The sequence below is a fragment of the Scyliorhinus torazame genome, chromosome 5 (assembly GCF_047496885.1).
Source record: "Scyliorhinus torazame isolate Kashiwa2021f chromosome 5, sScyTor2.1, whole genome shotgun sequence".
Lineage (NCBI taxonomy): Eukaryota > Metazoa > Chordata > Chondrichthyes > Carcharhiniformes > Scyliorhinidae > Scyliorhinus > Scyliorhinus torazame.
In genome coordinates, this window is record NC_092711.1 from 224,698,635 (window position 1) to 224,810,074 (window position 111,440).

Genomic DNA, 111,440 nt, shown 5'->3' on the forward strand with positions numbered 1-111,440 from the left:
GGGTGTGGATGAGAGCGAGTGCTGAAACTACACATAGCCTGATCTTCAAGAGAACAATGATTCGGGAACACAGACCCTATCTGAAGGCAGTGCATGAGTTAAGTGACTGTATTTGGTGTGTTAGCTCAGAACGTTGAAGTTAAAATTATCAGTGATGTGGGGGGGGGGGGGGGTTTACCGCTCTGGGGGGGGGTTTACCATTCTGGGGGGGGTGTTTACCGCTCTGGGGGGGGTGTTTACCGCTCTGGGGGGGGGTTACCGCTCTTGGGGGGGGGGGGGGGAGTTTACCGCTCTGGGGGGGGCGGGAGTTTACCGCTCTGGGGGGGGGTGGTTTACTGCTCTGGCGGGGGGGGTTTACCGCTCTGGGGGGGGGGGGGGGGTTACCGCTCTGGGGAGGGGGGGTTTACAAAAAAAAAAAAAAAAAAATTATCAGTGATGTGTTGGGTACTCTGGATCTGTGGAGACTGTGTTTACCTGAGCAGCAACATAGACAGGCTACCAACACTTGTAATAGTACAACTCTATTTTATTTAACTAAGAGCAAACATGCTTGCACTGTGGGTCGACACTATGTTAGATTGACTGAAGACCTATGCCTAACCTAACCTATACTGCTAGCACATGGTGGATATTTGTGCTACTGACTGCGGGCTCTGTCTGTCTCAGAGGCTGCATCCCGAATGAGCGGGAAAACTAGTGCCCTCTGTCTTTATAGTGACCGTGCCCTAACTGGTGATTGGCTGCTGTGTTGTGTGTGTTGATTGGTCTTGCAGTGTGTCAGTCAGTGTGTGTCTCTGCACCATCATATACTGATGTGTATATTATGACATCCCCCCTTTTCTAAAAAAATGTGTGTTTGTGGCAATAAATAATGTAGTATGCGAATGTTCCTAACTATGTGTGGCACATGCGAGCATATTTACAGGACTATGTACAAAAACTCTAAGATATTTACATTGGAAGGTGTCTAGTGCAGATGGACAGTATGTAACACAAAATATAACTAGAACAACAGTATGTACAAACCAGTGAGTTAATCAAACAGGGTAACCAAACAAACAGTTCATGAGTTCAAAAATTCCATGAATTCAGGCAGTTCATAAATTCAGTCTCTGAGGCGGGCGTCAAATTCTGGTTGACCGCCTCAAGGATGGGTCGGGGCCGCTTGTTCTGGAATGGGCGGGACTGTGTCAGAATCAGAGGGTGGCAGAGCGAAAGGGAGATCTGCAAAGTCCATGACGGGTTCGTCGTGATGGCAAGGCAGGACATGATGATCTGGTGGTGAGCGAGGAAGGAGTCGTAGTGCCCGCCTATTTCAGCGAAGAGAACCATCTTGTAGACGAACCAAAAATGACCTGGGGGCCACTTGTCTGAGCACCACAGCGGTGGCGGACCAACCACCATCGGGAAGTTGGACACGGACCTCGTCATCAGGAGCCAGAGCAGGGAGATCCGTGGCGCGGGCGTCATACGCCGATTTGTGTTGGGCCCGAGACAACTGCATTCGACGAAGGACGGGAATGTTGTCCAAGTCCGGGACATGAATGGCCAGCACCAGTGTGCGATTCATCAACAACTGAGCCGGTGACAGGCTGGTGGACAATGGAGCTGATCTGTAAGCAAGCAGGGTGAGGTAAAAATCGGATCCTGCATCGGCCGCCTTGCACAGAAGTCGTTTGACAATGTGCACCACCTTTTCAGCTTTGCCATTGGATTGGGGGTAATGGGGACTGGATGTGACATGTGTGAAGTTGTATCGTTTGGCAAAATTGGACCACTCCTGACTGGCAAAACACGGGCCATTGTTGGACATGACCGGGAGCGGGATGCCATGGTGAGTGAAGGTTTCCTTGCACGCACGGATGACCACAGTTGAGGTGAGGTCGTGTAGCCTAACTACTTCCGGGTAGTTTGAGAAATAGTCCACTATGAGGACGTAGTCCCGGCCAAGTGCATGGAACAGGTCGATGCCCACTTTGGTCCAGGGGGACGTGACCAACTTGTGGGGTTGCAAGGTCCCCCTTGGCTAAGCAGGCTGGAAACGCTGGCATGTTGGGCAGTTAAGAACGGCGTTGGCAATGTCCTCATTGATTCCAGGCCAGTACACTGCCTTACGGGCCCGTCGGCGAGATTTCTCCACTCCCAGGTGGCCCTCATGGAGATGCTCAAGGACGAGGTTCCGCATGCTGTGCAGAATGACGATCCTGTCCAGCTTCAGTAGTATTCCATCTACCACCGCCAGGTCATCTTTAATGTTATAGAATTGAGAGCATTGGCCCTTGAGCCACCCGTCTGTCAGGTGGCGCATGACACGTTGGAGCAGGGGATCGTTGGCCGTCTCACGATGAATCTGGATGAGTCGTTCGTCCGTGGCGGGCATATTGGATGCGGCGAATGCCACCTGAGCATCAATTTGGCACACAAAGCCTGCTGGGTCGCAGGGTGTGGTGACAGATCGGGAGAGTGCATCTGCGATGATGAGCACCTTACCCGGGCCGTAGACGAGTTTGAAGTCGTACCACCTGAGTTTAAGGAGAATGCGCTGCAGGCGCGGCGTCATGTCGTTAAGGTCTTTTTGAATGACATAGACCACAGGCCACTGGTCAGTCTCGACTGTGAACTTTGGGAGACCATAGACATAGTCATGGAATTTGACGACTCCAGTAAGAAGGCCCAGGCACTCTTTTTCAATTTGCGCATACCGCTGTTGGGTGGGCGTCACTGCACGTGATTCGTATGCGACAGGAGCCCATGAGGAGGCATTGTCACGTTGAAGGAGCACTGCTCCAATGCGGGACTGACTGGCATCCGTGGAGATCTTTGTTTCTTTGGCCGGATCGAAAAAGGCCAACTCCGGGGCCTTGGTCAACTTCGCCCTAAGTTCCCGCCATTCTTGTTCGTGGGCGGGGAGTCATTGGAACTCGGTCGTCTTCTTAATCAGGTTCCTGAGAGCCGTGGTGTGGGAGGCGAGGTTAGGGACGAATTTCCCCAGGATATTGACCATGCCCAGGAAGCGGAGGACCGCCTTCTTGTCCTCCGGTGTCTTCATGGCCTTAATGGCAGATACCTTGTCAGCATCCGGCTGCACGCCAAACTGTGAAATGTGGTCTCCGAGGAATTTAATTTCTGTTTGACCAAAGGAGCATTTAGCCCTGTTGAGGAGGAGGCCATGCTCATGGATTCGTCGGAAGACGCGTTGGAGGCGATCAGTGTGCTCCTGCGGGGTGGTAGACCAGACGATGATGTCGTCCACATATACGCGAACCCCTTTGATACCTTCCATCATCTGCTCCATTATTCTGTGGAACACTTCCGATGCAGAGATGATGCCAAACGGCATCCGGTTGTAGCAAAACCGGCCAAATGGGGTGTTAAAGGTGCAAAGCTTCCGACTGGATGGGTCGAGTTGGATCTGCCAGAACCCCTTGGATACGTCTAGCTTGGTGAAAAATTTGGTGCGAGCCATCTCGCAGGTTTGCGCTTTGGAATGGGATAGTGTTCTCTCATAATATTGCGGTTGAGGTCCTTGGGATCAATACATATGCGTAATTCGCCCGATGGTTTTCTCACGCACACCATAGAGCTGACCCAGTCAGTCAGTTCTGTAACTTTCAAAAGTACGCCCGAGTCCTGGAGGTCCTGCAGCTGCTGCTTGAGGCGGTCCTTGAGGGATGCTGGTATCCTGCGAGGTGCGTGCACCACAGGTGTGGCATTTGGTTTTAACAAGATTTCATAAGTGTATGGGAGTGTGCCTATGCCCTCGAATACACCGTGGTATCGGGTGATGATGGCGTTCAGCTGTGTCCGAAAGTCAGCGTCCTGAGATGCGGAAGCGTCAGCGGGAGCCCGTGAAAAGCACGCAAAATGGCCGCCCTCATCCAGGCTTAGGCCCTGGAGTTGTTTAATGGCTTGCACCCTCTCTGCCTCGTGGGGATCTTGCCGTGCCGTTTCAGCCGCTTGAATGTGCAAGTATCGGTTAGTGGCGTGTTCATGCAGAACGCAGGTCTCGATGGTTAACGCAAGGGTGAGCTGTTTAACCTTGAGGAGCTGCTGGCGTAGGGGGTCCGATTGCACACCGAAAACGATCTGGTCACGGATCATCGAGTCGGAGGTGGAGCCGTAATTGCAGGACTGCGTGAGGATGCGAAGGTGGGTGAGGAAAGATTGGAAAGGTTCATCCTTACCCTGCAGATGCCGTTGAAAGGCACAGTGCTCAAAACTTTCATTTACCTCGATGTCACAGTGACTGTCGAATTTGAGCAGGACTGTCTTGAACTTGGGCTTGTCTTCACCTTCAGCGAAAGTGAGAGAGTTGAAGGTATGGATGGCGTGGTCCCCGGCCGTGGAGAGGAAGAGAGCAATCTTCCTGGCGTCTGAAGCAGCTTCCAGGTCTGTAGCTTCGAGGTATAGCTGGAATCGTTGTTTAAAGCTTTTCCAGTTCGCACCGAGGTTGCCGCTGATGCGGAGCAGCGGGGGAGGGCGGACGCTGTCCATACTACTGGATGGCTGATTGCTGGTCGAAGGCTGATCACTTGAAGGGAGGTCTATTAAACTCTAACATCACATACTGGTACCATGATGGGTTGGGTACTCTGGGTCTGTGGAGACTGCGCTTACCTTAGCAGTAACATAGACAGGCTACCAACACTTGTAATAGTACAACTCTATTTTATTTAACTAAGAGCTGTTAAACATACTTGCACTGTGGGTCGACACTATGTTAGATTGACTGAAGACCTATGCCTAACCTGACCAGCCTATACTGCTAGCACATGGTGGATGTTTGTGCTACTGACTGCGGGCTCTGTCTGTCTCAGAGGCTGCATCCCGAATGAGCGGGAAAACTAGTGCCCTCTGTCTTTATAGTGACCGTGCCCTAACTGGTGATTGGCTACTGTGTTGTGTGTGTTGATTGGTCTTGCAGTGTGTCAGTCAGTGTGTGTCTCTGCACCATCATATACTGATGTGTATATTATGACAAATAGTTGTGCTTTCCTTCTTATGACAGATGGCATTTGCAATGAAGAAGGAGAAACTGGGAGAATGGAATAAGATCCTGACAGGAATCGGGGTGGGGGGGAATCATAAACAAGGTATCTGTGGGAGTTGATGAGCTGATGGGCATATGACAGATATTGGTTGACTGAAATGGAAATAGAGGAGTCAAGGAATGGAAGAATCAGAGCTAGATCATGAGAAGGCGGTATCGTGAAAATGAATCCTACGTTGATGAGATTTTCCAGTTGAGAGTGAAAGGTGGAAACAGTATTGTTACAGTCTGAATCAGAAAAGATGAGTGTGGCGACCCGAGTGGAACAAAGGGTATTCCATATTTCCCATAAAAAGGCAGGCAGAAGGTCTTCACCAAATTGGATGGACATAGATCCTCAGGGAGAGGAGCAGAAATAGAGGAACAGTTCCCTCAAATAATGGAAGAGAGGCTGCAACTTCTCATTCTATAGAAGCATGAAACATTGGCTTATCCAATCAGCCTAGTATCCATTAATTGACATTAAAAACATTTTAGTCAGAACTCCTCTGTGTATCAGATCCCCAGTAGCAATGTTTCATTCTGTGTTTGTGTTCTGGAATAGACTCTGTATCATGTTGGCTGTTATTTGATCAGTAAAGTCACATGATTAGTACAGACCAATAAGGAGGCAGTGCGGAATGCTGCACTGAACATAGGAAACAACAAACAGTCATTTATTTTCAGCCTATAACATAGTAAAACATCGCAAAGCGATGGACCAGGCCCACCTCGACTAGGCTTCTATCTAGGCTGCGGTTATGCCACTAATCGGGAAGTTAGAGGCGTTCCACAATGGGACTGGACCCAATAAACCGAGCGAATGGGCTACTTTTTTTGGCTCAACAACATCGTCGGTGACAAAAGACAAACAGTGACCCTCCTTGCGGTCTGTGGGGCAGACACCTACAGCATTATCAAGAGTTTAACTTTCCCGGATTCACCTGACACCCGCCGGTTTGCGGAATGAGTTGCCTTAGTAAGCAACCATTTTGATCCAAACTGCCACTGACTGTCTGCCATTTTTGTTTTCACATGGTTGCCCAAACCCAGGGAGAGTCTGCGAACGTATTCCTGGCCCATTTACGGAAACTCGCCGAGTTCTGCGAGTTCAGACTGACATTATCCAAGGCGCCCAGAGACCTGTTGGTCTGTGGCAACCCAAGAACGCTTCCTGGGTGAAACACATCTCATTCTGAAGAAAGCCACCAAAATGGCCTAGTCCCAGGAGGGCACAGAGCACAGAGACCAGAAGCTCCGAGTAATGGCCGTCCTCAACCTAGGGTGCACAGCCAGACACAGAGCACCCTCTTCCCATGCTGTAGTTCAGGACTCCTTCATTTGGGGGTGCACCCCTCGAGACCAGAACCGGCATCAGCATTTTCCTGGCAAGAGACCATGGATTCCCCCACACCAGAGGCGCCCGACTTGCGGGATGGACGCACCGGTACATGGAGAGACCGGCATAATGGGCACCAGCAGGGAAGCCTGTTCACCCATCGCTACACCCCCGATGGCTGTGCCAGGGAATGGACCTATTTCGTGGAAGACCAGGCGGATGGGACCCACCATCTTTACAGTATCTCGGCACCATGGGTGGTGCCCATCCTGGTGATGGTCTGGATCTATGGTTTCCCTGTCCAAATGGAACTCGATACAGGGGCCGTGGTCTCATTGATCAGCCGCCGCAATTATGACCAAATTCTCTCGGGCATCTGCGGTTTAGCATTGCGGGACATCGATGCACGACTGGCAACATTTACGGGGGGGGGAGCCTTTGGAGATTGCGGGCACCTCGGACGTCCCCGTGGAATTCAGGGCACAATCAGAAAACCTACCATTGGTGGTAGTGAACGGTTCAGGCCCCAGTTTGCTGGGACGGGATTGGCTAAAGTGTCTCTGGCTGGACTGGCCGCATGTACACCAATGGGCCGGACGCATATTGACACATTTTACGGTCGATTTTCAAGACAGACAAGGTACCATCCGAGGAACCTCTGCCAAGATTTCAGTGGACCCAGCCATGGTACTTTTGGGGCAGTCCTGTCCCCTACCCACTGAAGCCCGAGGTAGATGTAGAATTGGACTACCTGGCGTAGTTAGGGATCATCTGGTGCAGTTCAGATTGCACCTGTTGTGCAAGTGATGATGCCGGATGGTTCCTTCTGTCTCTGCAGGGATTATAAGGTGACAATCAATCAGGTGTCCCGTTTGGACCGTTACCCGGTGCCCAGGATTAAAGACCTGGCTCAGCGGAGGGTGTACCTTCATCAAGCTCAACATGAGCCACGCTGATCTACAATTAGATTTAGAGCCAGCTTCACAGAAATACATGACCATAAACACACACACCTGTTTGTACAAGTAGCAGGTTGCCTTTTGGTGTATACTCCACATGTGCCATTTTTCAGCGAGATGGAGAATATTCTCCGAGGATTGCCACAGGTAGCAGTTTACCTGGACAGCGTATTGATCACTGATTAGTCCAACCGGGAACACATGAAGAATCTAGAGGAACAACATCATTTTGAGTCAGTTGACGTCCGCCTACGGCGTGAAAAGTGTGTATTTCACGCGAAAGAAGTAGTCTACTAAGGTTACATGATGAACAGGAATGGCTTGGACCCGGTAGACGACAAGGTACGAGCAATCCAGCAGACCCCCGTGCCAAAGGAAACTACAGAACTCCGGTCTTTCTTGGGCCTCAAACTGTTATGGTAAGTTCATTCCGAATGCATCCCCGCTGCATCTGTTGCAAAAGAAGGGCCAATGATGGTTTTGGTTACCCTCCGCAACTGATGGCTTTCGACAAAGTGAAATAGTGGCTATCAATGTCGCATCTGCTGACTCATTTTGACCCGTCCAAGCTCTTGTTGTTAACCTCCAATGCCTCACCTCATGACATCGGGCTGTTCTGTTGCACTAAATGGATGACGGAACAGAACATCTAATGTGCTAAGTGTAATTTTAAATTTAAACTTTTTTTAACAGAACGACCCCTTCCATTTGCCTCACGCAACCTGATGGCGGCAGAGCGGAACTACGCACAAATCGAAAAGGAAGGTTTTGGGGTGAAGCCATTCTCCCAGTATCTACTGACATACATTCATGCCATTTACTGACCACAAGCCCTTATTTGGGTTGTTCAAGGAAGATTCTCCCCCTCCTCTTGTGGTATCCAGCCGCATTCAACACTGGGCTCTGCTTATGGCGGCATATGAATACATGTTGGAACATCATCTGGGAACAAAGATTTTGACCGCAGATGCCCTCAGCCGGCTCTCGTTGCCCACCAGCACGGCGATGCCTACTGCGTCACATGAGGTAATTGCAGCCTTACATTTTAGAGACTCCTTGCGAGTTATGGCGGCCCAGGTAAAGGCATGGATGCAAAGAGACCGATTAGCCAAGGTCCGCCACACAGTGCTCTATGGGGCCCAGCATCATGCTCTGCCAGAGCATCTGCATGCTTTCACCACAAAGGTGGCCAAACTCAATGTGGTGGATGGCATCCTGCTGTGGAGGCCCCGGGTGGTCATCCCTGAGCGTGGCCAGGGAGCAATCCTGCAAGACCTCCACTGTGGACTCCCGGGAGTCTCCAAAATGAAGATGTTAGCCAGGAGCTATTGCTATTTGTGGTGACTCAGATATCGAGACTTTAGCAAAACAATGTACATAGTGCAATGAACACCAGAAGCTACCCCTTGCAGCTCCACTTTACCCATGGGAGTGGCTGGACCGATCATGACCCCGCCTCCATGTAGATTTTGTGGGACCCTTTCAAGGAGCAATGTATCTAACTGTCGTGGGCGTACATTCAAAATGCATGGACATCCACCGCATGACCAAGGCAACATTGCGACCCACCACTGAGCAGCTCTGACAAAAAGTTAGTGTTCACGTACTTTCCGAGCTGTTAGTATCGGACAACGGCACCGCTTTTACGAGTACGGAATTAACCGACTTTCAAGAGCAAAATGGGGTCAATCTTGTATTGACTAAAGACGTTTAAGCTTGGCATGTGGAATCAGACCTCCAGTTCCCCAGAGACCCGCCACAACCATTTCCCTTTCTACTACTATTTGCCACCACCAGAGTGCATGTGGAACTGTTAATGAATCATCAGCTGCGCACGTGGTTGCGCCTCATCTTGCCAGACATCGTGGAAAAGATCCGCGACCTGCAAGAACATGTTGAGACGCGACAAACCAGACCCATCAGGGAATTTGTAGTGGGCGACGTGTTTACGTCCAAAATTGTGCCGACGGGCGTTGTGGATCCCGGGGACGATAGTGACATAATCAGGGCCAGTCTCATACTCCGTGCAGTACAAGGCAAAGAATCGAACAGGGATATGGACCACCTCCGCAGCCGAGCCTTACAGGTCATCAAGGACAGATCAAAGCCCCCATGACCAGTGGTGCCCCTTCCTCCGGAGAAGCCATTTGTAATACCCAGTGAGGCAGGTGAGCCCCTCAAGGCGGAGATTCGGGAGGTCAACTCATCCGATCAGAGTCTGACATGGGTTTCTTTGCCAAAAGCCGTTCAAACGGGTCCAGCAGCGACCGCCGGGCCGAGCCCAGTAAACCACCCAGGCGTTTGGCCCGCAAAATGCACTCCACATTTTGTTATACCATTCTGGAACCAGAACAGCGGACATTCGTGAGACAGCATCGAGCAAAGCGGACAAAGGATCTTCCTCTTCCTGCCATCGAGAGGGAAGACCTATCAGACTGTGGGGAGGGTGTGGGGGTGAGGTAGTATAACCTTAACCAAGGGATCTGCAACCTCGCGGTCCCAAGTGTGGGCCAGGCGCATGAGACGCTTAGAGGAGTAGGAGGTGTAATAAAATAAGTATAATAAATTGGAATGTTCTTACAGTCATCACTTCTGAGTGGTCACTTGCCTGGGACCTTTCAGTGACCAAACGCTTGGTCAAAGGGTACTTTTTGAACGTGTTTCAAAGGAGATGGAGCAGTTTAAGGAGGGAATTCCTGAGCTTAGGGTCATGGCAGCTGAATGCGCAGCCGCACAAAAGGCCAGAATTGGAGATTGCAGGTGGTTGGCGGATTGAAGCTATTTACATAGGTAAGAGTGAGGCCAAGGTGGGTTTTGAAAGTGAGGAGAGAATTTTAAAATTCAGGCCTTGGCGGACTGAGAGTCAATATAGGACAAGGAGTATAGGGCTGCTGGATGAATAGGACCTGGTGGGGGTCAGGGTAAAGGCAGAGAGTTTTAGATGAATTCAAGTTTATGCGGGGTGCAAGCTGGGAGGCCAGCCAGGAAAGCATAGTCGAGTGTAATGGTAACAAAGACATGGAAATTGTTTCAGCAGCAAATGTGTTAAGCTGGGGCAGAGCTAGGTAATGTTATGGCGGTGGGAATAAACAATTTTGGTGATGGAGAAGATGTGAGATCAGAACCTCAGGGTCATATAGGATGCCATGTTAATGAACAGTTTGTTAAAGCTCAGACAGTGACTAGAGAGAGGGAAAGAGTTGAGGCTAAGGAACAGAGTTTGTGGAAGAGACCAAGGCCACTGTCTTCCCAAACTTTAGTTGGTGGAAATGTGTGTTCATCCAATACTGGATCTCGGACGAGTGTTAGGAATGTGGGAAATTAATTAGGTTAACAGTGAACTTGAGATGAAAACAAAATAACAGGAAAAAGACAAGCAGGCATCTAGAAGAATAATGAGATGCAATTTATCCAGTAACAAGATTAGCAAACATCTAGACATTGAGGTGTGAATGGCCAAATCAGAAACATTGTTCAGTGAGATCACTGGAACCTTGCAAATGATAACTTCTAAAGGCAAATAATTTGAGAGAAGGACCCGGGTTCGATCCTGGCCCCGGGTCACTGTCCATGTGGAGTTTGCACATTCTCCCCGTGTCTGTGTGGGTCTCACCCTCACTACCCAAAAAGATGTGCAGGGTAGGTGAATTGGCCATGCTAAATTCGCCCTTAATTGGGAAAAAAAAGAATTGGGTACTCTAAATCTATTTTTTTTTAAAGAATTTCAAAGATGTAGACAACTGAATCCACAGAGAGGAATATCAAGACTTCCGGGTGCGGCGATGACCAGCTAAGTCGCACGTTTCGGCAGCTCCCGGTGGAACGGACTTTTGGGCTCTTAATAGGAGCCCCAACGGCAATTTAAACGGCCAAAAACACTGTGCGGTAAACCAGAAGGGAATCCCACGGACACGCATGGATAAGGGAGAGGATAGCGGCCGGATTGCGGAGGATCCTCTGGAGCAGCGGCAAGGAAGGCAAGCTCAAAGCAAGATGGCGTCGGAAGATGGCCGTTTGTTATGGGGCCCGGACCAACAAGAGTTCCTGCGGCGCTGTGTGGAAGAGCTGAAAAAGGAGTTGAAGAAGGAGCTGTTGGCCCCGATATTACAGGCGATTGAAGGGCTAAAGGAGGAGCAGAAGACCCAAGAGCAGGAGCTTCTGGTCGTGAAGGCAAAGGCTGCTGAAAATGAAGACGAAATACAGGGCCTGGTGGTGAAGACAGAGACGCACGAGGCACAGCACAAAAGGTGTTTGGAAAGGCTGGAAGTACTGGAGAATAATTCGAGGAGGAAGAATTTAAGGGTTCTGGGTCTTCCCGAAGGCGCAGAAGGGGCGGACGTCGGGACATGTGAGCACGATGCTTCACTCGCTAATGGGATCGGAGGCCCCAACGGGCCCTTTGGAGGTGGAGGGAGCTTATCGAGTTTTGGCGCGAAGACCGAGGGCTGGAGAAATACCTCGAGCTATAGTGGTGAGGTTTCTCCGCTATAATGACAGAGAGACGGTCCTCAGATGGGCGAAGAAAACTCGGAGCTGTAGGTGGGAGAACGCGGTGATCCGCGTATACCAGGATTGGAGTGCGGAGGTGGCGAGAAGGAGGGCAAGTTTTAATCGGGCTAAGGCGGTGCTTCACAAAAAGAAGATCCAGTTTGGAATGTTACAACCGGCGAGATTGTGGGTCACACACCAAGGGAAGCACCACTACTTTGAGACGGCAGAAGAGGCGTGGACATTCATTGTGGGTGAGAAGCTGGAATAGTCTGGCGAGAGAAAGAACTTTTGGGACAAAGTGGTGGGGTGATTATGTGGGGTGAGAAAAAGGGGGGGGGGATGTTTTTGTTTCAATTTGTTAGTTTTGCGATCCTGTAACTTTTCTCTCTTCCCAATGTTGGGGGGGGGTGTAGTATGAGGAACTGTGGGCGCCGGCCATTAGGGGCGGGGCCGAGTGGGAAACGCGGGCTTTATTCCCGCGCTATGGTAATTATGGCGGGAATAGGGACACAGGAAGGAGGGGACCTCGCACAGTGGGGGCCGAGGACAAGGGGGGAAGCCGAGGTCAGCCAGAGTTCGCTGACTTCTGGGAGCAACATGGGGGGTGCAACTACGCTAGAGGGGGATCTAGCGGAGGGGGAGGGGGGGTTAACTGGGTTGCTGCTGCTAAGGAGAAGGGGGAGCTGTTATGGGATGGGGTGGTCGAGGCGGGAGGGCGCCGTCGGGGGGATATACGGGTACGTGGGAACCGGGTGAGGAGCTGGGTTAAAAAAGGGGATGGCTAGTCGACAAGGGGGGGGTTAAAGAGCCCCCCAACCCGGCTGATCACGTGGAACGTGAGAGTGCTGAACGGGCCGATTAAAAGGGCACGGGTACTCGCACACCTAAAGAAATTAAAAGCAGATGTGGTTATGTTGCAGGAGACGCATCTGAAACTGATAGACCAGGTCAGACTACGTAAAGGATGGGTGGGGCAGGTGTTTCATTAGGATTTAGATGCAAAGAACAGGGGGGTGGCTATTTTAGTGGGGAAACGGGTACTGTTTGAGGCAAAGACCATAGTGGCGGATAGTGGGGGTAGATATGTGATGGTGAGTGGCAGATTGCAAGGGGAGGCGGTGGTTCTGGTGAACGTATATGCCCCGAACTGGGATGATGCAAATTTTATGAGGCGTATGTTGGGACGTATCCCGGACCTGGAGGTGGGAAAGTTGGTAATGGGGGGAGACTTCAATACGGCGCTTGATCCAGGGCTGGACCGGTCGAGGTCCAGGACCGGGAGGAGGCCGGCAGCGGCCAGGGTACTCAAGGACTTCATGGAACAGATGGGAGGGGTAGACTCCTGGAGATTTATTAGGCCTTGGAGTAAGGAGTTCTCATTTTTCTCCCATGTTCACAAAGTATACTCACAGATAGACTTTTTTGTCTTGGGAAGGGCACTGATTCCGAAGGTGACAGGGATGGAATATACAGCCATAGCCATTTCGGACCACGCTCCACATTGGGTAGACCTGGAGGTAGGAGAGGAAAAAGAACAGCACCCACTCTGGAGAATGGATATGGGCTTATTGGCGGATGAGGGGGTATGTTTAAGGGTGAGGGGGTGCATCGAAAGGTACTTGGAGCTTAATGACAATGGAGAGGTTCAGGTGGGAGTGGTCTGGGAGGCGTTGAAGGCAGTGGTTAGAGGGGAACTGATAGCCATAAGGGCACATAAAGGGAAGCAAGAGGGTAAAGAAAGGGAGCGATTGCTGAAAGAACTTTTGAGGGTGGACAGGCAATATGCGGAGGCACCGGATTGGGAGGGACTGTACAGGGAAAGACAAAGGCTACATGTGGAATTTGACCTGCTGACCACGGGTAAGGCAGAGGCACAGTGGAGGAGGGCACAGGGTGTACAATATGAGTATGGAGAGAAGGCGAGTCGGCTACTGGCCCACCAATTGAGGAAGAGGGGAGCAGCGAGGGAGATAGGTGGGGTGAGAGATTAGGAGGGAGAGATGGAACGGGGAGCGGAGAGAGTGAACGGGGTGTTCAAGGCATTCTATGAGAGGTCATATAAGGCTCAGCCCCCGGAAGGGAAGGAGGGAATGATGCATTTCCTGGATCAGCTGGAATTCCCTAAGGTGGAGGAGCAGGAGAGGGCGGGACTGGGAGCACAGATTGAGATGGAGGAGGTGGTAAAAGGGATTGGGAGCATGCAGGCGGGGAAGGCCCCGGGACCGGACGGATTCCCGGTGGAATTTTATAGGAAGTATATGGACCTACTGGCCCCGCTTTTGACGAGAACCTTTAATGAGGCCAGGGAAAGGGGGCAGCTGCCCCCGACTATGTCGGAGACAACGATATCGCTCCTTTTGAAGAAGGAAAAAGACCCGCTGCAGTGTGGGTCCTACAGGCCCATTTCCCTTTTAAATGTAGATGCTAAGCTCCTGGCTAAGGTGATGGCGACGAGGATAGAGGACTGTGTCCCGGGGGTGGTCCGCGAGGATCAAACTGGGTTTGTTAAGGGGAGACAGCTGAACACAAACATACGGAGGTTGCTAGGGGTAATGATGATGCCCCCATCAGAGGGGGAGGCGGAGATAGTGGTGGCGATGGATGCCGAGAAAGCATTTGACAGAGTGGAGTGGGATTATCTGTGGGAGGTGCTGAGGAGATTTGGTTTTGGAGAAGGGTATATCGGATGGGTACAGCTGCTGTATAGGGCCCCGGTGGCGAGCGTGGTCACGAACAGACAGAGGTCTGACTACTTCCGTCTTCATAGAGGGACGAGGCAGGGGTGTCCCCTGTCTCCGTTACTGTTTGCATTGGCGATTGAGCCCCTGGCTATAGCACTGAGGGGCTCCAAGAAGTGGAGGGGAGTACTCAGGGGAGGAGAAGAGCACCGGGTATCCTTGTATGCAGATGATTTATTGCTGTCTGTTGCGGACCCAGTGGAGGGGATGCCTGAGATAATGCAGACACTCAGGGAGTTTGGGGAATTTTCAGGGTATAAATTGAATATGGGGAAGAGTGAGTTGTTTGTGGTGCATCCGGGGGAGCAGAGCAGGGGAATAGATGACTTACCGCTGAGGAAGGTAACAAGAGATTTCCGGTACTTAGGGATTCAGATAGCCAGGAGTTGGGGAACCTTACATAGGCTTAATTTAAAAAGATTGGAGGAACAGATGGAGGAGGATTTTCAAGAGATGGGACATGGTGCCCCTGTCACTGGTGGGTAGGGTGCAGGCGGTCAAAATGGTAGTCCTCTCGAGATTCCTTTTTGTGTTTCAGTGTCTTCCGGTGATGGTCACGAAGGCTTTTTTCAAGAGAATTGAGAAAAGTGTCATGAGTTTTGTGTGGGCCGGGAAGACCCCGAGAGTGAGGAGGGGGTTCTTGCAGCGTAGCAGGGATAGGGGGGGCTGGCACTACCGAGCCTAAGTGAATACTACTGGCCGCCAATATCTCAATGGGTGTAATTGGATGGGAGAAGGGGAGTGAACGGCGTGGAAGAGATTGGAGATGGCGTCCTGCAAAGGAACCAGCCTACAAGCAATGGTGATGGCGCGGTTGCCGTTCTCCCCGAAGAAATACACCACAAGTCCAGTGGTGGTGGCAACACTAAACATTTGGGGGCAGTGGAGACGACATAGGGGAAGGACGGGAGCCTCGGTGCGGTCCCCGATAAGAAATAAAAAGGAAAACCTTTGTATTGTTTTGTTTGGCCAAAAAAATTTGAATAAAATATATATTTTTAAAAAGAATGCAGGCACCATGCTGCCTTCTTCAAGGCACTGATGCAACTAAGGAGCAGAAGAAGGATCATCAGCATCAAGTGGAGCAAAGGGAAGAACCTCTGCCAGAGGAACATGGGTCCTCGCCGGGGTGGGGGGACCATGAATACAAAGAAGTGGAGGCAGGAAGAGACCAATTCCATGGATGCATTTGGCGGGACCCAGGGTGTACCAAACACACCTCTCATAGTACAGATGCACATTCTCCCCGTGTCTACGTGTGTCCCCACAAACCAAAGATGTGCAGGGTAGGTGGATTGGCCATGCTAAAATTACCCCTTAATTGGAAAAAATAATAATTGGGTACTCTAAATTTACATTAAAAGAAGTTTAGAATGAAGAAGTACTGGAGCGAAAGCTTGAACTTCTGAAAGACTTGAAGTGGAAACCATCCTAGTGCATCGGAGATCCTTTATCCCTTTAACTTAATTGTCATTTTACTTCCACCACCCTTTCACTCTATGGTGCCTCTGTGTGTGTAGACTGGGGCAAGTTAAAATGCGGGGGTTGGGTGGGGAAGGGATGGGAAAGATGCATCAGGTACTCATGATACATTTTTGTCAGTTTAATTTACTATTAAATAATAAAAGGTTATTTGTGTTCAACTTACAAGAAGCTCTGGTATACTAAAATAACATCTAATTCCACTTGTGATGTGACTTTGGGTCAAGTGGGGCTGGAATTGACCGCACACTAGCTCAGGGGGTCATGGCATATTGGAGAGGAGAAGCCAGAGATTATATTTGCATTCTAGGATGATCCTGGAATACTGAGCTATTTTGACAGAGGAGCAGGATCTAATCGTGTGTATTATGGTCCAGTCAGATGACTAAATAAGTTATCTCACATAAACCTTCCTACCCGTGTCTTTGAGACTTAAGGGAGTGGTGTTGAGACCCACACCAGAATGAGAGCGATGTAAGAGAGTATTAGATAAGTGGGAAATAGTTTGTATGAGAAACATACTGGGTGATTTCAAAGCAGTTATTATATTTCAAGGTAGTTGAAAACTGATTTTTATTTATATTTCTGAAATGATTGCTTTATGGTTATTCCCACACATCTATTAGGTTACACAACAAATAAATTTGTCTCGACAAATATCAAATCCAAAGCAAAATACTGCAGATGCTGGAAATCTGATGAAAAAACAGAAAATGCTGGAAAAACACGGCAGGTCTGGTAGCATCTGTGGAGAGAGAAACAGAGTTAAGGTTTCAAGTCTGTGAGACTCTTCTTCAGAACTAACAAGTCTCTCTACTGGCAAAACTCATTAATGTCTTTGTAACTTTGGAACTTGATTTAACTGAAAAAAATCCGTTCTGGGCGGGAATTGAGGAAGGGCCGGGAATGACTCCTCTATCTAACGGCACTATATTTTATTTTCGGAACCCAGTGGGGAACTCCCTGCCGAGGCTGAACTTAGCTGCATATCTTCACTGTGGAGCTCCACTCCTCACAGGAAGAGATCGGGATGCCGTATCTCTCAATCCCTGACGTGACCCCTGAACACCTCCAATGTGCCATCTCACCTGTTGGGGGATCCTCAAGCCCCCCCCCCCCCCCACCACGTACCTGCAGGGCACTGCTGGACCCGATCCCCTGTGGGGGGCAAAATGAATTTTCTGTGCCAGATGCTGTTTGGCAGTAATTACGATTGATTATCCCATTAAAAATTAATTTGCACCGGAATAATAAAGCTCTGACATTTTCTGTCATGTTTAGTTGGGTATCTAATGGGTAATCTAATTGCAACTTTGTGCTCTTCAAATTTAGACTGCGAAATTGTTCCAGTTTAGCGAAGTTTGTAACAAGCACGGTAAAGCAGACAGCAACTTTCTGATTTTTGTGTTAAACTGCCCTTGTTCAGAACAGGGAAGTTGCTATTCAATTTACTCCATAATAATATTGAGTGATGACAGCCTTACCATTATTCTTATACCCAAAATCCAGAATATTTGTGATTAAATATTGGGTAGACTGAAGCTATTGGTTTCAGTCCCCACTCCAAATTCTGTTTCCTAAATCCCGACTGCATCTCATTCCCTGACAAAAGTTTGAAAATAAGCCAGTCTGTTTGCAACCTTGGTGTGTTACATTGAACCTGAGGTGAGTATCCAACCTCTTACTTGCTCTATCTTTAAGACTGCTTATTTTAATATCTGTAGGGTAAGGGGACTAAGACTTTATACTGTATATTTTTAAAAATACACATAGATATCCTCATGGCTTTTCAAAATTTTTAAAAATTAAGCAAAGTCATTTTAATTCAGAGGGCAGCACGGGGCACAATGATTAGCACCGCTGCCTCATGGCGTTGAGGTCCCAGGTTCGATCCCGGCTCTGGGTTACTGCACATTCTCCCCCTGTTTGTGTGGGTTTCACCCCCACAATCCAAGATGTGCAGGTTAGGTGGATTGACTATGTTAAATCGACACTTAAATTGGAAAAAACGAATTGAGAACTTTAAATTAAAAGAAATTACGGAATTCATGTCTGTCTGTGACCTTTGAACAAAAGATGTTACCTGCAAGCATCAGGAAAACCTGAACCTCTTTATCTCTGAAGAGAGACTAAGCACCCCCCCCCCCCTTCCCCGCCCCGCCCCTGTGAGCTGCACAAACCAAATTCAAAGAGAGCTATACAAAGGCCATCTCCATTTCATAATCCAGACTAGCCAAAGAGACTCTACTTGTCCAGGAGGACAAAGGGCCCCCTCAACCTTCCATTCAATTCTTAATGGCTAGGGGGGCAGCATGGTGGCGCAGTGGGTTAGCCCTGTTGCCTCACGGCGCCGAGGTCCCAGGCTCGATCCCGGCTCTGGGTCACTGTCCGTGCGGAGTTTGCACATTCTCCCCGTGTTTGCGTGGGTTTCGCCCCTGCAACCCAAAGATGTGCAGGCTAGGTGGATTGGCCACGCTAAATTGTCCCTTCATTGGAAAAAATGAATTGGGTACTCTAAATTTATATTAAATAAAAATTCTTAATGGCTGGAACATTTAACAACCTCAAGGACCCAGATGAGGGATACATGTCCTTTGTTAATGGTGGTGTGGACAGATGAGAGTTATGTGACATCGACCTCAAGTTTGTGGAACCAGTAATATTGTCTTGCTGTACTGCAAACTCAGCCTACCATTTTACCGTCGAACTGGCAGCATCACAGGAAAGGAGCTCAGCCCAGATTGTAAACCTGGCTCCAACTACACTGTTTCTATTGGAACCTTGGACACTCGCAAATAAGACTAATTCATCTCTGCATGTTCATCTCATTGTGTACGGTCAACCCCATTGGAAAAGAGAATTACACTGTATTAGTTTTCAGTACACCAACCTCAGTGAAGGAATATCGCCTTGGACTTTAATTCTGGAACCCATGTGAAACAATAGCTGGAATTGTCCAATTTTCCCATGGTGGAGATGGTGAGCTATTGGCCATTGGCGGGATCTTCGGGTCCCGCTGAAGTCAATGGCAATTAACATGGTTTGCCGGCCCCGCTGCTGGGGAACCCATCATGAGAAGGGGAGGGGGGATGGAATCCTGCCAGTGGGTAAGGCTGTAAAATTCTAATATTTATTTTCTCAGTGGCCTCCGCACTGTAAATCAAATGCAAAGGAGGCAATGTTGCGATCCTCCTCCCGCATTTTGAGAGTATGCAAATAAACCAACACTTTGTGTTCATCCTATCTTGAGTTTGTTGCGGGGTTATTAATAAAAATTGTATCACACCAAAACTGAGGGATTGGGGTATATGCCACCACATATAAAGGGAAAAGCAAATCAAAAAACACCTTTTTACAGACAGGTGGTGAGTGAAGAAATTAATGCTGTTTAAATTAACTCTCTTCCTGTATGTAACAGGGGTAGCATGGTAGCACATTGGTTAGCACTGTTGCTTCACAGTGTCAGGGACCTGGGTTTGATTCTCAGCTCGAGTCACTGTCTGTGCGGAGTCTACATGTTCTCCCGATGTCTGTGTGGGTTTCCTCGAGGTGCTCAGGTTTCCACCCACAAGTCCCGAAAGATGTGCTTGTCAGGTGAATTGGACATTCTGAATTCTCCCTGGGTGTACCAGAACAGGCGCCGGAGTGTGGCGACTAGGGGATTTTCACAGTAACTTCATTGCAGTGTAAATGTTATCCTACTTGTGACATTAATAAAATTAGCATCACCCAACTTCAGCTCAGCTGCTGAAACCCTCATCCATTCCTTCCTAACCTCTAGATTTGACTAGTCCAACAAACCCCTGTCTGGTCTCCCAGTAAATTTCCTGCTTCCCGTGTCTTAACTCGCAGTAAATTCTATTCACTCATCACCCCTGTGCTTGCTGACCTGTATTGGCTTCTGCTCAAGCAATGTCTTAATCTTAAAATTCTCACCCTTGTTTTCAAATCCCTCCATGGCCTTGCCTCTTCCTATATTCTCTTCCAACCTCTTGTAATTATGACCTCTTGTGCATTCTGAATCATACTTGCTCCACCGCTGCTGTGGTGCCTTCAAGTTGCAATCTTTGGAATGCCTCCCTACACCTCTCCGTCTTTCTACCTTACTTTCCTCCCTATTAAAATGCCCTCTTTGAGCAAGCATTGCTCAGCTGACTTAATATCTCCGTACGTGGTTTGCTATCATGCTTTGTTTGATAGTGTTTCTTGTGAAGCACCTTGGGAGATTTCATGACCATTCAAGTTTGATGTTCTATTTCCATGATAAACTTATTTCCATGATAAACTTCAGTGAATGAAAGTGACATTCAGAATTACTCAATTGTGACTACAATTTAATGACCTTACTCCCAAAGCATATCCATCAGTGGACAAGTTCAAACTTTATTTTGCCTTTACCTCAGGGAGTTCCATTCCTGTGTGTGGCTCACCTGTTGCTTTTTTTGCTCTGCTGCATCTGTCCGTGGGTAGCTTGTTGTGGCGCCCTCTGTCTGCCGCTGCGGGAAGAGCGGAGCGGGCGCGACAACGTGCCTGGCCGGCGCCTGCGCGCAGACGGCGCGGCCGGGGTTGCTGGAGCAGAAGCCGGGGGAAGAGGGGGTGGTGGTGACGGGTGGGGAGGACGGGAGATTGCTGAGCCGCAACCATGTTACAATCCAGGGTGGCGTGGCAGAAACTGGCTCCACTGAGCCGGGCGTCGTCCGTCCTGGTGAGGAGTAGCGCCAAGAGACGAGGTAAAGGATTTGGGGGAGAGCGCCGTTTGGTGGGTGGGGGGGGTTAGGCCGCGGGTTTGCTCCCTCTGGTCAGTGTGGGGCCCTGTCGAGCCAAGGTCGTGGGAACGTCTGAAGGCAAAACTTACATGTGTCGGCACAGTACTTGCCCTGTGCAGCCCCGCACCCGGACATATTCGGCGCACCCGTTTGATTGATTTTGTTGGTGGTTGTTGGTAGGCGACGCTCCAGAAGCAGCGACAGTTGTGACCTGTGCGTGAATAAAGAGGATGTTGATCTATCTGTGCCACATGCACTCTGAGAAATCACTCATACCCAGGAGTTAACACAGTGCGACCTGCACCAGATCCATTCCTGTAACTGCACAGCTGGAGTGCTGTGTGTCTCCATATCTGCATCAATAAAGCACTGAAATAATCCATAGCTGTGTCGAGGATCTGCCAAAACACCTGGCTCTGGGAATAAGTCCCTTTTTTGGTGTGTTTTCATACTTGAACGTTTGTTTTAATATCAGACGTGGACTTATAGACGTGACGGCCAGTTTCACTTGAAAACAATATAAATCGTCCACAGGTTGCATGCAGGTTGTGGCGATTCGCAGCAAGTAAGCACTTTTCATTGGTCCAAGGTCAACGCCACCAAGCACTAAATGAAGGAGGCAATCAGGGGGTAGTACATGCAAACATCTTGATAACCCATTATAAAAGCAAAATACTGTAGAGGCTGGAATTTTAAAATGAAACAAAATGTTGGAAATGCTCAGCATTTTAAGTGAATTACCTTTCATCAAAACTGAGTAATGTTAGAAATATAACAAGTTTTATGCAGTTGGGAGGAGCAAAGTGGAGGGGTAGCACAAGTGGATAGCACTGTGGCTTCACAGCGCCAGGGTCCCAGGTTCGATTCCCCTCTGGGTCACTGTCTGTGCGGAGTCTGTACTTTCTCCCCACGTCTGCGTGGGTTTCCTCCGGTTTCCTCCCACTGTCCAAAGACGTGCAGGTTAGGTGGATTGGCCATGATAAATTGCCCTTAGTGACCAAAATAAAAGTTAAGAGGGGTTATTGGGTTATGGGAATAGGGTGGAAGTGAGGGCTTAAGTGGGTCGGTGCAGACTCGATGGGCCGAATAGCCCCCTTCTGCACTATGTTCTATCTGTGGTCATGTGCAAGGCAGGAGGGATTAAATGACAAAAGGTTAAAGTGAGGCAAGTATAGAAGCAAGCAATGGGTGTACAGGATCTAGAAATAGCAACAATTGAACCATTATGAGCACATGTTGTCTGAATAAATGGTTATGTCCTGAAATTGTCAAGTTCCATTTTGAGGCCAGAAGGTTGTAAGTTCTCTAATCGAAAGATGAGGTGCTCTTTCTTGAGCTTCCTTTGAATGTTGTGGGATCAGTATAGGAGATTGATGGCAGAGCAAACAGAATGGGAGGGGAGAGAATTAAAATGACAAGTGACTGGAAGTTATGCTTGCGGACTAAATGTTTTGCAAAGCAAATATCCAATTTGAGTTTGATCTCCAAAGTTCCAAAGATTCTTGTCTCTGAGAAAAAAAAATCATCTTCATCTTTGTTTTAAATGGGCAATCCCTTATTCCAAATCTATGTACTCTAGTTCTAGATTGCTCCATGAGAGTAAGCATTCTCTCAGTATGTATTGTGTCAAACCTGCTCTCAATCCTGTTTTCGACTGAGTATCTGCCTAACCTATTCCACCTTTCCTTGTATGAAAACGTCTTCATCCCAGGAATCCTCCTGGTGAGCCTTTTTTGAACTGCCTCAAATGCAATTATAGCCCTACTTAAATAAGAAAGCCAAAACAATATGGTGCAGTCCAACCAATGCCCGATACAGTTCTGGTGAGACTTACTGACTTGTACTCCAGCGCCCCAGCATAAAGGTCTTTTTCTGTCCTAGTTATTTGCAGTGCATGCGTACTTTTGTGTTTCATGTATGAGGAGACCCAGATCCTTCAGTACCGCAACATTCTGTGGCCTTTCTCCATACAAATAATACTTTGCTTTTCTATTACATTTGAACAAGCAGCCATTCAGCCCCTGAGCCAGTTCTATGTATTAAGATCATGGTTGATCTGAAAGTAATCCCACCTACCCCAGATAATCTATCATACCCTTGCGAACCAAAAATCTGTCTACCTCTGCCGTAAAAATATTCAAAGACTCTGCTTCCACCACCTTTTCAGGACAAGAGTTTCAAAGTCAGGGCAGCCGAGGTCCCAGGTCCGATCCCGGCTCTGGGTCACTGTCCGTGTGGTGTTTGCGTGGGTTTCGCCCCCACAACCAAAAGATGTGCAAGATTAGGTGGATTGAACACGCTAAATTGCCCCTTAATTGGAAAAAATTAATTGGGTACTTTAAATTTATTTTTAAAAAAGAGTTTCAAAGTCTCACGATCCCCTGAGGGAAGGAATTAATCTTATTTCGGTTTTAAATGGGCGACCTCTTACTTTAAACTGTGACCCCTAGTTCTAGATTCTTCTACATGAAGAAACCTCCTCTTCACTTCGATCCTGTTCAGACCCTGCAGGATCTTTTATGTTTCAATCAAATTGCCCCTTATTCTTTTAAACTCCAGCAGATAGAAGCCTGTCCTCTATGCAATCCAGATATTAGTCTGATAAACTCTGAACTGCATCCAATGCATTTACCCCGTTCCTTAAATAAGGTGACTAATACTGTATGCAGTACTCCATATGTGGTCTCATGAGTGGCCTGCACAACTGAAGCATAGCCACCCTACTTCTACATTAAATTTCCCTCTCAATAAATGATAACATTCTATTACCTTTCCTAATTACTTGCTGTACTTGCATACTAGCCTTTTGTGGTTCATGCACTGGGACATCCTACACCTCAGCTCTTCAAGCCTCATCATTTAGATAATAAGCTTTATTTTTTATTCTTTTTTATTCATTATTTCTCTCATTATACTCCATTTGTATGATCTTTGCCCACTCACTTAACCAATCTATATCTTTTTTGTAGCCTCCTTGTGTCCTGTTCGCAACTTATTATTCTACGTATCATTGCGTGCAAATTTGACAACTATCCCTTCAACCAAGTAATTTATATAACAATGGTAAACAGTTGAGGCCCCAGCACAGATCCCTGTAACACACCACTCATTATATCTTGCCAACCTGAAAAAACCCATTAATGCTGACACTCTGCTTTGTGTTAGCCAGCCAATCTTTTATCAATGCAAATATGTTACCCCCTATAACACAAGCTTTTAATTTCTGCAATAATTTTTAATAATAATCTTTATTATCACAACTGCATTAACATGCTATTACATATCCTCCTACCAAAGTAGACAACCTCAGATTTTCCCATGCCGTACTCCAGCTGCTACATTTTTGCCCAGTCAAGTAACCTATATCCTTTTCAGACTCTTTCTGTCCCTTTCACAACTTGCTTTCCCATTCATCTTTGTCTCATCAGCAAATCTGCCCACAATAGTCAGTCTTTTTATCCAAGTCATTAATATAGATTGTAAATATTATTTGAGGCTCCAATACTGTGGCATCCCATTAGTTAGAGCTTGCCAACCTGGGAATGATCCATTTCTATTGATCTCTGTTTTCTGTTACTCAGCCAATGCACTAGACATGCTAATATATTATCTGAACACCATGAGTTCTTGTCTTATGGCACCTTTTGGAAATTGAAATACTGGTAACCTTTATCTACCCTACTTATTGTACCCTCAAAGAGCTGTAATGGATTTGTCAAGCACAATTTCATGCAATCAAGCAGAATCAACATTATTTTATAGTGTTAGATGAAGGTTGGTCAGCAGCAGCAGTGGGGGGGGGGGGGGGGGGGAGGAGGGGGGGTCTGCTTGGGGGGTATTTGAGCAAGAGAACACATGAAAGATCTGGAAAACTGGCATGGACGGGAGGAATACAGTGTACAAAGCTCTGTAACATATCGTTTTACCATGTTTATATCTTGCTATGTGCGTTTTCTTTCTATTTTGTTACGAGAGGGGTGGGGTTTTTGTTTGTAAGGGTGAAAAATTGTGTTAAAAAACTTCAATAAATATATATTTTTAAAAAAACATTTTATTATAATTTTCTAAATATCCTGCTACTACTTAATAGTAGATTCCGGCCTGTTCATGCTAACATATGTTAGACTCACATGCCTATAGCTTCCTTCTTCCTGTCTCCTTTTTTCCAAACCACTGGGACCTTTTTGGAACCTAGAGACTTTTGGAAGATTTACTACCATCACCATCTCTGCAGCCACCTTTAAGAGCCTTTAGCCCCATATTTTTTGCCAAGTATTTTTTCTCCAGTGATAATCGTTGTTATTGACTATAGGTCCTTGGTTTATCTTTCTCGCCAAATGACAGCCGTCACTAAGTGATGGTGCATGCATCAGAATCAGAAGGTTGGTTCAAGCTCCACTCTCCAGGCTTAAGTATATAATCTAGGTTTGCAATGCTGAGGCCATATGGTATAGGAGCAGAATTAGGCCGTTCGGCCCAAAGAGTCTGTTCCACCATTCAATCATGGCTGATATGATCCTCATCCCCGTTCTCCTGCAATCTCCCCATAACCCTTGATCCCCTTATTAATCAAGAAATCTTATTAATCAAGAACCCCAGATTTGTGTTTGAGGGGCTGTTCCAAAAGGGCTACAGACCAAGAGCTGGAAGGTAGAATTAGACAGATAGTTCTTTCTTAGAACATACGAACGAGCAGGAGAAGGCAACTTAGCCTCTCGAGCCTGCTCCACCGTTCAATATGATCATGGATGATCTCATCATGGCCTCAACTCCACCACCCTGCCCATTCTCCATAACCCTTCAACCTATTACTAATTAAAAATCTGTCTAGCTCCTCCTTAAATTTACTCAATATCCTGGCATCCACCGCACGCTGGGATAGCAAATTCCACAGATTCACAACCCTTTGAGAGAATTTGTTTCTCTTCATCTCTGTTTTAAATTTGCTACCCCAGGGTGCTCCCCACCACTCTTGGGATGTTGTTTTTCTGATAGGTGGTCTCCTCTCTCAGGTGGCATAACAAATTCTGTGGCATTATTTAAGGAACAAAAGGAGATTTTGCTTGGTGTTCTGTCCACTGTTTGTCTCAACCAATATCAAACACCGAAAACCTGATCATTTATTTAATTTCTGTTTGTGCGACCATGCTGTGCACAGTTTGAGTGCTGCATTTTTTTAAAACTCATTGGCAGTGGGTGTCGCTGGCTGGTGCAGCATTTATTGCCCAACCCTTGTACTGAGTGGCTTACCATTCTGAGAGATTTTAAGAATCACATGTAGATCAGACAAGGATGACAAGATTTTTATCCCTCAAGGACATTAGTGAACCAGATGGGTTTTTACAACAACCAAAAGTAATTGATCCCAGATTTTTATTGAATTCAAATTTCAACATCAGCAAGATGTCGAATTCAAACCTGGGCCCCAGAGCATCAGTCTGGATCCCTTGTCCAGTGGCAATACTACTATGCCACCACCTCTCCCATCCTACATTACAACTAGCTATTAGATTTGAAATGAAATGAAAATTGCTTCGTGTCATAAGTAGGCTTCAAATTAAGTGACTGTGAAAAGCCCCTAGTCGCCACATTCCAGCGCCTGTTCGGGTTCTGAAGTATTTAATTGGCTGTAAAGTGCTTTGGGAAGTGTTAAGGTTCGGAAAGGCACTAAAAAGTTGCATTTTGTGAGCTTAACCGAAGTTCAGCTCACAAATTATAGGCCAGGAGCTTAACTTCAGTAGTAGGGAAGATGCTGGAATCTATCATCAAGGAAGAAATAGCGAGGCATCTGGATGGAAATTTCCCATTGGGCAGACGCAGCATGGGTTCATAAAGGGCAGGTCGTGCCTAACTAATTTAGTGGAATTTTTTGAGGACATTACCAGTGCGGTAGATAACCGGGAGCCAATGGATGTGGTATATCTGGATTTCCAGAAAGCCAATGTCAAGGTGCCACACAAAAGGTTGCTGCATAAGATAAAGATGCATGGCATTAAGGGGAAAGTAGTAGCATGGATAGAGGATTGGTTAATTAATAGAAAGCAAAGAGTGGGGATTAATGGGTCTTTCTCTGGTTGGCAATCAGTAGCTAGTGGTGTCCCTCAGGGATCAGTGTTGGGCCCACAATTGTTCACAATTTACATAGATGATTTGGAGTTGGGGACCAAGGGCAATGTGTCCAAGTTTGCAGACGACACTAAGATGAGTGGTAAAGCAAAAAGTGCAGAGGATACTGGAAGTCTGCAGAGGGATTTGGATAGGCTAAGTGAATGGGCTAAGGTCTGGCAGATGGAATACAATGTTGACAAATGTGAGGTTATCCATTTTGGTAGGAATAACAACAAAAGGAATTATTATTTAAATGATAAAATATTAAAACATGCTGCTGAGCAGAGAGACCTAGGTGTGCTAGTGCATGAGTCGCAAAAAGTTGGTTTACAGGTGCAACAGGTGATTAAGAAGGCAAATGAAATTTTGTCCTTCATTGCTAGAGGGATGGAGTTTAAGACTAGGGAGGTTATGCTACAATTGTATAAGGTGTTAGTGAGGCCACACCTGGAGTATGTGTTCAGTTTTGGTCTCCTTACTTGAGAAAGGACGTACTTGCACTGGAGAGTGCAGAGGAGATTCACTAGGTTAATCCCAGAGTTGAAGGGGTTGGATTACGAGGAGAAGTTGAGTAGACTGGGACTGTACTCGTTGGAATGTAGAAGGATGAGGGGGGATCTTATAGAAACATATAAAATTATGAAGGGAATAGATAGGATAGATGCGGGCAGGTTGTTTCCACTGGCGGGTGGAAGCAGAACTAGGGGGCATAGCCTCAAAATGAGGGGAAGTAGATTTAGGACCGAGTTTAGGAGGAACTTCTTCACCCAAAGGGTTGTGAATCGATGGAATTCCTTGCCCAGTGAAGCAGTAGATTCTCCTTCATTAAATGTTTTTAAGATGAAGATAGATAATTTTTTGAAGAATAAAGGGATTAAGGGTTATGGTGTTCGGGCCAGAAAGTGGAGCTGAGTCCACAAAAGATCAGCCATGATCTCATTCATTGGCGGAGCAGGCTCGAGGGGCCAGTGACCTACTCCTGCTCCTAGTTCTTTTGTTCTTATTTCTTTTTCTTGTGCAGCAGTATATTGACTGTACTGTAATCATGTGTCACAATTTATATGTTTACTGATTAAAAATTCTGGCGAGGGCCTTACTATTTCCACTCTGATCCAGCCCAGCATGCAGGGTATCTGAGCTCACTGAGACATTCTTATTCATTTTGCTTTTTTCCCCAAAAACAAATTTATTTTCTACAGCTATCTAACAAATGTTCCGTACACCCAAGTACCTTCTCATTTCCACCATTATTTATGAAAACTTGTGCAAAATATTTGTTCAATATTTCTTTTCCATCCCTTAATCCATCACATTTAGGCTCCCTCCTTTATTTTGGGGTGGTCGTACAGTTAGGCTCTCTAACTGTTCCTTTGCTTCATATATTATAATAACCCTTATTTTTATTCAATGTTATCTGTTAATTTTATATTTCCTCTTTGTCTTTCTATCATCATATTACACGTCTGCATCACTCATGATTATCATATTGTGCACCATACTTCATAAAGTTTTCCTTTTAGCTTCAGTTTAATTTTGATTTATTCATGAAACTATTCTTTGAGGCATGCCCCTTCACTTTAAAAGATTAATCTAACATGGGTATTTTTATATTATTACACCCAACTAATTCTGGTGCTGCACCTAACAAAGTAACCACATTCCAAATAAGGATGAAAATGCTCCCAGAACCTCACTTTGTACTGCAAGGAGCACTAAATTAAAAATTGTTTCTCCGATACAAGTACATACTGTTAATTTTTAGAAAATCAATTGGGCTTCAGCGTGTAAATACTATCAAGGCATGTATTCCCTTGTGGTCAAGTTGGTTTGTTGCAGTATTGGCTACTCTTGCTGAATAGAAATGTCAAAGCAATTGATGTGCAATGGTTAAAGTAAATCTTGTGTTTTATCACCACGTCAGAGGTATTTTACTGTTTCACATACTGTTTCACATATGTTAGTTTACTGGTCAGTGACATGCAGGCTGTTCCATTTGCTGATTGTACAAGGACTAGAGGACTAAGTGACACAGATTTAATATTTTGAGCAAGAGATGACGGGGGACTGTAAATTAGTAAGTCTTGCACTATGAGGGTGGTGGAGGCAGAGATAATCAGTGATTTTGAAAGGAAATTAGATGGGTACTTAAATGGGGTTGACTAAATTGCCTTACAGAGAGCTGGTCTCCAAATAATTGGCTCCTGCAATTACAATTGCCACATCCTTCCAGTTACTAATACTGGGTTTAAAACAATTGAGAATTATTCCACGCACTCAAATGTTATAGTTCAAAATGGTAGGTCTGCCCCAGCACTTTGAATTGCATAACTGCACTGTGGGTTCTGTGAATTAATGGATTGATGCTAATTTGCTTTATTTTCTCTATGTATGTTCTGAGTGTAAAATCTTTGAACTTAAAATGAAACTCTAAGTAATGTATTTAATAATGATTTATACGATGTTCTCAATATCCCATCAGCAATGAATGTATTGAATGGACAAGCAGACTGTACAGGCCATGTGGTCTGCTCCTGTTCTTATTTCTTATGTTCTTTGTGTACTTAACCTAATAATTTTACCTTTGAGATATAAAATTCTGATATGACCCTCGTGTGATAATTCTGTTCTGAGGTTTGATAGCCATTTCAGCATGATTTATCACTGTAATTAGCATTGTTTTCACTTTATTGTGACAGTGGTATGTGTAGTATTGAAGTCATATGGCTATTTAATCTCGAGCTTCACTTTAATATTTGACATCATCCCAAATGCTTGACCAAGTTATAACCTTGTTGCTCTTATCCAGTCTTCCATAATTCTTGAAGTATCCATCATCAAATCCTGACTTTTTTTGCAATAAATTTTACTCTTCAGGCACTTTGTTACAGCGATGGAAGTTTCCCTTAGACCAGCAGATGAACAGGCAAATGGCTAGCGGCGTTGAACCTGGTGGCTCTGGCACTATTTATTTAGTGCTTTTTGGCTTGACAAGTTTAGGAGCTGGTGCATATGTAAGTAGCAGGGCTGTTTAATAAAAGGAATGAGCTTGCCGCTCCTTCTCTCAGTAACTTCCTTTTTGTTCCCCCCAGGATTTCCTAACATCTCTCTTCTTTCAGCTCATCTTCTTTGCTTTCTAGGTACTTCCAGTAACTGGAAACGAAATTATAAAATACCATATGGATTACATAAATCACTTAACTTTCCTGATTGTGTGACCCTTGATTTCATTGGCTCTTTAGATCCACTTTTTGATTATAAATTTGATTGCAATAGCAGTTAGGAACAACACCCGTTCACCATTTGTCATGAGAATCTGTGTTCACATTATAGGAGCAAATTTAGTTTTTTTTTCAGAAAGGTTAAGAGTTGTATTAGAGATGGTGATTCCTATGAATGCAGTACACTCTTTTAACCTAACTTTCATTTTGTAAGGCATGAGGGGCAGTGGCATAATTTACTCCAGTAGTTTACTAAGAAGTATAAGAACTCAGTTGTTGCCAAATGAAATACTTTTCTGTGCTGGCTGTTACTTCAAATGATGTGCAGTTCAACTCAGTCCCTATTTAAAATGAAAACTTTTTTACAAGGAATGTCTGAATGAATTTGATTATAAAAAGGACAATTCGGCAGGAATTAAACCGCTATAACTGAAGTCCGCTGGACTGTGAGCACCATTTTATGTCCATTCTGTGCCTTGATTTAGCCCCATTTGGACTTCCGGTGGCACCCATGAGCTAAGCGTCCGCACAAAAGGGTGCTCCTGTCTGGAAACCTGTTTCTGGACCTTTTCAACCTAATGAATGGGCACCAAAATTGGGAAAAAATCAGACAAACCTGATTCTCGTCAATAACTGTCAGTTGGGAATGTCGGCGGGCGACCAAACTAGATGAGACGCAAAGGGAATACAAATAAACAGAGCAAGACACCCGCATCGGATTCAGTGGACCTGCGTGGCAGGTCAAAGTTGAACATGCTAGATCTTGCAACATCGTCAATGCCATCTCAGTCCTCGACGAAGAGGCTGATGGAGGTCATCGCGGTTAGAACTCCAAAAACACAGAAAAGCAGTGAAGGAGGACCTGTTGTCGGCAATGGAAATGGCATCGAAGCAATAGTGGACCCCTCCGTGGTTCGATGGACAGGGTGAAGTGGCGGCTGGAGTGCAGGGTGCGATGATCCTGGAAATGGACAGGACAATCACGGAGTGGGGCGGACAAATTCTCTCATTAGAGGCTGAAATAATGATGTTGGCAGCGCCCAAAAATCTTGAAGTCCAGAATTGACGACCAAGAGAACCGGCCTCGGTGCCAGAACTCTGGATCGTGGGGCTACCACAGGGCACAGAAGGTAAGAGCTCAACCGAATACATCTTGAAGTTGCTTGGGAAACTTGTTGATGAGGGGGTCCTAAATCACCCAAACTGAACTGTGCCACCAACCGTGATCTGGAAAATCACTGCAGGCTGTTATCGCCAGACTCCATATTCTAGAGCCAGGAACGTATCCTAAGTTGGACGAAGACCACGCAGATCTGCGACTGGAAGGGATACTTCCTTCATCTATACCAGGACATTGGGGCTGACCTGGCTAGGCGGCGAGTGGAATTTAATAAGGCCAAAACAGCATTATTCAAAAGTAAAGTTTGATTTGGCATGTTGTACTCGGTGAAGCTTTGAGTCACTTTCAAAGACTGGGTCCATTTCTTTAACATGCCAGAGGAGGGAAACAACTTTGTGCAGAAGGAAGGACTGGGAAAGAACTGAGCACGGGGGTGCAATGTCGTGGATGTTTATTTGGTAATTTCTACATGTTTGTTTTGTTATTTCTCTTCTAGGTCTTGTTATAGGGCTGAACCCTACAGGTATCAGGGTTAATTCATCTGGAAGAAGGGGAGTTTGGAACTCCTCTTTGGGTTTCTATTTTGTTCGTCTTCCAGCATGGGTGACTTTAAATGGGGAGAGTGGGGGTTCAGGGCGGTGAAGGATCATTCGGGTTGTTGGGCTTTGTTTGGGGGGGGGCACCATGCTAACAGCAGGCATGTTAGTAAACAGGAGTGATGGAGGAGGAAGTGGAAGGCGGGGGGCTGCACCATGTCTCCCGAGAGGGGGGGTTGGTGTCTGGCAGGGCTGGGAGGGTAACCCTATATGCTGGGGCTGGCTGGTTCCTTGGTGTACTGGGGGGGAAGGGTGTGGCTAGCTGTCCAATCAAAGGGGGGATGGGTAGTCTGGGAGGGGGTGGTAGCATGTTGGTCTCATAGGTTTTATGGTTGGATGGTTTGAATGAAGGTGCTGGCAATGGCCATCTTGGACGGACTGAGGAAAAAAAGCAAGCCTGGGCATGTAGTGGCATGTCCACAAAGTGATTATGGCTGACTGTAAAAGGGGAGTGGTGCAGAGACCCCCCTCCCCACCCCACCCCAGGATGATTACCTGAAATGTGAGGGGGCTTAATGGTCCGGTCAAAAGGAAATGAGCCTTCTCCCACTTGAAAAGCCTGAGAGCCAATGTACCTTTTTTTTACAAGAGACACATCTTAGGGCCAAGGATCTGATGCGGGTAAGGAAGAACTGAGTGAAACAAGCGAATCAAATCAAATTTTGATGTGAGGGCGAGAGGGCAATCCTGTATAATAAATACGATAACCAGCACAGTAATACTGATGAATGTGTACGCCCCGAACTGGGATGATGCAGAGTTTTTCAAGAATACATTGGCGGCGATTGCCGACCTCCACTCCCACCAACTGATGATAAGGGGTAACTTTGACTGCGTCCTGGATCCGAGGGGTGGACAGGTCAAGTCTCAGGTCATGTGCAAGGTCGGGAATGGTGAAAGAGCTGACTGTTTTCATGGAACAGATGGGGGAGTATATTAGACCCTTGGAGGTTCAGACATCCGAGGGAGAGGGAGTTCTCCTTCTTGTCACATGTTCAAAGGGTGTACTCCCGAATAGACTTCTTTGTAGTTGGGAAATCAGTCTTTCCAGGGCTGGTGGGGGGCTGAATCGTCAGCAAAAGTTATCTCTGACCACGAACCACATCGTGCAGATGTAAGGTTCGAGGCAGGTCTGACCCAGCACCCCCGCTGGGCCTGGCTCCATAAACTGAACCTGGCTAGTTTGGTGGAAGAGGTGAATGGGTGCCTGCAAAGGTGGGACTCACTCCTTCTCTCCCTGGCGGTGAGAGTGCAGGCGAGGTTTGTGTTCTGGTCGCTCTTGACTTTCTCCCCAAATCATTCTAGAGGGCAGCATGGTAGCACAGTGGTTAGCACAGTTGCTTCACAGCTCCAGGGTCCCAGGTTCGATTCCCAGCTTGAGTCACTGTCTGCGGAGGCTGCACATTCTCCCCGTGTCTGCGTGGGTTTCCTCCACGTGCCCCGGTTTCCTCCCACAGTCCAAAGATGTGCAGGTTAGGTGGATTGGCCATGACAAATTGCCTTTAGTGTCCAAAAAAATGTTGGGTAGTGTTGCTGGGTCACGAGATAGGGTGGAGGCACGGGCTTAAGTAGGGTGCTCTTTCCAAGGGTTGCAGACTCGATGGGCCGAATGGCCTCCTGCACTGTAAATTCTATGAAAGGTGGATAAACTGATCTCAGCCTTCGTGGTCGGGGAAGAATCCCAGTATTTATAGAACCGTCCTGCAGAGGGGATGGTGCTCAGGAGGTCTGGCACTGTCAAACCTTATGTACTACTACTGGTCAGTGAACATGGAAAGGGTGCGGGGTTCCCTTGGAGAGCTGGGGACGGAATCTGTGCAAATGGAGGAAGCATTGTGTGTAGGGGCATCCTTGCAGGTGCTGGTTGCTACCCCTCTCCCGTTCTCCCCAGCCAGGTTCTCAAAGGGCCTGGTGGTGGAAGCATCGTTGAAAGTCTGGAACCAATTCGGGCACTATTGCAGGTTGAAGGGCATGTTCATCTTGGCAACAATTTGTAACAATCATCGATTCATTCCAGCAGGAATGGACGCCACTTACAAAATTTGGAAGAGAGAGGCGGGGGTGGTGAGGTTTAGGGACAAGTATGTGGATGGTAGGTTTGCAGGACTGGAGGAGCTGACCGAGAAGTTTCAACTTCTGAAAGGGAACGAGTTTAGATTTCTCCAGATAAGGGACTTTCTCCGCAAGGAGGCTCCCTCTTTCCTTCAGTTGCGAAAGCACACCTTGCTGGACAGAATGTTATTGCAGGATGAGTTTAGAGAGGGGAAGATCTCAGACATATGCAGGCAGCTGCTAGAGGACGTAAGGGACCTATTGGATGAGACAAGGAGAGGTGGGAGGAGGAATTCACCCTCGAGCTAGAAGGAGGGCTTTGGAGTGAGATCCTAGATAGTGAGTTGTACCTCCTCTTGTGTTAGACTGGACCTGATACAACTGAAGTCAGGTGTGCATAAGGCACACCTGACCATAGCGTGCACAAGTGGGTTTTTTCCTTGGGTGGAGGATCGATGCGAGCGATGCCAGAGGGGGCCAGCGAACCACTCCCACATGTTTTGGTCCTGCACAAAGCTGGTCGAGTTTTGGACCTCGTTCTTTGAGACCATGTCGGGAATCGTGGGGGTCAGGATGGAGCCCTGTCCACTGGTGGCGATCTTCAGCGTGTCGGACTTATTGGAACTGCTTGAGGGGAAGGGAGCTGATGTTTGCGCCTTCTCCTCTCTGGTAGCCTGGTGAGATGTCCTGCTTGGATGGAGATTGGCAGCGCCTTCTAGTCTCAGACTGGCTGGCGGAATTCCTAAGATTTTTTTAATGAATTTTTTTTTAGGTTTTTGAACAAAGTATATTTACAGTTATGTACACAGAATAAAATATATACATATATATGTAGAGGAGAAGAAAACACACAGAAAAAAAACCTGGCATGGTATTATGCACTGGCTCAACAACAGCAACTCTGTACAATTGGCAATATTATTTTTAACACATAAGTAGGCACCAGTTTGTAGGGGGGGGAAACTGGGGAGGTACATATGCATTTGGGTGTCGCACAAACAATTACAGTAGTTATGTCCAATACAGAGAGGGCAATACGTGAATGGATCTGGTGTTGTTACTTGCTCCTCCCGGACGGTGTTCGCTGCCGTTGTCGCCTCGCGTTCACCTCCGCTTTGGCCGTTCGTCCCATCTTTCGCCCGTATTTTCCTTGCTCTCTGTTACTGTATATTCCAAATTTGTTATCGTTTCCCGTGCCCTCCCGGCTATCATTCCCTTGCCTCCCCCCCCCCCCCCCCCCCCCCCCCCCCCCCCCCCCCCCACCACCACACCTCTGGTTCCCCTCTTTTGTTCCCTGTCTCCTCCCTCTTCTCTCTCTCCCCCCCCCCCGCCCCCTTTGTTGCTAACTTTGGTTGGCTCATAATCTGTTGCCCGTTGTGTCTTTACTTAATTTGCTCTGTTTCTATAACCTTTGCTCGCGAGTCGCCAGGTATCTTTATGATACCGCCACGAGGTTCAAGTTCAAGTACTGATCAATAACTCGACACACCAATTAGTAAGATTCAAATCAAAACACATTTATTATACACAGTCAATCACTACTCATGCATAAAACTCTACCTACCAAACTATCTCTAACACTAACAGGCCTATACTTAGCTTTGGGACTGGCCCACAGGAGAACAAATGGCCTTTCGTTCGATTCTGAGTCTGCAGGATTCAAAGCTGGTATGGACCCCGTATCTGGTTCCAAGTGATCGGACTACGTTCCAATCACTTGGATCGATTTCTCCAATACTGGAGCCGTTCCCTGATCGCTGGGCGGTCCCTGAGTGTCCATTGGCCTTCCTTTATCTTGGTTCCTGCTGGCGCCGAGGAGTCTGGCTTGGCCTTTCCCTGCATTCTTTGCGGACCTCCATTTTAAGTCGGGAAGTGGCTACACCTTTCTCTCCCCCCCCCTCTCCTGTGGTTCGCCTTTCTTTTCTCTTAGGTTTAGCTGTGTCCCCCCACCCCCGATCTATCCCTCCGTCTCATGCCTTCGCTACTTTCCCCTGATTGTTGGCTACCTGGCTATTCTTCTGCTTGTTCGTTGGCTATAAACAGGTCCCGCAACAATTGGGTGAATGGCTCCAACGTTCCATGGAAGCCGTCGTCTGACCCTCGGATGGCCAATCTCTCTATTTGGAGAGATTTTGAGAGGTCGGACAGCCAGTCTGCAGCTTTGGGTGTTGCTGCTGATCGCCAGCCGGACAGGATTCTATGGCGGGCGAACAGGGAAGTATAGGCAAAGGCGTCCGTCGTCCTCCCCAGGAATAGATCTGGCTGGTCTGATACCCCAAGACCACCACTTTCGGGCATGGCTCCACCCTCATCGCCACCACTTTGGACATTGCCTTGAAAAAGGTTGTCCAGTACCCCGCAAGTCTGCAGCAAGACCAGAACATGTGGGCGTGGTTAGCCGGGCCTCCTTGGCACCGTTCACATCTATCCTCCACCTCCAGGAAGAACCCACTCGTACGAGCTCTTGTTAAGTGGGCTCTATGTAACACTTTTAGTTACGTCAGGCTGAGCCTTGCGCACGTGGAGGTGGAGTTGACAATATGCAGTGCTTCGCTCCAGAGTCCCCACCCTATTTCAATCCCCAGGTGTTCCTCCCAATTCTTTCTTGTTGTGTCCAGTGCTGTGTCGGCCCTTTCTACCAGTCGGTCATACATGTCGCTACAGTTCCCTTGACCTAGGTTGCTTTCGTTCAGTAACTCTTCCAATAATGTCTGTCGTGGTGGTTGTGGGTACGTCCTTGTCTTCTTTCGGAGGTAGTTTTTGAGTTGCAGATACCTTAGCTCGTTCCCCTGGCTAGCTGGAATTTCTCTGTCAGTTTGTTCAGCGTTGCGATCCTGCCGTCCGTATATTCGCCCCTGACTGTCAGTGTCCCTCCGTCCTGTCCCCACTTTTTAAAGGTGGCGTCAGTCCGCGCTGGTGTGAACCTTTGTCCAACATTTTGGTCAGGCTAAATTACTCCCGTAGTTGCTTCCAGGACTGGAGAATGGCTATCACCACTGGGCTGCTGGAGTGTTTTTTGGGTGGGGATGGGAGTGCCGACGTGGCGAGGGCCCGGAGGAAGGTCCCCTTGCAGGAGGCCTCTTCCGCGCGCACCCACTCGGCTTATGGCTCCTTGAACCATCCCCTTATCCCCCTCCCCCCCCATATAAACACCATGATTAGTTTGTCGAGTGCTTTGAAAAAGGCCTTGGGGATGTAGATCGGGATAGATCTAAATAGGAAGAGGTGCCTGGGCAGTACGTTCATTTTGATCGTCTGGACTCCCCTGTCAGACTGGTGAGGTTCCATTGTGAAATCCTTTCCAGTCATGGGCTATTTGGATCCCCATGTAGCGGAATTTGTGTTGGGCTTGTTTAAATGGCAGACCCATTAGTACTTGTGGGTGTACCGGGAAGATCTCGCTTTTGCTCATGTTGAGTTTGTAGCCTGAGAAGGCGCCAAACTCTTTCAGGAGCGCAATGATTCCGTCCATGCTGCTTTGTGGGTCCGAAATGTAGAGGAGCAGGTCATCTGCATAGAGTGAGACTCTGGCGGAATTCCTAAGATTAGAGAAAATCAAATTTGCTATCAGGGTGGGAGAGGGGGTTCCGCTCCAGATGGAAGTAGTTCATCAGCATCTTTAAAGATCTATCCGTTCTATTGTTGTTTATCTTTGTTTTTTTTTTACTACGTTTGGAATAAAAATATATTTTAAAAAGATTTAGCCCCATTTTTTTGAATTGGACATGTTGTTAAGTTTATTCATGAAGGTCCCGTTTTCTCAACATTGCCCCTTGCCTGAGGTGTGGTGGCCATGGGTAAAATCACCACCAGTCAGCTCTCAAAGGAGAGAGCAGCCTAGGGACTCTGGCGATATTTTAAACCTTATAATTTTCTGTTTTCTGCAGCAGTGTGCATCTAATGCTTACATCAGAATGAAAATAAATGGACTTTAGTGTACACTTCAGATATCTACATATAGAACCAAATATTTTGTAGATAACATGTTTCAGACTTAATGGCCGGGATTCTCCGCGCCGAAATGGTGCTCGATTCAGACCCACGATCGGGTCCGACGCCAGTACGTGATTCTCCGGCGACTGGAGAATCGGTGGCAGTCAAATGCGTACCATTGAAACAGGCCCCCGCGGCGATTCGCCGCCGTAGACCGGCCGAGTTCCCACCGGCGTTGTTCATGTATGGTTACACCCCACGGGAGCTCGGCGTCGCGGCTGCGGTGGCCGTCCTGGTGGGGCTTTTCAGTCTCTGGGGGGTCCTCTACGATGGGCAGGCCCGTGATCGGGTGCCACCGATTGTCGGGTGCGCGTGATCTGGTGGGGGGGGGGGTCTCCCTTCTTCCGAGCTGGCCCGCTGTGTGGCTCCGCCACGTTGGTGGCGCGGAAGCAGCCGTCATGCGGATCCGCAGCAGGCAGTGCAGGGCCGCGTAGGCAACTGGAGCAGTTCGGAGCACTCCAGCGCCGTGCTTGCCCCCTGTGGGCGACAGAATCGCTGGGCCAAGAGGCCGGTTGATGCCAGTGTGAAACATTCCGGTGTTTACGCCGGCGTCAACACTTCGCCTTGCTTTTAGAGAATCCCGGCCAATGTGCCACATTATACATTATTTAAATCTGAAAAATGTCAGCCTTTTCTTAATTGTTCAAATTTGCAGGTCTACATGAAAAAAGCAGGGGAGTGGCACTAGCTATTGCAGAGAGCTGCCACAGACACAATGGGCTGAATGGTCTCCTTCAGTGCTCTAACTATTCTATGATTTGAATCGACTGGTGTTGATTATGAAATATGATCAGAAAATATTCCATGGAAATGGAATTGCTTGAAAGGCTGAAATTTCCAACTAGCAGATCATTAAATTTATTTTTCAAAGTAGTCCCAACCACCATTTTTATTTCTGACCCAGTAGAATATGTAGTTTTTTCTTTTTAAAAAAAATATTTTTATTCTCCTTTTTCACATTTTATCCCGCATTTACACCCATAAACAATAATCAGCAAGATATGTCAATCCACATAATAACAACGATCCCATCCGCCCACCAACCCCCAAACATCAGTCCGCATGTTTACATAAACAAATGACAAAATGGAATCAGGGATTACCCAGAGTCACCCTTAATCTACACCGCCCCCCCCCCCCCAACTAATGTTCGATGTTATCCAGTTCTTGAAAGTGCATAATAAATAGTGCCCATGACTTGTAGAACCCCTCCGAGCTTCTCCTCAGTTCGAACTTAACCTTCTCAAGGGTCAAGTATTCCAACAGGTCCCCCCGCCACGCCAGGGCATTGGGCGGAGAGGCTGCTCTCCATCTCAGCAGGATCCGCCTTCGGGCGATCAACGAGGCGAAGGCTATGATATCTGCCTCCGCTCCCGTTTCCAACCCTGGCTGGTCCGATACCCCGAATATGGCCTCCTGGGGACCCGGGTCCAGTTTCACATGCACCACCTTGGAAATTACCCTAAACACCTCCTTCCAGTACTCCCCTAGCTTTGGACAGGACCAAAACATATGAACGTGATTAGCGGCCCCTCCCCCCCGCAACACTCACACACATCCTCTACTCCTTCAAAATATCGGCTCATCCTCACCCTCGTGAGGTGCGCTCTATATACCACCTTCAGCTGTATCAGCCCCAACGTCGCACATGAGGTGGAGGCATTCACTCGCCGGAGCACCTCACACCATTCCCCTCCTCTATAACCTCTCCCAGCTCTTCCTCCCACTTTGCTTTGATCCCTTTCAGTGGTGCCTTATCCTCTTCTGTGCACAGCTGACGCTGCCCCCTTCTCCAGTCCCCTTGTCGTCAACATCTCCTCCAGCAATTTGGAGGCCGGTTCCTCTGGGAAGCTCTGTATCTCCTTCCTGGCAAAATCCCGAACCTGCATGTGCCGAAAAACTTCTCCCCTTCTCTTCCCATTTCCGAAAACTTCCATCCCACCTCCCTGGCTCAAATCTGTGGTTCCCCTGAATCGGCATTTCCCTTGACCCTAAACCCAACCCGAATGGTTGGCGAAACTGCCTCCAGATTTTCAATGAAGCTATTATTACCGGACTCTCTGAATATTTCCCCGGCGCTATCGGGAGCGGCGCTGTTGCTAGTGCCTTCAGCCCCGACCCCCTGCACAAACTCGCCTCCATTCTGACCCACTGAGAATCAACCGCTCTGACCCAGCTCCGCACCTTCTCCACATTCACCGCCCAGTAGTAGTACAACAGATTCGGGAGACCCAAATCCCCTGCCTGCCTTCCCCTCTGTAGCAGCACCTTTCTCGCTCTGGCCACCTTCCGTCCCCATATGAATGAGGTAATCCTTCCCTCAATCTCCCTGAAAAAAGACTTCGGCAGGAAAATCGGTAGGCATTGAAAAATAAACTGGAATCGCGGCAACACATTCATTTTAACCGCCTGTACCCGACCCGCCAGTGACAGAGGAAGGCCGTCCCACCTTGCCAGATCGTCTTTCACTCTCCCCACCAAACTAGTGATGTTGTACCTGCGAAGCCTCCCCCACCCCCGGGCAACCTGCGCCCCCAGATACCTAAAATGAGTCCCTGCCCTACGAAATGGCAGCCCCCCCCACCCCTGCCCCCACCCCCGGCCGAGACACCACAAAGTCCTCACTCTTGTCTAGGTTCAACTTGTACCCCGAGAAAGTAGCTCCAATATTCCTCCTATCGACGCACTTGGTTCCGACACATACAAGTTGTCGGCATATAAGGACACCCTATGGTCTACCCCCCCCCCCCTGCACTATTCCTTTCCATGCTCCCAAACTTCTCAATGCGATGGCCAACGGCTCAATTGCAAGTGCAAACAGCAGGGGGGACATAGGACATCCCTGTCTCGTCCCACGGTGGAGAGAAAAGTATCTCAAACTGATATTATTTGTGCGGACACTCTCCTTCGGCTCCTTATATAATAGATTTACCCAGTTCACAAATCTTGGTCCAATCCCAAACCGCTCCAGCACTGCCATCAGGTACCCCCATTCTACCCAATCAAACGCCTTCTTGGCGTCCAATGCCACAACTACCTCTGTTTCCTTCCCTTCCGCCGGTGCCATAACAACGTTCAAAACCCTCCTAATGTTCAAAAACAGCTGCCTCCCTTTCACGAACCCCATCTGATCCTCCCCTATCACCTTCGGGAGGCACTCCTCCAGCCTACCCGCCAGTACCTTCGCCAATACTTTTGCGTCCACATTCAGAAGTGATATGGGCCGATACGGCCCACACTCCGTCGGATCCTTATCTCTTTTTAGCAACAGTGAGATCGATGCCTGCCCTAAGGTTTGCGGCAACACCCCCTTCCCTATCGCCTCCTCAAACATCCCCACCATCAGGGGTGCCAACCTATCCTTAAATTTTTTATAATATTCCACCGGAAACCCATCCGGCCCTGCCACCTTAGAATATGTAGTTTTTAAAATAAATTTAGAGTATCCAATTCTTTTTTTCCCCAACTAAGGAGTAATTTAGCGTGGCGAATTCACCTACCTAGCACATCTTTTTGAGTTGTGGGGTGAGACCCCCTCAGACACGGGGAGAATGTGCAAACTACACACAGACAATGTCCCAGTGCCGGGATCAAACCTGGGCCCTCAGTGCCGTGAGGCAGCAATGCTAACCACTGTGCCACCATGTCACCCCTATTTGAATATGTCGTTGTATAAATATTGGAACACACACTGCAAAGGGCTTCCTCTTAAAGTCATTCAACATGCCCACATATTTGGCTCTATGGATTATTTCACTTCAGAGGCCTACATGTGATTTGAAGACTTGGAGCTAATTTTTCTCCTGGTCTACAGTTTAAATTACTCTCACTGGGCTTGTTATCGTCCCTTATTTGCCTTTCGTTGTGCCCAGTCATGTCTGTTCTAGAACCCTGTTCTTACATTTGTCAGTACCTGACCTTTTAAACCTCATTTTTATCAGTCCACTGTTGGTTGCATCTCTTTGAATTATTTAAAAATATATTTATTATATTAACACCATCTTTTAAATTCAGCCTGATCCCTTATACACAGTTGAGCTTACCATTCAACATGTTAATTTTCAGAGAAGTCCACTAAGTTGTTTTCTGAGGGGAGCATTCCATGCTAAAAATAGCTTTTAAATTACTTTTATATCTACAATTGTAACATAATGGGCAGCAATTATACGAACAGAAATATAAAGTGAAAACCACACATGTTTACTCTGATTCTTTAATGTCACAGAACATCAACTAGTTGTTCAGAGGTATTGCATGGAAATAACATGTATGCTTTTCAAGCAAGCATGGCGATCTTGTGTTAAACTTTAAGCACTGAACAATGGAAACGGAATCTGAACAAAAGTGAAACAAAAGGGCTTTGAAATTAAAGGGTTTTCACTACATTTTCCAATTTGGTTTCTTCCTTTACTCTTTCCCTGATTAGTATCTTCTTTACTTTTCTATTCTTCTCTACAGTTTTCAAGCCTTGCAAAATGCCTGCTGTAGGAACCCCCTCAGGGTGCTTGATGTCCACAGGTTTGCCAAGGGACAGCAGCAGCAACAATCTCATGTACTGCTTCATTGTTGGTGGAACATTCATTGGGGGAGTTGCATATGTAAGCCAGCTTTGCCCTTTTGTAGTTATATTTCAAATATTCCTTCCCCTGGATAGGCTGTTGTAACCTATTATATATATTATGAAATTGTAGTCTCCAATTCATGCAATGTCATCACTAAGATATCAATGAAGTGTAACAGTGGGTACGGGAATACTTCATACTATGTCAACTTGAATTAGAGCAAACACCACCTGTCACAGTAATAGATATTGTTTCTTTACAAATTTAGGCTTGAATTTGGAGAGAATATTTTGAATTTTAATACCCCAATTACTGATGGTTACACGTGTAACACAGTGGTGGTACTGGCATAATGATTTGAAGTCATGAATAAATATCATGCACAATATAGTTTATCAAGATCTCAAAACAGCGCAGGGTGCATTGGTTTCAGGATGATACATTGCGCTGCTTTTCCATTCTGGAGACTAAGTGTTCCCGCCGGAGTAGAGCCGCTTCTGGTTTCCGCACGTGCTAGGAGCGGCGCTCAGGAGTGATTCCCTCTCGTTTTCCATGCAAATTTATGAATAGAGGAAAGCTCACAGGATTCTGTCGGAATCCCAGTATCGGGCCACCATTTTGAGCAGGCGGTCCAGCACGGAGGCCCAACAGCTGGCCCCCCCTCCTGCCCCTTCCCTCTGCTGACAAGAAGGCGCATCCTATTCCCCCCATCACCACAGGAATAACAGGTCCCCACCCCTATACAACGCATGCATGAGGGAGACCTGACCCCCCTGCCATCAGACCCCCTCCTCTCTATCAGATCCCTGCAAATTAACCCCCCCCCCCCCAACAGAGACAGTTCCAGCCCCCCCCCCCCCTCCCCCCATGAGACCCATGACCGAGACCTCCATCAGAAACCCCTTCCTGAAAGCTGAAGATCAGTCCAGGCACTGCGTTTTCGCTTACCCTTTCCTAACCTATGATGCCTTGGATGATATTTCCTGGAAAGCCCAGCACACATCAAGCCTTTAAAATGCAAATCTTCGGTTCAATTCCACACAGCAAGACATTGCATTAACCAGTGATTCACAGTATTAATACCCGTAGACAGCTGCTTGGTGGTTTGTTTATTGATCTTTCCCTTCACCCTTGAATGCATTTCCATTACCCTGCTTTGATGCAAACCACAATGTTTATAAACACTCCTGCTTTGATTGACAGTTCCTCACCACATCAAAGACAGCTATGTGCTTCATAGAATTCCTCCAGTGCAGATGGGAGGCCATTCGGCCCATCAGATCTACACTCTACCTAGGCCCACTCCCCCGGCCGATCCCTGTAACCCCATATCCCCACCTAACCTTTGCAAGCTAAGGGACAATTTAGAATGGCCAATCCATCTAACCTACACATATTTGGGCTGTGGCAGGGAATGGGAGCACCCGGAGGAAAGCCACTCAGACACGGGGAGAACGTGCAAACACCACACAGTCACCCAAAGTTGCAATTGAACCCGGTTCCCTGGTGCTGTGAGGCAGCACTGCTAACCACCATCCCGCCTGCTTCCTGCTGTGAAAAAGAGAAAGTCAAAACACTTAGCTGCATTTGGGTGAGGTGGTTGTAGGATTTGTATTGTGGGGGGGTCCTTCCGATGGACTTTTGGGGGCACCTCTATAATGCACTGACTCCCTTGATCCACTGTGGGGTCCACTGCATCAGAGCCACACTTGAATATTCCTGCACCAATTCACGCCCGCATGAATCCTGGCAGAGAGGCCTAGAGCATCAAGAACCTGGATAATCGGATGCAAATGGGTGTATATAACCCAACTCGCGACTGTCAACAGGCAACGCTCCCCATTGGGTGCCAAGTATGCACAAAGAGGAGTGGTGGAAAGATTATAATTGAAGGTGCGGACAACGAGACATTACTTGAGCATTAATGCCTTAATGGGAGGCTGCTGAGGGTGAACTGGTTTCGGCATTTATTGTCAGATCTGGCTCGCATCAATCCCTTGCCTTCCCAAATGCCTCACCAATCTAGGGTCACATGAAAAACAAAGGTAACCTCTGATTTTCCTCCTCAACCACCTCTTTAAATCCCTAACCTCTGCTCCTTACCATTCTGGTTGACAACAGGAAGTGTGGGATACTCATGGATTTCTTAGTCACTAAGGTTGAGACCATGTGTTCAGTTGCCTCATCCCTTCCTTTCCCTACCACATCAAACTTTTCCCAGTGTCCCCCCTACTAGAACCCTGCATGACCATCCGTCGCTAGTTTCCCTACCTATTTCTCCTCATCCCTATCTCAGCTTATTTTATCCATGAGATCTACCTGTAGCTCTCAACAATTGCAAATAATTTCTCTGTGCTTTTACATCTTTACATCTGTTGTCACTGGTACCTCCTCAAACGAAAATCCATCTTTCACCCCAGTTTTTGCAAACTACTCCATCTCCAACCACCCTTTTCGCTCCAAGGTCCTTGAAAATGTTGGCGCTGCCCAAATCTGTGCTCATCTTTCCTGGTGATGTGATCTGAGGAAACTATGTTAGTTTCAGCATGTGCACTGTCAACTCAAAGTTCCACCTCGTTCAGCACTGCGCTGTGTTGGGGTAGCATGGTAGCACAGTGGTTAGCACTGTTGCTTCACAGTTCCAGGGTCCCAGATTCAATTCCCGGCTTGGGCCATTGACTATGCAGAGTCTGCATGTTCTCCCCGTGTCTGCGTGGGTTTCCTCCGGGTTCTCCGGTTTCCTCCCACAAGGCTCAAAAGATGTGCTGTTAGGTAATTTGGACATACTGAATTCTCCGTCTGTGTACCCGAACAGGCGCCGGAATGTGGCGAATAGGGGCTTTTCACAATAATTTCATTGCCGTGTTAATGTAATCCTACTTGTGACAATAAAAATTATTATTATTATGTTGTCAGTCTGCTTGTTGGACAACCAATCAGACTGCATCCTTGCTTGCCCTATTTATTTCCCATTTGAGCATCTAGCCATATATGTTTTCCTTCGCAGAGATCATCTCCTTCCATCTCTGTAACATCGCCTTTCGCCACCTGAAGTCAGCATATCTGCTGCTGAAACCTCATCTATGATTTTATTTTCTCTATAGAGTCAACTGTTTCAATGCCCTGTAGCCAGCATCTCACCTTTCATAAACCGAAGATCATCCAAAATCTTGCTTCCACTATCTCAACCTGCACCAAACTCCATTCGATACTTCCCGTATCAGCCTCCCCGAACAGGCGCCGGAATGTGGCGACTAGGGGCTTTTCACAGTAACTTAATTTGAAGCCTACTTGTGACAATAAGCGATTTTCATTCTTGCTAATATTTCCCTCTTTGTTATATAAATTTCTGTAAAATTAAACTCCTGGTACATTTTGCTTTTAAAGGTGCTTCTAAATATAAATTACTGTTGAGTGGAGGGACAAGGGGTGATAGAAGTTTGGTGCTAGAGCAGCAGAATGTGCATTCAGGAATAAAATGCTGGAAGAAATCAAGAGTGTAGAATAGATCAAGACCGTGAATAAATGGTTGCACGTCTCCTCCCTCTCTCTTAGCATCCCATTGAACTAAATTTCAAATTATAAAACTAATACTCAATTTCTAGAATTAATTTTAAACAAGGGAATTTTTTTTCATCTGGCTATATAAATATCAAGCTCAGCAATACGGAAGTTCCAATATTAATTACTTTTCAAACAACAAGAAGGGGAACAAGCAACATAAGTCAGGTGAGTATCTCGGCATAGGGCACAAGATCATTTCAAAATTCAAAATGTTAATTTTAAAATAACAGCTATCCAAAGATATATTTAAACATTTACAGGTCATTTTTATTTTCGTTCATTTTTTTTTTTCAAATGTTAGAGTACCCAATTCATTTTTCCAATCAAGGGGCAATTTAGTGTGACCAATCCACCTACCCTGCGCATCTTTGGTATGTGGGAGCGAAACGCACGCAAACACAGGGAGAATGTGCAAACTCCATACGGACAGTGACCCAGAGCCGGGATCGAACCTGGGACCTCAGTGCCGTGAGGCAGCAGTGCTAACCACTGCGCCACTGTCCTACCCACTTTATTTTCACTCATAAACGCAATCTTTTTTTCGTGTTTATTAATTTTTTTGCCAAGCTCATATCCTCTATGTAGTTTATTTAGTCCATTAATAAAGATGCTTCATTATGAATTAATTATTTGAGTTATTTGCCCAGTGTTTCTCACCGTACATCGGTGGCATTAAAAAAAACTTAATGTGTACTATACTGCTGAATTATATTTATTGTTTGCCATTTATTTTCAATTGTTCAGCTGCCCAGATGTTGGATAAAACCTTTGTTTGACACCATTTTCCACTCCTCGATTAATACCTTGCTTAAATTATCCTGCTTTCTTGCTCTAATTTGCATCATCTACACGTTTAGATGTTATATTTGCCTTGCTGTCCACCAGGACATGAAATATTCTGAACATCAGACAGGACTCCAGTAGCTCAATCTGTCCATTTCGAATTTGATTGGAGTATACTTTTAATTCAATTTATTTTTGTCATCATTTATTTCAGATAACTAAACACTTCAAGTTATAATTAAACAAGGCAAAAAATACTTAGATCTTTTAAAAAGAAAGACATTAAAACTATCAGAATCAAATGTTTTTGATTATCCATTATTTCACACCATAAACTAAACTACAATTTCAATTTTCACCTCCCAGCCTTTCAGCTCAGTTACTCATCCCAGAGAAGAATTTTGATCAAATGCTTTCTGAAGATCAGTGGATTTAATAATTTACAGCCTAGATACATTTGTTTCAAAATGTAAAATTTCTAGTTGCCTTTGGATTTGTTGCTTTTACTTTTGTTTTATGTTGTTGAATAGTTTATAATACTCCAGTATTTCCCTTTATACATGTAGAGTTTATAGGCTTGCAATTCGCAGGAACATATTTGTGATGTTTTTTTGAAATACTGAAATGTTATATTTACTGTTCAATCATGATTCTCAGTGAGCTTTAACAAAATTTCTAACAGGAGTGAATTATTGTTCTCTTCCCCCCCCCCCCAAGAACGTATTTTGGCAGTGTTATATTCCATCTGAGTGAGGTGTCTTTAACAAATTTGTTTTTACCTTTGTATGTTCAGTTGTCACCTCGCCTAGCAGATCTTAATTACAAATGAGGTGTGATTGGTGTAACATTGATGATATGAGGCCAGTCCAAAAATATACATGGCAAAAATCTTGTTTGGTGATTATGTAATTTGTATCAATCTGAAATAAGTAAACTAAACTAAAATAATTGAATCTGTCATTGAAGCTCCATTTTTTAGAACATAGTTAGCATATTAGTAAAATCTAATTTTCTCTCATCTAATTCATACCAGTCGAAGCAGCAGGATTTTCTGCGCCATCTCTGGGGTGACATTTTTCGCAGCAATAGATGTGCCTGCCATTGGCCAGCAGTAGGATCTTTTGGTCCCGCTGCTGTTGAGGGGTCTCCCACTGTACGCACCAGCAAGAAACCCCCTTCCCACCAGCAAGAAACCCTCTGTGGCAGTTTGCTGGAAAATTCCAGCATGTCCATTAACCTACATTACGTGGTCTTGTCGCCACTTAAATTTCTACCCGAATTAACTGTACTCAGACTTCTGGGTCACCAGGAGAGCTAGAACATTTTGCATGGATACAACAGCAGGAAAATGAAATCCATTTGCATTACCATTTGAAATATAAACAAAAGGAGAACGGGCATGCTGTTTATATTTTAATTATTCAAATGTTATTTGGATTGTTGATCAACAATTAAACATACTGTATATTAATATCACTTGACAGGTTTATCGGACAATAAAAGAAGACAAAGAAAGGTATACAGAAAGAGTAGCGCAATTACTTTCAAGATCAAACACAGAAAGGAAACCTGAAGAATTATCAACAAAGAGTATGTATGCTTTTCCTCCCACTCCCACTCCCATAAAGGTATAGACAGGCAGAGGTATCATTTCATGGTTGGCCGCATACCTTTGGCACTGTTACGATGAAAGTTTAAAGACATGAATCTAGAAAGTATGAACCAGCATGCTATTTGACTTTGGGTTGTGGGGCGATTAGAATTTGAAACTCTGCCTGATTTTGTTTTTCTTCTTATCTCCCTGGCTTGGCTGAGGCCAAATCTGATGTTCCTGGTATAACTCAGAAATTATTAGCAAACTGAAATAGGCCATGGCATCTTCATGATCAGTATTGCTCTGCACATCATTTGCCAGTTAATTTATTTACTGGACCATCAGAACCATTACAAAGCTCTCAATAGTTTCCTTGATTCCATAACTTTGTTTTAATTGTGAGCTAAAAAATAATTATTTCAAGGGCATCACGGTGGCGCAGTGGGTTAGCCCTGCAGCGTCACGGTGCCGAGGTCCCAGGTTCGATCCCGGCTCTGGGTCACTGTCCGTGTGGAGTTTGCACATTCTCCCCGTGTCTGCGTGTGGTTCGCCCCCACAACCCAAAGATGTGCAGAGTAGGTGGATTGGCCAATCTAAATTGCCCCTTAATTGGAAAAAATTAATTGGGTACTCTAAATTTATAAAGAAAGAAGAAAAAAAAGAATTATTATTTCATTTAATTTGTTATGTTTCTAACATGTTTCACTTCATGATTAATGCACGACTAATTCACATGTGCAAAGTAAAATTGTGTTATTCCAAAGTTAGGTGCAGGAATATGCTTGTATTTTGGAGCTTGCTTAATTCATTGTCACAGCAAGTTGGAGGGGAACTACAGTGAAGATAAAGTAATTGGACAATTAACTAATGAACAGAATATATCTTAGTGAAAAAGTGATTTGTGTTCTAATTTTCCTTTCCCTCCTATATGAAAGTCCTTTCCCAGCATTTTATGCAGCTTACTTTGTTCAAACCATATGCAAATCGGTACTGTTAGTTCTTGACCATTCTATTTGTTAACTAAATATTGACATATAAATATATTGTAACCAATCCAAATGAGTCTTTAAAACTCTTATACTCCTGAATAACAGTGTCTAATTATGTGTCATGATGCAACAATGTTATAAATGGTAATTGTGCTTTCTTTTAAATTAATAGGTGAAAAAGAAGAGCCACCAGCAGAGGAAGGTGAATCTTGAATTGCATTGTTGCTTTATTCTCCCAGTCCGTGGCATCATTCACAGTTACATAAGCAGTACTGGTCAGAAATAATTCCAGGGGGTTTCTTATTTTTCTTTGTTTCATAATTCAGAACAATTCATGGTTATGTACAGGTGGATCAAGAGCACTGGCTTTGCTTTTATCTTGAGCATGCCACATTTCACCACATTTGCAGGAATTTATGTTGGACTGTTCACTTGGTATTTGAGAAGTGGTGTGTCAAATGGCCTGCACAGCCTTTTAAAAAAATTTTTTTTTTAAATTCTCCTCCTTTTTCACATTTTCTCCCACATTTACATCCATCAACAATAAACAGTAATCAGCAAGATATGTCAGTGCCCATAATAACAACAACGATCCCATCTACCCACCAACCCCCAAACCTCAACCCGCATGTTTACATAAACAAATGACAAAAATAAATCAGGGATTACCCGTAGTCACCCTTAATCTTACACAGCTCCCACCCCCCACCCCCCACCCCAGGCCTCCAGCTCCTCCCGTCCACTGCCTCTTGTAAAACTCCTCCCCCTACCCTCGGTTCCTTCCCCCCCAACTTTCCACCCCGGCTAGACCACTCGGACCCCGTTCTGCCAGGCTCCGATGGCCGCAGCCTCTGCCCCCATCTCACTCCCGTTCACTGGCCGGCACACACCGGCCATCATGGAGGCCCCCGCCCGGGTCCCTTTCCCACTTGCCCGGCCCCAGGAAAGCCCAATGATCCCCTTTTAGCGCACAAACCCCGCCTAGCCACCTACACCCCAAAGAACTCTCATTTCGAGTGAAAGTCCCGTCCCTTCCCTCGTCCAAATATATACCACATTGGCTCCTTTAGTCTTTACACCCGCGCGCAGTGATACAAAAAAGAAGAAAATACAGTCATGAGGTTACATCGGCACATGGCCATTCCTCAGTTTGTCAGTTCTGCCACAGTCCTTCTGCTTTTGCAAACTCCTCCGCTGCTTCCGCCGTTCCAAAACAAAAGTCCCTGAGCTTGTAAGTCACCCTCAGCTTCGCTGGATATACAATGCCGCACCGCACCTTGCTAATGTACAGTGCCCTCTTCACCCGGTTGAAGGCAGCCCGCCTCCTTGCCAGCTCCACCGTAAAGTCCTGGTATACACGTATACCAGCTCCAGCCCACTGCACCACCCGCTTCTGCTTGGCCCAGCTCAGGACCTTCTCCTTCACCCTGTACTTACGGAAACACAGAGTCACTGCCCTTGGCGGCTCACTCGCCTTTGGTACAGGCCTCCACGACCGATGAGCCCGATCCAGTTCATATCCGAAGGGGTCCTCCCCCTCCCCCAGTAGTTTTGCCAGCATCGTGGCAAAATACTCAGTCGGCTTTGGTCCTTCAACTCCTTCGGGCAGCCCCACAATCCTCAAATTCTGTTGCCTGGATCTGTTGAGTGGGTGCTAAATGTTTGATTGTTGCAGTAAAAGAACCCAGGTCAAAGATACTGGGAGGAAGTTTCCATTTGTGGAGATAACCTGAATTGGCTGATACAGTTTAATAAAAAGAGGTTTCCCTTTTAAGATGGCAATGAGAATTTATTACGGGTCGTTAGTCTGGAGTTCTCTGCCCCAGAAAGTAGAGGAGGCTGGCTCACTGAATTCACTAATGCAAAGTTAGACAGATTGTTGATAGACAAGGGACTCAAGGTTATGGTGGGGGCAGACAGGAAAGTGGAGTTGAGACCACAATCCCACATCCAGATCAGCCACAATCTTATTGAATGGTCGAGCAGACTTGAAGGGCTGACAGACCTGCTCCTGCTCCTAAGTACCATGATCCTATAAATGCAAAGTACCCAACACAGTAAGTAATTAATTTTCTGTATTAACGACATTGGGCGCGATTCTCCGACCCCCCACCGGGTCGGAGAATCGGCGGGGGCTGGTGGGAATCCCGCCTCTGCCGTGTCCCGAATTCTCCGCCACCAGAGATTCGGCGGGGGTGGGAATCGCGGCGGTCGACGGGCCCACCCCGGCGATTCTCCGGCCCGCGATGGGCCGAAGTCCCGCCGCTGTCAACCCTCGCCCGCCGGCGTCGATTAAACCTCCTTTTGAACGGCGGGACAAGGCGGCGTGGGCAGGCTCCGGGGTCCTGGGGGGGGGGGCGTGGGGCGATCTGGCCCAGGGTGATGCCCCCACGGTGGCCGCGGGCGGACCTGTGCCGTGGGGGCACTCTTTTTCTTCCGCCTTCGCCATGGTCTTCACTATGGCGGAGGCGGAAGAGGCCCCCTCCCCTGCGCATGGGTGGGGATGCTGTGAGCGGCCGCTGACGCTCCCGCACATGCGTCGCCCGGCAAACACCTTTTGGCCGGCTGGCGTGGCGCCAAAGTCCTTTCCCGCCAGCCGGTGGAACGGAAACCACTCCCGCGTGGGCCTAGCCCCTCAAGGTGAGGGCTTGGCCCTAAGGTGCGGAGAATCACGCACTTTTGGGGCAGCCCGACGCCGGAGTGGTTCCCGCCACTCCATTACACTGGAACCCCCCGCCCTGCCGGGTAGGGGAGAATCTCGCCCATTACCTTTTTAATTGGTTAAGCTTGTAAACATGGAGATCACATTTCTAAGAGGCAATTTTAAGATTGTAATTATAAACAGTTGATGAAATATGTGCTTTTGTAAGCACCTTGAGGTGTAAAGTGTCTGCAGTCTTTTGTGATTTCAACATGATGCCTCTTTTCCCTTTCCTGCTAATTGTCAGCTAATTTAACATTATAAATTTGAGGTTATACACTATTTCTGTTACCATGTCCATTACAAACTGCACGTGTAGTAATGAGTAGCTGCATTGTACTTCTGGATTTGTGTTGTCACCTGAAAGACATTCTTGGAGATGGAATTTTTTTTTTGCTCCTAATTATTATCTTTATTGGTGGTTTGTTTGCTGACTTCCTTGAGGGTTTTCTGTTCTGTTAAACTCACTGCTCATCTGGATACTGTACAGAATTTGGTAAAAGCTTTTTCTTTCCTCTTCTAGCAGCATCAACAGTTATGCCAGTCAGTCCTAGGCCTGACATCCCATCACATGCTCCTTATCTTCTGATTGGTGGAGGAACTGCATCATTTGCAGCAGCTAGATCTATCCGTGCACGAGATCCTGGAGCAAGGGTGGGTAGCAACTTGACTTCTCCATTAGATGACATTCTAATTAAGTGTTTATTTGGGCTGTTCCTTCCCTTATGTGTTTAGCTGATATTGGCAGACCTCAGAAAAGCTCTGCATTGAACCTGCACCAAGATAGATCTCTGGCAGGGCAGAAATGAAAGAGCTACAATGAATCTCAGAACCCTGGCTTAATGGAAGGAAAATCAGCCAGCCTGCCTATTCCAGATTGGTATTCAGTGAATGCATTCTATCAGTGAATGCAGACAAAAGTCAGGTGAAAATGGGATCATGGCTTGCACAGTTGAGTACCAGGCTAATATTGTCTACTTTTCAGGTTCACACACACAGAATGGACACTTGAACTAAATATTGAAGCTTGTCTGGTAACAATGGATTTTATTCCTATAAGGACTTGATGCCTTGAGAAGTAGAAGGGGAAAAGTACATTTGTGTAGAGTAGTCTCAGAAAGAGACATTGGGTGGGATTCTCCGCTCCCCCAGCCATGTCTTTCTCAGTGGCATGCCTTTCGCTGGCAGCGGGAATCTCTTTTCCTGCCGCTTGTCAATGGGATTTCCCAATTAATCCACCGCATGCTGTCAGGAAATCTACGAGCAGGGGGTGTGCTACCAGCGGGAAAGGAGAATCCCAACGGCTGGAAAATTCCAGCCATTGTGTTGTTAATTTAATAGCAGCTAATTTAGTTCAATTTATCATTGTGTATGTATTTTCACAGAATATGAACCAAATTGTTTGAAGCATACTTATTTCAAATATAATACTGAAATGGTTAAAGATTTTTGATTTATATATTATATATGCACATTATAGAAGATGAATTACCAGTTACTAGTTAAAGAGAATGAGTTGTATATGACACAGTTTGGACTCTTCGATTCCAAAATGTTGGGTCATCTGGAGTTTTTTTTGTTCGCAACAAACGTAAATGTGTAAATCCAATTTTAAAGTTGAAGGAATATTGTGTATTCATTAATTATTTTTCAGTGACGTGTTGTCACTGGCCGAGGGGAACTCTTAATGCAGTAAAATTGAGTGTTCTTCCACTTTTGGCACCAAAGAGCACTCATTTATAAGTTTGTTGTGTCTTTGGGATTCTCCAAATTAATGGACAGTCCATTTGGGACTTCTCATTATGGGTAACAGGTAGATAATGCTCCCTGCTGGTAGCATGAATCGGAAGATCAATCCTGAACTGCCAGCTTTGGGAGCTCCAATTAAGGAACAGCACAGCAGTTGCAGATTGTGGTTTTCTTTATTCTGCTTTTATCCAACCTAAATTGAGTGCACTACTTCACCAGTGTGATTTTTCTTCTTACATCTGTAGTCCTTGTAACCTTGCTGGGCAGAAATCTTCAGAGTGATGTGCTGTTGGAACATGTCTTTTAGATAGAGTTGGAATTGTCTGTGTTCATTTTGCATGGATTCTTCCAGCCAGCATCGACTGTCAGCTATGTCTAAGTTTGGGGCAAGGGAATTCACTTCAATTGCTAAACAGTTTTGAAGATATGCTCTCTGTTTTCAATGGACATCTAAAACTAAAAGCATGATTCTCAGACTATTGGATTTGATATTAAAATTCTGCTGATTTTCTTAATGTTTAAGACAAAAATGTATTTCTCATTCTTTGAATCTAGTTTAAGCTAGAATGTCCTGTTGGAATGGAGTGAAGAATTCTTTCATGTGTATCTCACCATGGCAAAATCATTTACTAACATTTTGCATGTGAGAAATTTCTGCACAACTAATGCTTACTAAAAATGAGTAACAGCTTGTTAACACAGTGGAACTTGATGGCCAGTATCTGATTTAGCACTTAAGTAATTAACTGATTAACATCTATAAAATCTCTAACATTTACAGACTGTGTGTTTGTATCTTAATAAGTATATTTTGGCTCTGTGAAGTTTGCACGTTCTCCCCATGTCTGCGTAGGTCTCACTCCCACAACCCAAAGATATGCAGCGTCGATGGATTGGCCCTGCTAAAATTGTCCCTTAATTGGAAAAAAAGAATTGGGTTCTCTAAATTTATTTTAAGAAAGTACATTTTGGCTCTTGAGTTTGAGATGGGGCCTACAATGGTAAAATGTATCTAGATTAATAAGATTTTGCACAAGATAATTACTCATCAGTAAATTAAAATTGTCCTTTCATTTGTTTGGAGATTGTATTGTTAATTCTCTCCACATCCTGTTACTATTATATTTGCCGACAATGTCTGTAGGCATTGCACTAATAGGGTTTCCATTGAGAGTGATAGGTATTTAGTTTGATTTTTTCCGTTGCTTAGCCTCATCAGAGAAGATGAAAGACGGGAAGTGTAGCTGAAGGCAAAAGTGAGGATGAAATGAGGGCATGAACATTGTATTAGGAAATAGCATGTCATCTGAAAGACTTTTGAGAGTCAGTTACCTGAGAAAAGAGTAGAGGTAATAAATTCCAAAATTAACTTCAGTTGATGAAATAGAAGATTGAGTATCTGCGACACAGTGATTTACCCAAGAACTAAATAGCTTCTTCCTGTTGTGATGTGCGCATTTGTGTTATGACTGTCCTGGTACTTGAGCCAGATGCAAGTGTAAAACAATATGTAATAGGAATTGGATAATAGTTTAGATTTATAAGCACTTGATATGTTGTATATGTTTCAGGTCCTCATAGTTTCAGAGGAACCAAATTTGCCATATATGCGGCCGCCACTTTCGAAAGAGCTCTGGTTTTCTGATGACTCCAATGTGCCAGAAACGTTGAAATTTAAGCAATGGAATGGAAAAGAGAGGAGGTAAGCGTTTAACATTGTTGAAACTTAAATTTGCCAAATAATATCACAAGTCATAGGCGAGTACGTTACAAATAACCGGAACAGTGACGTCTCACCTTCCATGTTCTGGGAGGCACTGAAGGCGGTAAATTGGGGAGAGATTATAGCCTGCAAGGCACAAAGAGATTGGGAAGAGAGGGTGGCCAGGAAACAACTGATCGACTCCATTCTGGCGGTTGACAGTGTTATATTACTTGTAGTAATATATGTTACTCATTTGTTTATGCCGAGTTGAACTTAACTTTGATGATGAAAACTCAAAGTCATCCAGTGATAACAAATAATTTATTGAGTGACTAATCAATTTACTTGTGAGTTTGATTCTTCAATACTTTTACGAGTAGTCAAACTAAACAAGATAGAATTAGATTAACTATGAATATTATAATTTAAACTCTGAGCTTACTATACTTCTGTTCTCTAGCTACAACAAACCCAAAGAGAGTGGGAAACAGATTGAGCTTGTTTTTATACTCCCTGTTAGTGTTGCCCTCTAGTGATCATCTGACTGTACTGACTACACAATAACCCATCATGCATTTACATATATCGAGATCACTACAGACAGAAAATACTCCAAGGACCCGGCCGCAGAACTTCTGGCGGAGATGGACTTTAACCTGCTATCCACCAGGAATGCAGCTCACCAAGTCCGCCAGACATGGGTGACCTTCTACGAACTCAAGGAAAAGGCTGGCCACCTACTGGCTCACCAGTTGAGAAAGCAGGCAGCCACAAGGGGAGAGCGCAGGTGAAGGATAGCAGAGGCAGACTGGTAATCGAGCACAAAGAGGTCAAACCCCCCGCCCCTCAACGGGGATGCGGAGATGAAATGGTTCCTTGATGGAATGGACGTGCTAGGCAGGGGGAGCTGGAAGCACCAATGCACTTGGAGACGTCATGGATCAGCTCCATGCAGGTGGGAAAGGCGCCAGGACCTGATGGGTTACCGGCGGTCTTCTATACGAAATTCGCACCAGCCCTGGCCCCACACCTATGGGACATGTTCACAGACTCGCTAGTGAGGGGAACCCTGCCTCCTGCACTAACATAGGTCAGGATATCACTGAGAGCCAAAAAAGACCATTTGTCCAGTACCAGCCTCCCCGAACAGGTGCCGGAATGTGGCGACTAGGGGCTTTTCACAGTAACTTCGTTTGAAGTCTACTTGTGACAATAAGCGATTTTCATTCATTTTCATTTTCAAGACAAGGACCCAACGGAATGTGGATCATATAGACCCATTTCACTGCTTAATGTAGATATGAAGATACTCGCGAAAGTCCTGGCCAAGGGACTGGAGAACTCCTTATCAGAGGTTGTCGCAGAGGACCAGATAAGCTTTGTCTTGGGTAGGCAACTGAATGTAATGATGACCCATTCCAGGGAGAGAACACCAGCGGTGGTCGCCTCCCTGAAAGCAGTAAAGGCCGTTGATATTGTCGAGTGGAAGTTCCTCATCAAGGTACTGGAGCAGTTTGGGCTGGGGAGAGGATTCACCTCGTGGATGAAACTCTTGTACAACTGGGCAACACGATGGCACAGTGGGTTATCACTGCGGCCTCACGGCGCCGAGGTCCCAGGTTCGATCACAGCTGTTTGCTTTGACTCAAGCCCATACCAATGGAATAAGAAGTGGGAGGAAAATTGATCAGCATTAGACCATATGTCAATATTCACAGTCTGACTCACAAGTAAAGAATGGCCACATGAGAGAGGTATTGCAGAGCTCTCCCCACAGCAGCACATGGCATAAGATCTTCAAGCGAGAAAGGAAAGAAGCCTGAAAAGTATCGGAATGATTACTCTGATGGGCAGCACAGTGGCGCAGTGGTTAGCACTGGGACTGCGGCTCTGAGGACCTGGGTTCGAATCCCGTCCCTGGGTTACTGTCCATGTGGAGTTTGCACATTCTCCCCGTGTTTGCGTGGGTTTCACCCCCACAACCCAAAAATGTGCAAGCTAGGTGGATTGGCCAAGCTAAATTGCCACTTAATTGGAAAAAAAATAATTGGGTACTAATTTAAAAATATATATAAATAAAAGAAACTCTAGTACAGTGCCCCCAAGGCGAGTATTCAGAACAACACGACCAATTCTGAATACTTCCAGCTGCACAGAGGCACACGGCAGGGATGCCCACTGTCCCCACTCTTGTTTGCCCTGGCAATCGAACCCCTGCCGATTGCTCTATGAGAAGCAAAACGCTGGAAGGATATACAAAGAGGGGGCAGAGAACACAGAGTGTCGCTCTATGCGGATGACCTGCTTCTCTACGTATCGGAACCACAGAACGACCTGAAAGCAATCATGCAACTTCTGAGAGAGTTCAGAGCCTTCTCGGGCTACAAAATTCAACTTGGGCAAGAGCGAGGAATTCCCGGTGAACCCGAACGGGGGAGAGACAGAGCTGGAGGGACTACCATTCAAACTAGCCCAAAACAAATTCCGCTACCTGGGGATCCAGATAGCCTATGACTGGACACAGATCCACAAGTGAAACCTGACCAGTCTGGCAGAAGAAGTTAAAAAGGGCCTACACAGATTGGATGCGCTCCCACTTTCCCTGGCAGGGAGAGTGCAGATGATCAAAATGAACATACTGCTGAGGTTCCTCTTCCTGTGCAGATCCATATCGATCTTCATCCCAAGGCCTATTTCCACAAAGTACACAAAATGATGTTGGTGTATGTGTGTGTGTGTGACCCCCCGGACCAGAGGATCCCTAAGTCGCCCCTGCAAAGGAGGAAAAACATGGGCGGTCTAGCCTTGTCAGTACTACCACTGGGCGGCCGCAGCCAAGAGGTTAAGGGGATGGGTACGAGAGCCACGGAATGGGTGAGGCTGGAGAAGTCTCCTGCGAGGGAACAACCCTCCAGGCACTCGCCACGGCAGCGCATCCTTCCCCCAATCAAAGTACACATCCAGCCCAGTTGTGGTAGCCACATTGAAGAAGTGGAACTAATGAGGCAACATTTCGGTCTAACTGCAATGTCCTCCATGGCCCCATCGGTGGGAATCACAAATTTCCACCAGCCATGATTGACGACACCTTTAAAAAATGGAGACAGGATGGGAGGACGCTTGGACAAGCTGATGGAGGACTTGGACCTGCCGACGGGTCAGGAGCTTCAAATTAAACACTTTCTCTGCAAGGAGATGGCAAAATACCCCAGGACACCGAGAGACACCTTACAAAAGGAACTAATCAACACGGACAGTAAGGAGGAGGGAAACTGTGGGGACATACGTGGACAGGGCAAGACTACCGCTGGACAAAGCTAGTTGGAATTGGAGGACGAATTGGGGACGGAAGTGGGTTGGGGACTCTGGAATGAAGCACTGAGCAGGGCCAACTCCACCTCCTGCGCAGTTTAAAGTGGTGCATAGAGCCCACCTGATGAGAACCCGAATGAGCAGGTTCTTCCCGGAGCGAAGACAAATGTGAACAGTGTCTGGGAGGCCCGGACAACCACACCTACATGTTCTGGGCCTGCCCCAGAGTGTCATGTTCTGGACAGCCTTCTTCGAGGTGATGTCCAAGGTTGTGGGGTTAAGGGTGGAGCCGTGCCCAGGAATGGCAATCTTCGGGGTATTGGACCAGCCAGATCTTCATACGGGGAAGAGGGCCGACACCCTGGCTTTTGCTCCCCTAATAGCACGTTGGGGAATCCTGCTCGGCTGGCGATCAGCAGCACCACCCACAGCTGCAGACTGGCTGGTAGGCCTGGTTGAATTTTCCCACCTGGAGAAGATCAAGTACACCATCTGAGGGCTTCCACGAAGCGTGGGGGCCATCAGGCTTTTCCAAGACCTGTTTGAGACCAACAGTGACTAGGAAGAGTGGGGGAGAAGATAGGGGAAGAGGGATAAAGACAAGGGAGCTACGCACAAGAGAAAGGGGCAGGGAGAGGAGGGAAGGGAACTCGAGGGAAGCATGAAATGAAGCACGGGGGAAAAGGGGAAGAGCCACGCCGCCCCCTCCTCCCAACACCAAACAAAATGCCCCAACAGAAAGAAGTGGAACACAATACGTGGCAACCAGGGCAGACAGCAACACTAAGAGGGGAACTGTGCTATCAACAAGAGAGAGGGGGGCGGGGGCCACATGTAAAAACCTTTGTAAATAAGACATACATTTGTAAATATCAGATACACTTGAGCTGTTACTCTGAAAAACTGGAAATACTAGTAAAAATATTATTTTTAAGTCTATTTAAAGATTATTTACTGTGCTCAACAAAAGTTCCCTCAAAGCTACGAAAGTAGGAAACATGTGAACATACGAAATAGGAGCAGAAGTGGGCCATTGGGTCCCTTTAGCCTGCTCTGCCATTCAATCACATCGTGGCTGGTCAGTTTGCGTTTCTAGTTCTTTGCTCCCATTCACCCCCGATAACCTTTGATTCCTTTGCCTAACAAGAATCTATCTTCCTCCATCTAGAAAATATTTAATGACCCTGCCTCCACTGCCTTCTGAGGCAGTTCCAAAGTCGCACAACCCTCTGGGGGAAAAAAATTCTCTCCTTACTGTCCTAAAAGGGCAGACTCTTTGGTTCCACATTTGCCCATACGAGGAAACACCTCCACCTTGTCAAGACCATTCAAGAACTTGTATACGGCATTCAAATAATCCCTCACTCTTCAAAGGTTCAGCAATAAAACTGCCAATTAGTATCATCTTGGTTTCATACCTAAAATAACAGCTTTAAGCAACAGTATGTTAACCATGGATCACCTATTGGGGTGAACTGAACTTAAATATTAAAACAAACTGTTGGAGCTTGTGTGTTCCCATTTGAAATAAAATTTCAAATTATATCGGTATATCCTCATTTATATTTATGCCGCAAGTGCACCCAATGCTTGAGTGGCGAAGAAGGATGATGTAGTCATATACAAGCTAGGAGACACATTGTTATAATTTTAAGTGAGTAAACTCACTGCTGAGACTGTTCATTATACAAGGAAATATAATTTGTAAATACTGACACTTGAAAGACTTTGAACACAGGCTAGGCTTGAGCTTCTGTAAAGCTTTCTGATTAAGGAATTACAATCAATGAACCCAATGCATTTCATATTTTCTTCAGGAATCTGCCTAGCAGGTAACCAATAACATTTTGAGTTTGAATGCTGTTAAATGTCACCATTATTTTTAATCTCTGTTGATTTGCAGTTTGTTAATCCCTGTGCATTTCACATTTATGCACGTCACCACCTAAACCGGATTAAACTTCTGTGAAACCAACTGATTAAGTAATTGGAATCACTGGAGTTAGATAATCCCCAATCATTTCCACCCTTGCAGATAAAGCCTAAAATTGTGAAGCGCACAGAGGTCAACATGCTGAAATTCAATTGGAATATCAAAAGAAAATGTATTAATGCAGGAAACGTTCCACGCCAATCACTGTTCCGGAATCTGGTGAAGAAGAACAAGAAAAAATTAAATTAAATTCTACGATGGTTTCAGTGGCTCCGAAATTATTAAACGCTAGGGGTCCAGGTACCTGGACCTTGAAATTTCTTTGTGGGATATTAGGTACAAATTTGTCTGAAAGGCTTCACTATTTAAACAGATATGTTGAACTTTTTAACGAGGTGAGGAGAGGAATTTGGATGAATGCCTTTGTACCTATTATCACAAAATGTATTAGGGGCAGCACGGTGGTGCAGTGGTTAGCACTGCTGCCTCACAATGCTGAGCTCCCGGGTCCGTGTGGAGTTTGCACATACTGCGTGGGTCTCACCCCCACAACCCAAAAGATGTGCAGGGTAGGTGAATTGGCCACACTAAATTGCCCCTTAATTGGAAAGAAAAGAACTGGTACATGAATAAGGAATTTTAAAATTAATTTAAAGGCCCTGACTTTTGAGTTGCAATGTTACTACTCAATTTCAAAGACGTAAAAGAACTTGATTAACCTGTATTCTTCATGTTTACAGCATTTTTTTCCAGCCTCCATCTTTCTATGTTAGTCCTCAAGATTTGCCTTTTGTGGAAAATGGGGGAGTGGCAGTGTTGACTAGCAGAAAAGTAAGTCCAAAATTTAAAATTCAGTGTGTACCATATTAGCATCAGATTCTATACTGATGTTAAAAATGGTATGGATGCGCAGCACGGTGGCGCAGTGGATAGCACTGCTGTCTCACGGCGCCAAGGTCCCAGGTTCGATCCTGGCCCCGGGTTACTGTCCCTGTGGAGTTTGCACATTCCCCCCGTGTCTGCGTGGTCTCACCCCCACAACCCAAAGATGTGCAGGGTTAGGTGGATTGGCCATGCTAAATTGCCCCTTAATTGGAATTTAAAAAAAAAATGTTTTGTTGTGGGAAGGCCTTGAATAATTGCAAGATTTGTTTGCATTGTGTTTCTGTGTCTTCAGGTTGTACACATGGATGTCCGAGGGAACAAAGTAAGATTGGACAACGATTCGGAAATAACGTATGATAAATGTTTAATAGCAACAGGTAAATGTTATTTTTAACGTTTGCAGCCCTTTGAATTTAATTCATGGCCACTTCTGAATGCATTCATATTGTAATTAACATTTTATATGTAAGCTTAAGCAATTTGCGCTGTTTAGTGTCAGAATTAAGCAATAAACTTTGGCATAAACTTGTGCAAACAAATACGTTGTGTTTCCCTTAACCAGTGTTTTATTTTCAAATGTGTAACTTGGTTTCTCCTCTCTCTATTCGGGCTCCCCTGGTCACACCCCTGAGATCATATGGTGTGAGGTGGAGAACCTACTGAGTGATAATCGCAGAGGATCCATGATCCGCCCACTTATGCATTATGCCACTTGTTTTATTACTGCCATCTTTGACATATTTTCTCAAATGATTTTTGGTTAAGTTTTTTTCCTTTATCTTCACTCCCCACTTTCTGCTTTTCTTATTCAATTTTTTGTTTGTGTGCCGAGGTGGAACTCCACGTAACCTTCCAACACTTGAAAGAGCAGGAGAAGAGGTACAAAAGCGGACAACTCTATTCAGAAAGGTAACTGTGCAGTCATGCTTCTGTGACTTGTGTCCCATACCTGCATTCCACTTCGTGATTATATTTCCACTTGCCTGCTACTTTATGCATTGAGGTTCCAATATAAAGTAGCAAAATTGTTTCATACGACTGGAGAATTCCAGGTTCAGTCCCTGTCCTTAATTAAGTTAGCTAATCAGGAGATAGCAGTGCAAACGTTACGGTTAGCCTCTTAACAAGGGATGGGTAAATGAACCACTGTATTAGAGGGATGACAGGCCCCATGGAATGTAGAAGAGCCGGATGATAAAACTATTGGACAGTGCAACTTGCTGCTCAACTGAACTGAATTTTTTGATCACCAGGACTGCATTGTCCTGCCATTTCGTTAATTGCAAATTCACTTTGTTAACTTGGATTATAACTTACTGTATTACAAGTCAGTTACGATCAATGAGATAAGTTGGGACATTTAGTAAACTAGCATGAAATACTTGAAGGCAATTCCTAAATGCAAAGCAAAAAAAAGCACAAACTTCGATGCAACAGGTAATATTACCATGGACGGCATGGTAATACAGTAGTTAGCACTGTTGCTTCACAGCTTCAGGGTCCCAGGTTCGATTGGCGGTTTGGGTCACTGTCTGGGCGGAGACTGCACGTTCTCCCTCTATCTGCGTGGGTTTCCTTCCATAAGTCCTGAAAGATGTGCTGTTAGGTAATGTGGACATTAATTTATTTAGTGTACCCAATTAATTTTTTCCAATTAAGGGGCAATTTAGCATGGCCAATCCACCTAACCTGCACATCTTTGGGTTGTGGGGGCGAAACCCGTGCAAAAACGGGGAGAATGTACAAACTCCACACGGACAGTGACTCGGAGCTGGGATCAATCCTGGGACCTCGGTGCCATGAGGCAGCAGGGCTAACTCACTGCGCCACCGTGCTGCTCGTAATTTGGACATTTTGAATTCTCCCTATGTGTACCCGAACAGGCGCCGGAATGTGGCGACTAGGGGATTTCCACAGTAACTTCATTGCAGTGTTAATGTAAGCCTATTTGTGACGATAAAGATTATTATTATATGGGCAGTTCAAAAAAGCTTGTTGTATTCATACATTTGATTCCTATTTTAGATATTAAATTTGTCATTTTTTTTAAAAATTGTCTTGTGACAAGTTTCTGTCTTTTCATAATTTTTCTTTTCATTTTCTGCATTAACTTGCATATGTCAGGCCTCCTAGCCATGGCTGTTAGCTTGTATTATAATGTCCACACTATGGGGGCGATTCTCCGATATTGAGGCCAAGTGTTCACGCCGTTGTGAACGCCGTCGCATTTCACGATGGCGCAAACAGGGCCCGGACACGACCTATTCTGGCCTCCACAGCGGGCCAGCACAGCACTGGAGCGGTTCACGTCGCTCCAGCGTCCTTACGCTGTGCCAAATGAGCGCCGCACCAACCCGCGTATGCGTAGTTGGGCCACGCCATCCTGTGCATGCGTGGGGAACGTCTTACGCACGCTGGCCCCTCACCAACATGGAGCCAGTGTTCTGGGGCCACGCGCGGAAGGAGGTAGGCCCAGGTTGGGGGGGAGGGAGGCCGGCCCGCCGATCGGTGGGCCCCGATCGCGGGCCAGACCCCATCGGAGGCCACCCCGGTGAAGGAGCCCCCCCCCCCCCAGCGTTCCCGCAGAGTTCCCGCCGGTAGCGACCAGGGGTGGACGGCGCCTTTCGTGTCGTAGCGGCCGCTTGGCCCATCCGCCCAGAGAATCGCCGCTCGCCGGTTCTCCGAGCGGCCCGGTGCGAATCGCGTGCGGGGGTCAGGGTGGCGTGGCTCGATTCGCGCGGCGCCCCGGCGATTCTCCCACCTGGCGTTGGGGGGTGGGGGGGGGGGGAGAATAACGCCCTATATTTTTCATTAGTGTAAAAAATATGTTGTGAAGTTGAATCTCTGGTTAGGAAATATAAGACATTCAACCTTGCACCTTGTGGTATGTATGGGTTAAGCAACTCATGGCATTAACCAGCTAAATCATCAGCCAAGTCAGTGAGGATACCATAACCTCTCTGATGCTGGAAGAAATGCTTTCATGCCCAGCACTCCTCTGGATGCTGCTGCAATGTCACTGCATGTGCAGTGAGCTGTATACTTGAGGCAATATATGAGGCAAACCAGAGCATTGCTGTGTATCAACCTGAACTGGCACAAATTAGACCGCATTATTGCATTTCATTCCACCCGTCATAAATAAGTAGCAAGTGTATAAGATGATAGAAAATATAATCCTAGTTAAATGAATTATTACAGTTTCGAGTTCATCGTGGCTACAGATCACTCAGTTGCGAAACCTTCCTGCATTTGGAAATTATATTTGGCATATATTGACAGGAATCTGATCAAGCAGATTGGCCTGCTGGATTTTGTTTTCATTGCTGTCAGTCCATTATAAAATGTATCTGTCTGGCCTACCTTATTGCCATTAACTTAGAGGCCTGAATAAAAGTAGTCTACTCAGTAGCCATAAAGACATTGCAATTCTTAACAGTAAGTTTGTTCAATATGATGCAGGTAGTTGAGGCAATGTAAAAGTATTTTAAAACAAATTAGAAATTCATGCTAAGAAGAAAATTAACATGTACAAAATACATTGCATCCTTGCAGCAGCTAACTATTGATCATGAATTGTCCATTACATTCCATTAGCTGTCTACTAACTGAGGACTTAAGAAAGTGAGCTTCTTGAGACAGTGGATTCAGATAGGGCGTTCAAGTTTACAACCAAGGAGATGGAGGAAGATTTACAGATATTAAGTCGAAATAAGGGAGGAAATATTACAGCAATTTTGGTATGTTTAAAGTTAGCATTTGGATATGGGCTGATGTTGCTGGGTATGGGACGTATGACGATGAGTAACCAATTGGGTAACAAAATTAATTGATTTTGCCTTAAATTACAGATGAAAATATAATTTAATCCATTGGAGAACATCATAAAGCCTTGTCCCAGTTTGAAGCAAAATCAGGTTTTCTTTATAAAACCTTTCATTTTTCAAACTGGACCATGAAATACAATGTTACATAATGAAACCCATGCTTACTGAAAAATATCATAAACTATAAAGTGATTTCTAAGATCCCAACCCACCTTGTTTGTTTTATACTGTGTGACCACGGTACTGCCATTCATTTTTGTAATGTTTGGAGTAATAATTTCAGAGTCCAAAGCTGAAGGTGGTGGAGAATATTTGATGCAGGTTTAGCTAACTAATTAAGTTCAAGAACAGAATATCTAATCTATGGTTTAGTTTGGATTTGATTGAGGAGAAAGGGAGATTAGCAAGATACTGGAAAAACAAATTAGAATTCTACAGCTGGATTTATTTGTAATAACTTGAAGATTATGTGAGGCTGGGTGATTCAAAGAAAGCGGGCAAGCAATCAAAAACCATGCTGAAAGTATTACGCTACGAGAGATCTTATACACCAATAGATTAGTTTAAACATGAAAATAAATATCATACTATAAATTAAAACATGGAAATATAAGGATCATTTGCACTTTGCAATTTTAATACTGGTAAAAGTTGTTAAAAATAAATATGTAAATTATATATAAAACAATGCAACAATGTATTCATGTGTAACGTTCATGAAGTGCTTTGTGAACAATATCTCCTCTATTTGATACAAAATTCATAGCAGACTGCAGCATAAAGTTACTGTGGTCCAAACACTTTGAGTTGCCGCAGTAGTGTTGAAAATAAATCAACCGCTATCTCTACACATCTACCATTTGTTTTGTTCATTGATTCTTCAGAGGCTGGATATAATCTGGAGCTAGCCTGATGCAAGGAAGATTTTTTAAGCATCCTATCTTTTGATTTGTCATCTTTTTCTATGCCTTTTATGAGAGTCCCATGTTTTATTTCTTGCTATTTTTGGATCAGTTATATTTCTTGAATTCCAACAGTTTATCTACAGTAAGGCATTAGGTTGCAATCTATGAATAATATTTGGTCCTTTTCCTTTATTGTCAGTTTTTAAACATTTGACTTTGCCTCCAAAGAGGCTCTTTCATTAATCCCTCTGAGTCAATCACTCCATTTATTCAGGGATTTGGCAATGGGACTCTCAGATAAGAAGTGATACTAAAATCCAAAATGCTAATATAGCATTACACTCTAGCAACCTTTCATTGTTCCTCCTCCAAGCTCCAGGGAGGACGAGTTGTATCTGTTTTCCATTCTCCAAATTATTCTCTCTCAATTAACTGACAGAGATTGAAGTTTCCAATGGATAACTTGAAGAACAGCTTGGCAACATATTTTAAAGATCTTCAGGAACTTGCTCTGAAGTTCCTTTCACTGGGACATTTTGTGCAGATTTGGAGCAATGTCTTTTTAACAAGGGGAGTGGTAAAGGCTGAGACCACTGCATCCTTTGAGGGAATTTGGATAAATATTTGAAGCAGAGGAAGATTACAAACCAATCGGGAGGGAGCAGGCCAGTGCAATTCATGTTTGGATTTCTCTAGATAGCCAGCATAAACATTTTTTCAAAACAAATTTAGAGTGCCCAATTCTTGTTTTCCCCCGATTAAGGGGCAATTTAGCGTGGCCAATCCACCTAGCATGTACATATTTGGGTTGTGAGGGTGAGACATAAATATGATGAGTGAAATAGCCTCCTCTTGTGTCATGAATTTTTGTGGCTTTTGGAATTTACCATTTTTTAAATAAATACCCAATAAATTTTTTCCAATTAAGGGGCAATTTAGCGTGGCCAATCTTTGGGTTGTGGGGGTGCAACGGGAAGACTGTGCAAACTCCACATGGACAGTGACCTAGGGCCGGGGTCGAACCTGGGACCTCGGCGCCGTGAATCAGCAGTGCTAACCACTGTGCCACCATGCTGTCCTGCTATTGGAGTTTGCCTATTGAGTAACTGAACTATGTAACCAGGAAAACTTGTTGCCCATTTTTTGCTGACCTCAGGTTTTGGTACTGATGAAACTGCCTCGGTGCCCTAGGTTAGGGTGAGGAAATTCAGCTAAGGTTCCCAATCCTGAATGTGTTCCAGGTATGTTTGGTAGAAGTGCATCTTCCTTGATGTAATGCAGGGTTGTAATCAGTTTTGGCTGTGATGACATTTTTGGTCAAATAGCCAGTCCACATATTACCAAGGTTTGTATGAATAATAGTTACTTGGGTAAGTTCCCAGAGAATTTTGACAGTTGTTGAATAATACGTCATCAAAATTGCAACTCCTTTAAGAGGCAAAGGAGTAAATTAGCTGGGAAAATATCTGAATGTATTGAATGTACTTTATAACGATAAAATGCAACAATTTTCAATTACTTGTACAGTATTAGGCTGAAGGTGGGAGCTAAAAATGTGTGCTTTTTGGGACAGAAATTGCATAAATGTGATTCACTGTAACACTGCAACTGTAGATTCTACATTACTAGCTTTGTCACTGAACTGTCTTATTCAAGTTCAGTGTCCAGCCATTCTTCTGGCCCTACTAATATTTGCTCATGGCCAACATTTTTTAATCCATAAACAATGCTTCTAAACTTTTAATGTTCAGCTCATAATGTAAATATAAAAAACAAATAGTCTTAATTTATTGAATTTAAAAACGCAAAGCAGAGGACAAACCAGTTGGTAAATGTAAAATTGAAATCTGGGCTATAAAATTAGTTATAACTCCTGCAATTATACCATTAATCCTATTAGCCTTGCAAGTGCTTTTGTTTTGTTGACCATAACCAATATCAGTCTTATCAAAAGCAAAGTTGTTTTGGAATGTAGGTACAGTGGAAAATGGTGAATGTATGGCAAGAGTCAACAAATTGTCTGCAGCATATTTTGTGACTTTTCGGAAGAACAATGCAACTTTTAAGTTATCCTGTAATATTGAAAGCTACTTTGTTGACATAACTAGTTTTCTTTGGAAGAAATCGAATTAGACTTTGACCGTTTTATAGCATTTAGTTGTGTGATCAGATTGTCATATCATTGAGGAAACAATTTGAAGTATTTAGTACAAAGGCAATTATTCTCTATTAGTAAAGGGTAACGTGGCATTAATGTTTTCTATATTTGTGCCTTTATTAAGGGATGAAGCAATGAATAAAATATACACATTAGTAGACATGTCCAGGGAGAGAGGAATGTTGCAGGAGGCTGTACTTTTACCTCAGACCGGCTTTACATTAGTATCATTTTGAATAGACAAACATCTGTCAACTGTAAAGGTCAGCATACATGAAGCAACAATCCCAATCCAGTTCCCAATAACCTTGCAGTTTGGCAACATTCAGCACTAAATTAACATTATATCTCTTGCCGCAGTAAGTATGACTTCTGTGTAAAATGCAATTTGCATTGTCGAATTGGTCTGAAATAAAAATTATTGCACTTTTCGCCAACATTAAGTTTACCTGACCTGAAACATGCTAAACAGTGTATGGAAAATAATGCTAGCCCTATCGGCATTTACCATTATGAGCCTACAAATTGACCTTACAAATGTTGGAAAGCTAGTGGTGTTAATATACTTTTAGTAACTAAATGTGACAGGACTTTTTAATGATTATTATACATTTTTCTTTGGAGAAGAAAACAGATTTTTCTGATGTTAACTTCAAATCTTCTTGCAGATAGAAGATTTTAAATCTTTGGAGAAAATTTCAAGAAATGTGGAGTCTATTGTTATCATTGGTGGTGGATTCCTGGGTAGCGAATTGGCCTGTGCTTTGGGAAGACGTGGTATGTTTTATCTTAGTGCATTGTGAAAGGTTGAATACAACGGATTTATTTTCTCTAGAGTTTAGAAGAACGACCGGTGATCTCATTGAAATGTAAATCTTTTAAAAGACGTAATATGCTAGACATTGAGAGAGCAAAAGCAAATATTACAGATGCTGGAAATTTGAAAGAAGAACAAATAATGCTGCAAAAACTCAGCAGGTCAGGCAGCATCTGTGGAGAGAAACCGGGTTAGCTTTTCAGGTCAATGACCTTTCATCTGAACTGGTGGAATTCTGATGAAAGGTCATTGACCTAAAATGTTAGCTTGAGTTTTTCTCCATAACTAGAACCAGAGGACACAATCTCAGACTAAAGGGATGATTCTTTAAACCAGAGATGAAGAGGAATTTCTTCAGCCAGAGGGTGGTGAATCTGTGGAACTCTTTGTCACAGAAGGCTGTGGAAGCCAAATTACTGACTGTCTTTAAGACAGAGATAGATAGGTTCTTGATTAATAAGGGGATCAGTGGTTATGGGGATAAGGCGGGAGATTGAGGATGAGAAAAATATCAGCCATGATTGAATGGCAGAGCAGATTCAATGGGCCTACTTCTGCTCCTATGTCTTATGGTCTTATATATTGTATTCTGCCCAACAAGATGTTGAGACTTTTCCCTCTAGCTGGAGAATCTTTCCATCTGAAGGGCCCCTTTCATTTTTTTTCTCACTCAAGGGGCCAAATTGAGTCAATTTCAGATGGGAAAGAGCACCCTGCTTAAGACCATGTTTCTGCCCTATACCCTTAAGTCAGTAACCCCACCTAACCTTTTGGACATTTTGAGCAATTTAGCATGGCCAATCCACCTAACCTGCACATCTTTGGACTGTGGGAGCACCCGGAGGAAAGTTCAAACTCCACACAGATAGTCCTCCGAGGCTGGAATTGAACCCAGGTCCCTGGAGCTGTAGGGCAGCAGTGCTAACCACTGTCCTGCCCACATAGCCTCAGGGTGCTCAGCCCCCACAGTCTCAAGATGTTCAGCCCCACCCCAACTTCAGCAGGCAGCCTCTCTTACCTCCCGTCCTTAAAAGCCTCTCTTCCTCCTCAGCAAACTCATCATCACCACCTCTGATTGAAACCTCTCACCTTCGCTCGTTGCTGCTCCTCCAATCACAAGACTGTTTCTATCCCACGTTTGCCGCAGATAGACTCAATAGTGCCTTGAGGAGCAGTTCCTTGCAAATCTTCCTCTTCAGTTCCCTGAACTTTGAACTCTGGCTCTCCGGACCAGATAGGGTGGGCCATACGCTGGACAAACTCTGGTCTAGAACTACTGGGCACAGTTTCAGAATAAAGAGTTGGCCATTTAGGATGTAGATGAGAAATTTCTCAGTTCAGAGGCTTATGAATCTTTGGAATTCTGTAACCAGAGGACTGCAGATGTTGAGTTGATAAGTGTATTCATGGCTGTGTTTAGTCGTCTGTAGGTACTAGAGGAATCGGGGAATAAAAATGGAGTTGATGGAGAAGGTAGTTGTCATGATGAATGGCAAAACAGGCTCATGGGGCATATTTCTTATGTTCTTAAGAAATAATGGCATAGATTCTTTACATAATTTGTAGTAAATGGTTGGGAAATCTAGCCTAGAATGTACTTCCAAGCATGTGTCTTTCAAAAGTGTAATTATCAAACTGTGGTCCGTAACAGATGAGGTAGTTTTATTAAGTTCTGAGGGCACAGTGTGCTCAATCCTTTTGAAGTTACATCGTTTAAAATGAATGTAATCTCATCTGAAAGCTATAATTATTCCCAATTCAGAGATCAGGCCCCTTTGGATTAAAAATTAACATAATTGTCTAATTTAAATATGGATTTGATTTTCAATAGCTAGTAAGTGTAAAGATGTAGCTTACACTTCTGGACTGAGAGGACCTCAGTTTACACAAATTAACAGATGATCATGCAACTGCCGTTCTCGGGGGGCCTTCTGCAATCTCTGCTGGAAAGATGTCTGTCCTGTTTACTGCCATGACCTCTTAATGTTAATGCTAGCTCTCCTGTTAGCATTCTACCTTAAGGCGAACCGACTGTCAGCCCCAGTGTGTGCTGAGCATCTGGTCTCACCTGGGGCCACAGCTGTTTGCTTTGATTTAAGCCCATACCAATGCAATAAGAAGTGGAAGGAAAATTGACCAGCTTTAGAGCAGTGCTGAATGATTGTCAATATTCACTGTCTGACTCACAAGTAAAGAATGGCCACATGAGAGGTAGTGCAGAGCTCTCCCCAGAGCAGCACATGGCATAAGATCTTCAGGTGAAAAAGGAAAGAAGCCTGAAAAGTATAGGAATGATTACTCTGATGGGTGGCACAGTGGTTAGCACTGGGACTGCGGTGAAGATGGCCCGGGTTCGAATACCGGCCCTGGGTCACTGTCCATGTGGAGTTTGAACATTCTCCCCTTGTCTGCGTGGGTTTCACCCTCACAACCCAAAAGATGTGCAGGTTACGTGGATTGGCCATGCTAAATTGCCCTTAATTGGGGGGAAAAAATAATTGGGTACTATTTTTTTTTAAAAGGGAATGATTACTCTGGCCATATAATCAACAGCAATTAAAATCCTCCATGCAATTGCTAAGTTGGTTGGGATTTGCAGATAATTGATGCTTCAATGCCTCATAAGTGCAGATTTCTATGAACAGGGTTGATAATAATCCTACAACTTTAGAAAAGTTGTCCAGTGATAATCATCAACCATTTGATGGAATGAGAAAACTTTTCACCTTACCAGATAATATTTGATTAAGACGTGGTGGAAGCTATGGATAGTATTTATTCCATAGCATTACTGTCTCTCATATTGACGTGTACAATATTCTTTCCAATATATAAATCCACCATTCTAATCCATAAGCCACAAGTGGAAAGGCTTTTGTAACTATTGCAATTCCTCAGGAAAGTTTTAAAAAATCTATTAAGGACCTTATTTCAGAAAACTGTTGTCTATAAGCCAAATGTGTGAAACAATGGATTATTGCATGTCTTACAGTGCTTCCCAGAGTATTTCTTTAACTATAATATGTTGAATCGCAGCACGGGATACAGATCTCGAGGTGATGCAGATATTTCCAGAGAAAGGAAATATGGGTAAGATTCTCCCAGAATACCTGAGTAACTGGACAACTGAGAAAGTACGAAAAGGTAAATATTCGTATTTACTATTTTTGTTGAATCTGATCCTGCAACGTTCGCAGAGGGAATTATTTATTACTTCGATGTTAAGTGGAACTTGCTTTTTCAACGCACAGAAAGTAAACTTTTGAAAGTGCTTGGAATATTTAGCTAATCTTAGACTTTAAAAAATGAATCCCAAATTCGTACATTCAATTTTTTTTTTAAGTCTTCGAGTGAAAGTTTAAGAATCAGTGTGACGAGAGGAAAATGCAATTGGCACAAAAGACGCTGTTTTAATCGATGCTTTGAATTGAGTTGCGTTTAATTTAGCATAGATTTATTGGGCTGAATTCTCCATTTTTGAGGTCAAGTGCAGTGGCAGGCGGCTCTGGTGGCGTCCTTTCTGCTGGTCAGAATAGCGGAATCCTGCGCTAGATTCTGCACTTGGAACTTAATTAATTATGTTCAAGCGAGTTCCCCTCTGAAACACCTGGCGGGCTGGCAGCTGCTTTGTCTTCCCATTGTCAGCTAGTCGGTTTGAAAGTCCGGGTGCCTTATGTAAACGCCAGTCCAGCACATTCATCTCACTTTCTGCAACCCACCTGCACTCACAAACCATCCAGAATGTCAGGAACCCAGAAGCAAAAGACTGGCAGCCTCAAGAACTCTGTTCCTTGATTCAAACCCCCTCACTGGCCCATCACCAGCGAGGTGCCGGTGCCTCACTTCCACCTCTACCCACTCTTTTGTTACGCTCTTGACGAAGCATAAGCTGCTCCCTTGATGTGCACTCTGACAAAGGAAGGTTCAGACTTGGAGATAGCTTCAACGTGTTTATTGAACTATTAACAATTCTCCTACTTGGATTTGACGCTACTGTTAATCCTGCTATAGCTACTCAGACTGACTAACCAGTCTGCTACAATCCATGTGGTGGGAGTGATGTGTTTCAATCAACCCTGTGTATGTGCTCACTGAGAGTCTCCACTGGAAAGGGGAAGGTCATGTGTGTTGTGTCCTTTTTATATGGGTTGGTGTAATGCCCTCCTGTGGTGGTGTCACCTCTGTGTGTATCGTGACTGCCCATTGGTCGTGTCCTATCTTACTGACCTATTGGTTGACTGCCTGTGTGTCATGTCTGGTGTTCCTTCTAGTGTCTAGCTAGGTGTAGTGTATGTACATTAATCCTTTGTGTACTTACAGTGATGTATATCACCACACCCACTACATCTGGCATCTTCGTATATCCCTTCCAATAAACGATGAGGTACCCCTTTGATCCCTTTATTTGTGAGCTTTTATGTGGCCCAGTTTTGTCCACCTTCCCTCCCTGCGCTCTTCCCTTTGCTTGTCATCCTCATCCACCTCTGTCTGCCTTCTTCCCCTTCCCACCCTTTCACAGCCCTCCTTCCACATATCCCGCCCTGTTTTCATCACCCTACCTTGCATGCCAGCCTTGGTCAAACTTTGGACCGTTGGAGTGGAGGACCCATGCGTCTCACAGCACAGTGCTGTCCATAAAGGCCAGTACGGCATGGAGCTGGAGAGCATGAACCAATCTGCCTCAGCAGAGTGGTGATCAGCGCGACAGGAGCAGCACAATGCTTTGTTCAAATTTATGAACATCACTCTTTTTCAAGCGGGTTTAAGGCCGATGTGATTTCCTGCTGGCTTGACACAAGATTGGAAGACCTGACCAGATTTTGGCATTCAGCTTTTTTAATGAATGTTCATGATTTGCAAATTACCATCATGCCATCAGGCAGCAGGAAAACCAACTCACCATTGAGAAAATCACAAACTATTTTTACGCTCCAATTGGATTCTCCACTTCCACCCGCCACAGACAGAATGGGAATGCTCTATCCATTTTGTTCTGTTGCACATCATACTACATAATAAAACATAATTGAACAAGATCTTTTGCAGTTATATCATTACGAGCCTTCTGGTAGGAATTTGGCCAAAGCAGATTTTTTTTTAAATTAACATAAATAATAGTGTAAGTAAATCGGATAATTCAGATTATGGGTGATAAAAAAATTATTTAATGTTGTGACTTTCTAAACAGGAGCAGGAGTTAGGTCATTCAGTTCCTCTAACCTTTTTTTACTATTCAACCAGATTGCCATATAGTTGGTAGCGCTCTCATCTCTGAGTCAGAATGTTGTGGATTCCGGTCCAAATCCAGAGACTTGAACACTGGTTTAGGCTGATACTTGCAGTGTAGTATTGAGTAAATGCTGCATGGTAAGAAGTGCTTTCTTTAAATTGAGACACCCGGGGCAGCATGGTGAAGCAGTGGGTTAGCACTTCTTCCTCACTGCTTCGAGGACCTGTGTTCGATCCCGACCCTGGGTCACTGTCTGTGTGGAGTTTGCATATTCTCCCCTTGTCTGCGTGGGTCTCACTCCACAACCCAAAGATGTTCAGGGTAGGTGGATTGGCCACGCTAAATTGCCCCTGAATTGAAATGAAAAGAATTGGGCACTTTAAATTTTTTTTAAACTTAGATTAAACTGAGGTCCCAACTGTTTTGTCCAGTGAACGTTGAAAACAAAGGTCCTACAATACTATATCAAAAAAGAACTGGAGATGTCTTTATTATCCTGACCAATATTTATCCCTCAATTAAGTTCCCTAAAATAGATGATCTCATCAATATTGCATTGTTTCAGTGTTGTTGGAGCTGCACTCATCCAGGCAGTTGGGAGAGTATTCCATCACATTCCTGATTTAGCGTCATGTAGTTGGTGGACAGGCCTTGAGGAGTCAGGAAGTGAGTTATTCGTCACTCATCTCCCAGCCTCTGACCTGCTTTTGTAATCACGCTATTTTTATAATTAATCCAGTTAGGTTTCTGGTCAATGGTAACCCCCAGGATGTTAATGATAAGAGATTCAGTCATGGTAATACCAGTGTTACATATTCTCCCCATGTCTGCGTGGGTCTCACCCCCACAACCCAAAAGATATCCAGGGTAGGTGGATTGACCATGCTAAATTGCCCCTCAATTGGGGGAAAAAAATAATTGGATCCTCTAAATGTATTTTTAAAAATGGTAATACCAATGTATGTCAATGACTGGCACTTGTGTGAATGTGATAATAATCTTTATTAGTGTCACAAGTAGGCTTACATTAACACTGCAATGAAGTTACTGTGAAAATCTGCATCAACGTGAACACAGGAACTTAGATTTGCCTCCTTGGCTCAGTGAACCATCATGGGCAAAGCCTTTTATTAAATACTTTGGTTAGAAAAACTACAATTGTTTTGTAACTTTTTTTTCTTTAGAGGGTGTTAATGTGAGGCCTAACACAGTTGTCAAATCTGCAAAGTATCAAGATAAGAAAGTTATTCTGAAACTTAAGGATGGGCAAACAGTGAGTATTCAAACATAAATTTGTAAGTCTGTGAATGAGGTGGATGAGGGTAAAGCAGTTGATGTGTATGGATTTCAGAAAAGCGTTTGATAAGGTTCCCCACGGTACACTACTGCAGAAAATACGGAGGCATGGGATTCAGGGTGATTTAGCAGTTTGGATCAGAAATTGGCTAGCTGGAAGAAGACAAAGGGTGGTGGTTGATGGGAAATGTTCAGACTGGAGTCCAGTTACTAGTGGTGTACCACAAGGATCTGTTTTGGTGCCACTGCTGTTTGTCATTTTTATAAATGACCTGGAGGAGGGCGTAGAAGGATGGGTGAGTAAATTTGCAGATGACACTAAAGTCGGTGGAGTTGTGGACAGTGCAGAAGGATGTTACAAGTTACAGAGGGATATAGATAAGTTGCAGAGCTGGGCTGAGAGGTGGCAAATGGAGTGGCAAGTGTGAGGTAATTCATTTTGGAAGGAATAACAGGAAGACAGAGTACTGAGCTAATGGTAAGATTCTTGGCAGTATGGATGAGCAGAGAGATCTCGGTGTCCATGTACATAGATCCCTGAAAGTTGCCACCCAGGTTGAGAGGGTTGTTAAGAAGGCGTACGGTGTGTTAGCTTTTATTGGTAGAGGGATTGAGTTTCGGATCCATGAGGTCATGTTGCAGCTGTACAAAACTCTGGTGTGGCCGCATTTGGAGTATTGCGTGCAATTCTGGTGGCCGCATTATAGGAAGGATGTGGAAGCATTGGAAAGGGTGCAGAGGAGATTTACCAGAATGTTGCCTGGTATGGAGGGAAGATCTTATGAGGAAAGGCTGAGGGACTCGAGGCTGTTTTCGTTAGAGAGAAGAAGGTTAAGAGGTGACTTAATTGAGGCATACAAGATGATCAGAGGATTGGATAGGGTGGACAGTGAGAGCCTTTTTCCTCGGATGGTGATGTCTAGCACGAGGGGATATAGCTTTAAATTGAGGGGAGATAGATATGACAGATGTCAGAGGTAGGTTCATTACTCAGAGAGTAGTAAGGGCGTGGAATTCCCTGCCTGCAACAGTAGTGGACTCGCCAACACTAAGGGCATTCAAATAGTCATTGGATAGACATATGGACGATAAGGGAATAGTGTAGATGGGCTTTAGGGTGGTTTCACAGGTCGGCACATCATCGAGGGCCGAAGGGCCTGTACTGCGCTGTAATGTTCTATGTCCTCTGAGCAATATTTAAACTAGTATTTTAGTCTTGTTAAATAAATTTCCAGTTGAAACATCTTGAACAATTGTACTCTCCTGTTTGCAGATAAAGACTGATCATGTTGTTGCAGCAGTGGGTCTTGAGCCTTGTGTGGAATTAGCAAAGTCAGCAAGAATGGAGGTTGACTCAGACTTGGGTGGATTCAGAGTCAATGCAGAACTGCAAGCACGTTCAAACATTTGGGTGGTGAGTACATAGGTCACTGCCTGGAAAGAACGTTTTGGAAAGTGATTTTAAAATATAATTTTTTTAAAATGTCATTAGTGGTGCACATATTGGGCAGAATTCTCCCATCTGGGACTAAATCCAGGGGCAGGGACAGGTAGTATTGCACGCTGCAGAGCACGATGGGAAACCACACCTTTTCTTCCGATGTAATTGATAATGCATCCGGGGGTTTCGCGCCATCTTCTGTGGTGGGGTGGGGCATGTCCCGCCATTATATCTGGGCTCCATATTTAAAAGGCCCCCAACATCATTGAACCACTGTCAAAGAAAGAGGATGGACCACCTGAAGAACCATGTATCTCCAGAAACAGCCTGAGGCTGGAAGATGGACCACCTTGATGACTCTGAAGGTAGAAGATCCACCTGATAGATTCTGCCTCCACCCACTGTTGTGATGTTCCACCCTGAACTCTGAAGACAGCTTCAGGCCGCCTTCAGTTAAATCATGATTTTTTCACGCTATGTTGTTTCAAATGTGTTCTGAACTGGTGTGTTTTCCCACAGGCATCCTGGAGAAAGGAGCTTGGGGGGAGATTTTGGTCAGTCCTTCATCTGCGCCCCATTAACGGGACGCAATGCAAATTAGTTTCATACTGTCCATCAGTGGGTTTCCTGATCAGCCATGACGGGCACAGCAGAAGAATCCGGAGGAAATTCACGCCAGCGTAAAAGTGATTTTAGAGCCTTGCAACAAATTCTCTCCTCTCTCATTCCCCTCATCTCTACCCACCATTGAACCCACCGGCTAGGCTATGGGAGAATTCCACCATTGTTTCAGAGTGGAAGTTTTTGAATTCAAAAGGCATAATCTGCAGGAGTATAATTTATTATTGTCTGTATTTATATTATTTTTCTCAGGAAACATTTATCCTTGGTAAAATATAGCATTTACTCTCGAGTTGTGAAACTGAACATGAATACCATAGTTTTCTAGTTGTAAAATATGCTACAGATATAAGACAATAAGTGATAGGAACAAGAGTAGGCTGTTCGGCCCCTTGAGCCTGCTCTGGCATTCAATGGATCATGGTTATTCCAACATTCCTATTGTCAACTTTCCTGCCCTTTCCCCATAACCCTTAATTCTTTTACTGATCAAGAATCTATCTTTCTCGGCCTTATCAAGCTAAAATGGCACATGGCCTCCCACTTCACAAAATATGGAAGCGTTCACTTTGTGTTCCCTTTACACCCTCTAGGCCGGAGATGCTGCCTGTTTCTATGATCTTAAATTGGGCAGGAGGCGTGTGGAACACCATGATCATGCTGTCGTGAGTGGCAGATTGGCTGGTGAGAACATGACTGGAGCTGCAAAGCCTTATTGGCATCAGTCAATGTTTTGGTATGAGTTGGCTTTGTATCCTTTCAGTAGATAAATTTGTAAACATGAGTGGCAAATGTAAATGTTTTGCACTGACCAATTCATCACAATATGTGAAATGTTTTTCTAGTTTAACTCCTTCTGTTGCAGGAGTGACTTGGGCCCAGATGTAGGATATGAAGCTATTGGTATTGTAGACAGTAGTTTACCTACTGTGGGGGTGTTTGCTGAAGGAACTGCTAAAGATACTCCCAGAGCTGTGACACAAGAGTCTGGTAAGTTACAGAATTACTACAAATAATGGATGGCACAATTGATATGTAGCATGTATCCATCTCCTGTGTTGTATTCGTAGTTTTCGATCATGTGATGCTTTTCCTCAGACAAGCTGATGCTGTATTAAAACAATGTTTAGAATTAGTTAATTTCTATTTAACATCTAAAAGGGTCTGCTGCATTACTTTTTGAATTAAATTGTACTTGAAATGGTTGATCTGATTTTAATTATAGGTGGTGGCAGAAAATGAGCATTAGCAGAATAGCCGCCTGTTACATACCTAGCAGAATTGTCTTCATTAGAAAAGAAAGTCGGGCTGGGCATATCGCATTTCTCACTGGCAAAAAACAAAATAATTGCTCATATTTCTTAAAAGTAATGTGCTCCAGCAAAAGCTCCATTGCAGAACTCAGCCTGAGGGCTCCATAGGCGTATATGATGCTGAGACATAAACACTAGTATATTTTACCCTAAATCCCTGGTGTTTGCTTTGCTAACTGATCATTTGGTTACAGTACTCCAGGGTAGAAAGCTTGCAAATCAACAGGGTACTTATTCATAATAACTATCCAGTGATTGTTGCCATTCAGGGTTTGTTTTCTATGTGGCATGTGAAGCTGTAGTATCATCTTTTGATGAAAGATAATTGATGTGATGGGAATATTGGCTGTTCATTTTGCAGTTTTTCCCTGTTTAGATGGTCCAAATGTGGTTAACCATGATTAATGTATATTTTGTTCATGAATGTAGGTACAGGAATCAGATCGGAAAGTGAGACAGAAGAAGTAGCTACTTCTGTAAATGTAACCACTGGTGCTGCCCCTTCAGCTCATCCACCTCAGGATGGGGAGGACTATGGAAAGGGTGTCATCTTCTACTTGAGAGAGAAAGTGGTTGTGGGAATTCTGTTGTGGAATATTTTTAACAGGATGCCCATTGCCAGAAAGGTTAGTTGCAGTAAATTACATTGAACTTTTAGCGTAGAAACAGACCATTTGGCCCAGCCAGTCTCTACGGGCATTTTTGGTCCACATGATCCTCCTCCTTTACTTATTCTAACCCTATCAACATATTCTTCTGCTCCTTTCTCCATTATGGACTTGACCAGCTTCCCCTTAAATCCGTAATGCTATTTGTCTCAACTACTCTAGATGGTAGTAAGTTCCACATTCTATTTATACTTTTGGTAAGGAAGTTTCTCTTGATGTCTCTGTTGGATTTACTGATGACTGTCTTATATTTATGGCTTCCAGCTTTGGACTCACCACAAGTGGAAAAATCTTCTCTATCTCTTTCAAACCCCTTCATAATTTTAAAGACCTGTATTAGTTCAGCCTTCAGCCTCCTCTCCTCTGGAAAAAAGAAACTCGGCCTATTTGGTTGCAATTCTATTGAAATACATTAATCAGCAGACTTGTGAAATACAGACTTCACAGCTGTTCTTTACTACGAACTCTATTCGAAAAATTCCATATTCTAACTGCCCTCTATGTAAAGGTGCTTTTTCGAATATCCCATTTTTAGACTTTAAATGTTTTTTTTTGCTTTTGTTTTGCCTTGAAGATCATAGCTATACCTTAATTCCAGTGCAAAAAATCTTGCCTTCTCAAATCTAATACATTTTGTAGAAGTATTTTCAATGCCACAAAGGCTCTCATTAAATGACTGGATTGTATCTTCGTCCCATTTATAGTGTATGTACCAAGTCATCCTGTGGTGTGTGGGACTGCTTATTGCAAATTTATTCTTCAGCTATTTAGGAATAAGCTAGTATAGGGCAGCAAGGTAGTGCAGTGCTGCCGAAGGCGCTGAGGACCCGGGTTCAATCCCAGCCCCGGGTCACTTTCTGTGTTGGTTTGCACATTCTCTCCTTGTCTGCGTGGGTTTCCCCCCCACAACCCAGAGATGTGCAGACTAGGTGGAGTGGCCATGCTAAACTGGAAAAAAGTAATTGGTACTCCAAATTTTAAAAAACGGAATAAGTTAATAGAATTTAAATGATGGACTAAGACCAAGTTGCAAGTATAAATGTGATTGGTATAATAGATTTGTTTTGAGATAGCAGAAAAATAACCTTGTTCGCAGTGGAAAGGTAAAGATTGGCTGCTGCATTGGAACTTGTTGGAGGGACTTCTGTAATCAAGAACTTTACACTACACAAAATAAATGCCAGGTGTAATGTAAAAAAATCAATAGTACAAAATGGATAAATTGCTCATTTAAAGGTCATGGGTTAACGCCAAGCGTTTTCAGTTGGAGGCATATTCCTTAAAACATGGAATGCCAGAAATAAGATGTATACTTAAGGCATGATCGTGATGCCAGAATTATTGATGAGATAACTGCTCTGCACTTTAAAGGTAGTACTTAAAATCCACACTTGTAAGGCAAGCTGAAATTTAATCTTTCAAGTCCAACCTTCAGAACCATTTAGATGGGCAAACTGCATCTTGAGTTATATCCAGCCATTCAAAGACCAATATTTAATAGTGTGGCTGCTATCTGTAAAATAGGGATCAGGGGGAAAAACACATTGTCTCAGTGGGGAAGAGTCTCTTAAAGAATATTAAAATTTAATTCAAGTTTTGCATATACACTCCCCCAGTTCTCTCTCACTCTCTCTCTCTCTCCCCCCCCGGCTGCAGGGCTAAACCACTGCGCCACCGTGCTGCCCTTTTCCCTTTACTTGTTGAGCACGGGATTTTGCTAACTATATAACGTTGTTGTTTTTATCTTGTGTATAATATCTTCTCAGTTTATTATTTTTTTTGTCTCTTTATTGTGACACAACAGCAAGATGCTGCTTCATACTTTCAATTCTTCAGAGAAACACCTCTCTGACACTCATCATGGCATCTTCCAATGGCCAGTTTAGATCTGTATTTGTAGAAGCTTTTGGGAATGGTTCACCTTTCCAAGTGTACAAATTTCACAGCCTATCCGACAGGGTTCTAGAGCCAGGTCTAGAAGGCAGAAGAACCTGAAATCACAATGTCTGGACCACCAGTGGTTTACCTGTAATATTGAGAGTTGGTACAGATGATCAAGATGTACTCGGTGAGGGAAGCACACAATGCAGAGGGGAACCCTAAAGGGAGACACTATGTTGGTAATTTCCAATGGATTCCTTCGGCTTGCTTTGTTTTAAAGTTTTTTTTAATTTAATTTTTCCATAGGTCATTAAGGATGGTGAAGAACACGATGATCTCAATGAAATTGCAAAGTTGTTCAACATTCATGAAGATTAGAATGCCCAAAGTTTAACTATGTATATAAGAGTCTAGATTTTTTTTAAATTGTAAACATTCTTCTGTGCAGGAAATCAGGAGCTTGAATTTTCAGAGAATGGAAGTAATATTTTGTGAATTTTCCCATGATCTAAAATTAGCTAAGTAAAAATATTTGTACCATGTGCACACAATGATCATGATTTTCTGAACTAAATATTAAATGCAAAAATGGCATTTGAAAATGTATCTTTCATCTTTAATTTTATTTTAAAACGCATGATTGGTTTATGGTCTGTTATGTTTTTAGATCACATACTGATCATACTGGGAGGGTGTGACAAACCAGTTCAGATTTAAAGACTTCAGTTCAACACCAATTTCAGGTTGGTATTTTGAGGTAGTTGCCAAATAAAGGCACGGGTATCCAATGGAAGGGATAGTTGGGCATGGAGTCCTCTTCTAGCTATTAACGCATCAAAATGTGTGTGACTTCATAGTATCAACAACCAACTTCTGGGAGCAGTTCATCTGCTTGTCCTCTGAAATATTTTAAAAGCGACCTAAAGGTAGGCAGTAAATAACCTGAAGAAATAGGCCATGGCTACGCTAAGTCCTTCCTGTTAGCATTACTCTTGTGACTTCTACATGGAAAAAAAGTAATTTTTGAAAGAATAATTCCCTGTCACTTGAAGCTGTCACTTCAAGCCTTCTTATCCTTCAGAGTTGCATCATAGACTTAGTAACATGGAGGAGCCATATTATCTCAAAGCAATTTGGTTCATATTGTTTTTTTGGGGGGAGATTTTTGCACAAGTTTATTACAATATTTAGTAAATATGAATATACATGTAACAACATTGTTATACTAACCAGTCTGACCGAATTATGTTTCATTATTACTGCCTCAATTTCGAGGACATCAACAGATATGGCCGACCCACAGGCCGTCACAGTGACTTCGACATCACTTGTAAATCTGCCAGATAACTCCCACATTGCAACCAGAAACAACAGTTCCAAAACAGCTTCTGAAATCCTACACTTTCAAACACCTGGAAGTAACACAAACAGTCTCAATATTTTTGCAGTATAAAAGCATCATAACTTGGCAACGTGACACCTAATTGAGTGACGTTATCAGGAATGAAGCACAGAGTAAGAAATATTTAGGGGTGGCACAGTGGTTAGCACTACTGCCTCAGTGCCAGGGACCTGGGTTCAATACCGGCCTTGAGTCACTATGTAGAGTTTGCAATTTTTCACAATGTCTGTGAGGATTTACTTCAGGTGCTCCGGTTTTCTCCCACATTCCAAAGATGGTGGGCATATGGGGACAGGGTAGGGGAGTGGGCATAGGTAGGCGCTCTTTCAGAGGATCGGTGCCGACATGATCAGCCGAAAGGCCTCCTTCTGAACCTGGTTCATATTGAAGGAGAGGGTTACAAGCATAGTCCAACTCGGAAGCTGATGGGGATCCATCCGATCCTGCATGAGAGAATGTTTTGTAAAACATGCAGCATACCCAAGCTTGGTACTTCTCTTCCCATTTCAAAATACACGGAAACTTCAGTGAGCGATAAATCACGTACAACAATGGCACTCTCAGGTTCAGTTCAATTTGCTTTAGTTCCTGATCGTTCAAACCAATATTGAATGAATCATAAAGGTTCGCTGCAGGTACAGCATGTTATCATTTATTGTGAGGGGAATTGAATACAAAATTAGGGAGGCTGGGCTTCAGTTGTGCGGGGTATTGGTGAAACCACATCTTGAGTATTATGTCCAGCTCCTTATTTAAGGAAGGATGTAAATGTGTTGGAAGCAGTCCAGAGCAGGTTTACCAGACTAATGCCTGGAATGGACGAGTTGTGTTGTGAAGAAAGGTCGAACAGGCTAGACTTGGATCTGCTGAAGTTTAGGAAGAGTAAGAGATAATTTGATTGAAACATTTAAGATCTTGAGGGGTCTTGACAGGGTGAACGTGGAAAAGATTTTGCTCCTTGTGGATGAATCTAGAACAACCGGTCACTATTTAAATAAGGGGATGCTCATTTATGACAAGATGTGGAGAATTTTTTTCTGAGTGTGGTGAGTCTTTGGAACTCTCTTCCTCAAAAGGCGATGGAAGCAGTATCTTTGAAAGTTTTTAAGTCATAGATAGATTCTTGAGAATCAAGGGGATAAAAGGTTATCGGGGATAGGCGGGAATGTGTTGAGGTTACAATCAGATCAGCAATGATCTTATTGAAGGCGGAGCAGACTCAAGGGGCCGAGTAGCTTACTCTCGCCCTTAATTTGTATGTCTATAATCTAAACTTTAATCTTTTAACAGGGGCTGGTTTAGCACAGGGGGCTAAACAGCTGGTTTGTAAAGCAGAACAAGGCCAGCAGCGAGGGTTCAGTACCCGCACTGGCCTCCCCGAACAGGCGCCGGAATGTGGCGACTAGGGGCTTTTCACTAACTTCATTGAAGCCTACTTGTGACAATAAGCGATTATTATTTTATTATTGAAAGAACACATTGTCGTTTTTCTTGCTTTGATTTTTAGAACAATGTTAAATAACATTAAATAATTGACTGGATGCTCTTAGTTAACCCATACGTGCAATAGGTGTCACCCAAGTTACCATTCTAAAGTAATAGTTTACTCAGCTGGTGAGCTATGCGAGTACAGAGGATATTATAGCCAAGCCTAAGTTGAGCTTGCCTGTGATTGTACTTTCCGGTCGCGTTTAGTTAAGTTGAGCTTGACTGTGATTGTACTTTCCGGTCGCGTTTAGTAAACAAATGCAAGTTCCACTTCCCCAGTAAAACTTCATAATCAATGTGCTGAGACCGATTGTAGCTAGCAGAAATGTTGATTTTTACTCCCTTCAGCACCTGGTCAATGAATATATAAAAATTCTCAATGAATTTCCACTTTGTTTCAAACTTTCGATTCATGCTTTTTCCATGGAAGATTTTGTAATCAAACATAAGCCATAATTTCCTTGGAGTGGCAGCCAGTGTCAGATTGGCAGTTCATGCCCACTTAAACCCGCACCAGATTTTGTCCATGCCGGTTTCAGGCCGGACAAGATTCAGGCAGCACAGCAGGTCAACCGGACACAGCATCAGATAAGCACAGAGTGAAGAAGGACACGGCCACTTTTTTACAGCACCATCTGCGTCATACAGGTGTGTTTAAAGGTCCCATTAAAAATAACAGGCCAGACGGAAAGCAGTGAATAAGGTAAGGGGGTGGAATTTGGAGGTTGGGGTGTTGAACATCAGTTGCGGGGCAGGGGGGGGGTTGGACATTGGGGAGGGGTGAGGATATCGGACATCGGGGTGGAGGTCTGCACATCGAAAGGGTTGGAAATGGACGGGGTGGCAAGTTGGGTTGGGCTGCGGAGGGTCGGAGTGGGAAGGAGAATACCGGGGTGGGGAGTGTTTGGCAGTGCTAACGGGGAATAGTCTCCTGTGGGTTGAAAATGGTGGGAGTCCGTTGTCACCACCGGCCGAGGTATTTAAAGTAGTTACACTAAATTGGTTTGTTTATTATCACATCTACCGAGGTTCAGTGAATGTTTATTGTCACGTATACCGAGGTACAGTGAAAAGTATTTTTCTACGTGCAGCTCAAACAGATCATTTAGTACATGAAAAAAGACAGTTTAATAGAGCAACACAAGATACACGGTGTAAATACATAGACTCAGACATCGGGTGAAGGAATGTAATGAGACATGAATCCAAGGTCCCGGTTTGGTACGGCCTCAACCAGGAACTTGGATTCATGTCTCATTACATTCACCCTCCACCATCTGGCCTGGGCTTGCAGAATCCTACCAACTGTTCTGGTTTGAGACAATTCACACCTCTATAACCTGTGATTATTCCTCTCTCCAGTCGCACTGTCTGGACCTGTCAAGACTTAATTACCTGCAAAGACTCACATTCAAAATATCGTCTTGCATCACTAACTTTGTCTATATATGTGTTTGTGAAACCCACCTCTTCACTCACCTGATGAAGGAGCTGCGCTTCGAAAGCTAGTGATTCGAAACACACCTGTTGGACTTTAACCTGGTTTAATATCGAAGTGAGGGGGAAGATGGGACATAAGTTTAATTTTTTTTTTTTTTAACTCAGAGCACAGCAGGAGACTTTGGCCCATCATGTTCAAACCAGCTGAAAAGAAGCTGTTAAGCCTAATCCCACTTTCCAGTCCTCCTTATCATTCCAGGTTTCAGCACTTAAACTACATAGCCAAATTCTTTTTAGATACAATCAGGGTTTGTGCCGTTTTCAAGCTTTGGGTTTCAGATTGCTACCGCTGCCTCAATGAAATCATTTTTCTCCAACTCCCCTCTAATCTGTCTGCCAATTATTTTAGATCTATGCCCCCTGGTTATTGGTCTCTGTGCTGAAGGAAGTAGGTCACAGTCATTTATGGCACAGGAGTAGGCAATTTGGCCAATCCGGTTGATGGTGGCTTCCCCGGTCAGTCACAGAATTATTACAGCACAGAAGTCGGCCATTCAGTCCATCGTGTCTGCACCAGCTCTACAAATGAGTAATATGACTTTGTACCTACTTCCTGCCTTTTCCCCATACCCTTGCACATTGTTTCTATTCAAACCTCTTGAATGCCTCTTTTTAAAATAAATTTGGAGTACCCGATTAAGGGGTAATTTAGCGTGGCCAATCCGCCTAGCCTGCACATCTTTGGGTTGTGGGGGCGAAACGCACGCAAACACGGGGGGAGCCGGGATCGAACCTGGGACCTCGGCACCGTGACACACCAGTGCTATCCACTGCACCACCACGCTTGAATGCCTCAATTGAATCTGCCTCCAACACACTTCCAGGCAGAGCATTCCAGACCTGAACCACCGCTGTGTAAGAAAGGTCTGTTTCTCACATCGCATTGGCTTATTTTGCAAATCACTTTTAAATCTGTGTTCTTGATCCTTTTTCGAGCAGGAACAGTTTCTATCCACTCCGTCCATGATTTTGAACATCTCTATCAAATCTCCTCTTAACTGCCTTCTCACCAAGGAGAACAGTCCCAACCTCTCCAATCTAATCCTCATAAATGAATTTCTTGTCACTGGAACTACTCTTGTAAACCTCTTCTGCACTCTCTCCGGTGCATTCACATCTTTCCTGTAGTCCGGCATCCAGAATGGTATACAATATTCCAGCTGAGGTCTAACTAGTGCCCTTTAAGTTTAGCATAACCCCTTTGCTCTTGTACTCTATGCCCCTATTAACAAAGCTCAGGTTGCTGTAACTGCTCTCTCCACCTGTCCTGTCACTTCAATGATCTCTGCATATACACAACCAGGTACTCTGTTCCTGCACCCATTTTAGAATTTTACCACTTATTTTATATTGTCTCTCCATGTGCTTCCTACTAAAATGCACCACCTTACACTTCTCCACATTGAATGTCATCTGCCACCTATCTGCCCACTTCACCAACTTGTCTATGTACTTTTGAAGTTCTGCACTGTCCTCACAGTTGACAATGCTTCCAAGTTTTGCATCATCTGTAAACTTTGAAATTGTCTTCTGCACACCAAGATCTAGACCACGTATATAAATCAGGAAAAGCAAGGTCACATTACCAAACTGCACTACAAATCTTCCTCCAGTCTGAAAATTATCCATTGACCATTACTTTCTACTTCCTATTACTCAGCCAATTTTGTATCCACATTGCGACTGTCTCTTTTATTCCATGAGCTATAACTTCTCCTGTTGTGTGGCATTGTATTGAATGCTTCTGAAAGTCCATGTACACCATATCAACAGCATTACCCTCATCGACACTTCTTGTTACCTCTTCAAAAAACTTCAGCAAGTTAGTTAAACATGATTCCCCTTTAGAAATCCATTCCAACTCTTCCTAATCAACCCACATTTTTCAATGTGACTATTAATTCTATCCAAAATAATTGTTTCTAGAAACTTCCCCACCATGGAAATTAAACTGACTGGTCTGCAATTGCTGAGCTTATCCTTACAACCTTTTTTGAACAAGAGTATAATGTCTGCAATTCTCCAGTCTCCTGGTACGTCCCCTGAGTCTAGGAAAGAGTGAAAGATTATGGCCAGCATCCCTGCAATTTCCATTCTCACTTTCTGAAATATTCTTGGATGCATCCCATCTGGTACCGATGTCTTGCCAAATTTCAGTACCGACAATCTAGCCAAGACTTGCTCCTTAAAAAATTTTTTTAACAATATTTTAATTAAGTTTTCAGCAGTTTATACACAACAAAGAAAACACACACCACCCCAAACAAACTAGTACAAAATGAAACACCCACAGCAACCCCCCAACCCCTACTCTTCCCCCCACCCCCCCCCAGCAACCGACGATGACCAACCTCTTGAAATACAGAATGAACGTGCGCTATCTTTTATCGAACCCATCGATCGCACCTCTCAAAGTGAATTTAACCACTAGTCGCCACACTCCAGAGCCTGATTGGGTACAGAGAGGGAGAATTCAGTGTCCAAATTACTTAACAGCAAGTCTTGTGGGAGGAAGCCAGAGCACCTGGAGGAAATCCATGCAGACTCCGCACAGACAGTGACCCAAGCCGGGAATCGAACCTGGGACCCTAGCGCTATAAAGCAACAGTGCTAACTACTGTGCTTCACACCACATCCCTGCCATCCTCAATTCTTCCTCCCACTTAACCTCAACCCCCTCCAGCAGTACCATATCTTCCTTCAGAATCCTCCTGTAAATGCCCGAGGTATCCCCCCTCCGCCGTGCCTGCCACCAACAGCACTCTCCCTAACAGCGGGGAGAAAGATCTTCCTCGCAAAATCCTGCACCTGCATATACCGGAGAGTCATGGCCCTCCAGACCTGCGAACCACCCATCCAGTAACAAATCCCTCATTCCTACCATCCCCTTGTCCTCCCTGTCCCAGAACTTTGCATCTGATTCAACCAGGTCAAACAAGTGATTTGCACAGATCGACGCCATCCTCATCACAGCCCCTAACCTAAAATGCAGCCAAAATTGCTGCCAAATCTTTAAAGTCGCTACCACCACTGGATTGCCCGAGTATTTCCCTGGGGATAACGGGTGTGGCGCCATCACCAGTGCTGCAACCTGACCCCTTACATGAACCCGCCTCCATCTTAACCCAAATTTCCTCTTGGTCCCCGTACCAACCCACCACCTTCTCGCCGTTTGCCGCCCAGTAGTAATAAATCAAATTCGGCAGAGCCAAACCATCCGACTGCTGACCCTTCTGAAGCCCCTATTCAAGAATTCTGGCTAACTTGCCTACCCAAATAAATGACGTGATCAACTACTCCGCCCCCTGAATAAACATCTTTTGCAAAAACACCGGCAGGCATTAGAATAAAAATAGAAACAGTTGTAAAATATTCATCTTTAGCGCTTGAACCTGACGGGCCAATGACAGAGGGAGTAAATCCACCTTGACCCTACCTACCAGGCTCGTAAAGTTCAATTTTCGGAGCCAGGCCCACTCTCGAGCTACCTGCTCCCCAGATAAAGTGGAAGGTCACCACACAAAACGGCAACCCCCAAATCCGCACCCTTCCCCAGCAGGGAAAAGCACTTGCTCGTCTCTAAGTTCCCGTGAAAGACACAAATCGAGTCAACAGCCCAATTATATCCCCACCCAGGGGACCAGATTGGAGATATACAAAAGGTCATCGGCATATAGGGAAGCTCTATGCTCAACTCCGCACCCCCCCCCCCCCCCCCCACCCTCCCCCCCACTTCACTATCCCCCTCCACTTATCCGACTGTCTCAATGCAATGGCCAAAGGCTCTATCGCCAACGCAAACGGCAGAGGGGACATCGGGCCTCCTTATCAATTTTTATCCCTTGCAATGACAGAGTTTCCTCCTCTGTCACCCATGGTCCAGATAGCATCTACCTCCTTGGTAAAGACAAATGCAAAATATTGATTTAACATCTCAGCCATGCTCCATGTGTAAGTTTGCTTTTAGGCCCCTAATTGGCCCTAGCCCTCATGTTACCACCCTTTTACTATTTATATGTCTTTGAAAACTTTGGGTTTCTCCACAATGCTGGTTGCCTGTATTTTCTCATAATCTTTCTTTGTTTCTCGAATATATGTCACCCCTCTGTATTCCCCTTGGTTTTCAGTTTTATTTTTTACCTGATGCCTGTCGTAAGCACACTTCTTTACCTCAATTTCTATCTCTTTTTTCATCCAAGGAGCTCTAGATTTTTTTTGCCCTACCTTTGCCTTTTCAGGAAGGATGCTGTGTCTGTGCCTGAACTATTTATTTTTGAAGGTAGCCCATTGTTAGCTCCAGATTTTCCTGCCAACCTTTCATTCCAGTCTAACTGGCCCAGCTCCGTTCTTGCCGCATTGAAGTCGACTCTCCTCCAGTTAATTACTCTTACTCTGAATTGTCCATTGATCATCATCCTAAAACTGATTATACAATGATCACTGTCTCCTAAATGTTCCCCCACTGACAGTTGATCTACTTGGCCTACCTCATTTCCAAGAACCAGGTCTAACAGTGAATCCTTATTAGACTGGCCACATACTGCTGTAGAACATTTTGCTGAACACAGTCTAAGAACATTTGCCCTTTTCCTTTCTGCTGTGGACACTCCCACAGTCCAGTCTACACTTGGGTAAATAGCGTCCCCCGTTAAAACTACTTTATAATGTTTGCTTCTCTCTGTAATCTCCCTGCATATTGTTTCCTCCACACCCTTCCCACTAGTTGGTGGTCCCCAGGCTACATCGAGCAATGTAATTGCACCCTTTCTCTTCCTTAGCTCTAGCCAAATTGATTCTGCACTTGAATCCTCTGGGACAGGGTTTCCCTAACTTTTCCAGCCGTGGAACCCTTTTGACCTCCCAAGAGGACTGACCGAGCCCCTAAGAAACATTCTCACTATATTGAAAAGTTAAACCACAAGCAAATTGCTTTTTGGGGGGCAAAATGCGTGCAAACAAATTTGTAAAAGTATTTTGTATTTCTTGCATGTTTGTATTTATGATAATCAAAAAGTTCTCTTATTCAACAAAGTACTTAAGTCTTATCTTTTTGTCATTTTCAATGAGAGGAGTGATCTTGCTTCTTTTGCTCACGTTCGTTTAGTATTAGTAATGCCGCTGGAGAGCTGATTCTCATATCAGACACGCACACACACCCTCTCACAATCACATGCTTCCCTCTCTCTCACACACTCTCACCTCACCCCCTCTCTATAACACACAAACACACACATTCCCACCTCTCTCACACAAATACAGACATACAAACATACTCCCAGCTCTGTCTCACACACATTCTCACTCCTGTCATAATATACACCAGCATATCATGGTGCAGACACACACTGATGGACACACAGTGGGACCAATCATCACACACAACACCGCAGCCAATCACCAGTTAGAGCATACGCACTATAAAGACGGGGGGCATCAGAGTTCCCGCTCATTTGAGTTGCAGCTAGCGAGGAGGACAGAGCTCACAGCCTGTAACACAGGCATTCACCATGTGCTGAGAGCATCGACTGGTTAGGACAAGGCAAAGGTCTTTAGTTAAAGCTGGTATCGTGTTAACCCACAGTCTGAGTATGTTAAACAGTTAATGATTCAATAAAATAGTGTTGCACTATTTCAAGTGTTGGTGACCTGTATGTGTTCCACGGATTCAGAACACCCGACACATCATGATACCAGGAGTTGAGGGATATTAGCACTTCTTAGACCTACCTGCAAGTGATCTGCCTTCCGCCAGCATTCCGTCATCCTCCAACATGGACAACATCAGCCCGGCGACGACGCTCCGCATCGCTGGCAACCTAGGGGCCAACTGGAAGATTTTCAAACAGCGCTTCCACCTCTTCCTTGAAACCACAGACAAGGAGGGCGCCTCGGATACCAGAAAGATTGCTCTCTCCACGGCTGGGGACCATGCCATCCACATTTTCAATTCTCTCACCTTTGCGGATGATGAAGATAAAACAAAGTTCAAGACGATCCTCCTCAAGTTTGACACTCACTGCAGCATAGAGGTGAATGAAAGTTTTGAGCGCTACATATTCCAACAGCATTTGCAGGGTAAGGATGAACCTTTCCAATCCTTTCTCACGCACCTCTGCATCCTTGCGCAGTCTTGCAGCTACGGGCCCACCTCTGACTGCATGATACGCGACCAGATCGTTTTCGGTGTTCAGTCGGACCCCCTATGACAGCAGCTCCTCCAAGTAAAGCAGTTCACCCTAGCGACTGCCATTGAGACCTGTGTCTTACACGAAAACGTCATGAGTCGGTATTCCCACGTCCACGCGGCTGAAATGGCGCGGCAAGGTCCCCATGAGGCGGAACGGGCCTCAGCCTGGATGAGGGCGGCCATTTTGCACGCTTTTCGTGGACTCCCGCGCTTGTGCGCACCAAATGAGGGGCGGTGACGTCGAAGAACGCAATGCGCAGGCATGCACCACACACGATCGTACCGCGCATGCGCGGTGGCGCAGCGAACGTGCTGACGCTACGACGTGCGGCAACTGTGGCTCCGCCCTTTTAAAACGGCAATGTCCTGCCAAATCTCGACAATGCCTACGATGTGGCAGACTTGGACACTGTGCTGCCTCCTGCCGAGCAGCTCAGCCTGCCAATTCATATCGCTTCAGCCAGCCTCGCAGGAATGTCCGGGCAATTCAACCCACGGTCACCGAGTCCGAACCGGACCTCCCACACAGCAGTGACACCGAGGACCCGAAGGCGCCTTTTCGAGTCGGTGTCGTGACAAAAAACAGGCTGTCCTCGAAGCAAAGACACCAGCCACTGTCGGTATACAGCATCGATCCAGATGATGAGTGGGGTGCCACCCTGACGGTCAACCGGTCCCAAATACAATTCCGCCTGGACACTGGTGCCTCCGCCAATCTCATGGCGTGGTCTGACTTCCAAAGCCTCCGTGTCATACCAGCCATCCTTCCATCAGCCTGCCAGCTATTGGATTATAATGGCAATGTCATTCCTGCTAGCGGCTCGTGCCAACTTGAAGTGACGCACAGGTCACGCAAAGCCATCCTACCTTTTGAGATCGTGGGCTCCTCGAAAGCCTCCCTGCTTGGCGCGCAGGCATGCAAGCTGTTGAACCTAGTTCAGAGAGTTCACTCTCTCTCTCCTGATGACACGTCTGCCTTTCAGGATGCTGACTTCAGGGCGCAACTCGACGCCATCATCGACCAGCACCATGACATCTTCGAAGGCATGGGCACGCTCTCACATACTTACAAGATCCTACTCAAACAGAACGCCACGCCTGTGGTGCACGCACCTCGCAGGGTCCCAGCATCCCTTAAGTACCGACTCAAGCAGCAGTTGCAGGACCTCCAGGACCAAGGAGTGATCTCCAGAGTAACGGACTCAACCGACTGGGTCAGTTCCATGGTATATCACTGTGTACATTCAACACCCACTTTGGCAGATATTATTACAACAGGATGCCGTTTGGGATCATATCGGCTTCAGAAGTGTTCCATAGGATCATGGAACAAATGATGGAAGGCATTGAAGGTGTTCGCGTCTATGTCGACGACATAATCATTTGGTCCACCACCCCGCAGGAGCATGTCAGTCGCCTCCAGCGCGTGTTCAAACGCATACGTGAGTAGGGCCTACGCCTCAACAGGGCCAAATGCTCTTTTGGTCAGACGGAACTCAAGTTCCTTGGGGACCACATCTCCCAGTTGGGTGTGCGGCCGGATGTGGACAAGGAGGCTACTATCACAGCCATGAAAACGCCAGAGGACAAGAAGGCGGTCCTCCGATTTCTGGGCATGGTCAACTTTTTAGGGAAGTTCATCCCTAACCTCGCCTCTCATACCACGGCTCTCAGGAACTTGGTCAGGAAGACGACAGATTTCCAATGGCTCCCTGCCCACGAGCGCAAATGGAGAGAACTCAAAACCAAGCTCACCACGGCCCCGGTCTTAGCTTTCTTTGACCCAACAAAAGAGACCAAAATTTCGACCGATGCCAGCCAATCCGGCATTGGGGCAGTGCTCCTGCAACATGATGAGGCCTCATCATGGGCCCCCATTGCATATGCATCATGCGCCATGATCCCCACGGAACAGCGCTATGCGCAGATAGAAAAGGAGTGCCTGGGCCTTCTGACCGGTGTGGTTAAGTTTCATGATTATGTGTACGGACTTCCTCAATTCACAGTTGAGACCGACCATCGCCCGCTGGTCAATATAATACAGAAAGACTTGAACGACATGACACCTCGCCTCCAGTGTATTCTTCTCAAGCTCCAGTGATACGACTTCCAGCTGGCATACACCCCAGGCAAAGACCTCATCATTGCCGACGCTCTCTCCAGGGCATTCAACATTCCGTGTGACCCAGCAGGGTTCGTCTGCCAGGTTGACGCCCATGTTGCCTTCGTGGCCTCCAATCTACCTGCCACGGATGAACGCCTCGTCCAAATTCGCCGCGAGACGGCGGCTGACCCTTTGCTACAGTGTGTCATGCGCCACCTAACAGATGGGTGGCTCAAGGGCCAATGCCCTCAGTTCTATAATGTCAGAGATGATCTGGTGGTAGTAGACTGGGTTCTCCTGAAACTGGACCGCATTGTCATCCCCCATAGCATGCACCAGCTCATCCTGGAACAGCTACACGAGGGCCATCGTGGCGTGGAAAAGTGCCGCCGACGTGCCCGAGAGGCAGTGTACTGGCCCGGCATTAATGAAGACATAGCCAACACAGTGCTCAACTGTCCCACTTGTCAGCGCTTCCAGCCGGCCCAACCACGTGAGACCCTACAGCCCCATGTGTTGGTCACGTCCCCTTGGACCAAGGTGGGCATCGACCTGTTCCACGCGCTGGGCAGGGACTATGTCCTGATTGTGGACTACTTTTCAAGCTACCCGGAGGTGATACGGTTGCTCGACATCACATCGTCTGCAGTCATCCGTGCCTGTAAGGACACCTTTGCTCGACACGGCATCCCACTCACGGTGATGTCGGACAATGGCCCCTGCTTCGCAAGCCAGGAATGGTCCAACTTTGCCAGGCAGTACAACTTTGCACATGTGACATCCAGTCCCCTGTACCCCCAATCCAACGGCAAAGCGGAGAAGGGCGTCCACATAGTCAAACGGCTCCTCTGCAAGGCTGCTGATGCTGGGTCCGATTTCTACCTCGCCTTGCTGGCCTATCGCTCTGCCCCACTGTCCACTGGCCTGTCGCCAGCCCAATTGCTCATGGGTTGTACCCTGAGGACGATGGTGCCGTCCATTCATGTCCCAGACCTCGACCACGTTCCGGTCCTTTGACGGATGCAGCTGTCTCGTGCACAGCACAAGGCGGCTCATGACTCCCGTGCAGCTGATCTCCCTGCTCTGGCTCCAGATGACAATGTCCGCATCAATCTTTCGGATGGTGGCTGGTCTGCAACCGCTGTGGTCCTTCGGCTGGTGGCCCCCCCGCTCGTTCATCTACCGGATGGCTCCATTCTGCACCGCAGTCGACGTGCCCTTCGTCTCGTTCCGTGCTCGCTACATGATCCTCCACTGTCGCCTCGCCCGCCTGCTGACCCTGCCATGGACTATGCAGAGATCCCGGTCACTCTGCATCCTCCTCACTCTGACGCAGTCCAGCCCGCTCCTCAGCCGGCGGCTCTCGACCCACCCTTGAGACGGTCAACCAGAATTCGTCACCCACCTCAGAGACTTAATTTGTGCACTTTGTGGACTTATGGACTTTCTGATTTGTTCTGTTCTTCCGTTTAAACGTTTACCTGGCTTGTATATAGTGTTCATCTCGTTATTCTTGTGACATACTGTTTTTCTGCATCAGGCACCTTCCCATGTAAATAGCTTAGTTCTCATGTACATAGTCCTGTAAATATTTCGCACACATGTAGTTAGGGACATTCACCATACACTATTTATTGCCACGCAGGTACATTTTTTATAAAAGGGGGATGTCATACTATACACCAGTATATCATGGTGCAGACACACACTGATGGACACACAGCGGGACCAATCAACACACACAACACCGCAGCCAATCACCAGTTAGAGCACACGCACTATAAAGACAGGGGGCATCAGAGTTCCCGCTCATTCGAGTTGCAGCTAGCTAGGAGGACAGAGCTCACAGCCTGTAACACAGACATTCACCATGTGCTGAGTGCATCGACTGGTTAGGACAAGGCTAGTATCATGTTAACCCACAGTCTGAGTATGTTAAACAGTTAATGATTCAATAAAATAGTGTTGCACTATTTCAAGTGTTAGTGACCTGTATGTGTTCCACGGATCCAGAACACCGAACACATCAACTCCCACCTCTGTCTCACACACACACATGCACAAACTCGCACCTCTCTGAGTCACGCACTTACACAAACACTCCCACCTGTTTCTCTCAATCACATACACACTTACAATCTCACCTCACTATCTCTACACCCTCATCTCTCCATTGCTCTGTGGCCAATTCTTCTCCATTGTTTCGTGGCCATCTTCCCTCCCGCCCTCCCTCCCTCCAAAGCCGCTTCCCCTCCCTCCCTCCAGAGCCACTCCCCCTCCCTCCCTCCAGAGCCACTCCCCCTCCCTCCCTCCAGAGCCACTTCCACGCCCTCCCTCCAGAGCCACTCCCCCTCCCTCCCTCCAGAGCCACTCCCCCGCCCTCCCTCTAGAGTCACTTCCCCGCCCTCCCTCTAGAGCCACTCCCCTTCCCTCCAAAGCTGCTTCCCCTCCCTCCCTCCCTCCAAAGTCGCTTCCCCTCCCGCCCTACGAGTCTGCTTCTCCTCGCACCCTCCCACCCTCCATGCCATAGCCTACATTGCTCTGCCACCTGCCCGGCTGCCTTTGTTCTCTCCCTTAGCTGGGACTTTGAATGCTGACTCTGCCACTATTTCCAGCTCGTTCAATGAGCGGCCTGCTTCTCAGTGCATTGGCTGCTGATAGGTTGACTAGTGCACCTATCAGTAGCTAACCCAGGGTGAAAGTTGTCTCTGGTTGGACAAGCTGGAAGGGCAGCTTTTTTTCAAATTGAGAGTGGTCGGATGTACAGCGGAACCCTTGGATGTCTCCGAAAGAATTCCTGGGTTCCGTGGAACCCAGTTTGGGAATTGCAGCTCTAGGACATCCTCAGCATTGCAATGATCTCCTTAATTAATACCATTATCCCTCCTCTTCTTCCTTTCCTATCTTTTCTGAACACCTTGCACCCAGGAATATTTAACACCCAGTCCTGTCCGTCCTTGAGCCAAGTCCCTGTTTTTGCCACAACATCATTATTCCACAATGCAATCTGCACCTGTAACTCCCCAATCTTATTCACTACACTCTGCACACTCACATACATGCACAGTAACCCTGATTTAGACTTCCATTACTTTCTCGCTTGCTCCGACTCCACCTATTAATCTTATTATTATTCTTTATTCTAGTGCCACCTTGGTATTCTTCTCTCTTGGTTCCCACAGCCTTGCCGAGTTAGTTTAAAGCCCTTCCAACAATAGAGTCCTACGTTATCTGAACTTGTCATATTCCTATACACCTCCATCAAATTGCCCCGCAATCACCTTTGTCTCCAGCACAATAACCACAGCTTTTCCAGTCTAATCTTGTATCTCAGCACAACCCTCATCCCTGGACCCATTCTGGTAAATCCCCTCCACGTCTTCTCAAGATCCTTCATGCCTTTCCTAAAGTGTGATGAGAAGATCTGAATGCAATGCTGTAATTGGGGCTCAAACAGAACTTTTTACTGGTTCAGCATAACTTCCCTGCTTTTGTACTCAATGCCTCTATTTATGAAGCCCAAGATAATGGGCGGGATTGTCCGAAATGGAGGCAGAGTGTCCTCGCCGTCGTGAACGCCGTCGCGAAACGGGCGCGGGCACTACCGATTCTGGCCCCCACGGGGACAGCATGGCGCTGGAGCAGTTCACACTGCTCCAGCCTCCTTTCCCAGCGCCAGCTGGGCACCACGCCAACCCGCACATGCGCAGTGGTGCCGCGCCAACCCGCGCATGTGCGGGTGACTTCCTCAACGTACCGGCCCCGACGTAACATGGCATTGGGGGGTTCAGGGGCCGGTCGTGTAACAAAATAGGGCCGGGGTTGGAGAGGCCGGCCCCCTGATCGGTGGGCCCCGATTGCAGGCCAGACCCCATCGGAGGCCTCCCCCGTTGAAGGAGCCCCCCTCCACCCCCCACAGGCCGCTCCCCGACCCTGCGCGCAGAGTTCCCGTCGGCTGCGAGCAGGTGTGGATGGCGCCGGTAGGACTCTGCCATTTCCGCGCGGCCGCTCGCCCCATCAAAGGCCGGGGAATCTGCGGCCCGGCCGCAGACAGCGGCCCGCGACCGGCGCCACGCCAAATGCGCCGCCGCAAATGGCGGCGATTCTCCACTCCTCGGAGAATCACGTGCCGGCGTCGGGGCGGCGTGGTGCGGTTGCGGCGATTCTGCGGCCCGTCGTGAGGCTCGGAGAATCCCACCCCCTGTATGCTTTGCTAACCACTCTCTCAATGTGTCCTGCCACCTTCACAAATCAGTGTTCATGCACCCCTAAGTGCCTCTGTTCCTGTATTCACGCCACACATTCATGTACTATGTGCCTATTTCTTACTCATTCACACATAGCACTGGGCGTAATCTAGAAGATTGCTACCTTTGGACTCCTGCTGATTAATTTATTTCCTAACGCTCTATATTCTGCCTGAAGGACGTAATTTCTCATCCATTTTGCATCTCATTGATATCAATATGGACGGTAATCCCTGGCGGTCCACCCTCCTCCCTACAGTCACTGAATGATATTCTTGACCATGGCACCGGGGAGGCAACATACCTTCCTGGAATCATGGCTGTAGAAAACCTGACTATAGAATCTCCTGTCACTGCTGCTTTCCCTTTCTTCTTCCTGCCCCTCGTATAGATGAGTGGCTTGTCGTACTTTGGACTTGGCTCCAGCTCTCCTTTGCAGGGAACCATCCATCCACTCGTATTCAGAACTAAATACCTGTTAGAGAGCAAGAAATATTCAGGGGAGTCCTGCACCATCTGCCTGGTTTTTCTAGACTGCTTACCAGCCACTCTTTCCCCCTCTGCCTGCACAAACCCTTAAGCTGCAGGGTGACCACTGCGGTACAGAGTGTTAACATGTGGCATGTCCCGTGTCCAGTGTCCCGCTGCCAGTGTCCCGCTGCACTGCCCACTGGAACCTTCGCTCTCTCTGCTCTGTACCAGTGTCCCACTGCACTGCCCACTGGAACCTTCGCTCTCTCTGCTCTGTACCAGTGTCCCACTGCACTGCCCACTGATAATCCACTGGAACAGTCTATCTCTCTGCTCTGTACCAGTGTTCCGCTGCACTGCCCTCTAACCGTCCACTGGAACCTTCGCTCTCTGTGCCCGGGTCCCACTGGCACTGCCCATGCCCACTGTGCACCCGAGTCTTCTTTCTCTCTCTCTCTCTCTGCTTTGTGAAAAATCTTTCCCAATTCTGCTGTGAGTGCTGTTTCCGGTCTGGCTTCTGCTCCCCAACTTGGAAATCCACAGTTAAATCCATGAGGAGGAAGGGGATGTGTTTGGGGGGGGGCCACGATGTTATTGGGTGGAATGTGGCAGGAGTGGAGTAAGGGAGCACTGTCTGTGCGGAGTCTGCACGTTCTCCCAGTGTGCGTGGGTTTCCTCCGGGTGCTCCGGTTTCCTCCTGCGGTCCAGGGATGTGCAGGTTGGGTGGATTGGCCATGATAGATTGCCCTTGGTGTCTGGAATTGCCCTTGGTGCTGGGTGGAGTTGCTGGGTTGTGGGGATGGGGTGGAGGTGTTGACCTTGGGTAGGGTGCTCTTTCCAGGAGCCGTGCAGCCTCGATGGGCCGAATGGCCTACTTCTGCACTGTAAATTCTATGATTCAATGTGCTAATATTCGGCATAGATGGCAATATACTACTGACACTAGTTAGTGATGTGTTAGATTCTCCCGCTCTCCCTTGGGAGAGGTTGAAATCCTGCCTAGGTGCTACATGCCAACACTGCAACCTGTTTAGATGTTGTGCCAATAAACAAGTGTTCAGCAGATACCAGAGTCTGTCCACAGTCTGTCTGAGAAACAAGTTACACGCCTGGAGAACAAGACCGAAGGACCCAATCTCAGAACGACCACATCTATAAACGTGCTGCCCACATAACCCTTAGCCCTGTGGCTGCACCCATGCTCCAAATCCCAGAGCTCGAGCTTCTCCAGCACTTAAGACACTTCCTGCACATGCGGTCGGTCAGAACACAGAAAGGCACCAAGGTACCCTGACATGCCATTTGCACTGCTGTTTAAACATATCAGAGATAAATTTAAGACTTGTCCCTGATCCAGACAAAAAAAGACCCACCAGCTTGGGGCAGCAGGGTAGCATAATGGTTAGCCCAGTTGCTTCACAGCTCCAGGGTCCCAGGTTCGATTCTCGGCTGGGTCACTGTCTGTGCGGAGTTTGCACGTTCTCCCCGTGTCTGCGTGGGTTTCCTCCAGGTGCTCCGATTTCCTCCCACAGTCCAAAGATGTTAGTTGGATTGGCCATGCTAAATTGCCCTTAGTATCCAAAAAATGTTAAATGGGGGTTACAGGGATAGGGTGGATACGTGGGTTTTGGTGGAGTGCTCTTTGTAAGGGCCAGTGCATACTCGATGGGCCCAATGGCCTCCTTCTGCACTGTAAATTCAATGAAAAAGCTGCTCACAAATGTGCTTCTTCCCTTGTGCTTCTATCACTTCAGCTGCGTTTTTAAAAAATCTGCTCACCTTCCTTATCTGATCGAGGCCTAGTCCCAGGGGCTTGTCACCTGAACCTCCTGTGGCTCTTCTGCTGTCACCTTCAGATCTCACAGGTCCCCGGTCCCTCACTCCTGAGCTCTGGACTCTTAGAAAGTGACAAGCAAATGATGCTCTGTTGACTCTCGACTACCATTAGTACCTGCTGGTGTCTCACGTATCAAAATCTGAGCAAAAAATAAGCCCACACTGATGATTTTTTCAGTCTGAAGTTAAACTATAATTTGACATGACAGAGTTTCCTTCTGATGTTCCATTTATCATCCCTCTTTTTCCTCATGTAATGTCATTTCTTCCGTTCTCTTATTTTTATCCTTTTAATGTTATTACTCGGACCATTCCTGTTTCATTTCATTTTCATTCATTTCATTTCATTTCTGTACCCTGCCATAAGCAACATTCAGTCACCAAAATGGTTGCTAAGATTCTTGTAGACAATAGACAGCTTCATCAGACATTCTGAGAATGTCTTGTCCACTTGAAATCAGATGCAATAAATTCTATTAGACTTTGTTTATAATTTATATTTTAACTGGGTAGCCCTGCAGAGGAAGGTTGTTAGAAAATGCTTACAGAGTCAATCAGTCCCCTGTGACCAAATTTAATACAGCAGGCTATATTCCGATATGGCCACCAGAGGGAGGCAATGCGCCATGTAGGTGTGAACATAGCCTGGGCCCTGAATTCAGCTCTTATCTCCACAGACCCTGGGCTCACCAAGGCTGTATGAAAAGCAGTTGACATTTGAAACAGGAAAGTGGCTGTGCAGTATTGTACACCAGTATAATTTTTTTAGATCTCAATTGTCTCAACTGTAAAGCCGATTAGAATAAAATTGAATATGCTAGAAACTTTCAGACCTAAATTGCCAGTGACCGCCGGAAGTGTTAACTCGGTTTGTCTCTCTACGGATGCTGCCAGACCTGCTGAGTGTTTCCAGCATTTTACATCATATTTTAGATTCCCACACCTGGCTTCATGCATGTGAGAACCTCGTTACTGCCATTTAAAGGCAATCTCGCGCAAATTGGCCAAAGGCAGTGATTGTTTTTCCTTTTCTTCCCATTGTCCCATTGCTGCTCACCCACAATGGCTGGTTAGCTACCCTAGCCTTTGGGGGTGTTCGCTTCCTAAATTAACGCAGCCGATACACAATTCTACCATCGCTCTCTACTCCCTCCACCATCTCTTACTAGTCTGATTGCTCATCTGACCTCCAGTCCTGGCTCAGCAGACATTTTCTCCAGCTCAATATAGCAAAGATCATTGGGCGGGATCTTCCAGTCTCGGTGAAGATCATTGGCTGGGATCTTCCGGTCTCGGTGAAGATCATTGAGCAAAATCTTCCTGTCCCGGTGAAGATCATTGGGCGGGATCTTCCAGTCTCGGTGAAGATCATTGGCTGGGATCTTCCGGTCTCGGTGAAGATCATTGAGCAAAATCTTCCTGTCCCGGTGAAGATCATTGGTCGGGATCTTCCGGTCTCGGTGAAGATCATTGGGCGAACTCTTCCTGTACCGGTGAGGATCATTGGGTGGGATCTTCCTCTCCCGGTGAAGATCATTGGGCGGGATCTTCCGGACCAGGTGAAGATCATTGGACAGAATCTTCGGACTCGGTGAAGATAATTGGGCGGGATCTTCCGGTCCGGTGAAGATCATTGGGTGGGATATTCCGGACCCAGTGAAGATCATTGGGCGGGATCTTCAATACCCGGTGAAGGTCATTGGGCGGTATCTTCTGGACCCAGTGAAGATCATTGGACAGGATCTTCTGGACCCGGTGAAGATCATTGGACAGGATCTTCCGGGCCCGCTGAAGATCATTGGGCAGGATCTTCCGGACCCGGTGAAGATCATTGGGCGGGATCCTCCGGACTCGGTGAAGATCATTGGGTGGGATCTTCCAGATCCGGTGAAGATTATTGGGTGGAATCTTCCAGACCTGCTGAAGATCATTGGGCGGGATCTTCCAGACCCGGTGAAGATCATTGGGTGGGTTCTTCTGATCCCGGTGAAGATCATTGGGCGGGATCTTCCGGTCCCGGCGAAGATCAATGGGTGGGATCTTCCGGTCCCGGTGAAGATCATTGGGCGGGATTATCCGGTCCCGGTGAAGATCATTGGGCGGGAACTTCTGATTAGGTGAAGATTATTGGGCTGGATCTTCCAGAGTCAATGAAGATCATTGGGCGGGATCTTCCGGTCCCGGTGAAAATAATTGGGTGGGATCTTCCGGATCCGGTGAAGATCATTGGGCAGGATCTTCCATACCCGGTAAAGAGCATTGGACTGGATCTTCTGGACCCGGTGAAGATCATTGGACAGGATCTTCTGAACCCGATGAAGATCATTGGCCAGGGTCTTCTGGTCCCGGTGAAGATCATTGGACAGTATCTTCCGGACCCGGTGAAGATAATTGGGTGGGATCTTCCGGTCCCAGTGAAGATTATTGGGTGGGTTCTTCTGGACCCGCTGAAGATTATTGGGCGGGATCATCCGGACACGCTGAAGATCATTGGGCGGGATCTTCCGGACCTGGTGAAGATCATTGGGCGGGATCTTCCGGACCCGGTGAAGATCATTGGGCGGGATCTTCCGGACCCGGTGAAGATCATTGGGCGGGAACTTCCGATCCCGGTGAAGATCATTGGGCATGATCTTCAGATCCCGGTGAAGATCATTGGGCGGGATCTTCAAGTCCCGGTGAAGATCATTGGGCGGGATCTTCCCGACCTGGAGAAGATCATTGGGTGGGATCTTCCGGTCTCGGTGAAGATCATTGAGCAAAATCTTCCTGTCCCGGTGAAGATCATTGGTCGGGATCTTCCGGTCTCGGTGAAGATCATTGGGCGAACTCTTCCTGTACCGTTGAGGATCATTGGGTGGGATCTTCCTCTCCCAGTGAAGATCATTGGGCGGGATTATCCGGTCCCGGTGAAGATCATTGGGCGGGAACTTCTGATTAGGTGAAGATTATTGGGCGGGATCTTCCAGAGTCAATGAAGATCATTGGGCGGGATCTTCCGGTCCCGGTGAAAATAATTGGGTGGGATCTTCCGGATCCGGTGAAGATCATTGGGCAGGATCTTACATACCCGGTAAAGAGCATTGGACTGGATCTTCTGGACCCGGTGAAGATCATTGGACAGGATCTTCTGAACTCGATGAAGATCATTGGCCAGGGTCTTCTGGTCCCGGTGAAGATCATTGGACAGTATCTTCCGGACCCGGTGAAGATAATTGGGTGGGATCTTCCGGTCCCAGTGAAGATTATTGGGTTGGTTCTTCTGGACCCGCTGAAGATTATTGGGCGGGATCATCCGGACACGCTGAAGGTCATTGGGCGGGATCTTCCGGACCTGGTGAAGATCATTGGGCGGGATCTTCCGGACCCGGTGAAGATCATTGGGCGGGATCTTCCGGACCCGGTGAAGATCATTGGGCGGGAACTTCCGATCCCGGTGAAGATCATTGGGCGGGATTGTCAAGTCCCGGTGAAGATCATTGGGCGGGATCTTCCCGACCTGGAGAAGATCATTGGGCGGGATCTTCCGGACCCGGTGAAGATCATTGGGCGGGATCTTCCGATCCCGGTGAAGATCATTGGGTGGGATCTTCCGGTCTCGGTGAAGAGCATTGGACAGGATCTTCCAGCCCGATGAAGATCATTAAGCAAGATCTTCCGGCCCCGGTGAAGATCATTAAGCGGGATCTTCCGCTCCCGGTGAAGATCATTGTGCAGGATCTCCCGGTCCCGGTGAAGATCATTGGGCGGGATCTTACAGACCCGCTGAAGATCATTGGGCAGGATCTTCCGGACCCGGTGAAGATCATTGGACAGGATCTTCTGAACCCCGTGAAGATCATTGGATAGGATCTTCCGGACCGGGTGAAGATCATTGGGCGGGATCTTCCAGACTCAGTGAAGATCATTGGGCGGGATCTTCCGGTCCCAGTGAAGATCATTGGGCGGGATCGTACAGACCCGCTGAAGATCATTGGGCAGGATCTTCCGGACCCGGTGAAGATCATTGGACGGCATCTTCTGTACCCGGTGAAGATCATTGGAAGGATCTTCCGGACCCAGTGAAGATCATTGGGCGGGATCTTCCATACCCAGTGAAGTTCATTGGGTGGTATCGTCTGGACCCAGTGAAGATCATTGGACGGCATCTTCTGGACCCTGTGAAGATCATTGGATAGGATCTTCTGGACCCGGTGAAGATCATTGGACAGGATCTTCTGGGCCTGGTGAAGATCATTGGACAGGATCTTCCGGACCCAGTGAAGATCATGGGGCAGGTTCTTCCAGATCCACTGAAGATCATTGGGCGGGATCTTACAGACCTGCTGAAGATCATTGGGCAGGACCTTCTGGACCCGGTGAAGATCATTGGACAGGATCTTCTGGGCCTGGTGAAGATCATTGGACAGGATCCTCCGGATTCAGTGGAGATCATTGGGCGGGATCCTCCGGTCCCTGTGAAAATCATTGGGCGGGATCTTCCATACCCAGTGAAGATCATTGGGCAGGTTCTTCCAGATCCACTGAAGATCATTGGGCGGGATCTTACAGACCTGCTGAAGATCATTGGGTAGGACCTTCTGGACCCGGTGAAGATCATTGGACAGGATCTTCTGGGCCTGGTGAAGATCATTGGACAGGATCTTCCGGACCCAGTGAAGATCATGGGGCAGGTTCTTCCAGACCCACTGAAGATCATTGGGCGGGATCTTACAGACCTGCTGAAGATCATTGGGCAGGACCTTCTGGACCCGGTGAAGATCATTGGACAGGATCTTCTGGGCCTGGTGAAGATCATTGGACAGGATCTTCCGGACCCAGTGGAGATCATTGGGCGGGATCCTCCGGTCCCTGTGAAGATCATTGGGCGGGATCTTCCATACCCAGTGAAGATCATTGGGCAGGTTCTTCCAGATCCACTGAAGATCATTTGGCGGGATCTTACAGACCTGCTGAAGATCATTGGGCAGGACCTTCTGGACCCGGTGAAGATCATTGGACAGGATCTTCTGCGCCTGGTGAAGATCATTGGACAGGATCTTCCGGACCCAGTGGAGATCATTGGGCAGGATCCTCCGGTCCCTGTGAAGATCATTGGGCGGGATCTTCCATACCCAGTGAAGATCATTGGGTGGAATCTTACAGACCCGCTGCAGATCATTGTGCAGGATCTTCCGGACCCACTGAAGATCATTGGGCGGGATCTTACAGACCCGCTGAAGATCATTGGGCAGGATCTTCCGGACCCACTGAAGATCATTGGGCGGGATCTTCCGGTCTCGGTGAAGAGCATTGGACAGGATCTTCCAGACCCGATGAAGATCATTAAGCGGGATCTTCCGGCCCCGGTGAAGATCATAGGGCGGGATCCTCTGGCCCCGGTGAAGAACATTAAGCGGGATCTTCCGGCCCCGGTGAAGATCATTGGGCGAGATTTTCCGCTCCTGGTGAAGAACATTGGACAGGATCTTCCGAACCCGATGAAGATCATTGGGCAGGGTCTTCTGGTCCCGGTGAAGATCATTGGACAGGATCTTCTGGACCCGGTGAAGATAATTGGGTGGGATCTTCCGGTTCCGGTGAAGATCATTGGGCAGGATCTTCCGGACCCGGTGAAGATAATTGGGTGGGATCTTCCGGTCCCAGTGCAGATTATTGGGTGGGTTCTTCTGGACCCGCTGAAGATTATTGGGCGGGATCATCCGGACGTGCTGAAGATCATTGGGCGGGATCTTCCATACCCGGTGAAGATCATTGGGCGGTATCTTCTGGACCTAGTGAAGATCATTGGACAGGATCTTCTGTACCCGGTGAAGATCATTGGACAGGATCTTCTGGACCCGGTGAAGATCATTGGACAGGATCTTCCGGACCCAGTGAAGATCATTGGGCGGGATCTTCCATACCCAGTGAAGATCATTGGGTGGGATCTTACAGACCCACTGAAGATCATTGGGCAGGATCTTCCGGACCCACTGAAGATCATAGGGCGGGGTCCTCCGGCCCCGGTGAAGATCATTAAGCGGGATCTTCCGGCCCCGGTGAAGATCATAGGGCGGGATCCTCCGGCCCCGGTGAAGATCATTAAGCGGGATCTTCTGCACACGGTGAAGATCATTGGACAGGATCTTCCGAACCTGATGAAGATCATTGGGCGGGATCTTCAAGTCCCTGTGAAGATCATTGGACAGGATCTTCCGGTCCCGGTGAAGATCATTGGGCAGGATCTTCCGGACCCGGTGAAGATCATTGCACAGGGTCTTTTGGACCCGGTGAAGATCATTGGACAGTATCTTACGGTCCTGGTGAAGATCATTGAGTGGGATCTTCCGGTGCTGGTGAAGATCATTGGGCGGAATCATCCGGACCCGGTGATGGTGATTTCCCCCCCCCCCCCCCTCCCCCACCCATGGTGGGTTCCCTAATGGCAGGATGGGCGTGCCCATCAAAATGCCATAGATATTGACTGGACCAGATGATCCCACCGGCGCCCAATGGTGAGCAGCTTTAGCCCCACCCTTGGGGGATGGGGTCCAGAAAGCTCCACCCTTTGTCCACCATAAATTCCGTTCCCCAGTTATAAATCCCATCCCCTATTTCATTGTGTGTTCAGGATGGTGTTCTTTGCAAATTGTCTATTCTCCCAGAGCAAGCTGCTCGAGACTGTAGTTTGTTAACCCGTTACTCCTTATTCAGGGTGTTTGGAATCCATATCTCTGAGAGCCATATGCTTTTTTTTTAAATTGGAAGGAATTTTAGTTATTTGGACGCTCTCATTGTAGCCAGTTGTAACAACAGCAACTATATACATTTTGGGGTCTCTGCACCATGTTAGAATGACTGCTCCCTCCAGATCTCTGTTACTTAGTTGTGTGGTGTTACGCCATCATTATCAGATGCTTTTAATGTTACTCTACATCTTTCCCCAAATCTTTCTCCAATTATATATCCTCCTGCATCTCCCCCCCCTCCCTCCCAAATTCTCAGACATCACAGGGTTAGTCTCTGAGGTGCCTTGATCAATCCCCTGATTGCGTTCTGATCTCTTTCTGAGGTTAAGGTTCCGCACCCTCCCCTTTGTCCTTCTGTGTGGCCGTGGACGCTTGTCTTGTTTCTTTTTCCTTTTCTCCATCAGGATCTGAATAGTAAGCCCAAGTTAGCTTTTTTTCCAAGGATATTAGAACATGACTGTTTCTCCCTCACCTTCCATCCTGCATGATCTCAGTTGTGGAGCTCTTTTGATTACCACACCTTGTTGGTCTTGCACCCATTGTCTCTCCCCCAGGCTTCAGCACTGATGAGTCTCGTGCTCTGCCTGATGTTATAGTTCTGAGCCTGTTTGTTTCTCTGTTCTTCCTCACACTGTTTTCCCTCTCATCGTTGTTCTGGGCAATACTAGGTTTTAGTTTCTGCTACGGTTGCATTCTCAATCTCCTTCCCGTTAACAACTTGGATGGTGAGAAACCATTTTGTAGCGGTGTGATCCTGTAACTTCAAAGAGCTAAACTAAATCTTCATTCTTCCTTATCAAGTCTTAGCTGGTTCAAAGATGTGCAGGTTAGGTGGACTGGCCATGCTAAATTTGTCTTGTGAGAGAAGTCGGAGAATGGTGGGTGCAGCAGATGAAAGTCGAGACACAGACCCGAATTAACAAGCAACACCATTGAAGCAGCAACTATTCTGGCGCTTGGTGCCACACTACCATTCCCAGAACCATTCCTGGGAACTGAATACTCGCAGCAGGCACAGCACTTTGATAACTGGAGAAAGAGGGGTTCGTTCTGACAGTTCCTGTTCCTCTTCTTCACTCTTCCTCTGGCTTTGAGAGGTTTTGGGGGCATTGCTCCCACTTCTGTCTGTGAGGGCTGGCTGTAGTGCTGTTAGATGGTGGCCTTAGTGTTATGAACACTCAGATATGGATCCACATTGGTTTTGGATGGCATAATCCTTTCTTTTCTTCGAGTGGTCCTGGTTGTTGCGGGTGGTTGGTGGGGAGGTGTGGGAGGGGTGGCGCTTCAGGTCTCAGTGATCTGGGGGGGGTTACACATCGACCCTCCCTCAGGGGGGCTCCTCAGTCTGGGGGCTGCTCCAGCAGCCCTCCTGTCCTGGAGTGGGATTCCCCCCTCTTTGAAACCAGTTTATATTCCTTTTGGTTCTTGACCACGCGTTATCCTGTTGTCCTCTCGATGGCGGTACTGGTGCTGGTGGTCTGGTGATCTGTATTATCCTTCAATTTGGGGCTGGGAGATGGGATTATGGATGTTTGGATTCTTGCTCTTGGCTCTTGTTCTTACTCCCTTTCTATTTCTTCTATGGGAGTGTGGTAGTATGTATTGGGGGTCATGTGGGACTGGAAGCCCTAATGTCATTGGCTGACAGATCCCGGGTCCTGGTTGGCCGTTGACCTCTAGCTCCGCCCTGAAGGCGGAGTATAAGAAGCCGGAGTCTTCTCCCGCAGGCCAGTTTACTATCGAGCTGCGGGGGAACAGACACGCTTAATAAAGCCTCATCGACTTCACTCTATTCGTCTCACGGAGTCTTTGTGCGCTACAGGGAGATCCTAGGTTGAGTATGAAGCTTTGGTTGTGCCCAGTCCTCTCATTTTGTCTTTGTTTTTGTCATTTTGCCGACTGGAATGTAAAAGGTGGCTGCCTGTTCTAGTCTGGATTTGGAGACAAGATTAAGCTGCGCTGTAAGAGTTAGCTGATCCCCCTGAGTGCTGGGGTTCTTAGGGTATTGTTTTCTTCTAGTGTAATTTTGTTTTGGAGCTATGGGTGAGGTGGCGGTCTATAAAGTCGCTTGTATCTTGTTTGGGTGCAGACAGGTCATTTATCCGTAGATGGAACTTGTTGGAGATTTTGTCCCTCATTCATCCGGTTTTATTTGTTCCCAATTATGTAATGACTGTTGTTTTGTGCTGTACCTGATGTACATTGATACCTATAGCTAACTTTCTGCTTCCGTTTGTTTGATGCGAATCTTTTGCAAAAAATATTGAAAGTCCCAATAAATAGGCACTATAAAAAAGAAGGCTGTGGAATGTAACATCACCTCTCTTTCACTGCTAGCCAAGATCCTACCTCTGCAATTCAGCAGAGATAGAGAATTTTGATGGAAAGGATCTTCAAGGGTCATAGCATATACTTTGGAAAAATATCGATTACAATTTAAACGAAAAACAATCAGCTTACATGGGCTGCAATGCTGCTGGAATTTCAAGACCACCAAAGACATGTTGGAACATATATTTCTTTTTTTTCTAACGGACTTAAATCTTATCAATCCCACCTCCTCTACCCTATAACCGTTCTGTTTTGCATGCTGATGTGTGTGTGTGTATACATCTGTCTGTTATGTTCCAGGATTCAAGACGTGTTTTTACCTTTGTAACACATATTATACTTTTACTTGGGTGAGATTTTAACAATTAAGCTAACTCCTTACTTAGAAACATAGAAAATTGGAGCAGGAGGAGGCCATTCGGCCCTTTGAGCCTGCTCCGCCTTTCATTATGATCATGGCTGGTCATCCAACACAGTAACCTGTTCCCGCCCACCCCCCACCCCAATATCCTTTGATCCCTTTAGCTGTATCTAACTCCTTGAAAACATACAATGTTTTGGCCTCAACTGCTTTCTGTGGTAGAGAATTCCACAGGCTCACCAGTCTCTCTCATCTAAGTCCTAAATGGTTTACCTTGTATCCTTAGGCAGGGTGGCCCCTGAATCTGGACTCTCCCGCCATCGGGAACATCCTTCCTGCATCTACAATGTCTAGTCCTGTTAGAATGTTATAGATTTCTATGAGATCCCCCCTCATTCCTCTAAACTCCAGAGAATATAATCCTAACTGACTCAATTTCTCCTCATATGTCAGTCCCGCCATCCCAGGAATCAGTCTGGTAAACCTTCACTGCACTCCCTCTACAGCAAGAACATCCTCAGATAAGGAGACCAAAACTGCAGACACCATTCCAGAGATCTGGCTGGCATTTTTCATTGGCTTTACATTCGGTCAAGTACATTTTCAAAACTAGCACATTTTCTAAAATTTCAAACTCTGTTATAAACAACCACAGGTGTGGAAAAGAGAGGAATTTATTCACCCCCTTCAAAACTGGGCATTACACTGGGTAAAACCCCTGAAATTCTCTACCAAACATTATCGGGGAGTACCAACACCACATAGTTGCCATGGTGAGTGAGGAAGGCCTAGCACTGCAAATAGAAAATAAGTACAGCCTTGCTAGTGCCACCCACATCCTGCCAACAAATAAACACCGCAGTGTTTCCTTATTCTTTGCCGGATAGGGCAGCACGGTGGCGCAGTGGGTTAGATATGCTGCCTCACGGCGCCGAGGTCCCAGGTTCGATCCCGGCC

General features: G+C 46.0%; 1 protein-coding gene across 4 annotated transcripts; it reads left to right on the top strand.

Moving 5' to 3' along the window:
* The first annotated feature begins 20,605 nt into the window (after nucleotides 1-20,605).
* aifm1 (apoptosis inducing factor mitochondrion associated 1) lies at nucleotides 20,606-82,427 on the top strand. 4 transcript variants are annotated; one of them, XM_072505185.1, is made up of 17 exons: nucleotides 20,606-20,768; nucleotides 29,787-29,923; nucleotides 48,285-48,390; nucleotides 49,556-49,585; nucleotides 52,608-52,738; nucleotides 55,405-55,535; nucleotides 61,524-61,614; nucleotides 61,961-62,045; nucleotides 62,501-62,577; nucleotides 69,227-69,335; nucleotides 72,412-72,519; nucleotides 75,790-75,878; nucleotides 77,175-77,315; nucleotides 78,557-78,699; nucleotides 78,829-78,953; nucleotides 79,706-79,902; nucleotides 82,132-82,427. In XM_072505185.1, exons 1-17 carry the CDS (start codon nucleotides 20,681-20,683, stop codon nucleotides 82,201-82,203), a joined length of 1,860 nt encoding a protein of 619 aa, XP_072361286.1. In that variant the 5' UTR covers nucleotides 20,606-20,680; the 3' UTR covers nucleotides 82,204-82,427. The 4 variants fall into 4 exon arrangements, with proteins under 4 accessions (XP_072361286.1, XP_072361288.1, XP_072361285.1 ...); XM_072505187.1 differs by having other exon boundaries at nucleotides 52,611-52,738; XM_072505184.1 differs by lacking the exon at nucleotides 29,787-29,923 and adding an exon at nucleotides 42,350-42,489 and having other exon boundaries at nucleotides 20,638-20,768.
* Nucleotides 82,428-111,440: the final 29,013 nt, after the last annotated feature.

Bases quoted from the DNA above. Each gene is read 5' to 3' on its own strand.
- aifm1 (XM_072505184.1), top strand. From the start codon at position 20,681: ATGTTACAATCCAGGGTGGCGTGGCAGAAACTGGCTCCACTGAGCCGG. The intron at 52,739-55,404 runs GTGGGTAGCAAC...TATATGTTTCAG, and splicing joins CACGAGATCCTGGAGCAAGG to GTCCTCATAGTTTCAGAGGA. The intron at 72,520-75,789 runs GTAAATATTCGT...TTTTTTCTTTAG, and splicing joins AACTGAGAAAGTACGAAAAG to AGGGTGTTAATGTGAGGCCT.